The 129,765-nt window shown below is 43.9% G+C and overlaps 1 protein-coding gene across 2 annotated transcripts; it reads right to left on the bottom strand.

Moving 5' to 3' along the window:
• Positions 1-15,081: 15,081 nt before the first annotated feature.
• On the bottom strand, positions 15,082-117,182 carry NUP93 (nucleoporin 93). 2 transcript variants are annotated; one of them, XM_046682800.1, is made up of 22 exons: positions 117,090-117,182; positions 99,923-100,115; positions 89,892-90,009; positions 53,616-53,678; positions 48,227-48,355; positions 37,667-37,741; positions 34,926-35,015; positions 33,247-33,386; positions 28,719-28,851; positions 27,307-27,464; positions 26,152-26,317; positions 25,780-25,873; positions 24,815-25,006; positions 24,015-24,141; positions 23,827-23,899; positions 23,493-23,537; positions 21,809-21,925; positions 20,922-21,040; positions 19,956-20,073; positions 19,429-19,512; positions 17,865-17,993; positions 15,082-15,342 (listed from the first exon to the last, which is right to left on the bottom strand). In XM_046682800.1, the coding sequence occupies exons 2-22, from the start codon at positions 100,099-100,101 to the stop codon at positions 15,232-15,234; spliced, it is 2,460 nt and encodes an 819-aa protein (XP_046538756.1). In that variant the 5' UTR covers positions 100,102-100,115; positions 117,090-117,182; the 3' UTR covers positions 15,082-15,231. The 2 variants fall into 2 exon arrangements, with proteins under 2 accessions (XP_046538756.1, XP_046538757.1); XM_046682801.1 differs by lacking the exon at positions 117,090-117,182 and adding an exon at positions 100,569-100,683.
• Between the last annotated feature and the right edge of the window lie 12,583 nt (positions 117,183-129,765).

Below are 129,765 nucleotides of genomic sequence, written 5' to 3'. Positions count from 1 at the left end.
GTGGCCAGCCAGTGGACTGCTGGGCAACTGGGCACCCACCCCCCACCCCCCACACCGGAGATTCCCCGGGCTCTGCCTATAGAGCCACTGGTTACAGAGGCCAAGGAGCCAGCACTCCCGCCGGGCCAGCCCAGGCAGAGAGCCCCCGGCTTCCACAGTGGGCAGGGGGCAAAGGCCCCATTCCAGCACTGGGCCAGGCCGGGCTCCAGTTTGACCAGCAGCCCCGAGGCCTCAATGCACAGTGGCCGTGGGAGCACCCTCGTCACCAGAGACACCTAAGCCATTGCAGGGGTGGGGCTGAACTTTGAGTTGTGGGGGTGACACAGAAGGGGGGCGGGGTTTGGAGAGGTGATAGTATGGTGGGCGTTCCCCTAGCTGCTGCAAGGGCTCTCAGTGTCAGCCCCTATGGCGATGGCCTTGCCTGTGGCCACCGTTCCCCTGGGGCCTCATCCAGTGACTGAGGGATGCCATGTGTAAAGGCCCGGTGCCCTGCCCCCAGCTCTGAAGGGCCACCCTTGCTCCCGAGCTCCCCTGCGGCAGCCGAGGCTTTGTGTCCACACAGCAGCACACTCCTCCCTCTGCCCAGTCCTGCTTCCTTCCCTTCTCCCCAGAGGTACCAACCCAAGAGCCCTCCCTGGCGAATGCCCTGCACGCTCACCTGTGTCTCAGGGTCTGCTTCCCGGGCGGGTGGTCTAGCAGCTTAAAAGAAAACCAGGTCTCTTTGTCACCCCTGCTGGGTTTTGCATCTTTCAGCCATTCACCCGACAAACCTTTACTGACCATCCTGCATGCTGTGAGCAGTGAGGGGAGCCAGGAACATAGACAGTGGGCCCCAAGGCTTCGCTCACAGTGTTGCTGAGTCAGTGCGGGAGATGGGCATGGAAACAGACCAGGCGAGCTGTGTGGTGAGGGCAATGGGAGAGCCGCCCCTGGAGGAAGGTCCGGGTGGGGACGTCCAGGGCTGGGGCAGACCCCTGACTGGAGGCTTGGAGGACGAGTTGCTCCTCTGGAGGAAGAGGATGGATGAGAAGCCAAGGCCACCGCCAGCTCCAGGCTTCTGAGCTTGGCTTATCCTCAGGCTCCGGCCATCCTGGGGGGGACATGGAGGGTCACTTTTTCTCTCCCTCCCTGCCCTGCCTCTCAAATGGCCTCTTGGGGCTCACACAGGTCCCCGGAGGACCAGCAATCAGATGCTTGGAGTCCTTGGGCTCCATGACCTCTGACAGCAAGTCAGCACTCATTGACTAAGAACTTACAGAGGGGGCCTGCCTGGCTGGTGATGTTCCCCCTCGTTCCCGGCCCAGAGGGGCCTGGGACAGGCATGCCCAACTTTAGGGCCACGTGGAAATGCTCAGATGGTGTTAGAGCAGAAACTGCATTAGAGAGACACCCTCCAAGAGGAGGCTGCTCACAGCGGGGTCTAGGAGCCCCACAAAATTGTGGACAAATTTTCATACTTCGGTGCATTTTTCTGGGATGGGGGACATATTTTTCATCCAACTTGTGGGAGGGCAAGCCCACAGGGGCAGGGATCTGGGCTCATCTCGCTCACTGATAATCCCAAGCAACTAGAACAGCACAGAGTAGGTCCTCGACAAACAGTTGTTGAATGAATAATGAAAAGAGTCCAGAACCAAAGAGGGCAAAAGCGGCTGCCGTGGGAGCCCTTGGCTGACAGTTACCCCATGGACGGGGTGCAAAGCAGCTCCTCGGGCCCTTCCAGCTCAGCCAGGCATGGAGGTGAGCTGACGACGACAGGCCCTGAGGACAAACCCAAAGGTTATGATCGCTGTGGTCCTTTTTGCAAAGTTTAGATATTGACCACATGTGTTAGTTTTTAAAAAAGACTCTTCTCGGGGCTCCTCTCAATGACTCCCAGGCTTGCCCGCTCCTTCTCAGGATTTCCAGCCCCTTCTCAGGAGGCCTCTGCAGGAGTGTGGCCCAACCCCGAAGGTGAGGGCTCTAGGACAAAGCCCCAGTTGTGGTCAGTGTTCCAGCTTGCCTGCAGCCCCCACCCTGTCTGTGTGTGGGGGGGCTGCAAGTTACTCATTCTCTCCCGAGCAGCCTCGGGGCAGATCTTATCACCTCCTCGCTCTTAAACTGCCACTGGATGGGCGAAAATCACAGCTGCCCAACATCCCCTTACACCATCCTGCATGCCCTGTCCCGGGGCAGCTGTGGAAAATTCCTAATTAAGGTCTCAGAAGAGAAAGGGGCCAGGGCTGGCTTCCAGCAGCATGGGGGCCACGGGCCGTGGGGGGCCACAGATCCGCTGGGTGACCTTGGCCAAGTCACTTCCTCCTCCCTCCGCAATCCCCAGGCCTGGGTCAGCTCCGAGGTCTGCTCCAGCCCCAGGTGGGGAACACGGCTCTCCCAGAAGCCTGTCCGCCCCCCGCATCTCTCTGGGATGCGGTGGGATTTGAGCAGGACCCCTCAAAGGGCTTCTCAACAGAGCCAGCTAAGGGGCTGTCAGAACACCTTGTCGCAAAGCACAGACCCCAGAGAAAGGGGATGCTCGCCCTTGGGTGGAACTGCATCCATTCAAGAAAGCTCACAGAGGCTCTGCTCCTGATGGGGCGTGGCGCTGGCTCGCACACGACTCCCGCCTTCCGGGACTTCGGCTTCCTGGTGGCCCCAGAGCCCCTCACGTCTGAGACCTGGGACTCGAATCACCTGTACCCTGAGCAAAGCCCTGTGGTCTGGCCTCCGGAAGTCCCAGCTCTGTGCTGTCACATCTCAGTTCTGTCAGATTCTGTGTCTGACCCCAGTGAGCCTCGGCTTCCCCAGCAGCAAAGTGGCACCGACACCTACACCACTGTCAGTTACAGCTGCCGCGTCCAGTGCCAGCCCCCGGCTGAGCGACGCAGGGCCTTTGCATCTCCCGGTTCTCAGAAGGACAGAGAACAGGGCAGTGAAGGCACCGAAAGGCCCAGCGGTCAGGAAGCTCCCCAGAAGCAAAAACCCTGCACGCAGGCGGCTGAAACCGTGAGGACAGGACGGCCTGTTGTCTTCACGGCCACAGAGGCACCTAAGCATTTATTGTGCGCCTCCTGTGTGCCAGGGACTGGGACCCACAGCCCAGCCTGGCAGACAAACCAGCAAGGAGAGGGGGACAACTGGCTAGCAGAGGAGGGAGGCTGCCTGGAGAAGAAGCGGGAGCCAGAGGGGAGATGGGCAGGAAAGGATGGAGGGGGTTCTGGGGCACAGGGTTTGGGAAGGGTGGGAAGAGGTGGGACTGGAGCACACAACGCCGTGGGGGTGGGGGGAGGAGGGAGGAAATGATAGGAGATGAGCTGAAAGGGGTCCGATTGTTTCTTCAGTCACACACATTTATTGAGTGCCTACTGCATACCATGCCCTGTGCTGGGCAAAGGAGGCACCATGGGGAACAAGACCAAGGCCCTGCCCTCCTGGAGCTCACATTCTAGTGGGAGAGACAGACAGTAATAAACAAGCAATCATTATAATACATTTAGTGCTAAGTGCTATTAAAAAAACAAAGTTTTTTTTTTTTTTTTAGGAGGGGCATTTAAGCCTCTCTTAAAATGAGAAATTTGAGCTGAGCTCCAACAATAAGAAGGAGCCACCCATATGCAAGCAGGTATGAACACAGGTGTTCCAGACAGAGGGAAGAGCATGTGCAAAGGCCCTGGGGTATAAGTGTGATTGAGGCTTCAAGATAGTAAGGAGGCCAATATGGATGGAATAGAGGGAACAAGGAGATAGGGTTTGAGACATGGAAGGGGGAACATCGGGCCTTATAAGCAAGGGTTAGAAGTTCATATTCTATTATGTGATGGTCAGATTTATACTTTTCAAAGAGCACTTTGGCCATTGTGTGGAGAGTGGACTGAGGGAGGCAAGACTACTCAGGGCCACCACAGGTGTGCGATGATAGTGCCCAGGCCAGGGGAGTAGCTGTGGGTGGCAGGATGGTGAGAAGTGTTGGGAGTCGAGGTATATTCTGAAGGCAGAGCCCACAGAACCAGCACATGGGATTGTGCAGGGCAGGGGTTTGAGAGAAGAAGGAAACAGGGAGGACTCTCTGGGGGAAATGGTCATCTCATTTCTGAGTAGGGAAGCCTAACTCGGAGGGCCTCGAAGGCCAGGGCGAGGAGCCTGGCCTTTGTGCTGGGGCGTCAGACCCTATCTGTTTCTGGAAGGCTGGTGGAGGCAGCAGTGGTGTGGGGAGCAGGGACCAGGGAGGGCTGGGGGCTGCGGCAACAGTCAGGTAAGAGGAGACAGCCCCGCCGTGAGCCCTGGGGCCCACCCGACTGCACTGGGCCTGGAGCATCACCCTGGAACCTCTAACAGACACTGATGCGGTGGCCCCATGCTGGGGGTTCTGTGGGCCTGGGGCAGAGAAGTGGGTGAGGGCTGGCATCCGTATTATCGGAAAGCTCCCCAGGTGATCCTGAGGAGCAGGCTGACGGAGACTTGGTGGGACAGAACAATCTTGCACACAGACGCCCCGCCCCACCCCACCCCCACGTCCACGTCCGCCCTGGTCCCTCGAGGCTCGCCTGGAGAGGATGGGTATGATGCAACCCTGGTGTCGTGAAATAGCCGGGTAAGAGGATGCGCTGCTCGTCGGCCTGATTCACAACACCAGCTGCAGCAACGATACCAGAACTCCGCCGGCTTCCTCTTCTGGACGAGGCTCCGCAGCTTTGAGACAGTGATGAGCCTGGGCAAACATCCTCTCATCCGCATGGCTGCCCGGGGCCAGCGGGGCGCCGGGGCCTGGGGCTGTGAATGACAGAGGCTGGGTCCCTGCCCACAGGGGGCTCACAGACTTGATGGCAGTGGAGAAGGGGGGTGCAGACACACAATCCTACACAGCGCAGGGGGCAGAGCAACCGTGGAGGTTCCTGGCCCTGGGAGGCAGAGGCTGGACCACAACCTCTCCAGTAATCAGGACCAAGAAACTGAGCTTTGCGGACTGCGTTAAGTGTGTCTATTGCAATCCTGGTCCCTCCACCCAGACAATGTTACAACAGTTGGACACTGAAGTACCTTGAAGCTACTGGCAGCTGAAGCCAAAAGGGAAAGATGCTTATGAAGATATTTTTTATTGTTAAAGGAAGGACTCCTGGTTCCTTTTCCTTCATGGTCAGACTTGCCTTTTATTTTTCAATACATCTTGGGCTTTTCTAACTTTACTGTAAACCTGTTTTCTTTCTTGAAAGCGTTCTGCTCGATTTTCAATTCCACGGGTGCATTTCTAGTCAGAACACTCTTTGATGGGTTCTTTGGGAGCCCAGGAGCCTCTGACCTGCTCCTGCAGCTGACACTGGGGGCCTAGAATCACGGAGCTGCTGTTCAAAGCTCAGCTCCCCCTGACGCCGGGCCCAGCCCTGGACACAGAGGGAGCGGGAGGCGTGAGCCACAGGAGGCCCACGCTGGCCCTGCGCCAGCCTCAGGACCTCGAGCCGGCCCCGCGTGCCTGAGTTTCAGCAACTGCCAAATGGAGACTTCCTCTCGTCAGTGGGTTTTTGGATGATCAAGAGGGAACTTGTAAAAGAAGCATTTGAGGACAGCAGTGCTCTGCCAACATAAACGATCTTTTTTGGGGGGACCCCCTCTTTAGTTTACCAGAAAAGGAAGGTGGTAGCAAAACAACCCATCCTGGACCGCTTAAGGCATTGCTTTCCGGTAAGTGCAGTTGCTAAAATTTGTTAAGAAACCAACAAGTTGGGTCCTGGGGAGGAGTCGGGGAAGAGTTGCCCAGGATCACAAAGCAGAAACCCAAAGAGAGCTGGCTTCGGCCATCTGCAGTCACCAGAACTCAGGCTGTGACGGAAGGTGCGTGTACAAGCAGGAAGCACTCAGAGTCCTGGGAGCTCAGAGTGGGAGAGGCTCTCCTACATCATGGGCTCGCCCCTACCGGATACCTGGAAAGGAGCTCCAAGCTCCTTAACATCCCGAAGCAGAAGCCCGAAGGAGCTGCTGCCAGTGGTCACACAGGACCCCAGGGTTCAGCTGCAAGATGACACGTGCCACTCAGCTGCATTTGTGCTCAAGTGGGGAGCAGGGTTGGGAGTCTCCCCTCCAGATGGGGCCTCTCTCTCTGGGTCCAGGTCCCACAGGATATGGAGGCCCACAGCAGGCAGTTTGCGGGGCTGCATGGGGAGCAGCAGTCAGGTGTCACCCCCCAGGGAGCTCAGTCAGCAGCCGCCCCGAGCAGGTGCCCTGGGGAGGCCCGGGACAAGCCCAGTCACGGTGCGCCCGCTGAGGGTGGACACAGGAAGACTACGGGCAGTCGGACACTAGGAAAGAACATCTTTGATGAGGGGCCAGGGATTCGATCAGGCTGGTCAGATGGTCATTCGCCTGTGATTTCCTGGGAACTGTGCACTCCCCCCCAGCACACACACAATGATACTCCTCAACCGACACCATTTTTACTGATTAACCAACCAACATCGAAGACCTGTCGGACAACTGGCTTTGACCCTGGTGGGCACACAATGGGCAAGCTGGCCCGATGGGACTAGTATGGTGCATATTTTTCCAAACCACTTAGAATTTTCCTGTTCCTATTTAGTGCATCTCTACATTCCAGGATTTATTTGTGAAGCCTGTGTTGAGAAGCGGGGGAGAGGAATGCCACCTTTAGACAGGCCGCAGCCTACTTCACTCCCTGCTTTTAGTCAGAACAAGGCTTCTTGACTCAGGGCGTGACCATCACCTGGGAGCTTTTAAAAAGCCAATCTGTGCCTAGGCCCCTCCCCAAGCTAATTAAGTCAGCAGCTTGGGGTCAAGACCAGCAGAGCCAGAGCTCTAAGCCAGAAGAAAGCTGTGTTGGCAAGGCTCTGGGCAGCACACAATCTGGCTCTTCTTGACAAAGGTAATGCTGATATAGAGTTTCTTAAAAGTTATCTTCCACATTGTAGGTGGTTTTTAAAGAGCTTTTTTCTCCTGAGTAGACTCATGAATCCATAAGCAGGCCACCAGCCCTTTGAGCTGGATTCATTACCCAAGGCCAACAGGGCGCCTTTTTAATTATTGATTGGTACAGACAAATGTGTGCCCCCAAATCAGATCAGCCCTCATCTCTCTGCCTCATGGACCACACGCCCCCAGATGTCCCCCCAACACCCCATACTCACCTCCTGAACAAGGTGGACACCCACGTCAGGCTTCTGCTGGCCAGGGAGGGTTGAACACGAGCCCTGAGGCCTCCGGCAGGTCTCCACCTGGCACCACGGCCCTCAACTCACCTGAGTCCTGCTGCTCCTCCTGCATGAAGGCCATGGGTGAGGCTCACTACTGCGTAACACCACCAGGGCTCCGTGCATCTCAGGCTAGGAGGGTGGCCACACGCACACCATGCTGCCCATCTCTGCAGGTGTGAGTGCTGGTCACTTGCAGATGGCTCCCATATCCCCCAGCGACAGGAAATCCTGCCTTTGAGCCTTTGATCTTCTTCATCGGTCCCTTTCTTGTGGCATTTTTTAAGGCTTATCTTACTATGGTGTGTCTGTGTACGTGCACACACAGCTGCTTATCTCTCTTGCCCCACCGCCCTGTGAGCTTCAGAAAGCCGGGACTGTACCTCACTCTCAGCAGTCACCTCATAGCTCTTAGCCCCAAGGCTTCCGGTGGCTGCACCATGGCCGAGGGAAGCTCTCACGTCAGCCTAGGGGGAGAAATCCACTTTCATAGGAAGCAGCCCTTTGCTGTTCTCAGCCCAGTCAAATGTAAGCTCCTCACTGAGGGCAGGGACCTCGGCTCGTTTCCCGTCTGTGTCCCCAGGGCCTAGAACAATGCCCGGCACAGGGCAGATGCTCACGCATTTGTTGAATTGCAGTCTCCATTTAGCAGTCACCGAATCGACAGGGATCACAAGGTGAACTTGACTTGTCAATGTCAGTCCCCTAACAGCAAATTTTTAGCCTGCCAACTTAGACCTAATTTTCCCTTGCAAAAGAATTTTTAAAAAGCTATTCCTTGGGTGGGGGTAATTGATTCCACTGTGTACCCATGTGAAAAACCTGTTGCGAAAGACAGAAGACAAATGGTAGAGGACAGACCTGTAGCCCTAGAAAGCCGTCTAAACGAGGCTGGGAGCCAGACGGCCAAAATTAACTCTGACGGAGGACCCAGTGTGACAGGCCATAGGTAGGTGATTTCTACAAATTAACCTAATCTTCCCAATAGCCTGATGGAATAGGAACTGTTCTCCCCCGCTTTATACCTGAGCAAACTGGCTCAGAGCAAACGACTCGCTCTCAGTCACACAATTACCCAATGGTGAGGAAGGGATTTTAAGCCAACTTTCGGGTCAGCTCCGAAGTTTAAGGCTCTCTCTTGAAATAGCCGGGCGCTGAAGCCTCGGGGGCCGCAGCCTGTTGGCCTGACCCAGTCAGGGCTCTGTGCTTAGAGAGCCTTCAGTCTCGGGCTGTATTCTCGCTGTTCCGCCGTCTCCCACTTTCCTCTCCTCACCCCCGTGCTGATAAGCTCTTTCCTTCCAGAATTTAGTTTTCCACCAAGTCTCAAGATCCTTCTTGGCAGTTTGAGTTTTCTAACGCTAATGGTTGCCACCAGCCACAGGAGGGCCACATCCCAAACATTCATATTTGAGGAAAGGAAGTGCCCTTTTTGGTTTGGTTTAATTTTCCTAAACATGCAAGCCAGCTTATCTGTCGGCCTGATAAGCAGGAAAGCTGCTCCTGGGACCCACACTGAGTGTGGCCAGCCGGGCAGTGAGGGCGATGCCCCAGGCTGGCACTGTTCCGGAGGGAGACATCTGTGGCCACCAAGGAAAAAGCATTTCCAGCCGACTCCCCAAGGACAATGTCTTCCCCAGCAACCGCGCTGACCACACGAAACGCTGGGCCTGGGCCTTGCTGCCCATCGTTGGCCCTCACCTCTCTGTGGTTGTCTGCTTCTCAGGGCTTCTACGGAGACCTGGCCATTCCTAGGGAACAGCTAAGGTGCTCCTCATTCAGGGGTGACCAAGGGCCCCGCCTTGTCGGCTTTTCTTGCCACCGGGCTGGCATTGTAAAAAGTCTTAACTGAGGACTCCACTGAGAGGCCTCTGGCTCGGAGACCTGGGTAAACAGGTCACACTTTACCGCAGTGGCCATCTCTCCATCTGCCCCCTACCCCTCAAGAGTGTCCCCTCACCAGCTACGGGCTGACCAGCCCCGGCTCCAGGATGTGCTGCAGAGTCCCAGAGACCACTGACCCTGTGATGGGCTGTGGGGGCACCTGCGTGAGGCCCAGATTCCCAGGGGATTCATCGGAAATGGCCTCCCATAGGACTCAGGGACCAGAACGAGCTGTGGGCCCCCATGCAAAGGGAATGGGTGGAACCTCCTCCATGCAGCCCCTTCAGAGAGAGAACACTCAGGCCACCAGGCAGCTGGAGCCAAGTCACCTCACGGCTTCTTGTTAGGGCAAGGTCCCCCAGGTGGAGAGAAAGAAACACCCCCACCTCCGCAGCCATCTGCACATCCCCAAGTAGAATCCCGTGCCCTAGACCCTGAACACGCCCCTCCTGGCCAGAAACACAGGCAGAGACTGCCCGAGAGAGCGGGAGACATCTGTCCTGTGATCAGGCCCAAGTCTCTCCCACTGTCTGATCAAAACATGGCCCCCAGTCCTGCCTCCCCTTCCCCAAGGCCAGTAACAGGCCCCCAACCCCACTGAAAATGCTTTCCACTGAGAGTCCAAAACAAACGGCCACAGACCTTCACCAGCTCCCAGCCCCGGAGTGCGCGCCACATGCTGGCTTCACCACAATGGTCTTGATTTGTCACCCCACTACACCTCCAGCCAAACTCTGGTCTTCCTCAGACCCCTGGCCTGAATTCTGAGGCTGGTGCGGGCAGAGCAAGACTCTGGAGCTGAGAGGAGGGGCCTGTACTTACAGAGGCCTGTGGGGACTTCTCAGACCCAGGGACCAGGCAGGCCTGAGCCTTCCTTGCAGGAAGTGGAGACAGGGCCTGGCTCGGTCACGCCCAGAGGCTGAGAAGAGGCACTGCTGTCCTCTGAGGAGCCCCCAGTGCGCCTTAGCTAAGAGCATTCCCAGGAAAGGAGGCCCGAGAGGTCTCTGCTCCACTAAAGGACTGATCAAAGGGGGCACATGGCACTTTGGGAGGACAGTCCAGACATTTACTGGCTACAGACAGGGGTGGTGGTGAAGAAACCATCCTAAACAGAGTAAATGGCAGAAGTTACCGTACAGAAAGGAACATGCAGAACACATACACCGACTCTCTCCCGCCCTGTCCCTTCTCCCCACAAACACCACACGGAGCGACAATGTCAGAAAAGCAAAGATGAAAGGAACATAAGCGGTCAACTGAAGAAAGCAAAGAACTCTCCCCACTGTGTTTCTAATAAAAGTCACTGATCAAGTGAGAAAAAGCTGTCCTTCGCCTCCTTCCTCCCTTTATAAAACATTCATTTGAAATTCCTGATGGAAAAATACCCAGTAGATGATAGCGGCCGAGGTCAACTGGGGCCCACAGCCACCCACTCAGCCAGCCTGCCTGGCTTCATCAAAACCGAATTCCAGTCACTGCTCTCTTTCCAGTGACTTTCTATCTCACTGTCACTTCCGCTGCCCACAGGAGCACAAACAGCGCAACAAATCAGGGTGATCCACTTTAGCTGGAAAGTTCCTCGCAGCCTGTGCCAAGCCTGGGAGGCTCCAGGCAGCAGATGCCAGCAGAGGCAGGCTGGATAGGGCGGCCAGATCAAACTGGAACACACTTATACGAAGAACTTATTCACGGTTTATCTGAAACTCCAGTTTAACTGGGTGCCCTGTATTTTTATTTGCTGAATCCAGCCTGGTTGAAGGGGTCTTAGTTGCGGGCCACCTGAGAACCTGTCTAGGCCAGCTCTGCTGGGGCCACCAAAGGGGCTATGGTATGTTTCTCTGCTAGAAGCCCCCTCTGGGATCACTGGCTCCCCTAGTTCCTGCTCAAACAGAAGCCACTGTCTGAGGCAAACTCTCTTACCCTCCCCATCCGCAACGAACAGATTCTCAACCGCCCCAAGGGCAAAGGCAACAGGGAGGACAGAGTATGCCAATGCAACGCTGGGTTTCTGCCAGCCCTCCCCTCCTCCTTTTTAAATGATCTGACCATTATTACTGGTAACAGTAAACCAAATTTCCACCCGTTTCCTCTCAAGTTTCCCTGCAGACTGTGCAGCTCTGTAAGTTCCCTTCTTTGAAGGATCAGCCCAGATGTTCTGAGTCCAGCAGACACTCCTCTCCACCTACTTTCAGACTGATACCTAGGAAAGGCTCCCAACCTAAACGAGGAGTCTGAATCCAGGCTTGTGGAGCTGGTACCAAGGATGTGGGGAGAGGGCATGTACAGGAGGCCGAAGCAAAGAACCTGCTCATTCAAACATTTGTAGAGCAATCCATCGTGGGCTGGATACCCAGGAGAGGGCACACAGAAGATACTTAAAAAATCAAGGTTAGGACAGAAAATTTTCCTCCATTCCTGGGTTAGCAACTTAGAAACACCAGTATTTCCACTTAGATGATTCTGGCAAAAAGAGGAATAGAAGGAAGAGGCCACTTTCTTCGACTTATGAACCTATCCGGGATGGGGACTGATGACCCCAGCTCTCCTGGGCTTCTGAGCACAGCCCAGCACGTGCAGGAGCTTCGTGACTGCTGAACTGAACTCGGGCTGACCCATCAATCCATGGGCTCTGGGCTACAGCCAGTCACCACAGTCATATGTATAACAAGGCAAAGAGAAGCACAGATGACTTGAACGGAATTTTCAAGACATTTTAGTTAGTGGGTTTTAAGCTTTTTTCCACCAACCTCTTCTGTTAGAAACAAGTGGCAAGAACACAGACTGACTTCCCTCCTCTTCCTGCCCTGCGAGGGACACTAACACCACGAAACTGTCAGAAGGTGGGCTAGAGGCAGGGGACTTCTCACTTCAGCCCAGACGAATGAGGAATGTGGGACACACAGGACCCTCAAAACTGCTTCTTTTCCCTCCAGCATGCTACACACTCCTCATAATGAGTTGCTGACTTCTTCCTGATATTTTTGAAATGTGGGTACAAAAGCCTTATTTTACTGATATAAAACAAGCACTTTGAGTGGTACCATAATGTGCACGTTTCCATTAGGAATTGTGTAACACCTAATTTGCTGGGCTCAATCAATCTCCGGGCGGACTGAGGCTGAGTGAGAGTCTGGCCGGTGAAGGGCCTGCCAGCACGTTGGTGGGCCTGGGATGATGTGCCAGCCTGGGGTTTTATTCAGCATTCAGCGTGCTCAAGTCACTTCCTGAGTGGCATGATGGAAATCTGGCCATGATGTGAGCTCCTAATGAGCTGGACAAAGGTTCTGACGCCTGAAGGAGAAACAAGGACTGTGGAGCTCCAGCATAAAGCAGTAGACACTGGCACATCTCATGATTGCTAAATTTAGTATGAAGGGTTTGGCCAGGAGAGTTCACTCAAATGGAGCAGGCAGGGGTGAGAACCCAAAGAGAGAACAGTCCTCAATTTTTTTTCCTAAATCAGCAAATGTTGGATACTGAGGGAAGGAGTCTATAGTTCTATGCTTAACTAAACCCTAAAATTTAAATAATGCATCAAAAGAGTAACAGTGGCCACTGCACTGCCATCAAGAGTCTCCAATTAGACTGTAAGTTCTTGGAGGGCAGGAGCGGAGCCTACACTCTGGCCCCGTGTGAAGGGGCCCCTCCTGCTCGGTGATGAGCTAGCTGGTCCAGCTAAGGAGGGATAAAACCAAGGGATTCACTCTGAGAGCTCACCAGTTCCACTCCAGCTTTCCTTTGAAGTTAGGCAGCCAGAGCTATTAAAAAAAAAAAAAAAAAATCAAAGGAACAGAATCCTTGAAATCAAATCTTGATGGCTCTGAAAAGGACCCAGATCAAGTCAGCACTTCCCTTCGAGTGTCTCAGTGAGTTTATTACAAGCCACTGTGAGACAGCACTAACCCTGAGCTCTCCAAGTGTCCTCGATTTTGTTAGAAAGATTGGAATCACATCCCTGGAAGATAAAAGACCTCCAATGCCACTTTCTCTCAGCTTCTCTGGGTAAATGGTGAAATTGTGGACCAAGGTTGAGTGACAGGATTTAGTTCCCTGAGTGGGTGAGCTGAGGATGACTTTTAACCAGACCACGATTTCTGGGCACAAGCCGTAACCCTGCATACGTGGGAACCTGCAGATGTTGTGGCCTTGCAAACTCAGCCTCAGTCTCTCCTGCATCTCTACACCCAGAGAATCGGCCCACAGGACAAGCACTGGGCTTTGCTCCATGAGCTCAGCCCTTCCAGTACAAACCGAGTTGTCCTGTTTCTCCTCTAAATGTCTCTCTCTGGGCAGGTCCTCAAATGCCAACCAGAGACCACTGTCCTCTCAACTCCATACAGCTCCCCATTGGGGCAGCTCAAGGGCTGGTCGTTTTTCTCTCCCTTCTCATTCTGTGTCTCATCTACCAGTCAAAGGGCAAAGAACCTCATCCCCCCGTGCCGGCCTCATGTGCAGTTCTCCTACTTGGAGCTGGCACAACTGCGCGATGCAAGGAAAGGCAAAGTCACAATTAATTCTCATGGTGAGAATGGTGAACAAGGGGTGAGCCAGGGAGCAAACACAGTGAAACAACCTGAGCCTCACATTCATGGCACTGCGACATCTCTAGCTACAAGTAAGACTGAATATTAAAAACAAAACAGTAGCTCACACTGGATGAAAAGTCCACAGAGTATTCTTTTTTTAAAGCATTGTTTGAAAGCACTATCAAACGATTTGCTTAAAATATAAATCAGTTCATCTATACAGGGCACAACTTGCTACATCAAGTCCCCTGCAGGGCTCACCTTCTGAGACTTTTTCAGTGAAGCTCGGTGGAGGGTGAGGGCTCAGGGTGAATAGAGGGACCAGAAGAAGAAGGCAGAGCAGCCCCTGCTGACCCTTAGGCTGCCTCCTTGATGGACACATGGAATCCAACCGATGAACAGCAAATGGTCCCGTTACCTCAGATTAGCTCGTTTCCCAAAGGAAAGGTTACGATTACTTGAACAACGAGAGGACGGCAAGGGCAACCATGTCCTGGGATGGGAGACATGTCTCTCTAGGAGCAAAAAGCACCTCTGGAGACTCTGGGGATCTTAACATCCGCCTGGAAGAGTCCACTCCAGGAGTGGTCCATAAAACCAGCAGAGCCGACCCACTGCCCAATTTCTCAGTTGGCCCATTTAGGAACAGACACTGGTCCTCATTTCCTCTTGAGTTTAGTCCAGGGCTTTGAGACGGGTGGCAGGAAAAACAGAGCCGTTGCTGGGGACAACCTCTGCTCAGGGATCACATATCCACAGTGCTGATGCCCAGTGGTGTCTGGAGTCTGTACATCAGACACGTGGAATGTGACCCATGAGCTTGCCTGGTCAATTGGCTTCATGAGTGGGGAAGAGGGGCAAGGGGGTTCCCTAAGCAGAGGAACTGACCACCAGAGAAAGGAAAGAGGGGCTCAGAAGTCCTCTTGAAGAGGGGGTCGCCTCTCAGTGGGGCAGCTGGAGGCAGAAGTGGTGAGGTTTACCCTTCTCGAGCCCCAGATGCAACACCAATAACGTTCATTTTTAAGGCTATCTTCTGCTAGGCCGATGTTTTCATCTCCAGTGGGATTGCAACAGAACAACAAACTAATGAATCCTGGAATCAGAGCAGATCATTTGGAGGATGGTCTTGGACCACCCGGACCCTAAGGCACACCAGGAGACAAGGGAGGACACAGAGGGCTTGGTGTTTCACACACACCTTAACTCACCCAGGCTGAGGCTGGCTTTCACATTCAAATAAAATGTGAAAAATGAACCGGGACCCTACTATATGGAACATTATATCTAAATAAAAGTAATTCCCAAAGGCTTCGTTTCCTTGCTCATTTTGGGTGAATTTTTAATCATTTAAGGTCAACTTTACCCAAATCACAGACGCCTATATCAGCCTATCATTCTCTGGCCCGAGCACTAGTGAAGACAATTCCTCCCACACAAATGAAAATTTAAACAAAATGTCAAAGGAAAAAAAACCAAAATAAAAGAATGTGAAAAGAAATGCAAATCAAATTTATTTGTGTTGACAAAAATACATAATACAAAAAACAAAACAAAACACAACAGAAACAAAACCAGAAACCCCACCGCGGCGGCCCACGCGCCTGAGGTACTGACGGCGTGCAGTTCCAGTGGCCCTCACAGCGTCGCGCTCAATTCATGAGGACCTCCATTTGCACCAGCCTCGCGTTGGTGTCCCCAGATGTCCGGTAGGGGATCATCCCAGCAAAGGTAATCAGGGCTCGGGCTTGACTGCGGAGTTGCTGAGAGAGAAAGGGAGAAGAAAAGAAAACCAGTTAACTTTCAAGTCAGGGCACCGTACCAGGAGCAACCACCATGTTCTTCCACTTTCTACCCCTTGGTGTCAGGGCCAGATTCCTGGTGCATGGATGACAGTCTCAGCCTCCACTGTCATGTTCTGCCAGCCTACGACAGAGTTAGCAAAGGTCGTCCACTGGGGCCCCAGTTCCAAAGCTCTTCTACTAAGCAGAAGACAGATGGGTCTGCCAGGCAAGCTGCCCTGTCTGACACACTGGACTAGCTTCTGACACAGCCCTGGGCTTCAGACTGCCTGCTCCACTCTGAGCCTCCCTCTCTGCTGGCTGGTTTCTGTCCACCTGCTCCCACGGGGATCTGAGTCTCCAGGGCCCCCACGAAGCATCTGCAACACCAGAGGCAGCAGCTGTAACTGAGTGTAGTCCCAGCCCAGCTCTCCTCCTCTCCTGCTTCTGCCCTGCTCCTTCCTTTACTCCTTCCATTTCCTCCTTCCTGACATAAGCGCTTGGCCCTTTTTTCCCAGGCAACAATATTTATTGGATTCCTGGATTTTTCCAGGAGGGAAAAATATTCTAACTCTGGTGTTTCCAATAACAGAAAAAGACAATCTTCACTCTGATTTCTAAGCGATAAATTACTGAATAAGGAATAAAGAAACTTAGGAGAACAGCTTTAGGCTGTTCATCTTGAGGTGTGTTGCATGCTTATACCAGCAAGAAAGGAAACCACATATGGAATAGAAAGGAACAGTCTACCAAAAGTCTACCTTTTGGACCAATAACAAGACTTATAAGGAAAATTCAAGGATCATTTACTAGGCTTCTTAAGGACCATTCAAGAAGAAAACTGAAAGGCAAGTGCTTTTTACCTGATATGTGAAATAAACTGGCAAGTGTACGTCCAAATTAATGTCCAAACCAAAAGAACTTCTCACTTTATAATGAGAGTACTTGTGAGACTGTCTTCAAAAGCTCTCACGCCTGACTTGAAGCCACAGTAAATGAGCTCTAGGGCTGCTCAGGCAAAGGGACCCATAGGCTACAGGGCAGCACTGTGCTTTCAACCAGGAAGCCACTTCTTGGGCAGCCAGCTTCTACATAGGAGTCTCTCCTCGACCCTACCCATCCCCACCTTCCATAAAAAAGGAGAGTGGTGAGCAAGAGCAACACAGGAGAAGGGCTTTACTCAAAAACTAAGTGCCTAACAAAGAGAGATTACAACACACAGAATCTGAGTTCAGCCATTCTTCGAACAGTTCCCTTCAGATGTGGAAAGTGGCCTGCCAGGCCACTGGCTTGGCTCTCTGTGGGCAAGCCCTCCTCTGACCCGTAAGCAGCCCCCAGAGCACCAGAAACGCCCCCCATTTCAACACTCATACTCACAACAGCACTGCACTGCACACAGACAGCCTGCTGCCAAGGCCCAGGCCCAGTGAGCTCGTCTCTGGCACACCTCCTGACACTGATTTCTTACGCTTTTTAGGCTCTTGCCTGTCCAAGGGTAGAGGCAGACCAGCAGCTGCCTGGGGTGCACACGGATGGGCCTATCACTTCTGTGGGGCCTGTCGAGCACTGCTACCTAGTTGCTCAAGGTGAAGATTTCCACCACCACTCACTAGGCAGAAGTTCTGCGGGGCGGAGCAGACAGAGCCCACAGACCCCCCTGCAGGCAGAAGACAGGATCTTCGAGGCTCTAGTTTCTTGACTGCCAAAATCAGATATGGCTGTTACACACCACACTGAGAGTCTCATCAAACATTAAGCGAAAAAGTTAAGAGAAAGATAATTTTTAAAACACCACCAGTTTTCATGGTCTAATTGGGTCAAACACGTCTGCCCTTTTGTCAAATCAGTTGGACAACATATGCTGTGTGAGTCCCAGGGTTTTACCCACATGGACTCTGCCTGACTCACCCAAGGCTGTAGGCCCCACAGGCAGCGGGAAGGGGGCTGGCCCAGGCATCAGTCAGACCCGGCTTCCAGACCGGGCTCCTTCACTGATGGCCTGAGGGCCCACGAAAGCAAGTTGCTTTCCGACTCCAGGCCTCAGTGCCCTTGGCTGTAAAATGAGGATAACACTGAGTGCCCTAGGTACCCCTCTGGGGTCACTGTAAGGCTCAGATGATAGTAGAAACAAGAGTTTGCATCAAATTAATGTGCTGACCATAAGGATGGTTTTCATGAAAGTGCTGAGCTGAGACTCACAAAATAAACATTTTAAAATGAGCAGGAAATTTTTGTGGCATCACTACAAATAACCATCCTATTTGATTTTTTAAAAGATGATATTCACACACTTGACATATCTTTTTTTTTTTTAGCTTGAGAAGAACAGTAATCCCATAAAGTTTGATTTCTTCTGGGAGCGTCCTGACATAAGGTTTACCCAGCTGCCAGGCGGTAAGGGAAGAGAGCAGTTTGGGGTCATGAGCAGTGGTCTCATGAGGTGCAGTGGATGGCAAACCAGAGGTGATTCTCAGCGATGGTTGTGGCCAACGCTGGGACCTTACAGAGTCGCGGTCCTCGATGACTCGCTGGGGCCTGGATGCTGAGGATGGACTTGTCCCCTTGAGCCTCTTAAACTGTGTGAACAAGATGTTCATGGTGGCAAGAAGTACTTCTGAGAGGTTGTGCCTGATCTGCACAGAGAGAAACACATGAAGTAAGGAAAAGGAACCAAGCCCCCAGGCCAACAACAGGAGAGCGTGCGGGTGGCCACTCCAGGCAGGCCTGGTCACCCCACATCCCCACAGCTGCCAGGTGGAGAGCTACAGAGTCACCAAAAAAGGAGGTGATGGCAGTGAAATGTGAAGCATGAGGACAAAGCCCAGGCAAGGCCGGGGGGGGTCACTCTTCTGCTTTCTTTACGCCACTCCTCCTAGGCAGGGGCAGTGAGCCAAAAGCACACTGACCACGTCTGGCCAGCATGCAGGCTTGGGCTGGTCAGCAGAATGATGATTACCAAAAAAGTCTGGATTTGAATGTCAGTAGGTAGGGATACATACACTAGCTCTCCAGTCCCCACTGTCTTGGGCCCACCAGACTGTCTCCTCTGGCCCTGCACAGCCCTAGCAGAGTCCCTGGCAGGCTCACAGGGGCAAGCTGTGGTGCACCACTTCCGTCCATGATTGCATGAACAACGTGTGCAGGGCAAGGCAAGAAGGAGCAAAAGGCCAAGTGGCTGGGGGAGAACCAACAGCAGGCAAGAAGGGAAGGTTGGCAAGAGGCAAGACCTTCTGAACTGTGTGTACCACAGTGGGCAACCGGCTCCAACATGTGCAGAAGCTGGCCTTCTTCTAAAACAGAAACATGTTTTTACGAAAGGTATTTGCTTACTGAGTAACAGTTTTAAACTGAAACACTGTCAGTGCCATCCCAAGACCAGGCAGCTGGCCCCGAGTCCGTGGTTCTAGTGAAGAGTCTTACTCCAGCGGCACATGGGAACGACCAGAGGAGTGCTGGGCCACAGCCCGCATCAGGGAAACCAGAATTTCTGGGGGTAAGGCCTGGGCATAAACAATTTTTAACAGCTCTCCTAGCAATTCCAGTATGTAGCCCATCTGAGAACCCCTGGGCCAGATGGTGGCAACATGCTAGAAGCCCTGCAGAGAGACAGTGGCTCTGGTTCTCACAGGCTGATAACTGAGGCCAAGTCTGCACCTGCTTCTCGAGACAAAACAGTTCAGAGAGGAGAAGGAAGGACGTGAATCACGATGCATGTCTCATCATCCAATGGAACTGCCTACAGAAGATCAGAGTTGAGCACTAAAATACCCTCTAGAGGAAGTGGATAATCCAGAAGTAGAGCAGACCTCACAGGATCAACCAGAAACCCACTTCTCCCAAGAACAGGTCTGATCACTAAAGCGACTATGTTTTCTGAGCCAGGAATTTGGACGATAGCCTGGTGGGGATATGTGTACTCACAGGGTATCTGAAGCCGGACTTGTCTTAGAAAACTCAGTCTGGATGGATACTGTACTAGGCCTCTTAAAGTTATCAGCTACATTAAAACACAGCTTCCAGCAGAAGTGGGAGAAAAAGAATTGGATAACTCAGAAGAAAAGGACGTACTTCATCACTGAAATTTCTGAAGGCAGCCACTCTCTCTTCCACACTTTCCTGATTCAGGGGCACCAGCTTCAAGCGATCAATTATCTGTTTAAAACAAAAACCCACCAGCCCCATAAGATACAACCATCGTAGTCATTTCTTCTCCTTAAACACAGTCAGCATCTCACATGTTCATAAAGGGTTTCTTAACAGAAAATGCTACTCCCCTCATACACACAAAGGCCTTGATTCTAACTTGCTGACTAACTTAATTCCTATCCTCATCTTCTGAGGCAATTTTAACATTCAGATATTTCAAATTACCGTGAGAAATCTCTCTTTTCAGATTAAAGGAGAAACAAACATAAAAACGAAAAAGGAAACAGAGCAACCCAGAAATCCCCTTTAAATTGCTAGGATCACACTTGTTCTTCACTGAGCAGGCATACTGGTGACATTTCCCTTGCTTTCAATGAATCCCAGGAAGTGCTCTGAATTTCCAAGGGCATACATTAACCTGCACTTCAAAGGCTCCTCCTGAAACTCACATCAAAGGCTCTGTCAATATGACCACTGTGATATTCGTCGAAAAAGGTGATCAAGTCCAACAGCAGATAGAACGTGGAGTCCACAAATTTATTTGCACTGATTCCCTGAGCCCGATACCTGAAAGACAAAAGGAGGGAGCGGGACAGGGGTACACTACGAATGTCTGTGCAATCGGTAACTCAGAGTAGCATCTGAACAATGCCAAGACCTCCTGAACTCTCTTGATGAGGTGAATTAAGGAGCAGGAAATAGTGTTTCTCTTGAAATGGCCAAGCATTTGACAGGAATCCACCTATAAATATTTTGCATGAAGCATGGTTCTTTAGTTTCAGCCACCACCTCAGCATCCAAAACTCCAGGAAGCATGGGAAGTGCTGATGGGCCCGCACTGGGGACCGTTTGCTAAATGGTAGCTCATTTGCCAGAGAATGTTTTCCTTGCTACCCCAGGAAAGCACCTCCCACCCAGTTTTCTCTGGGTTTCACTTTATTAGGACTATCTGTAGAGGACACAAAAGGAACGACTGTTGCTTCAGCCTGGGAGTTACACTGGGTAAAGTCTGAGAACTCAGTTAACCCGCAGGGAGGAAGGGAGGTTCTGAACACTGGCCACTCCATCTCTAAGAATTCCTCCATCCAGCCAGCACAAGTTTTGTTTCAAAATGCCTCCGAGATGGCTGGTAACAGTATATAGATGAGTATAATGCCTAGAATGAAAACTCACATACGGGATTAAAATGCTGAGACACCCTTTCATACCCTTCTTTTCGGAAACAATGTTTAAGTCTGACAGTGCCAGGTGTTGGTTATGACGTGGGGAAATGGAACTCTCAGACAGAGTTGGAGGGACAGTGAGCCAGCAGAGCCACTCTGGGAAAACGATGATACTAGTGAAGCGGAAGAAGCACATGGGTGGGCGGTGGCGCTGGGACCCCAGGGCCCCTGGGCGCTGGCTCCCGGCCTTACCGTTCTGCGATGGCGAGTGCCATGTTCTTCAGCCTCTCCTTGTTGGACTGAGGTGCACTGATCTGGGGTACAACAGGGCTGAGCAGTTTGTTCATCAGCTCCAGCACCTTGTCAGCGTTCTGTGTGATTTTTTAAAATTAAAGAAGGAATCAATTAAATAATCAATGAAAGGAAAAACTAAATAACCAAAACAAAAGAGGGCAATTTCTGGGTAAAACATGGAGATATTCTATATCTTGAGCTGGGTGGTGTTTACATAGATATATACCTATGGAAAATTCATCAAGCTGTAAACTTAACAGTTGTACATTTTTCTACATATTAATTGACCTCAATCAAAACATTTTTAAATTAAAAAAAAAAGAATTATAACCCTCTTTCGTCCACTATTCTCAGGTGACAAAAGCAGAGCTGTAATTTTTTTAGGCCACACAACCATCAGCAGTCATCCTACGTTCCTATGTAGAATACTTATTCCAAGTCTCTCAAAATACCTTAGCTGTCGTATTATTCCCTAACACACGCTGATCACCAGCCTGGCTGTGGCTGCCCAGAGGGGAAGCACAAAGGCATTTTCACCAGCAACTTCGTCATGTGAAACGTGACGGACACTTACTCTGCTGCCAAGAGAGATTACAAGCTCAATGCCTCCAGGATATCCTGGTAATAATGCCACTCCTGTTTGCCCAGAAATACCTTATGGGCAGAAATAATTCTGTAAAATGAGAATTTCACCCTGACCGGACCATTAACTGCCTAAGCACTAGGGGAAAATGCCTCAGCAGGGCGAGTGGTACAACGATGGTGTCATCAGAATGTTTGTGCATTTAATGCCAAAAGGCTGACAGATCTATTAAGTGCAGAAGAAGGAAGAGGGCACATTTTACCTTGGCAAGGTCATAAAGCTTAGCGGCTTCTTCAAACAGTCCTTTATTTTCTGCCACGGAAGCAACTTTGTTGATAATAGGCTTTGTATCACTAGTAAACTTATCTATGACTCCAGGCTGACAAGACAAATTATGGAGGAGGAGAAAGAGAGAGACGGTGCACAGAGCTGTTATTTTAAACACAGAGAAGCAATTGGGATCTGAAAACTACTTTAACTGAAAATGCTTGCCCTGGGCAATGCATATATTCCATCAGCTAGACTCCAGCTTTCTTGAAGACAGAAGGACCTATTAAACATATGAAAGGGACCAAGGAAACTACACACGAAGAGGCAGACTCACGGCGGCATGGAGGAGTCAGCCATAAGACGGTGCTTTCTAATTTTCTAAAATGACCCAGAGAGTAGGTGAAATCATCAATGATCTTAACTTTGCTGATGAGTAGGCACTAGGGGAGAAAATCAAGAAGCTTAGGAAAAAATAGCTGAAAGATTCTGGATTTGCTTTCTAAGACAGACGGCAAAAGATATCCAGTGCTGAAAAAATATATGGCAAGCAGTGCCAGGATATTAAAAAACAAAATCATCATCAATCAACGGCAACCAGTCAGGAGAGTGTGACCGAGGCCTTAGGAACCACGGAAGAGAGGGTGATCACGTGACGTCTGCATGGCCATTCTGATTTGTATCAGCCCTGGACCAAATTGGAATGACCTGCTCTGCACCCTGGCAGTACAGGAGATCAGTGAAGAGCATGGGCTCTGGGAGCAAGAAGGACTGGGTTCAAATTCCAGCTCCCTTTCTTCCTAGCTGTGTGATCTTGAGGGAAACCACCTCGCTTTTCTCCATTTCCTCACCTGGAAGACATATAGGTAATAATGGTTCCTACCTCCTTGGGTTACTGTGGCAATTAAATAAGAAAATACATGTGAAGCATTCAGCGCAGGGCCTGGAAATTGTCACTGCTCAATAAGCATGGCCATCGTCATCCGCACTGTCACTGGCCTTGCATCTGAGCTGGACGGTGTGAGCTCACCTTGAGACTGCTAGCTCCAAGCCACCCATTGTCATAAGTGAAGAGAGTGAGTCCCTGAGAGAGGGAGGTGACTCTCCCAAGGCCACAGGGAGAGTGCCTGAGCGGGATCAGGACTGGTCCTTGACGCCAGCACCTCTGCCCCTTCTGCTACGCCACCCAACAGGCATGATGGGTCTCGGGGAATCACCAGGGCTCAAGGGAACAGCCGCATCTCTGGGGTCAGTGGAGAGTGCTGAGCCCTGAGAAACTACCTTTTGAGAGAGGCTGAGCACATTTCTAACTTTCCCATCTGGGAAGAGTAGGTGCGGTAATCAATTTCTTTTCTTGCATATTTTTCTGAGCCAAAAATGATAAAAATGTAGCTTTCTCAGCTCAAAAGATGGCAGACATGAACAGATGAGTATTCTGAACATAATAAAAAAAGCTATTTAATCACAAATTTACCCATTTTAAGAAGAAATATAAATGTGTGTAAAATCAAGGTCATTCTTTGAGGGCGGTAATTTTCATTCTTTGTTTTTTAAACTAAGCAACTTCATTCAGATTTGCATCTTTAGTACCTTGAATCTTAAAATCTAACTGTAATCTTTTGACAATTAAAAATCCCCAACTACAAATTAACATATCTCAAGGGGGGCATTTAACCAACCTTTCTACTTCCATCGTTCTCCAGTTTCCCAAGAATCATATCAAACTGCGGAGACAAAAAAAGTTTACTCAAATTTACCGGACAAGGATACACACATAATCCACAATTCTTGAGACAAAAGAGGGGAAGGAAATAGGGGAGGTGGGAGAAGTCTTACATAAACTAGAAAAGAGTCAGACCGAACCAGTATTTTCATTGTTGGAAACAGAAGAAAACTAAAACTCTGCTAGGCCATATCCACCGCAATCATATGGAAGGGACCATGTAGTATCACATTAGCACGAGAACACGTGGACTGAAAATCACTGTGGGAGAGAAAAGGAAACCGACATACCTCTCGACTTTCTATGACCAGCTCACTCACACAGCGCAGAAACATGTTTTCTCCTTGACTATCTTTCTCGTCCCTGTGAGGGGACAAAGGCAACCTCGTTTCTTGTGTGGACTCAAGGTCTCTCACAGTCATTCTCAGAATGGTGGAAATGAAAATCAGCTAAGTAAACGGTCAACAGCAAGTCTCACCGGAGGAAGTAGAAGTACTGGAGGGCCTCCCTCGGGTCCGTGGACTCAAACTTCCGGGTATAGAGCATGAGCAGCCGCACGAAGTTCAGGCGCCGCATGCAGGGAGGGTCACCAGGCTCATGGCTGACTGCACCACGGGGGACAGAACTGGTCACAGCCATGCCGCCCTTCTGACCCAGACACCAGGAACGAGGGGAACTGAATCCAAAGACCCAGCAGCAGCTACTCCTGCAGCCCAGCCAATAGCCAATCCCCTTTAGCACCCTGTCCTCCATTTCTTTCTGAGTACGGAGTGCAGAAAATGGCATTTTGTAGTGAATTACTAGTATCCAGGTCTTTGAAATGAAAGACGGAGACAAATGACCATTATGGCATGTGCTCTGGGGTGAAAGCTGCGGCCATTCACCCACATTTATCTTCCCTCTCTCTTCTGACTCTCCCACCCCATGCAGATATGCACATAAGACAGCTGGTTGGGGCTTCCAATGTTTCCAGCCAGAGCCCTACTGGGAAGCAGACTTGTGACTCTAGGGCCTGCTTCTCCTGCACCATTCGCCAGGCAGCCTGACTGGCCACCAAACTAGCACTTTGAACAGCATTTTATTTATTAAACACCCCAGGGAATACTAATGAGGGGGGAAAGCAAGAACTCTAACACTAATCACCCAAGAAGCCCAAATGCTTACAAGGTTCTGAGATGATTGAGTCATTTGCTCAAATCCTTGTTGGCTGCAGTTACGTGTCCACTGCCACTCAATGAGGGGTGTGTTATGGTTATGCCACTGTCAACAAATACTCACGGAGCTGGGCGCTCTGTCCCGAGGATTTTAAAAGCAGCTTCAGCTCAAAGAGCACCAGTGCCACATGGACGGCATGGCAGCGCAGCCGCTCCATGCGGAAGAGAAAGGCAATTGCAGCTTCGAACTGCGCTGTCAGGAACAGTACTTGGAAGTAGAGGAAGGGCTGCTGGTTCACCGTGAAGTGGGACTCACCTGGAGGAGAGGAGAAAAGGCTGACTCAGAAGGAGTCCGCCTACTGGCAGCCCCGACCCCAGGCAGAAGCCCTGCGTGCTTACAGGACCTGCTGGGCAGGAGGAAAGCACCAGCCTGAGCCTGAATTAATGGGGAGGCCCTGGACCTCCACATGAACTATGATCTGGTTCTACGACCTTCTCCAGGCCTCACAACACAATTGGCAAGTGGAGGTCATGTCGTAAAACCCAAACTGGAGTTCAGGACCTTAAAGGGAGTAAAAAGGGGCTGTTTAGCTCCTTTATCCTGATGACAGTCACTCAATAAGGAGAGGAATGAAGAATGCAGACACCTCAGTTCACTCAGATTCACAGAGAGCTGAATTCAACAACTGCTGACCACTAGATGGAATCTTTTTTATTTCTGAGAATTTTTAAACAATGAGAGAGGGGGGACAAAAGCTCTTTCTCCCTTATTTGTGCTCAGATACATGCATTGCAAGGAAGCAAAAGCCAAGTCCTTTTTACGTCTCTCCCTGAGCAAATGCCTGCCAGAGCAGTTCAAAGAACTGGAGAAAACAGTTTACTGTATAGGACCATATAAGTCACATGCATCTCTTAAAGCCACATGGCCTCTACCCAAATTTGAAATTGTTTTGTTGTGCTTTGTTTTGAAGATCCATAGGGTTTGAAGGAGAGCAAGAGTTCAGAGATGAAAGACTGTTTGAGATGAAAGGTAAGTAGTGACCTTAGGTGGACAAGAGAGAGAAGGGGCTCATGTTGAGGATCTCTTACCATAGTCTTCCAACAACTGTTTCTGGAACTGTGAGAGAGTGAGCCTGTCTTGTGGGGAGCTGGTGCCGTCGTCATCGAAACACACTTGGTTCAACTAAAACCCGAAGAGAAACACATGCATTGGTACAAATTACTTCCTGAGCCAGACACCCAGGGGTGTTGCTGCTCAGCAGTAGTGCTCGAGGCTGTGAGCTGGAAGGTCTAACAGCTGTGGTTATTGGTTGGGAATTACACAATAAAAAATGGAGTCAGGAGCCGGGACGTCCCTGACCACCTTACTGGCATCGTACATTAAGCAGGCAAAATCTGTGTGCAGAACGTGAGCAGAGGGAGGGGCTAAGGCCCTGCAGGAGCAAGGGAAGCAGTGCATGCCTTCAGCCACAGGTAGTCCTCGGTCTTGTCGGCCACTTCGCTCTGGTTGTCGGTGACATCGCATCTACCGATGATACAGTACACGGCCCGCTTGTAGGGGTCCGTGTTGTTCCGGAGGGCCCTGCGGTAATGCAGCCGGAGCTTGTTCTCTGTAGCTGGGGACAATCTAAAGACACAAAAGAACAGACACACACACACTCACTAGAGATCCTCAAGGACATCTGAAAGCACCCTGGCCCCAAACATGTAACAGAGCTACGAAGCCTTCCTTCCCTGAGGGTAACAGACACTGCCCACATGCCCTGGGTACCGTCACTTTAATCTGACTTGCAACCACCAGCACCTGCGTCTCTGCCTGTCAGTTTCCTCTAGCAGAGGCCTCAGGGGCAACTCAGAATGGCTGGGGAATTAACACTCCACATCACGCCCCTGCAGCCCTCAAGCGGTGACGGACAAGACTGAGTTCTTCCCTTAACTGTCTTAGCCTCCCTCCGGCTCCCCACTCCCTTACCCATGTGAGATCACCTCCCAAATAACCCCCTTGCACTCATTACTTCTTCTGCGTACACGTATGTATATTTAAACCAGGTTCGAACATGAACTTAAGTCCAATTACATTAACAAAATCCAGAGAAAAGCTAATACTTAGTGGTTCCTTAATGCAAGAATACTAAAAAAAAAAAACCAAACCTTAGTGAATGAATTCAATGATTACGTTTCAAGATTACTAACTTCTAATGTTAGCCTTTGAACTATGAAGTGCACGACAACATATTTTCATATTGGGCAAAGCAGAAAAGCACTAAGGTTAACAAGTAAGGTGCGATAGAACAAAGTTTCACTTTATAAAGCATCCTCGATGCGCCCTGGTTACAGAACAGGTCACTCATGTTCCTCGCCAGTCCCTCCTGCACTGGACCAGACAGATCCGCGAGCACAGACGTGTGCTCAGTCCAGACAGCAGTGTCACAATGGGGCTCTTTTAAGGTTTTCAACTGTTACTCTCAAGAGATCTACTTGCTTTCTAAACTTCAGTTTTTCCCAAGCAAACACTTATTTTGAGCCATGCACACAGGGAAAAGAGTGCAATGCCAGGAGAGGCCACCCTGCTGATTCCATGTGGCCTCTTCTGGACGCGCCATCTCATTCACGTACCTTCTATCCTTGCTGTTCATATACTCTTGGAACCAGGTTTTAAATTCTCCCAGCTGGTGCTGGGCTCGGTTAACCACCTGGGAAGCGGCAAGCAGGTCTCCACAGCGCATGCAGTAATAAATTAATGCCCACACAGGATGGCCTTCCACCTCTCCATCCTAAAAGGGGAAAGAGGCTCAAATAAACAAAGAGCTAGCTGATGGCTATCTGATGTGCCGATCCTCAGCCAAACCCTCTCCTTATATGTTCACAGCCCCATTACAAAGGGACAATTAGCAGCCTCCTCCTTCCTGTTTTACAAATGAGGAAACTGAGGCATAGGGAGGTTAAGTAATTTGTCCAAGGTAAGCTGGTAAGTGGCAGTCCAACTTCAGAGCTTTTCCTCGAAAGCATGTGCCCCATCTGACTCAAAGCCAGCTTGAGGTTTCTCCACAGAATCCCATTAGCCTGCAGTAATCGGGTGACATGTTCTCCTGTGATAAACTACAGACACGCCCTCCTGTAACCCCCACGAAGCAAGGGCTAAAGATGTTCACTGACCAATAAGAGACTATCGAGTTTATAAAATGTTAAGTACTAATGATTAGGGACACGGATACTGGCATTTTCATTCATGTTTGTCATTCACACCCACACTGAGTATCTTTGTTTCAGACGCTAGACCAGGCACTGGGGATCTGTTCCCACTCTCCAGCACTAGCTTATCTATTCCAAATCTGGCTTTGTCATCTATCTGCACAGCTAGCCTGTGGTCAATCTTCTCCTCCTGCTTTTGCCCAACTCCTCCAGAAGTGGACATCAGATATCCTTTCTCAGCCCCTTCCCCTGGTAGGACTCTTTCTAAAACTCAGATCTGATCATGTCACTTGCCCACTTGAACCCCTTTGAGCTGTTTACCTCCAAAGTGCTTAACCTGGCACTCAAGGCCTTTACCAGCTGGCCCCAAGCTTGCCAAGCCCTATACGACACACCTCATATGTCAGATACTCTTTCCTGCTTCCATGCATTTGCTCATGCTATTCCCTCCTCTGGGAGTACCCTTTTCCAAGCCCTCAGGCTGGTGAGCCCTTATTCTTCAAGCGCAAGCGTGAGCCTCCCCTCCTTTATGAAGCCAGCCTCCTGTGTATCCCACCACCCTCGGTACAAAGCTCCAGTGTACGGCTTTCAAAACACATCCAAGGACCCAACAACATCATCCTCCCGCACCCTCCCCACCCTGAGCTGAGCACCCACCATCAGGTGCTGGGCTCCCACACTACTAGCCTCCAAGGTCTCCCAGCTTCTCTCCTCGCCCTCCTCTGGTCTCTTCTCCATACAAGTGTCCACACATAACCTCATCTTAACTGAAAACACCTATCCGAGAGAGACGGCTCTGGAAGCGTAACTGATCAAATGGAGAAAGTTATCAATACCTGAAGTCCAGGCAGGGGGGCTGGAAGTTTAATGTTCAGGAAACTTCGAACCAACTGGTAAGTCCCAGGCACCCCACCCAGCTGGGCCTGATGCAAATTTCCAAAGACAGTCACAAGGGTGTAATTCTTATAACTGGAAAAATTTAAAAGGAAAAAATGAGAAAGGTTGAATACACTCATTACACGTATCTACATCCATATCCGTGACATCAGACTGTGAACTCTGCAGGACAGGGCCTGGACTTCCAACCTAACACAGAAGAGGAAACAGTGCACGCTTAATGAGGCAAACTGCATTATTTATGCAGTGGGCAGTGGGAGTAAAGATTTCTCATCACTGTGGATGCTTAAAAGAATCCCTGGAGGAAGACAATTGTGGACTTCAAATGCATTAAGGGCTAATGTGCAGAATAATAATTGCTCCAGCTCACAGCCTAATGCTCTAGTGGCTTCTTTTTAAACTTTTTATTTTGAAAAGTTTCAACCTACAAAAAATTAAAAGAACAGTCCAATGAATGCTCAAAAAACCTACCTAGATTCACCAATTGTTAACATTTGTGTGCATGTTTTTTCTATTTATATAGACACACACACATACATACATACATAAACATACATACTTTTTTTTGAACCATTTAAAAATGTTACAGAAATCAGGGGCTGCCTCCTCTATAAATACTTCACCACCTATCTCCTAAGAACTAGGACATTCTCCTCTCTCACCTCAATACCATTACGACACCAAGAAATTTAACATTAATATACTATTATCTAAAATATAACCTATACTCAAATTTCTCTCTTTTTTAATTGAAGTATAATTGACATACATTATATTGGTTTCAGGTATACAACGTAATGATTTGCTACAGTTAAGTCTAGTTAACATCCGTTACCATACATAGCTACAGAATTTTTTTCTTATGATAACTTTAAGATCTACTCTGTTAGCGACTTTCAAACATGCAATACAGTATTATTAACTATAGTCACCATGCTGTATATTACATCCTCATAACTTATTAATTTTATAACTGGAAGTTTGTATCTTTTAACTCCTTTCACCTATCTGACCCACCTGCCATCACCCACCTCTGGTAACCACCAATCTGTTCTCTGTACCTATGAGCTTGGGTTTTGTTTTTGTTTTGTTTTGTTTTGTTTAGATTCCACAGATAAGTGAGATAATACAGTATTTATCTTTCTCTGACTTATTTCACTTAGCATAACACCCTCAAGGACCATCCATGTTGTCAAGAATGGCAAGATTTCATTCTTTTTTATGGCTGAATAATATTCCATTGTGTATATACACCACATCTTTATCCATTCATCCATCGATGGACACTTATGTTGTTTCCATGTGTTGGCTACTGTAAATAATGCTGCAATGAACATGGGAGTGCACATATTTTTTTGAATTAATGTTTTCATTTTCTTTGGATAAATATCCATAAGTGGAATGGCTGGATTATTTGATCAAACTTCTCAATAATGTCCTTTATAGTTTTGTTTTTTTTTTTAAGTCTAGGATCCAATAAAAGAAATGCATGGCATTTAGTTGTCATGCCACTTCTATTTCCCTTAATCTAGGGTAATTTTACCATCTTTTTTCATGACATTGAGCTTTTAAAAAGAATCCAGGCCAGCTGTCTGACAGAATGTCCCACAAGCTGAACAGTTTCCTCATGATTTGATTCAGGTTCAAATTTGCCAAGAATCCCACACAGCTAATGCTGGCACTGCCCAGTGAGTCCCATAATGAGGCAGGTAGTATCAGTTTGTCCATTCTTGGTAACACTCAGTTTGATCACCTGGTTAAAAGGTGTTGTCCACCAGATTTCGCCACGGTAAAAAGTACCTTTCGTGTTTACAATTAGTAAGTCCTCTGTGGGGTAATGCTTGGAGGTCATGTCACTGTTATGTTTACCAAGAGTCTTGTACCCAGTGGTTTCGGTTTCCACTGATGGTCCCTGCTGAACCAATCACCACACTGGTGGCCACAAATGATGATTCTCTATCATTCCCTCTTCATTTAGTTGCTAGCATGCTTCTTAAAATTCTCTACAGTGTTTTCAAAGTGCTGCCATACTAAGATTAAATAGTCCAAATTAGGGGATCCAAATATGGGGTTAATATAAAAAGGACTTTCTAAATATGTTTCTTGTCCAAAACAAAACAGACTGCCCCAAAAAGTCAGGTGCTCCATATGCACAAAGATGTTCAACACCACATTAAGTATAATGACAGAGCGAGAGTGAAAGAGAAAGAAACATCTAAATGTCAATTACAGAAAACAGACTCAATGGAATTTGATGCAGTTACAAAAAAATGATATTGACAAAGAATTTAAGAAGCAAAACCATATATCATACAAATTTGGATTATACCTGGTAAAAAATAAAATGAAACAAAATATTCATGTATCAAAAAAGGAGGGGGGAGAAATAGAACAAGGTACCAGAAGCCTCCCCCCTTTTTCAGGTCTTCTTTTTAGATTTTTCCAAAATTTCTATAAGTATCCATCATTTTTATAATGAAAAACAAACAAAACTTAATTTAACAAATGTAATGAGTTTCCCATCACCGGAAGCATTTCATAGCAGGGGCTGGAAAAGATTTTAGAGGAAAGAGCCCTGCAGCCGCCATGAGAAACATGCCCACTGTGGTCTCTTCCAACGTGAATGCGGACACCCTGCAAGCTGGCAGGGGCTTAAGCTGAAGACGCAGCTTAAAGTCCTTGAGGGCTAAGAAATTCATACCCTGCTTCAAATCTTGGAATGTGGCAGGGAACAGAGAGACCAACCTTGTATTTTCTCAACATTTTCAGCCTTAGACTCAAAAAATCATTGTGAACAGAATTTACTTTGCCGCCTGGTAGATTACATCACTGGAAATATTACACGTAAACTGTCAGTGGATTAGTAACAGCATAATTACTTTAAAAGTGAGTATAATTATTCTAAAATACTCCCTTTATCAAAAGGTGACAATGAATCCCTGGAAAGGATGCCATCAGGGAATGATGCTACTAGACTGAAAAAGAAAATACAGCTACAATCACTGAGGACAGGAAACTCCCAATAGCTCCCACGGCTGCTAAACGAATTAATGTGACAAGATCACTCTAAAAAACTAATGAAAAGAATCATTAAAAAAATGGGATGGGATTACCAGATACAAAACCAAGCAACGCAGCCTGGTACCATTGGTGAAGTCAAGCACCAAGGTTAAGAATTAGGTTTATTAAGGAAAAAGCAGTCATGAGCAGTCACATACTTAGACCCATTAAAAAAAAAATCCTAAAGGTTTTTATACACTGTAGGAAATTTTGACTCATATTTTGCTGACTTGTAGCAAATATATATTACTACATGCATTAGGTTCTTTATGGCTGAAGATCAATATACTCAAAACTTATGTTACAAAAGTGTAGCCAAAGCCCAGTGAAATATTTTAGACTCTTTTGTGCCTATGCCACAACAAGTAAAAAACCATTTGGAGTTCCAGATTTTTCTTAACAAGAGAATGGAGGATAGTGAGTTTAATATGTCTGATGGTATCTCATGTAGCTATTGTATAACTTATAAAATATTTGGTATAAAAACCTATTCTCTACTTTACCAAGTCTGAATTACCTCAGTTACACACAAGGAAATGCTATGACTTCCTAATGAAGTATTATTTTGTTGATAAAGGGCGACCACATTGCAAGGCCCCTGGCAGCTACACAGGCTCAGTGGCAAAGAGCTGCAATTTAGCCAGTGTATTCAACGTGGCTGTCTCTTCTCAAGCCAGCAGAGGCCAAGCACCCTGTCTCTGAAATAAAGCGGGTCTGTTGCACACTCATGGCAACCCCTGCCGGCCAATTCAGAGGCAGAAAGAGTGTCCACAGTGAGGGATGAATGGCATGGGCCCTACCAATGAAGCGGACAATGGTAGAGCACAAGGGCACAGCCACAAACCCTTCAGCAACCAACTCCAATTAGTGAGGAGGTGGCAAAGAAACTCAGGCACAAATTACAGGCATTAGCAGTTGGGAAGGATCCGGACTCACAGGGATTAACTGAGTAGAGCCAGAAGGAAAATAAAGGATCAAGGTTTATTTATCAAAATAAAGTTCCTAAGGTCTGTAGGTGGTACTATTGCTGGGTGTGAAAATTAAAATGCTGAGAGAAAACAAAAGAGCCTAAGAAGTAACAGCTGAACCACACTGAAGAACAGGATCCTGACCCAAGGCACCATGGCCTAATAATCAGAATATCTCTGTACTGAGGGACAGAGAGCAGAAAAACAGAAAGAGCAAATGTCTAACAGTGCTCCCACTTACCATGATTTTATATCGTTGCAGAAATAGTCCTGATAGAGAAGTGTCTCTGAAAACAAGATGACACCTCTCAGATTTGCTCAACCTTGTTTAAATTATACCAGCTACAGAGCACTTAGCCTGAGAACTACTTAAAACACGAGAAACGGGTTCTGACTTTAGGGGATTTTAGACCTAGTCCATGGTGCTACAGTGCCTTACCTCTGCTCCAGGTACCCCAGGGCCTGCCTGACAAACTCCACGCGCACTTCCACTCTGCTGCGGCTCTTCAGGGCGTCACTGGCCGGCGCCAGTAAGACATCTGTCATTTGTTTAACCATGGTCCACAGGTCAGAGATGTTCTGCACACAAATGAGACTGCACGTGACAATGCTGCAGGGCTGGAGAAACTGTTTGGCTCTTCCTGGCACTCTGAGCTCAATGGCACGCAGGACATGGAGGCGGAAGAGGTTATGACTTCTGTCTGAGCCCCTCAGGCTTGCGCCCAGCACAGAAGACGCACCTCTGCCCTGCCAGCTGCCAGGCTCACATCTTCCAATGAGCAGACCCTGTCCCGACCTGGTTTTCAGATCAATTACTATTCCAGGCCCACCATAATCACTTACATAATTAAGACCATATAAAAGTAATAAGAACACTGAATCTCAGAGGGCTACCCTCTAAGAGAGTGAATACATTTATAACTGTCCAAAGCTCTAGCAGCTTAAACTCAAGTAGCTGCACTTTAGTCCTTACAAAATCATTTGAATTTTTAAAGGCTTAAAATAAGAGTTTAACCTAAATAATACAGATTTTTGTCCTCCCAGAAACTCTCCAGGGGCCACTGCTCTCACTCCATTTTGTGAGCAGCACAGCCTACCATTTTCCATCCTACTCACTCCTTTCAAAAGGCGCCTCCCAGGAGAGGACAGGAAAGGAACGGGTGTTCTCTCCTTCGTGTTACACCACACAGCTGGGACTCCCTCGCCCCAGATCCTCTTGGATGTAAATCTGTCCTTAAAAATGTGTTCCCTGAATGCTCTGCAATATTCTAGTTAAGCATCCCTGGAAGACAGCATTGAGTGAAGAAAAGCAGGCTTACGATATTTCCAAAGGAAAACAGAAAATCCAGTTTTCACTGTCTCTGTCAAAAATTCAAACTGTAGAAAATCCACCCAAATGTGAATCCTTCCAGGTGGTGAGATGTAGGTGAATTCTTACTTTCTTCTTTAGGTCTGTTTATACTGCCTTATATTTTACTATTTATAAAAAATAAAGCTGAAACTATTTTTGAGAACAAAAAAATTCGTGTATGAGTATTTGCTTCCATTATACCCTCCCCTCCTTTTCCCTTTCCTCCTGGCCATCTACCAATCCATCCATCCACTTTTTTGTTTTTTATTTTTTTCCCCCTAGGGGGAGAAAACTTGCCATGGGTAAGAATTGAGGGATGGGAATAAAGATGGAGAGTGAGAGAGGAACGGAACCAGCGGCATATGAAGAATGCTTGTAAAGACCAGACCTGAGTCAAGGGACTCAGGGCTCCTCTGGGGCTCACCTACCAGTGTGAAAACTGTACCTCTACAACTCAGCTCTCATTAGAGAGCCCCTTAGTCTAAGGCGGAAACGGTGAGGGAGGAGTTGGAGCCTAACAGGACTTCAAAGCAAATATAGCTCAAGGAGAACTCCTGACTATTAATTGATCCTGGCTGGGATTTTTGAAGATGCATTAAAAATACATATCTATAGCACCATCATCAAAACACCACTTCAAAATTATTTAAAATAAAACTCTAAAGAACAGTTAACACTTTATTCCACAGAAGGAAGTGGAGTATTCGCTTCCACACGTTTCTGTCAAGCCAGCAGCTGGTGTGCACCTGGGCTAGCTTCAGGCCTACCTTATCATCCAGCTCTGCGATGGAGGCACAGAGGTCCACGAGGGTAGGCTGCAGGTGCCCGTTCACAATTTTCTCATTATAGATATAAATCTGAAATGAAGAAAAACAAAGTAAATGGCGTAATTTCTATATTCACCTCTTTTTAAAACCTCTTGAAGCAGTTCTGAAGCCAGCTTCTGCCCAACAGTCAGCAGAAGCTTCAGCCAAACCTTCCTTCCTGAGACCGGCTGAGCTATCCACACTGCCTGGAAAGCAAGGCCTCTGGCCAGTCCCCCAGCTCTGTGTTTGAGCTCTGGCAGCAGTCAACACACACCAAAGCTAACTGCTAGCCCAGCCTTCTGAACACCTGAAGATGGAGCAGGGTGGTCCTGGGGGAGGAGCACCACGGGCAGTTCTATGCCTTTCTGCCCAGCAGACCCTGAGACCCAGGAAGCAAGAACCAAAGGGAAAGACGGGACAAGGGGAGGACTCCTGCTGCTGATTCCTAAGGACCTGCGGCCAAGTTTGGTCATCTGTCTGGCAAAAGGACTCAATGGCACAGGCCCAGGGCCGGCGGGCTACGTGGAAGTGTCAAGTCACAGCCCTCCAAAGATGTCAGAACAGTCGTTGCTGCACGTTTGGTATCTGTTTCTCCTGAAAGGAATCCCTGCTCCTTTGGTTAAATTTTCTAAGGAAAAGGAACTATGCAATGTTTAAAGTATGGGAAAACCACTATTACTTCCAACTTTATTTTAAAAAGAACTAAAATAATGATGGTAAAAGCTAGTAAGTTCTACTCTTTGTATGTGGAGTCCTTGCTCTACCAAGGACGGAACAAGGTAATGACGTTAGACATTCAGGACCCCACCGAGCCTTACTCTCTTCTACTTTTAATGGGGGATGGTATCAGGTAGCCTCCAGGGGTATTATAAAGATTAAATAAAATGGTTTTTAAACTATAAGGTGGTGTTTATTCACTCAATGAGCATTTATTAGGGGCCCTCTCTTTGCAAGGTACTGTGTTCAACAGGGGATATAAAAATATACTCTCCACTGGAGGAGACAGTCATGTAAACAGACACATGACATTATGGTGTCCTAAGTTCTAGAAAATGTTAATTTTATGAAGCCTTTGTCTTTACAGATACAGAACATACACAGTTTCTTTCCTCAGAAGTGTCTGAATTTCATTTGGGCTGAACTCAGGTGGTGGCCGTGGCAATGGAAGCAGTCAGCCATATAATGAGGGTGCAATTTAAAGGATGCAGATGTAGCGGGGGAGAAAGATAACTAAAAATTGAAGCAGAAGAAAACATATGAAGGCCCAGTAGTAAAACGTGACGGAGTTGGAAAGAGGAAGACTTGTGTGCGGGAAGCTGATGAGGCCGGCCTGGGCTGCCTAGAGTCTGAAGTTGAACAGTACACTGAATGAGAGAGACTTAAAAAAGCATTCAGAAAATTTTCTCAAGAAAGGGTGCAAGAGAGATTTCTGTACCATCAGGTTACCAGGGAATTCAGTTACCACAGAACTCCATTTGCTAAGTGACTGGCAGCTCAAGGTAGAGACTTCTATTACAGAGCACAGGGTCTCAGAGTTTTGCCCTGCCCCTTGCTCGCCTCCAGAGTTGCCATGTGTTTCTTCCTCCAATCACCTACTCCAGGTGGGAGGGAGGGAAGTGGGTAATGCTGAGGGCCACAGTGGCACCAATGTGTTCTCTCCTCAAAAAATCAGGGGAGGGGCCGGCCTGGTGGTGCAGTGGTTAAGTGCGTACGTGCCGCTTTGGCGGCCTGGGGTTCGCCGGTTCAGATGCCAGGTGCGGACATGACACTGCTTGACATGCCATGCTGTGGTAGCCATCCCACTAATAAAGTAGAGGAAGATGGGCACAGATGTTAGCTCAGGGCCAGTCTTCCTCAGCAAAAAGAGGAGGATTGGCAGCAGTTAGCTCAGGGCTAATCTTCCTCAAAAAAAATCAGGGGAGTTGGTCACAACTAAGCAGGCGTTCCTTGGCCACTGCTGGTGCAGGACAATCTAAAGGGGATGGAAGCACACCACCCTCAATTCAAGAAACAAGATTGCTTTCCTTCTTAGTACTTTGTGTGGGAAAGTGGCAAATTAGAGTGAAACACACAGGCAACCAGCACTGCTTTATTCAAAAAGTCAATTCCAGATATGTACTGTCCTTGGGGCAGTTTGAGTCCAAAGCAGTTCCTGCGCTTACCACAAAGCACCTCACCCCACACCCGTACTACTGCACGGCCCTGACACATACCACCAGAAGCACAGTCGCCAAGTCTCACGAGCTCCTCCAGGAAAGCAATATTCTATTAAGTAGTGTTGAGCACACTAGGCTTACCAAGGCAGAAAAGCATTTGGAAAACCTCTCTCAGCAACAAGGGCTGAAGAAGGACTTCTGATAATACCATCAGCCTACCAGGTAACTCAGTTAATATACAACTCCCTTTGCCATGCAGTGCGGTTACTCAGGCTTTACTGTACATGGGCTACAGCCAAATGCAAAATGAGATGCCTTGGTCAGTGTAGAGGGCAGATCTCAATTTCCCTAAATCCAATCTGAGTTATTCTATTACCCAATTTGACGGCATTCTAGTGACCAGACGGTAAAATATTAACCAGTCCTCTGAATGGAAACCCAACGTGCTTCAGGGTTTGACTTTCACTTGAAGTCTTGTTCCCTTTTACTCCCCAGAGGGCTCACACAGGATTTTCCTGGATTCCATCTTCCTTGAGGTGCGCTCACCTGCCGGGCGTAGGCCATCTCAATGCTATCCAGAGAGCTTCGACCAGGGGTGCCCACATCACTGATGTAACTTGGCTGTAGATAAATACACATTCAGAATTGGTTACAAACAGCATTCAGTCATGTAAAGGAAAAAAAATGCTTGTCTTTAATGAAGCTGTGAGGAGTCTATTTCCTAGTCAGATTTCCCCAAAATCATGATTTTAGGAGTTTCAACAGAACGTAACTCTCGTACCATGAACACATGAGAAGGGAGCAGGCATGGGGCTCAACTAACTTAAAAATCACGGGAGGTAGATAAGCTATAAGGACACCTCAACGACCATTTCTGGAAACACATCTTCCCAGCGCTCAGTTCAACCCCAGCCTCTCCCCGCTTCGTCTCCCCTCTCCATGTCTTCACACCAATGAGGCTGCCGTTGTGATGTGTGAGCCTCCTGTTTCCACCAATCACAGCAGACAGCTTAGAGAACGGAATTTACAGGGTCATGATACTGGGACATTCAGACATTTCCAATCTAGGGGCCACACTAAGACAACAGCTGCTCATTAATTTTCTGCATCTGAAGATGTGAAACAAGTCTAAGTTGGGTGGTCATTCATTCAGTAAACATTTGCTAAGTGCCTGCCATGTGCACAGCTATGTGCTCCTCTATCCCCACCGGATGACAATAAGCCAGCCCACAGAGCCTGTCCCCAAAGAGCTTACCTTCTGATGGGGAGAGTCAGGCACAAACATACGAAAAAGGTTATTAGTATTTTTTTTAGAAAGACTAATCTTTAGCTAAGCTTATTCCCTACTGTCAACAAATAAAAATCGAGTATATTCCACTAGGTATATTAGGCATATCTCCAAATTTCCAATACATTACTTTGTACTGTAGCAGAGATCAAGTTAAGTTTCTCTCATTAAAAAAAAAGAAAAAATCAATGATCTATTCTCTAAAATCTAAAACAAAGCAGTTTTAAAGTAGGCTTCTTGGAAACCAATGAAAGAAAGCAGCAAAACTGCCTAGCCCCACCAAAGCTGGTAAAGGAATGCTGGTGTGAGCACACCCTGGGAGCAAGCAGAAGAGGAGAGAGGAGCAGAGGCAGAAAAGGGAGTTTTAAACCCTCAAGTACTGGAGAATGAACACTGGACTGTCAGGACACCTGGGTTCCAGGAGGGCCACGTCACTCGCTGGCTTTGGCTGGGGCAAAGGACATTCCCTTGAAGCCTCAGGTTTGCATCAGTCAAGTGAAAGAGCTGTCCTAGACAATCTCAAGAGGTCCTCCTGAGCTCTGATTTTCCACAGTCATTGCTATTAACAGAGCTCTAAACAGTTTACTGACCTTGGTAGATGCTGCTGGCTGGCTGACCCAATGACCATTCTGAATTCCTACCTCCCACCTCTACACCCTGCCACCTTTCCCTCTTCACAGAGTTAAATATACCCAGTGGTGTGCGGGTAAACATTTAACAACTGGTTTGGGGAACAGGGCCTGATGTGTAGCATTTGCTGGTTTCTGTGGTATAAATATTCTCACCACGGTCTCAAGCTATCCGAGGTGCTATCAACTAGACTGCAAATTTTCTGAAAATTTAACCATAGGCCCTCATGAGCTGATTCTACCCTCTACTGCATATACACCTTTTCCCAGTCTCTGCTGCAGCTAGGAGTGGCCATGTACCCTAAGCTCAAGCTAATGAGAGGAAAGCACAAGTCTGGTAGTGTGTGTTGGGGACAGCTTCTGCTTTTCCTGATAAAGGGAGAATAAAAAGCCTGGCATGGCCTTTCAGCCTTCTCCCCTGAATGCAAATATGATGTCCAGAGCTGCAGCAGCCATCTTGTGAAGCTAAAGTAAGTGGATGTGCTACGGATGGCGGTATACAAAGACAAGGAGGTGCTGGGTCTCTGGTGGCACTGCCTAACAACTGAATTAATGCCAACACTCCTCAAACCTGCAGACTTCTTGTTAGGTGGGAAAAATAAATCCCTATTCAAGTCACTTAAACTCAAATTTTCTTTACTTACACCTGAAACACAGAATTACTGAAAACCACTATATTACAGTAAGAACAACAGTGACACTTATTGAGCACTTACTATGTGTCAAGCACTATCTTAATGTCCAGGTATTAACTCCACCATGCTATGAGATAGGTACTTTTATCCCATCAATTTTACAGATAAAGATACCAAAGCACACAGAAAGCAACTTGCCCGAGGTCACTCCAACAGGAAGCAGTGCAGGCACAGTGTGAATCTACAGTCAGGCACCACACTGCCTGCCGGGGCAGCCAGGGCAACTGTCCAAGGACGGCCAACAGAGAACGAGGGAGGGGAGTGCTTAGCAGTCCTGGCTCTACGACTCACTGGCCATGTGATCTTGACTGAGGATACCGCTTTGGAGCCCCAGTTTCTTCAGCCATAAAACAGGGGCAGTAATGCTACCCACCTCATAGGTCTGTGATGAAGATTAAATGGGGAGGAAAATAGTACTTATCTCACAGCACTGTTGTGAGCAATAAGCAGAAAGAGCTCAGCACAATGCCTAACACTTGGCCAATAAATGCTAGCTATTGTTATCACTTTTTAAACAAAAAATAAACCACCATAACGAACATAGGAATAAATCTTACATTGAACAACAATGGATAGATATGGACACTACAGAAACATAATGTAAAATATTTTACTTTGTGCTGGCTGGAAATTCTCATCTCATTTTTCTATGATAAACACATATTCCTCGTATGAACAGACACCATCACCAGCTCATTTTCCACTTCTGGATTAACTCTGTTTGGTCCCAGGAACACAGACTTGAGGACTATTCTACAAGGCAGCCACCCTTCTGGAACAGAACTAGCCATCTGAAGCTCATGAGCCTCACGTCTTTAAAAGGACAGAGCACCAAGCCTGTTAATTCCAGTAACCTAACTGGGGGTCATGAATAAACGAGGGGATGAAGAGGGGAACAGCATTAAAACATTTCTGCAAGGACAAAGTTGTTTCAGCTCAATATACATAAACAGCCTTGAGAAATATTTTCCAATACTAAAGACCTAATTTTTAAAATTATCCATTTAAAAAGTAGTTGGTTTTCAGCCTTCAAATTTCCATTTAAATTAATTTTGCCTAATGCTCTTGTTTTCAAAAGTACCTTTCCTTCATTTGCCCTTGGCCAAGCCTCTATTTCACCACACATAAAGTCAATTATCCATCAACAGGATGTGTACACGCACATTCCTGAGCAGAGAAACTGCAAACGTTCATTGGAATTTCCAAGCCGGGGCCTGCTTGAGGGCTGGGAAAGTAGATGCCAGCATGATGTGTGCAAATAACATTCCAGACTTCTCGGACCTCTGGGTTTCTCTGCACTGGGGCCTGACTGAACCATAGCAGGCATGACAGGAGCAGGGAATCAGAGACCAGAAAGGCAGAGAAGATGGGAGGGCAGGGCCAAAGAGGAAAACAAGGGGCTCACCGAGGGGTCTGGAGATATGTGGAGAAAGAGGCGCCTCTGGGAGCAGAGACACGAGAAGGGTCTTCTCATAGTAGATGGTGTTCCCAAAACAGCCATTCTAAGAGAGCATTCCAGAACAGGTAGGATATGGTTGGAGTGTGGCAGGAGGAAATTGCAAACTTTTATTAAATAACTACTTTGGTGCAAAGCATATGAGAGTTGAATAAAACTCTTTTCGCAAGGAGGGCACATTCTAGTTAGGGAAAAAAGAATGTAACTAGCACTCCTAGCAAAACAAGTCCAGAGTAAAAGGGAAATATGACGATATCATGGAAGGAAGAGAGTTTTTAAATTCTGAGCGTTTTGGCTTTATGTAAGCAAAAAGGAACCAAAGTGATTAATTTACAAGAGTTGCCTATAAAATCTGTACACAGAAGCTCAGTACTACTAGAAAAAAACACCAGCTGGGGAGCAGAAGACCTAGGTTCTCAATGCAACCCAACTAATGACTGTGTGACCTTGGGTAATGACATCTAATTTCTCTGGAGCCTCATTCTTCATGGCTAAAATGAGAAGAATACTTAGGCCATTTATACGACGAAACCTATTACAGCCACTAAAACATGACAGACACCTACATGCGCTAATCTAGAAAAAGCTCCAAAATAAGTTTTAAAAAAATCAAAACATAATGCTAAGTTGTAGACTCCAACATATAAAATGGTGCCACTTATGGAATAAATTGATAACAAACTGATCAGATGGACATATCCATGTAAATGTGCACATAAGTACCTGAGGGGACTGGAAGAACGTGCAGCATTGCACAGGCTGTTTGGGTGGCGGTGGAGGAGAGGGCAGAGTTCTCACATGTGGGTCTCTATGCCTCTCCTAGAACACTGTGCAAGAAGAAGGTGTTCACGTATGATAATCATGATGAGATAAGGAAGGGCCTGTTGAGTTGGGTTTTTAAAACTTCTTTTTGAAAAGAGCAGAGCACTTTCTATACTTGAAATTCTACTCAAACTTCAATATGTGAAACAAACCCACCCACTTCAAAACTACCAGGGAGCCATAAAATACAGTTTGGAATCATGTAGTCTGGAGTTTTTAAATTCAAACTCTATTGGTCTTTATTTTACTGTATTCCAATGAATCTAATACACCATTGTAAGAGAAAATGTTACTTATGTAGGAAGGAAAAATGCTGTCAATTAAACCATGACACATCACTGAATCGTGATTTCAGAGATGCTAAAATGTGGAAAAGATGTGTAACTGGGAATTGATGAAATATGGTATTAAGTCAGCTATCAAAATTAAAGACTATGTTCAACACACACTGTTCACACATCACAGCGTGGAATGTTACCACCATTATCTGTAATTATTAAGCTACAACTTAGCCTGTTGCTATCGAGCCTGTTGCTTGCCAGGCTAAGTCATTCTCTAGACAATACATTAAAGGAGCATCCAGTGACTGTGTCTAATACCAACACAGCCACTAGACTCCACTGAGGTTAGATAAATTCACCTTTAAATACTGTTTTAAAAGTGGGCTAAGATATGGCAACGACTCCCAACACTGCTCAAACCCCACGTGCTGCGATGGAGGCAGCGGGGCTCTGGGGGTGCTCTTCCTCACTGTGGCCAGGCGCAGGGACCAGGGGTCTCTTTCTTGCTTCAAAGCACATCCTTTTCATTCAGGCTACAATTTGAAAAGTTATTAACAATCTTTCAATTCCTACCTTTCTTTAAAAATTATACCTCCTTCTTCAATGACATCCTAAGGAAATTAATTCCCAAACTGAATTTATATGACTGAAGCCTCATTTCCCGTATTAAAACTTGCCAGGAACAGATATTACCAATGTGTCATTGTTCGTCTGTTATTGGAAGGCTTAGAGGAAAAATGTTTCTGGAATCACCACATCCTATTCATTTTTGCTTATATATATGTAAAAAAAGCCTCAAGCCTCTCTTTATATTAAATTATCCAAATTTGGACATTTTCCTTCAAATGTAAGGTCAATTCAAAATGATCGAAAGCCTTCTTCCTAATAATGATTTTAACAACCTTGTTCCTGACAATAAAGTGCCCAGAGAAGAAGGATATAGACAGCAAGTCAGAGTTCTTTATTTCTTCTATTTATACCCAAAGATTTTCTTTTCATTCCTACTGATACTTTCTAAATCAAAGGAAACACTTAAAAAGGGACAGATCCATATTAAAACGATTAAGATAGACTTAGTAATGTGTAGCTTACCAAATGCTAACAGCCACCACAAGCACCGCTGGGAGGCACAGAGCGTGCACTGCACACCGGCCCTGGCTGGGCGCCTCACCCACCGTCTATACCCCTGACGGCAGCTCTTCAAGAGCGGCCTTTATAAGAGAGGAACCCAGGCCTGCTGAATTCCAACACCTGTCTCTGGCCTTCATGCTCTGTGGTTTCCTATAAAGAGAGCAGAGAAAGCACCTGCCCAACTGGAGGTAATACCACACTTTTCCGTCATTTTGAAGAAAATTATAGGAAAAAGCCTGTAAAAACACGATTCCACATATCCACCAGAATGGTTAAATTAAAAATGACAAAAAACACCAAGGGTGGCAAGGATATGGAACAAATGGAATTCTCACATACTGCTGGTGGGAGGGTATATTGCTCCAGCCATTTTGGAAAACCATTTGGCAGTATCTGCTAAAGTTGAACATGTGCATGGTCTCTGACCCAGCAATTCCCCTTTTAGGTGCACCCGACAGAGATGCAAACATATGTTTACCAAAAGACACAGACAAGAATGTTCACAGCAGCACTATTTACAAAAGCCAAGAACTGGAAACCATCCAAATGTCCATCAACACCAGAATGGATAAACAGACTGCAGTCAGACTGCTCAGCCATGAGAATGAACGGTCTACAATGACATGCAACAACATACAGGACGTTAAGGAAAAGAAGCCAGAAGCAAGAGTACATGCTGTATGACTCCACTTACATAAAGCTCAAAAACAGGCAAAATTAATCTATGAGGCAGAAGTCAGGACAGTGGTTCCCTTGGTGGTGGCGGGGGTGAAGTAACTGGAAAGGCACACAGGGGGTTACAGCGGTGCTGGTAATGTTTTGTTTCTTCATCTGGGTGTATTCCATTTGTGATAATTCATTGGGTTGTATACTTATGATGTGTGTACTTTTCTGTACATATGTTCTATTTCAGGAAAAAAGTTCAAAAAAACAGCAACAAACAACAAAACCTACAAGGTTCCAGAAAATGGCAATTCCCTGGATGACCTAAAGAGAGAACCATTTGCATCACTTGCCAGCTTTTATAGCAAAGCTACCCACTCTGCTAGGTGTCACACCAGAGAACAGCAAAAGTATCAGTAACTCCCTTCCAAGGGGACTTGAGGTCAAGGAAGAAGAGTCTACTAAATAGACTAGTCTATTTTTAAGAGAAGAGCAATCAAGAAAGAACATCTCATTAGCAGCTTATAATTACTTCCAAATCCCAATACAGACCACAACCCAACCCATTAACATCATTTTAAAAAATGAAGTTTATAAAACCATGAGCTGTTCTACTTATCTGCCCAGACTCACGAGAAATCGAGAAAGAAACATTAGGCTGGTCAAGGGTTTTATACATTAGTTCTTCTTTCCCAAGGACTCTGATCTAAGTCTTTGAAGGCTTTGAGTCTAAGAAATGTGGAACAGGGTCCTTAATGAGTATTTTCCTAAGACAAATGACTTTAGCATCTATTTATTCAGGGACTAATTGAATAGAAAAACTAGTTTTTAAATCAGGAGCAAATTTGTAGATACGGGATATGTGAAGTTACTCTGCAGGCACGACAAACTGCCAAGCTACCCACCCTTGACCCAGACTTGAACAAAACGATGGTCTGGAAGCCAACATTCCTGGGTCTCACCAGCATATTGTGTGTCTCTCTGAGCCTCAGCTGTCCTATCTCTCGTGAGAAAAGAATGCTAGTTAGCCATAAAACAACTTCTGGGAAAAAGACTTATCATGAAGCATTGGCAATATTACTTGAAATGTCTAATATCATAATTTTTATAACATTACAATTTTTAATCTGCACTGCCAAATTACCTGAAACTACTTTTTCTGGAACAACAGTGGGATGGCCATTATGGGCCAGGTGCTTTCCATTATCACAAATCTTCCCCATAATCCCATTTCACCACTGAAGACACTGAAGGTCCGCAGGGTTAAATAATGTGGTCAAGGTCAGAACTAGTCAGTGGTGAAGCTAAGATCTGAGCCCCAGAGATGGTCTCTCCCCAACACAGAGTGGTAAATATGCGGCCACAGCTCCCCTGGCACAAGGGCAGACATCACTAATCAAGCAAGACACTCTTTCCTGCCGACCCCAGGATGCAGCCCCAAAATTTCTCTCAGGGAAGATCTCCAGGATACAGTAAGTGAAAAAAGCAAGATAAAGAACAGAGCAAACAGTAAGCTAACTTTTGTGTAAGAAGCGGGGGGATAAGAACATACAGTCTCATATCCTTGTATTTGTATAAAGAAACACTGTAAATATACGCAAGAAAGCAGTAATAGTGATTACCTCGGGGGGAGGCAGAGCGGGGAGGGAATGGGCTTTTGGGGACAGGGTATTTTAATTATTGAATCATATAAATATACTGCCTTCTTTTTTTTGGTGAGGAAGATTCGCCCTGAGCTAACATTCACACCAATCTTCCTCTACCTTGTATGTGGGATGCCTCCACAGCATGGCCTACGAGTGGAGTAGGTCCACGCCCGGGATCTGAACCTATGAACCCAGGCTGCCAAAGCAGAGCGCACCAAACTGTAAGCACTTGGCCACGGGGCTAGCCTCTACACTGCCTTTTTAAAAATTAGATTTTGGGGCTGGCCCGGTGGCGTAGTGTTAAGCTCGCGCACTCTGCTTTGGCAACATGAGGTTCACAGGTTCAGATCCCAGGTGCAGACCCAGCACCACTCGTCAAGCCATGCTGTGGAGCCGTCCCACATACAAAATAAAGGAAGACTGGCACAGATGTTAGCTCAGTGACAATCTTCCTCACAAAAAAAGAAAAAAAAAGATTTTAATGAGGAGAAAACTGTCAACTCAGCACTACCACCAATCAATGAACACTGGCAATTAAAAGAAACCCTATTTAACACATCCTCTGTAAAATCATAATCCCTAATACTTCAGTTAGCACAAAGTTAGCTAGAGCCAAATGATTTGTCTAACAAATAGTTCTCGAGCATCCACTATGTTCCAGGCACTCATCTAGGCACTGGCGATACAAGAGTAAACAAACAAAACTCCTTACCTTCATGGAGCTCACATCCCGCCGAGAGACACAAGCGACATAAAGACAGACAACATATACAGTGGTATGTGGGAGGAGGGCTAAGAAAAAAAATACAGCATGAAAAGGGGATACAAGGAGTGTTGACTGGGAAGAGGTTGGTTGGGATTTCAGCTGCGAAGGCCTTAGAAGGCCTCACCGACAGGGCACTGGGTGAATGTTTGAAGGGAGAGAGCCACGCAGTTATCTGGGGGAAGAGCATTCTAGGCAGAAGCAACAGGAAGCACAGAGGACCTGAGGCAGGAGAAGGCCTGCCAGCTCTGCTCAAGGAAGCTGTCAGGAGCTTGTCTGGCTGCAGCAGCAAGAGCACTGGGGAGAGGAGCATAAGGTGAGTTTGGAGAGGAGGCAACAAGACCAGAGCAGGTGAGGACTTAGAGGTCATGCTGAAGACTTTGGCTTTTACTGCAAGTGAGATGGGTGTCACTGGAGGACCCAAGCAGAGGAGTGAGATGACTGATCTACCCTGTGTTTTAATAGTGTCACTCTGGCTGCTCTGTTGAGAAGAGACTGTACAAGAGCAAAAGCAGGAAAACAAGTGTGGTCAAAAACCTCTAAGACGGTCTCCACACCCCCATCCCCTGGGACTGGAGCCCTGGAATAATCCTCTCCCCATGAGTGTAGGCTGGATTTAGTGGTTTACTTTGAACAGAGGGGATAGGAGGTGACTTTCGGGACTAAGTTATAGAAAGACTGTGGTTTCTGTCTCAAGAGTACTTTAGCTCTCCCTCAGATCCCTCACTCTTGCTCTGGGGGGAAAAGCTATCAGGCTGTGAGCAGCACAACAGAGACCCACAGGACAAGGAACTGATGTCCCTAGTCAAGAGCCAGAGAGGACCTGAGGCTTGCCAAGAGCCACATGAGTGAGTTTGGGAGTGATCTTCCCTGAGTCGATCCTTGAGATGAGGGTAGCCCCAGCTAAGACCTTGACTGCAGCCTCAAGAGACCCTGAGCCAGAAACACCCAGCTACACTAAATGCTTTTGTTTTACTACAGTTCGGAGTAATTTGTTACATAGCAATAAGATATCTAAAACAACCAGTTAGGAGGCAAGCTCAATAATCTGACCAAGAGATGATGGTGGTTTGGACTGGAGTGCTAACAGTGGAGGAGGTAAGAAGTGGTTAGACTCTGGGCGTATTTTGAGAGTAGGGTTAACTGAATTTGTCAACACGTGAGAGAGACTAGGTGGGAGAAGAAGATAAAAAGTAATCTGAGGTTTTTGATCCGAGCAAGTGAAAAACTGGACTTGCCATTTATAAAGATGAGAAACTCCGTGAGAAGGCTGGCGTGGGGGGCAGCTGCTATCATGACTCAATTCTGGACATGTTTAGCTTGAGATGGCTGCAAGACACCCAAGCAGAGCCAAGAAGGCCACTAGATAAGAGTTGGGTTTGGGGTTGTAATGTAAACTTGAGCATTCAGCACATAGATGGTATATAAAGTCACAAGCCCAGATGAGATCAACAGGGCAGTGACTGAGGGAGAGACAAGAACAGGTCAAGGATTGAGCCCTGGGACACTCAAACATCTAGAGGTTAAGGAGTTTGAGGAAAACTCAGCAAAGGAGGCTGAGCAGAAGCAGCCAGACACGGAGGAAATCCAGGCAAGCGTGGGCATCCAAGTGAAGAGTGTTCCAGGTGGGAGAGACTGATGAGCCGTGCCCAGACTGCCAGTGGGCAAGGAGATAAGCATTCTTTACCTCACATTTTTATTAATAGTGGTATATCTTTTGGACCCAACCTACCTCACTTTCTTGAGTAAAGTCAAGGGCATCTTCTCCTGATGCCAGCAGTGTGTGGAGAATTCGCTGTTTCACTTGCTCCCACTCGACCAGCATTGACTCTCGATGGTACTCCTCAGCCATGCCAAAGGTCTGTCAGAGAGGAGCAGAGAGAGATGACCCAGACAAAAGAACAAAGAACAGAGTTCCCTTTAAAGTTCAACAGAAATTCAAAGCCCCCAGATCTTCCATATTCCCAAAAATAGAGCAAAAACTATCTACTTTAAAAAATCTCCTTAAAGAATTTACTAACGACTGTTTGCTATATACTCCTTATTTCATCGAGTCTAACACATTTTTTAAAAAACTTAATTGTGGTAGAATACACATAATGTAAAATTTACCATCTTAACCATTAAGCGTACAGTGCAGTGGAAGTAAGTATATTCACGCTGTTGTGCAACCATCAGCACCACACATCTCCAGGACTCTTCTCATCCAGCAAATCTGAAATTCTATACCCATTCAACAGCAACTCTCCATTCCCTCCTTCCTCCAGCCCCTGGCACCCACCATCCTCTCTCTAGGATTGTGACTACTTCTAGGTACCTCACGTAAGTGGAATCACACAGTACTTGTCTTTTTGTGACTAGCTTATTTCATTTCATACAATGTTCTCAAGGTTCATCCACATTGTAGCATATGCAGAATTTCTTGACTTTTTAAGGCTGAATAATATTCCATTGTATGTATATACCATACTCTGTTTATCCATTCATCTATCCATGGACACTTGAGTTGTCACCACGTTTCAGTTATTATGAATAATGCTGCTGTGAACATGGGTATACAAACATCTTTTAAAGTTCTTTTTTTTTTTTTTAAAGATTTTATTTTTCCTTTTTCTCCCCAAAGCCCCCTGGTACAGAGTTGTATGTTTTAGTTGTGGGTCACTCTCTAGTTGTGGCATGTGGAACGCCACCTCACTATGGCCTGATGAGCAGTGCCATGTCCGCGCCCAGGTTTCAAACCGGCGAAACCCTGGGCCACTGAAGCAGAGCACACGAACTTAACCACTCGGACATGGGGTCAGGCCCCCGCTTTCGTTTTTTTAAAGATTTTATTTTTTGAAGTTCCTGGTTTTAATTTTGGGGGGGGGTATACACTTCTGGGTGTGTTGCGGGATCACATGGTAACTCTATGTTTTTGAGGGGCTGCCCCATTTTACATCCTCACCAACAACGCACAAAGCTTCCAATTTCTCTACATCCTTGCCAAAACTTTTCTGTTTTTCTTTTGATAGTAGCCATCCTAATGGGTATGAGGTGATATCCTGCGGTTTTGATTTGCATTTCCCTAATGATTAGTGATATTGAATATCTTTTCAGGCGCTTATTAAGACAAATATCTTTTTAAAATCTCTGAAATCAGGCTACATATTACAATTGATAGCATGTCATAGTTTAAATTGAAGTACTTTTTCTTTGTATTATGTAAAATGATGGATTATAAAGTCAATGGTATCTTAAGATTTAATAAGCATCTAAGATAACACACAAAAAAGATTCTCCCAGTGTCTTTATTTTTTTTAAGGAACAGTAAATATACGAGGAGGTAAATCATACAGTAAACATAACAGTAAATAACAAACATAAACAAAACAGTAAATCATAGGAGGAAGCAAACCAGTAAAAGAAAAAGAGAGCCTTCTGCAATTAGATTTCTTATCACTCTACTCAGTCATTCCTGAAAAGTCTGGCAAATCTCACTCCTGTCTACTGGTGACACTGCAGCCTGTTGCCAAACAAGGGCACTGAGAATGAAAAGACAAAAGAAAAAGAATGAAGGAAAGGAGGGAGGAAGGAAGGAGACAAAAAAACCTCTGAGGAGGAAATCAAAGCAACTTACAGAGATATACTGAATCATGACCATTCTTAGCCTATTGTTCTTTAATTGGCAGACCCAGCTTCCCTATCAGCTTAAGCCCACCTTTCAAAAAGCCATTTCATTTACAATCAGATTCGCATCTAATTAGGCAGCACCAAGGGAATGAGTATTAGTAATGCCTGCTTTATTTCTGGCAATGAAGATCATTTATACTGATAATATCCATACACACGAGCTTTGGTAAACTCTTAGAAAAACATACCTTTCCTACAAATGGGATGTTTGAGTATGCACCAACATTTACTAAAAAGTGAAAAAGACAGACACTAGACACACACAAAAATGATAAGGAAGAAGGCTGGCACACCTTGAAAGTTTGATTTCGGTCCATCTATCAATAGATCCCTTTTCTAATATGTATTTTGAAGACAGTGAGAAACAACAATCGCAAATTTTAAAAACAGTCTTCCACCTGGTTTTCTTCTCACTGAGAGTCAGGCAGAAAGGACCATTCCAGTCAGTCAGCCTGAACTGAAAAAACCCTCAGAGAAAAATCATCTTGTCTTGTTACATAGTGAACTTAAACATGAAAGCTATGCATTTTGAATAGACAGAAGTATGCTGGAACAGAAAGGTGAGGTGGGGGAAAGGGGAAAGGGTAGTTTCCCTGGAAAGTATCCAGAAATAGTGGACAAGTGAACCATAATTTCATCTAAAATTCTTCCTATTTAAGTAGCCAAACCAACCACCTCCTAAGCCTCAAGCCTCTCCCAGTAAGGGAAAATGGAGGGCCATGTGGCACAAAGATCAGAGCAGGGAGAAATAAGGAGGTGGGGGAAGGCTGGCATACCATACAGCTTTCTGTGCTTGCAACAGCAAGTGAGGCGCTGACTAAGCTGTGGCATTGATCCAAGACACCACAGTGTCACAAGAGTTTTTCTTAAAGACAAATCTTCTGGCTGATAAAGAACGGCAGAGTAGTAAAGGCAAATGAAGAAAACAGACAACTTACCACCCAAAGACACTGCTGAATGAGGACGGTGAGGGCAGACTTCCAGCATCATGTAAGGGTCAGAGCAACAACTCTGGGAATTAACTATCCCCTGTTAATTAGGCTGCTCACCTGTGTGCCAAGAACTCCTGCTTTGAGAACACAGGAAGTACTCTGAAAACTGGCAGCTTTCTGGGCTCAAATCCTCAGATACATCTGAGAAATATGCCAGGTTACTCATTTAGAAACAGCCCCACAACCTGAACGAACAGCACTATGGTTCCATTCATCATTAGTGTGATAAGGGGCTTCAAACAAAAATAAACGGCCCAACATTAAAATTCTCTTCCCTTGACCATGCCAACCCCAGCTTATCTTAATTACATTAGAGATAATGGAACATCCAATTTGTGGGCTAATCAGGGATGATCAGCCACTCATCTGCCCTATTCCAGCCTATTCCCTTTAGACGCACTCTGAAACACCAGATTAGGTGCAAAGAAGAATGTCAACTAGAGGAGTTAATGAGAGAGAATCAAGAGAGCTGTTCAACTAAGGCCTAAGAGAAGGACAGTGAGGATCTGAGGCGAGGTGGGAGGTAGGGAATAGCAGGGAAAAGGAGGAAAGAAACCCAAGGGAAAGAGAGAAGAGATAATCTGGAAGGGTGTGCAGAGGTCTAAAAATTAAAAGGAAGGTAAGACAAACCACAAAAAATGACAAAGCAATGAAGAAACTATAAACTAAATCAGAATCTTTCAAGTTATGTGCAGAAATCTATCTCTTTGAACACAGTTAAGAAAGGAAGGCAGGGAGAGAACTGGGCAACTGAATTAAGAACAGGTGGGGAGCACTTGAACCCCATTTTCACAAAGGGAAGAGGGCAATATGCTTTGACTTCACACCCGCTTATTACTGAGCTGTTGCTGGCTTTTAGAAACTCTACATATGTTCTGATAATGTTGTTCTGTTTTTGCTGGGATGCACCAAATGGGAAAAGATAGGACACATTTGTGGTTTTGTAGCTTGTTTTCTTGGCATTTCAGCAGGACATTGGCAAGTTATTCAAACATGAAATTACCACCAAAATGCCAGGAAGCCGCTCACCTTTTGTTTGAAAACGACTCTTGCTCAGCGGCAATCTCCCGGTGTCCAGACAGGTAAAAGGTCCCCCCCAGGCCGCTCCCAACACGGGAACATCTCCCTCACAAACACATATGCACACATTTTGCACTGTGGTATGTCACTTAAATGTTTTGGCTGGCTGCACATTTAGTCTCAGTATGGCACAATGTTCAGAGACTGCCAATTCCAGAAACACATTCCGCAGGGTAAATGGATTAATAAAGCTTGGTGGTGGCATTCGACAATCCTAATTTAATTTTATTGGTCCTTTACAGCAGGAGAATCAATGTTGGTGGGTAACTCGCTCAAAGTATGAACCTAAAAAAAGAAAGGCTTTTTTTTTTAATATTTTCAAATCTGAATCAAATGAATTTCTCTATTTCTAGGAATATGTACTATTGCCAAAAATATAATTAATGAAATTTTAGGGAATTTTACTCTGATAATTAAACATATCAGTCATTTAAATAATGCCTTTGGAACACTTTCTTATAAACCAGAGCTGGCAAGCCCCCTGCTGCCCAGCTCACTCACATCAGCCCTATCGAGGCACTTCCACCCACACGGAAGATTTTAATAAAGACACTGAGATACCTGTGATACAAGGGTTATCTAAGTAAACATGAAAACAGACGTCCCCTTCACCCCTGCTTGCCTTTGCAGAGACAACCACTGCTGGCAGACTGGCGTGGACCCTCCAGCCTCCTTCCTAGGAAAAGATGCACTTTTGGAACCAGCTCCATGTGATGGCTGACCCTTCCTCCCTGCCCAGAAGACCCCAGTGGCCTCAGGAGCTCTTCCTCCATATGGGATGTTTTGGAAGGGTTTTGATCTTTTAATCCTTGTCAGAAACAAATGGAGATAACTCATATGTTAGCAAAGTAAACGATCATTTGAGTATCTTGAGGGAATACTTGCTGCAAAATACTGCTGCACATGCAACGGCAGCTCTGCCTGACTGATTTACCATCCTCTTGAGCACCAAGCTAGGTTTCTGCTTTTAAGAGCTTGGAAAAAATGTTAACATAAAAGGTAGCAGAGAAAGTCAAATTGTGTGATAAAAGGAAAAGAAATTGAGGAAAATTATCACTGATCATAATTGCTTTTCTGAACTGCTGATTCAGTAGAAACCAAAATACCACTTATGCCATAACAAGGAAACCAAACAACTTCTGGCTCTTCCACTTTAAGATGAATTTAATAATGAGTTGACTAGTCCAGTGTTTCAGATGCATTTCAGTCACTAAATACACATAAAGTTACAAGCATAGTATCTTCCTTAAAAACGGTCCCTGTAGAAGCTCCTCTGGTGAACTAGTTGTCCGAACAGGAGAGCTGGGCCTGGGAACAGGCTCCCGCTTCTGGCAGCTGCCCTCACCACAGTGTACATCTGCATTTGGGTTCGTTTCTTACCCTCTTCCGGGACTCTTCAATGGCAGACAGCAGGGCATTGTCCTTCTCATTCTTCAGGAAACCCTAGGAAAGAGGAAAGAAATGAAACAACTTAGGTTAAAATAAACCTTTTAATAATCAAACATACACTGTAGGAAAAAAAAATAAACATAAGGATATCTACTACCCCGCCCACCCTTACAAAACTCTCTCAACTCGAAAACATCAAAATAGATGGTTTTTACAGATGTTTCCTAGTTTCTTTCATTCTGGGAGCACATGATGATTGTTAGAAGGTAAAGTCCCCCTGAGGCAACAGTGTGGAGTCCCACGTCCTGTAAACATATCAAATGTGAACAGTCAAGATTGCCCTTCAAAATTCCTAAATGGCCCATATTATAGATACAGCTTTTACTATGCAACCAGTCACAGTTCCTCTGTTCCTTAGTTTTTATTTCTCGTTACTTTCAATTAACTCTGTTCAATTACTTCCTAGTACTGAGGAAGCCATCACCATCCACTCATCTGTGTGTTTTTCACTTGTTTGTCAATGGCTGGGATACCCCCAAATCATTTATTTACACATTTCTTCTGGGGTTTGCCACGTGTACTCCCTATTTCAGGCCTGATGACATCTGCTGCTTGTTTAATATAGGTAGGTGAAGAGGAGAGAGTCCACAAGTCTGGTTTAATATGCACAGGTTAAATGCCTGTAAAATGCAACTACACAGACCTAGTTTCATATCCTGATGCCTCCATTTACTAATGGAATGATTTTAGCCAACTCACCCAAACTCTCTAAACCTTAGTTTACTCATATGAAAAACCATCACTAATGAGATAATGTAACCAAGCACTTGGCCCAAGGTTCATACATGTAGCTCTATTATCAGACTCTATTACAATTAGATCTGTTGGTGATATTAAACAAAGAGACGCCCAGGGTGACCTCCTTACTGCTCTTCAGTGTCTTCACTGCTCAAGCTGAGGTCTTACGGAGGAGAGGCGGGACAGTCCTGACAGTCAGTCAAAGCTGCAGACAGAGTGGGCTTCCATGCCTGCCTCCATGCCAACACCTTGCCCTTCACACAAGGGTAAAGTTTCTTTTCCACAGCTTGGGGCGTGAGGGCCAAGTAGCAACAAGGAAGATGATCCATCAACTAATAGGTAGAGATCAAAGTCTCAGTTGGAACATGAAAGAATTCAAGTCACCCTATACATTAGACCCACCTATACTCTGAAACACAACGTCCTGCACATGAAGCACAATACTGTTGTATTTATACATGTCCAAAATGACCGGGTTTTTTCAAAACCATGTTTTTGCTCTTTTTTTTTTTTTTTTTTAGGAACTCTTTGGGGGAATATAATACAAAGTAGAATTAAACTAAAGCTTTTACAATGACACGCTAAATTAAAAAATATTATTTGATAGTTTTCTTGGAACTTACTGTCATGGTTAATTAACTAACTTTTGATTACTTACTATATTTTAATAACTGTAACATTTTAGTATATTTTGTTCAAACAGTCCCAGATATGAGGCTGCTGGTTCTTAAAATAAACAAGGGTGGGGGGGGGGGGGCCAAACAAGACTGGGGATATAAATTTAAATAAAATACTACCAATCTTCATGGATTTCCCAGATCTCTTAGGTATTGGTCCATGATTCTCCCCCACCTGCTGTCACACCCCAACCTGGGCAGTTCACTGGGATGGACAGGGACAACGGCCAGCAGCCCAGGAAACTGTTCCCTCACAGGCTCTGCCTCGGCAGTCTCTGAGGCAGCAATTAGGCAGCGCTGGGGACATGACAGGAAGACTGCTCCAAATATCTATACTGATAATTGGTGTTGGAGCGGGGTGAGGAGAGGCATCTGTCACTTACCTACTAATGCAATGGCTTCAATAAACCAGAACACATAAAACTAGGACCCCATGTGGTCCATTCAGAAGAGGGCAGCTTGTCACCATATGCCTGCTTCTAGCCATCGCAGGGGAGTCAGATATGAAATTATGGGCAGAATTTTAATACACCTTGTTTACACCCTTCACGGCAAATGATCACATCAAGTCAACAAACCTTTAGTGTGAATTCCCTTTCATGAGTGGTCTCCAATGGCTAAAGGCTTTAGTGTCAGCTTATAAACAAAGCTCTGGAATATTATCATCGACTGCCATTCCTGAACAAAGCGTAGGCATAGACTCTGCTCTGTTGTACCCTTTCGTGGCTGCTGCTATGGGAAGCTGATTGTCTAAACAAGTCACATTTTGGAGGTGGGGAGGTGATAACCATTGCCCTACAAGGCCTGGTCTCATTCTCTCTTTGGTTGGAGTGGGAAGGGCTGTGCCGAGCCCCTCACCCCACTCTGGGTTTCCTCTGCTCTTCCCAGTCAATGATCAGCCCATTCCATTCTTTTAACTGCACCGATGTCTACAAATAACCTACATACACAAAATTAAAACACAAATGCAAAGCAATAATCAGACACATTTGTTTAAAAACATAATATTCTATAAGAAACACTATTCCAAAATTTCTAACAGATGAAATTTCAAGTAGTGGTTAAGAAAGAAAAAGAAGAAAAGAGCTATTGCTTTGGGGCAGATTAGTCTCTTCTTTAAAATACTCATTATAAAGCTACATTCCAAAAATCTCACTTAAGTTAAATGAAGCATTTTGCATGAGAATCAAATTTTAGACCTCACCCACATTTGAACCAAGACCAAGAGCCATTGCGTACCTCAACAACTGGCCTTTCTCTACAGCAAAAACTGAGCCTACAAAATATGCAGATTTTGAATTTTAACTCTTCTTCCTTTAGTCTCTTCTAAAATGAAACACTAAAATAGGCTACATATCATATTCTATTTTTAAAAACAACACATTAGTGACCTATCTTTTGAAAAGAATCTTAAAAATAATAATTTATACAGTCAGAATAGTGCCGAAATTTGTGTGCCACCTAGTGGCAGTTACTTTCTTTTAAAGAACACATACCTCAACCAAAAATAAAGAACTAAAAAGCTAGGCAGAAACACACCTGCCTCAGCCCAAGTTTCCCAGAGATCTCTGCCTCAATTTCTCCTTTCCACATGCGTGTTTCCTCTCCCTCCAACTCTCTGTGGGGCACTTCTCATGGCCCTCGTCCCAGAGATACACTTGTACAGCTTATCGGAAAATGGGTTTTCTGTAGAGCTGAGCTGGGGCATTAAGAGTGAACTAGGAGGTGGGTTCTCTCCTTGGGGGGGCTCCCTGCCACACTGAAGACCCCTGGCACAGAGAAGGCCCAGCAGTCATCTCCCACTCGGAGATGCCAGGCGTCTATTACCCCCAGAGCTCCTTATCACTAACATCCCCTTTGCTTCCCAACAAGCACTGTTTCATTGCTCACAGTGCCCCCACCCTTGACCCCAGCCCTTCTACTGCTGGCCCACTCAATATTAAGAACATTCCATAAACATCTACAGGCCCGAAAGTAAGATAACTACTCCTGACTTCTGCAGCTGTATACTGCTCCTCACTACCAGAATCTTGCAAACAGATCCTCTTCTAACTGGCTTCTTGAACGGGTTTTGGTTTCAAGCTTTCTGTGACACACAATAGCTCCTATTCAGGAAGAATTAAGGGCCAGAGACTGCTCTAAGCAATTGTAAGACATTATTGCTAATCTTTTAACAATATGAAAGAACAGACATGAACACCCCACTTTCCCGCATCCACTTCCACCCCATTTTACAGGTAAGAAACAGATTTCAGCATTTAACTAACTTGATCGAGGGTTCCCGACCAGGAAGAGGCAGAGGCAAGATTCAAACACAGTTCTCAACTGTTTTCGAGATACTTGGAGAACAGTCAATTTCTAAATCGAGAAAATAAAGACAAACTTCTTTTTTTCTCTAAAAGGATGGAGACTAGGAAGGGAGCAAAATATCCTTAAATTTATTTTCTTCATCAGCTATTAGTTCTCTTTTACAGATGATGAAGCTGAAGGCTCAGAGAATACTAATTTGCATCCCAGTACTAACAAGAGCTAACACATGGAGACGGTGATTACTTTGTTGTGGTGTGTGTGACACACATCTGGTTCTAGTCCTCACTTTTAACCCAATGCTAAACTGTCTCTCAATGCTACTTAACTGATCATACTTTGAAGTATGTTCTTAATATAGGTTTAAAAGTTGAAAGAGCTGTATGAGATGGTTTCTAGAGTTTCTACCAACTCTAAAATGTTGTGGTTCCATATTAAGACCACCTAGTTTGTAACTCGCAAAGCTCAGACTTAAAATCCACATTTCCTGACCCCTTGTTTACCTTCTTCCTCTCTACCACTTTGTTTATTACCACAGCAAATCAAGGTGGGATAAACAGATACTTTACACTTGCATATTCATTCCTTTCTTCCCCCTGCCTCTATAGTTAGGTCAAGAACAAGACAATAAATGTCAAGTTTTGGGCATTCCTTTAAAAGTGTTTTTCAAAATGTGGGTCAGAACTCATAATTGCGTCATGAACTCAATCAGCATTTTTTAATAACATAAAATGCAACAGAGATATATGGTATGGGTAAATATGGTTTTGTGAAATTTTTATTTCAATTATAATCTACTTATTTGTATGTATGAAGTGGGTCATGATGTTAAATGTATTTCTTAGTATGGGTCCTAGACAAAAAAGCCAGAAATCATTGCTCTAGATGTCAACCCTACAGCATTCCAAAATATTATTACTATTTATTGCTGTGGAATAATAAACACTGTACATTTGCCCAAGCAATATCTCCAGCCACGTGTTCCATCTTGAATACAGGAAGTGGGCTGCCTGGCAACGTATACTGGCCGAGAACAACCCAGAATGTAACCGCAAGGTAAGCCGATTCTCCTATCAAACGTGTGGTCACATTTCAGGGACCTTGCAGTGAAACGCGCTCTTAAATGGCTCAGGGAGAGAAGCACGGGTGTGAAGCTGCCTTGTTTTCAATCACCACGCAGACTCTGGGTTTCAGAACACAACTATTCTGACTGCAAAATAGCTGACTCTCACTGTAGAAAAAGGCAGTGGGCAAAAGGATGTTTGTTTTTGTCAAATGGCCAAATTCTCTTAGCTTATTTACTTTCCAAAAGTGAAAACTGTTAAGAAATAAGGGTCTCTGAGAAAAATTTCAGTATCCACTTTAGCTAGGAAAGTAAGATGGCAAAAAAAGAGCCTACATTGATTCTTTCACATTTTTTTGCTTCCCACCTACAACAAATACGTGATCTGTTGAACAGTTACATAAACAGTTTGAACTGAAGAACACATAAATTCCTTGACCATTAAAAAATAAAACAAAGTAAGATAAACTAATCAGTCTAAGTTGGCCCCACAAAGCCATAGTCATATTTCACATGACCCTCAAAACACAAAAGACCATGTTCCTTCCCCTTCAACAATCCAGCCTGTGAAAATGAAGGGTGAGGCACCTGGGAGGCCAGCCACGCTACCAGAAGGTATCCGACACGAGACAAAACACATGGCAGGTGCCATAAAAATCTTGTATTTTCTCTCATTTAATACATACAATACACACAAATTAGTAGGAAATCTGTAACCAACATTCCAAATAAAATAATATTGACATAAGTAAGCAGTGACCATAGAAAATGGTCACTGATTGAAAAAAAACATTGCCAACACCCAGGAACATCTAGGAAGGCAAGGAAGGTAACAAAATACAGAGACCAAAACATAAATTTAACAAACAGAATAATCAAGAGGGTCTGCTCCAAGACGAAACAAGAATTCCAATAAGCACTGCAAGTATTCATTAGAACTTCAGACAGTGAAATGGAGAAGTGTCTGATTTCTATCAAGACAGGATTGTGAGTTGCACCCACTATTCTGCTTCAGCTCATTCTGAGTAAAACACCTATTCTCTAACCTCTCCCAAACCTTCTTCCCAATTTCTGAACGACTTTTCTGAAACCTTCTCTTGAGTGAAATTTTTACAATGGTAAAACTGCTACTTAAGGAGAAAGTGAGGAAGGACGAAGTAAGATACCGTCTTCAGACAGGCAGAACAGAAATCCCGCTGGGCTTATCAGATGGTGTGGACAAGCTTTTCATTAGCTCCCTTTGTGGTGTCTACAGAGAATGCCTCAAGGAATCTTTCAAGCGCAAAGAGATGGTCATTACTGATAAAGCCCAAAAGATGAATAGAGGAATTTTGAAATTTGGGCCTTTCCAAGATTTGGGGAACTTTCATAAAGTGTTATAGCATGTTTGGTTATTTTATTAGCTCAATACTTAATGCAATAAAATAAGAATACATAAAATGTCAGCTTAAAAGCTCATGAGAGACTGAATCTCCTTTTGCCAGGAACACAGAATGAATAGTAAATCCAGCCTTCATTTTCCAACTCAGATGTTTAGAGTAACTCCCACTGCCTGTTCTCTACAAAAATTTTTAATATTTTAAATCATTTGTTCACAGATTGCATTAAATGTCTCTCTCATATAGCTATATAGAGATACATATCTTCAAAAAATACCCCTGCAGAAAGCAAGGCTAAGCCAGCAGAGTAGACATCATCAATTGTAACATATTTTTAACACTGCTCGATGATTTCTCACTGTGCACTTATGCAAAAGCCTAGTCACTCTCATTCAGCAGGTGGCAGCAGACCCTGCAAGAGTGGCTGTGGATTCCCACTACTTGCCAGCTCAGCAGATCCATGGGTCTGCAGGCAGCTGTGGAGCCACAGGTGGCACACCTTGGTGCTATAACATGGTGTTGTGTGGGCACCAGGCCATCTGTTACTGTCAGGCTGCCAGGTCCCATTTTGTACATGGTGTCTGCTACTAGGCAAAACAAAGGGTCAGACAATTACGTGATGGATTTGGGTCCATTAAGGCAAAACAAATCACTTGCTCCTATAATTCACATAGGTTTACAGGACGGTCTACAAATTCTCACAGGTTGAAGAGAATTCAGTCTGTGCAAGGAGATTCTAAACCCAAGAATAGACAGCTCTGAGCAGTGCCTCCTCCTGGACCTGCCTCGAGCCTTACAGGCAAGCATTCTGACTTAAGTAGCCACCTGGTCTCTTCAAGGGCATGCCAATACGGCCGTGATACAATTCCACACCTGTGCCTTCTGGAAAAGCCACAGACCTTCAAGAGAGCCACTCACATAAGTCCATCTAATTGCCTTTGGTGAACCCCTTCCTATTACTGCTCCCCACCCCAAATACACACAAAAAAAGAAGAAAAATAACTACCATATAACAAAAACCCAACTTCCAAGATTGTCAACATTGGGTAAAGGATGAATAGAAGACGGAGGACTCACCCAGAAGGGAAAGTCATCTTTGAGAATGGGGAAATGCCATTCCTGGGGCGCAGGGGTGTGAAGCACACCTCCCTTGTCAACACACTGTGAGCACGTAACTACTAGATGCCTCTTCCTATTGCTACACAAGACATCAAGCTGGAGCTGCTTAGCACATTGGGTTGCTGCACTTGGAAAGTAAGGCCAAGGTTATAGGCTGCATCCCTGTAAGAGGCATTTAAATCGCTGTGCTACTGCTGCAAAGCCAGTTCTGCCCCCTTTACGGGGCCCAGGGCATTCCTATTATCTGTTGCCTATCCCTGGCCATCCAAGAAAGGAAAGCAACCTGGCCAACTCCGTTCTGAAAGACTCCATGTAGAGGGGGAACAAGCAGTAAGGGTGTAATATAAATGAGTGAAATAATAAATGATGGCTATTTAGGCACTAGTGGGAAAAAAATGCTTTTCAGCAGAACTACCCCCTCCTCTGAAATCCAGCAAAGCCCTGCAATAACCTTTCAGGGTTGTGGAAGCAACGTTCCCCTGCTGGTCCCAGGAGGTCTGGGAAAAGGCTGTGACTTGCTCAGTGCTGATACCTCACCACTTCCAGAAAAGCAAGGCAGAGCCCGCACCCTAGTGAGAGGGGCCGTGATGCAGCAGGATGTACCCTGCTGCGGTGGCTGGGCCTCGGCTGGCCATCCTCTCTCCACTTCTGTAAGCGGGGCCGGGGAGGGGCAGGAACACTAGAGGCCAAGAGAGGGAGGAGGGCAGCCAGCCAACTGCTCTCGGACTGCTGAGGTGGCTCTGTGGGAGAAAGCAAGGACAGTAACCGAGCACTTTTATCACCCCCCCCACCCCCCAAACCTAGCATACTTGCATCCCTATGGGGACACAAGAACAGGAGCATTCCAAAGAGAAAACTTTTCAATCTAGCTTTGCAAGTGGAACATAACAGTGTGCCGGAGTATGTCTGGCTTCAAAAGGCAGCAGAAGAACCCTCTCCTCACCCAAAGGTATGAATAGATCTAAAAAATATTAATCCCACAGTCACTTTAAGGTGATGGAAAGATAAGGAGGATACATTAAGGGACAATAAAAATATTTTAATATGCCTTTGGCGAACTGATTTCCATCTTGGAGATGGATGAGTCAAAGAACTGTGGATAGTAAAACTGCACTGCAGCATAAAATGGGAACACATCAATAATGGCCTTTATCACGGCCACAGCCCCTCCCACTGCCTCCCAAGCCCCCTGAAAGAACTCATTCAAACAACCCTGTATTATAAAAACACAGATCCCCTGGCTCTAGTGTCTTTTCCCTTTGGAAACAAAAGCAAGATCTGGGGGCTGTAAGGACAGACAGCAGAGGGTGTGTCTCTGGGCCAGTCAGGTAGGAGCTGAGCAGTGTTTGCCAGGCTTGTCTACAGTGCTTAGGATTAAGTCTCAAGTCCTACTTAGCAAGCACAAGGAGCGCTGTTAGTCCAGACAATGTTTGGGAAGCACGTGTCATGTTAATTCCCTGCTGGTACACGGTGTCAGTCATTTACACTGCAGTCGAAAATCACGGCTCCTCCCGCTATGCAGCACAGCTTATGCTGATGGGACTGGAGCACTGATCATCATGGCTGTCACAGAAAAGGAGCTCTGGTTCTGCTGCAGTTTCTTCTCCTTCAGAAATTCTTTTTCAAAAATTCATTTGGGGACCACTAAAACAAATAAGAGACCTTCTCTTTTATAACTTCACGTTGTCTTAAATGGAATTTGTTATGGCACTCCCCTGCCAACAGTCCTCAGAATTTCTAAAACCTTAATTAAGTTTGGAAACATTCTGAGTTTACCCTGTCAGAGCTGAGGAAATACTGCAGGACGCAGCGCTCCCCACTGTCACCACGGGTACAGAAAACACGGAACGTTGCTGAGATGGAGTGGCAAATACAAGCAACAGCAGGAGAGAGGGCCAGATCATTTTTCAAATACAAACTGCCCCAAACTGACAGGGAGCGAGAGCCTTTTACTAGCCCGTCTGTAGCAGGAGGAAGGGCGACCGTGCACGGTGGGCCCTCAGCTGGAGTTAGGGGAGCGCTCTGCTGGGAGGGCACGTCAGAGCGCCTGGCTCCGTCCCAGCTCAGAGCAGACGAACATGGCGTCCTGGCCCAACCCAGGAGATGAGCACTTCACCCTTCATGCCGAGTCAACGCAATGGCCCTAAGAGCTCAGCCTGCAGGATTTTTAAATGTTTGTTTACAAATGATAAATTTATAATGCCTGTCCTCTAAAATACAGGCCCAGGAAGCCTCCGCGCACAGCTCAGTAAGTCACTTCTGACAAGACTGAAAGCGCACATCTCTCCGAGTTAGGCTGCTAAAGCAAAGACAGACTTTGCTGAAGGCTCGATCCATTAGACCTGTCCGTCTCCAGCAAGCCCGAAAAGAGATGGCGTCAAATGCAGACAGAGACGCAACACAGCACACACTAGGAGGCAGGTGGCCTGGGTTTAGGGCAAAATCACCTGTTTTCTAGATGTATGACCTTGAGAAAGTTGTTTAGCTACAGTAAACCTTGCTTTACCTCACGGTGGGATGAGCTGACTGCACGACACAAACTCCAAGGCTACCTCCAGAAATTCCAACTCCGTGAGACATGCAAACAGGTAAGAAAATAGCACTGTTGCTACCACTATGGCTATAGTCGACTTCCAAAATAATCCAGACCTTGAACCACAAAAGAAATACAATAAACTTTGTTTTTGAAGGCAGCGGACATATATTTTATATACAAAGTAACCAAAGCCCACAAAATGCTAGAATGAAAATCAGAATCAAAGACAAATAACATATTTTCACAGGAATGCTAGTCTTATCTGGCCATAAAACGGGAAGCATATTGTCCTGTTTTCTGAAAATCCATCCTATATTGGAAGGAGTAAGGTCCTATATTAAAAAAAAAAAAGAAGAAGAAAACACAAAGCAAGGAATTTCAGAAGTGTTGAGATAAAATATCTATTTGAAATTTTATTTTATCCATATTTGCCAACAATTTCTTAAAAGCAACAATCGGAAGCTATCTAGATATGAGTGCTAATAAAGACTTTACTTCAGGAAAATTTCAAAATTTCCATCTTCTAAAAAAGTAACTGTAAATTGGCAAGGCAGTGCTCCCAGAGGTGTCTTCAGACCTGACTGAAGGAAAGAACTCGTGTGGCCCACCTTGTCTCATCGTGCTCCTGGGGACGCCATTTTCCTCCTTCCTCACTGCCATCTTAGTGCCACGGGATGCTTCCGAGCGGGCTGGCCGACGTGCCTGCTTATCTACATCATGGCACTGCCAGAGCAGTCAAAGGTTTGATAGGAAGACATTTTTTGTAGCAAAAAGAATCAGCCTTTCACTCTCTTCCTACAGTCGCACTAAAATTTTATGAGAAAACTGCAGAGCTCCCAGATTGAAGAGATTTGGGAGTCTCCTACAAGTACCAGAAAGGAAGCCTCTTCCCGGTGGCCAAACTTGAGTAGACATGGTGGAGGCAAAGCAAATGGGCAGCTCCCGGGTCTCTGCCATCTCCCAGAGCACTACTACCCAGCTCACACAAAGCCGGAGGAAGAAAAGACCAGAATCTTCAACTAAGTTTCACCTTAAAAATTTCAAAGGAAGGCTTTGTGACCCCTTTCATGCCATCCAACCAAACATTTTATGCACGCAAAGCTGCAGTTAAAATGGAGTTCTAATTTGCTGCCCTAAAACTCTCTTATTTCAAAATGCAAGCCTTATAAAAATCAAAGAAAAAGACTCCCTTTGCCTTCTACCGTATATCTAAACAATTAATATCTTAAATGTCCCTCACAAGATTAAAAAATTTATATTAAGATCTAGGCTCTCATGCTGCAAGCAGAAGATTTATGCAAGATTTATGGAGTCTTTATAGGATTCTAAACAGGGCTTAGGATAACTGAGCCTTCCTATTTCAACGGAAAGACTGATGTGACAATCCCCCTCTCCCCTAGTTTCAAGAACATCTTTTAATTAGAGAAAACAGCAGTCAGTGAGTAGGATGAACAACAGCCAGTGCAAGGCCTAGAGGAACAGCTGGCTTTATAAATTTGGTATCAAGTTAAAAGGACTCTCAAATACCCAGTTCTGTGAAGATTCAACTCCTGAAACGGCTACTAAAGCATTCTGAGCAAATTCTTCATGGTACAGTTCACTGTAAAATACACTTACTATAAATTCTTCAGGGCTAAGTGCCTTTAAAAAGATAAACACACAAATCAAAGTTAAAATCCACTTGTTTCCTCTTAGTAACAGCATAAAGGAACAAAGGAATAAGCCGAGTCAAATCCAATTAATTTTAAGAATCAAGATTTCTAAGCTTACAATCACAAACAAGAGTTTTACACAAGTAGCTTTGAAGTCACAACTATTAATTAAACAGAAAGCACTAAAAATTATCCCCATTAACGAGAGTGAAAGCTTCAATCTATTGATCTTTTAAGACAAAATCTTTTGTTAAAACATTTTTTCTTACATATTTTAATCAGCTATTATAGATCATTAACATGGAAGCGGTTTTCTTAAACAAACAAAAAAAAGAACTAAAATACAGCAATTTTCTTCAGAATGGAAAACAAACTGTTTGCAAAAGACAGTGAAAAGAAGCCTAAACTCTTTTAAATAGACCATATTTAGATTCCTTTTTTCTCTCAAGTGTCATTTTGTGTGACTAGTGATAAATTCATGCCTCTCATTAACTTAAATTACCAATGAATAATTAATTACAAGTATGTGTTAAAATCATTCATAAAACCTACATTTCAAGTATATATATCACAACTGGTTTCTAACACATACATTAAAAAAGGCATCAAAGAACCTGTGTTACACCTTTCATATTTGTGGCATTCATTTTAAAGTCTATTTTGCTTATTCAATCAAAGACAAATTTTCAACCTCTCACCGCTATGTGAGTCTGAGAAATACTTACTGTAGACAAAAGGGTTCCATTTTCTTTGTGGGAATGTTCTCCACTCTCCTAGAGAACTCTTCTATGCAGTGTGCAAATTCATTTTCTGAGTTTTACAGTAACAAAGCTCTTGTGCCATAGAACCTAATGTAAATGAAATGGCCCTGCAGCTGCCTTCAGAACCCAGCTCACCTCAACCATGATACAGCTAATTGTTAAAAATGGTGGCTGAGACATTTTCCATACATTAAATTAAGGAGCTCTGATGAAGGCGCTGGCATCCACCCACTTCAGACAAAGGAAAATAATTTGCAACAGTACCAAGGCATGGATAATTGAGTCATCTCCCATACAGGGTCAATGTTAGATGTTTCCTCCATCTTCACAAAAGGCAAACCACAGCTCATTGTCTCATCTCAGAAATCAATTCTTTGCAATGCTGCACTGGGTCAGAGTTTTAAAGGAATCTTAGTCGTGGGTAAATCCAGACCTCCAATGCCGAGACGAGCGAAATTCTCACAGTTCCTCTCCCTTCCCTGAGCAGCTCTCCTCCATTCCCCACTTGACAGCTCCTCAAGTCTTCCTATTGTTAAGAGTACAGAAAGTCCCACACCTCTGAGGGAGCTAAATGTCTCAACTAGGTGAGCAATTTCCAAGACCATGCTTTGAAAAGAAGTCCAGACCCTACAGGTCCCATGATACAAATACATTCCCTGGGATAAAAAGCTATACATCATTGTCTTTTGTGTTGTTTTTAAGGAAGACAACAAGCAAGCTGCTTTTTAATGCTGAATTAAAAGCATTTTATCTCTGATATTAATCAAAGTATTAAAAGTGTTGTAGACAACATTTATAATTTTATTACCCTCCAGATAATGCTTACATGACTGAGGAAGTTTTCATTTCCCTTACACAAATCACATTCTCTACAGCAAAAATTTGAAATATACTTAAAGGACTCGTCACACTCTTTTGAGGATGAATTTAAGAAAGGAAACACAACTATCCTAATTTAAATTACCAACATTTGATAATACTTAAGAATCCACATCTTTGGTGCCTCTATTTAATTACTCTCATTTAAAGCCTTATGCTAAAGCATTTCCTGTGAGATAATTCCAAATACCTCTAACAGTACTTTTTCCTACAACAAAATATAAATGACTGAATTCCTTAGTAAGGCATCCTATACACATACACACACACACACACCCCTATAATCCCAAAGAAAGATCTTGTTTTAGCAAAGAAAAGAAATTCTATTTTAATATTTTACCTCCTATAAGAATTCTGCAGTTTACATGCATCTTTCTTAAAAATCCTAAAGAAAGTTTACACTACTTACTACTTAAAGATGAAGTCTGCAAAAATCCTAAATAACAATCTAAATCTTTAAGCAAATACCTCTCTGCCCCACCCAACAGATGTTTTTAAAGAGAAATATCAGGATGACAAGGCACAAATCTGAACAATTCTCAGGAGAATCAAGTACTTTTTCTATCAAATGAGTTAAATGATTTTGAATTTATCTCAAAATTTTAAACTAACCAAGACCTTGTCTTTCAGAGGTACTGCAACAATATGCTGTCACTCTATTTACCAGTACGCATTTACCTTAATTTCTTTACAAAACATTAGTAATCCTACCTGCAGCTCTCAAATGTAAAGAGTTACAGACCGCTCGATGCTGTTGGTCACTGCAGCTCTTCCATACCTTCTATGTGGGATGAGCTTTGTTGGAACAAGTGCTCAAGTTTTTCCCACTACAAACAGCCAGAATTGAGAGTCGAGGGAGGAAGAGGGAGGGAGAGAGGAGAGAGAGAGAAAGAAGAAAAAAGAAAAGAGAACACCCTGCAAATGTTGATATGACTGAAGCACTAAAGAGTCCAATTAGACAATAAGATTGCAGGGTCTCCTTAAAAAGGATGCACTGCAGCCCCCGGGGCACAGCATCATCACTCCTGCTGCTCTACACAAATTCAGAGAAGTCAGCCATCAGTTTGAAAGCACAAACTGATGGGAGTAACAGTTTATAGGTTACAGAAGGGTATTTTATTGTTAACGGACTGTACCAAGTTAAGATTTAAAAGGGGGAGAGACAACATGTAGGCAAGGGAAGCTATGATACTTTTTTTTTCCCCAACCCAAGCCACCGCAATTACTCTGATGTGAATTTTTGATGACTTCCGACATCTTGCATGGTTAATAATCGCTTCAGCTGTCATGTTTGGTTAATGTGGAAAATGCATTTGCTGCATTGTGATGCAGTGCTGTGGCCACAGATTGTAACACCAGTTGTGAAGCTGGTCCCTTAACTGAGCAGCAGGAATTTGCACATGCCATGATGCTAAAATAAATGGTAGTTAAAAGATTTTCTACAGCAGCAAACAGATTCTGCCATTTTAGCCTACAGAATGTGTAGCTCCAACATACACAAGCATCTCAGTCTCAGATCACTGTGCCCTCTTCAACTGCACTGTCCTTCAAACAAACAGTAAATTCACCATCTTAAATGTTTGGCCTCTCAGTAGTTAAAAGATTTTGATACTGTTTAAATAACTGTTCAGATTAATTACAGCTTTGAACAGAACTGAGGTTATTTGCATTTCAGGAATATACAGCCAATGAAACTGTCAGTGACACAGGAAAATGCAGACCTTTTATTAACATATGCTCAGCTCAACTGTCACTTCTTTGTATAACATTTAAGGAAAAAAATATAGGGTGTGTAAGTAATGAATATTCCCGTCCTACTGTAATGGTTTTTAAAAGTGCTCCTCAGAAAGGGCTTTTTTCCCCTCCATGTTTTAATGTATAACCTGAAAATTAAAGACTACATTAAAATACTAACATGCGATTTTCATTGTCACTAAAAGAAATTCAATGCAGCAAACAACCGTACAATTACAGGAAAGCTTGTGAAAAAGCAAAGATGAAACAGCATTAGAACCAGGCACCAGATGATAAAAGTCAGGCCAGTCAGGTAGTGGACCATCATTATGGTGCAGATTGCAAAAGAAAAATCAAGAGAAAGACCCTTCCATCTTCAGAAATGAAACCCACAAACCCTATGATTGCAATCTGTTGGTTGCAAAACCAACACCTACGCTGCAGAACCTGAAGGACACATAACATTTGCCAATTTCACAATATATTTTTATACAAATATTAACTTGGATGCTTAGCATCTACAATTTGGCTACTCAAGGTTCTTATTCATCTACAATCACCATCTTGGTATTTAAAGAAGCAGAACCAAGTTATAGATTTCATTGCTTTATAAAAATTAACTTATTTCTTACATCAGAACTTTTGCCAATTAAATGCTCAGAGTTGAGGATGTTTCAGACGTTTCTGCCTTATTAAAAAAAAATAAATGAACAAGAATGAGCATAGGAACACATTGGTGTCGAAACAGTGAATAACAATGAAAGAATTTATGTTACTAAGATAAAAATCAACCCATGATTTCCTTTGTTTTATTCATTGTGATAGCACCAAATGCATAATTTGGAGGTGCATGTGTTAACAAGCTCTGTAACGCTGAAGAGCTTTCTAGTTTTATTTCTTATCCTAACAAAATTAACTGTACCAACAGTGCTATTTGGTGCCATACCAGATGTCACAGTAGTTGTAGCTAACATTCAACAATTCAAGCTTTTTTTTGTTCCAGACCCAATACAAGGTACCACTGGCAGCTAAGAAACTGCACAAGAAGGAGGGAGGGAGGGAACGTGTGTTGGGATAGCTTTGAAATTAACCAGGCTCAGCTTATGCTCCAATTACTGAACAAAAGACAATCCTGGGGGACCTCTCTCTGAACCAGTGCAAGAAGCAAACTCTTTTGTTTCTGATCAAATAAATACTGTGTTGAAGCACAGTGGATGTACAGCAATAGGAGTCTCTGCCTGGGGATGGAAGGGGCAAGAAAAAAAGAACTCGAAGACCCAAATGTAGTTAAGAGTCAAACCATTTCACTGATGGTTAAAACCTACTCCTGAGGGAGACATCTGAAGTTCACTACAGGGAAGTGAGAAAGCCCCCTTTAATTACTTAAAAAAACCCCACTCATCAGGTCACTATTAAGACATTTTTCTTCGTCGGTACAGCCAACAAATAAATTACAAGGATATATCTTTACGCTAGAATAAACTGTAAAACAGCCCAGACTCCATCTTCCCCTAATCTGTGAGTATCCCAAGGAAACCAGATGAGTTGCAGAATATAACGGCTGCAAAGGATGTCGGAGTAGAGGGTACTGAGAAGTGTAACTAACCTGCCTTCAGACCCCAGGTGCCTATATGTATGCCAAGGTCTTAGAACCACTGGGAAGAAGACACCTTACAAACGATGTATTTCTCCACTTGTTTTATCAGTAGCTGAACATAAAGTGATCCATTCCTAAATGTCTATTTGGTAGTCCATTGTTTAATTTTGTGTTTTGGCTTTATACAGCTGTAAGCACCAAAAACTAAAACAAAGAGAAAAGGGTAGACAACTAGTGGACCCTGCATTTATTAATATAAGGAATGAAAACAGGCTCGCGTATATAAATGCAGGGACGACGTCTGATCCTTTCTACCAAAGGGAATTGACACCGTCTTTTCAAAATTCTCTGTGCACTGCACCATTCTGAACTACAACAGCCACCTTGTACATGAGATACACACTCTCTATAAAAAATCTAGACACCCAAAAGTAAGGACAGATGCATCTTACTACCACAATGACCCAAGTATATTAAGGTCTCTGTATTGAAAGACCTCCAAATTTCAGATGAGGGCTTGAATTTTCAAACAGTATTCCATACAAAATTCCAACAAAGCATGTCTTTAGATATTTCCTTAGAATCCACTGTAATGAGAATCTTTAATAGAGAAGTTTCAAGTTTGTTATTTCTATTTCCATCTCTCTACAGACTCTTTCACTGGCCTATTAAACAACTTCTCAGCAAAGTACAAGTAGAGGACCAAGAAAAAAAGGAAGATTTTTTTTACCTAAAAAAGTACAGACACTTCCTCCAAGTTAAGATACCCAGATTCCAAGACTCTGACCTTTTCCCTCATGTAGTTAATTGGATTGAAAGATTTCTGAGTAGGAGGGGGGAAAAAAAAAGGGAAGGGGGGATAGTTCCAAATTCCTTAAGCCCACACCTGAAACACACCAAGGATGAGGAGACTTTTTTGAAGGTGTGGCACTGATACTCTTTTTTTTTTTCTCCTGTTACCATTAATAAATAGGATTACAGAACAGAAAAAGGAAGCCATTGAAATTCTGTGGTTCAGGTTCAGGAAGAATGATGATAATCACCAGGTGAAATTATCATGTTGAAGTGAACAACCGTAAATAAAGTACACGGAGCGTATGCAGGGCTTTACCTAGAAATCAAACGTTTACAGATTCTTGGTGAGCTCTGTCCTGCCTTCTGCCAGGTGCACTGGGCTGCTGGGAAGGTAAGTAATACCGTTGGTGGGAAGTGCCTTTCAGAGTTAAGAATGGGAGGTTGGGCAATTACTGTCCCCTAACCCCTAGCCTTCTGAAGCAAAGCTGGACCCAGCTCCCCTTCCCAGCCGGCCATCACCAACCTCCTCCGCTCCTCTCTCTTTGCTGAGACCCTGCTCCCTTGCCCCATGCTGTACACTTCCCGGACATTCATTTTTACTGCCGCAAGACTTAGCTCTAGACCACTGGCTCTGGAAAATTCTGTCTGGAGCTATTTTCTGAGCAGTGTTTCTTATCCTATCTCTAAATGTTTCAGGGGCATTTTCACAGTGATGTCTTACCAGAACATCAAAAATTGAAACAAACTCTAACTCTCAATCCAGTTAATCTTCCTAATCTCTCAGCCTCAACCAATAGCACCAATCCTTCTCCTTGCTCCAAACCTCGAGTTATTTTTGAACATCCTTCTTAAGCCCATCAGGCACCAAGAGTGGCAGATGTTTTATTTCAAACATCTCTCATCCATCTTTTCCTCTCCGTTTTCTCAGCCACCAACCTGGTCCTGGCCGGATATGTTACAACTGTCTCTGAACAACACTCAGCAGGTATCCTTCCTCTGGCCAAGCCAATTTCCACAGCCTCCCTCCCTTCTTCTTGATATTTACCTGCTCCAAACGTTCAGCAGCACACACTGCCGACATCCCACTGCTTTGCAGGCACTCCTACATGTGATCTCCACTTCCCTGACAGATTTTCCCTCTTAGCACATAACTTCTGAAATCACCTCCCTGACTTTGGTCAGGTTGTTACTGTCATATCATCTCTTTCACTTCCTGCGAGCTAAACCCATTTAATCTTCCAAGGTCCACTGAGATCCCATCTGTTCCAGGGGGTCTTCCCCAACTACCCCAGAATTCACTCTTCATTACCTCCTTCCTCTGCCCTGAACTCCCACGGCATTTAGAATCTCACGTCGTTCCCATTCAGTTCTGCCTGTCACTTTACACTGGCTTGGGCAGTTTGATCCTATTATAGGAATGTTAGTCTTGGCTCTCCAGGTAGAAGACAATGAGCTTCCCGAGAGCAGTATCCAGAATTTATGTTTATTCTAATTATCATCAGTGCTTACCACAGTGCTGTCCTAATGGGCACTCAACAAGACTACTTCATTGATTTTTATTACTGTTTACGAGGCCCCACCCAGGTAGATGCGGGCAACTACTTAAAGGGGAGCTAAATATTACTTTTGCTTGTTGTTTGTTCTTTCAAATCTCTTCAGCTCCCTGAGAAAACTGCAGCCTCAGGAAGTAAGACAGATGCTGAGGTGGTTCCTGGCCAATGTGCAGAGGCACCAAACTCTCCTTTGTGACTAAGCATCATTACCAACAATATTCAATTCCCAAAGTCGGCTTCCTCAGTTGCACCGAGAGCCAAGGAGGTTCAGGGAAAATGAGATGGTCTTGGCCCAAAGTCATTGGTGTGGCATTCACAACTCATCTGTCCTGACAAATCAGCTGAGAATGAAAATGCAATCTGCTAATTTTATCAATAACATTTCACCTTGAGTATTGTTATAAGTAAGAAATGCTAGATTTAGGCAGTCAATAAAAATCAGATGATTTAAACATGTCTGTCTTTAGCAGTAAAACAAATTGTTTCATTCTTTGTTGCTCATATGCAAACCTGTCTGTCCAGGGATCAAGAAATAACAGAGAAGAGAAAGTTCTCTCTGCATTTAGAAGCTGATGAGTTCAACTGCAGCAGCACGGGGTTCTGCCTCTGGTATGCCTATAAATCAAAGAGGGTGGCAGCAGGATTTAGAAGTGAGCCAGAAACTTAATGCATGTGGGTGAAAATAATTTCATATGTAAGATTTCCAGTTTAAACATGTCTTCAAGAAGCAGTTCCCTAGTAAATGCAGTTACTAATGGGAACAGGCTAAAATGGGAGGAGGAAGCATCTCCTCAGGTATTCCTCCAGAGCAATTCAGTGCAGTCCTAAGTTTAGAAACTCAGAATGAGGAGAACTCTGTCTCTCTCTCACACACATACATACACAAACACAAACACGCTCACAGCATCCATCAAGCTTTAGTGTTTAGAACGAGGGAACAAATGATTTTGGCAAGAACTTGTAGACTATATGAAGAAGTTCTACCTCAATAAAAAACAAATGAAATAATAAAGTACATGAAGACTCAGCAGAGTCATAGCCATAAAATTCCAGGGGCAATTCACTTTCCTTGTGCCACAGATCAAGAAAACAGGCACAAAGAAACTCAGATTCTGGCCGAAGTCACACAGTGACCGGGTCCAGGTCCTGGGTTGGGACCTGAGTTTCTTGCTTACAGGGCTCTTTGTACAGCACTATGGGACACTGGACTGAGAAAAACTGCTCAAGTGTGTGCCTGAACCCCAGATTTCATGGGAGTTTAAGTTATTACATGGGGATGATAAGGGATACAAAAGAACCTCTTCTAGTTTGCTAGTTCTTGTTACCAATGTACTTCACACAACAGATGTATTTCTTACCAGGTTGATTGTAAATAGAATTCTTTTAAACAAATTCTATTTTAAATTCAGTAGGGAAGCTGTTAATTGAAGGAATACTAAAGCTAAATGTCACCCCAAGATTTCTTTTATAAATGCAGATATTCAGAGTGTGGATTTGCTTATTAAGGCATGGTCCATCATATTATTACTACTATTTTGAAGAAAAGATGCTAAAACCTTAATTTTCATGTAATGTTTTTGCTGTACATATTTATTATTTCCGCTATTAGTTGGAAAATATTGTTGAGGCCTGACACTAATTTAAAAAAAAAAATTCCTCAATAGAAATCTAGAAAAGGGGTACTAAGATTATCCAACCATAAATGATTTAAACAAGGGCAAAACTATTTATTTCATTATCTGGTCAGAATTTCAAATTCACTGACATAAAAAATACAGGTTCCTGGAAATTTTCTATGAAGGAAATTATAGGCAGGATTCTATTTTCTCATTAATCCCTATTATAAAGTTGAATATGCCATTCTTCAAAGCAATAAATAAAATCTGACATCAAGATGTAATAAAATTATATTCAAGGAGGCAAACCTTAAGGGGAAAAAACCACACAAGAAAATAACCAGAGTAAAAATTATATGAGAAATAACAACAAAATGAATTTGCAATAGAACACATGATGGCCTCCACGAAGGAGTGGGACAGGGAAGAGGAGGCCCCTGCCCTTCATCACGCACCACTTCGGGTCAGGACAGACAGCCAGGGCAAGAGAGACAGTGGTCTTGTCTAGGCCCCAGGAACTTAGGCTGCCCCATAAAACACCAGGTTGGGTTTTCTTCTCTGCACTGTACCCTTCTCGTCTCCACAACAGGAACAAACACAGGGATGTGCAATTCTAAAACAGTTTTTTGAAAATTAGGTTTATTTTAAAATATGCTTTTCCCAAGGCCATTCTTCTCTCCGCCAGCCTTCCAGCAGTGACACGAGTGGAAAGCATTTTAAAAACAATGATCCAGTTTTATTAATATGCTTCTTACCAGTGAGTCCTCTAGCAAACAGCTAACTAAAACATCCCAGTTCTACCACTTGGCCATCTTACATACTTAAGTCAATACCGGGGCATTCCAAGCAGCCGAATCCCCTTGGATAGACCTAAAACACTGAAAATCTAATAAAGATGGGGACTATATTATATCCACTTAGGGTGCTTAACCAAGCCTCAGGCACAGGGTTAAGCGCTCAACATATATTTTGAGCGCTTAACCTATAAGTTGATTAACCTATAAGTTGTAGAGAGTTGTTATGCAGAAGTTCTAGAAATGTCTACAGAACTGCAGACTGTCATCAGCCTTCTCCGACTATGGTGCTTCTTGGCAAATTTACGTTTAGAATTTAATCTGAAGTGTTCCTGTAAAGCTATTTATATGTTATTAGAATTTAATCTGATGAAATGCCCCATAAGGCTACCTACATATGACTTCTAAAAGCCAGAGGTTATTAAGTCTAGCAGAAAGCATAGTGGAGTTGGGAGTCAAAAGAACTGGGCTGTAGGTAACCCCACGTGAGTCATTCACCTCATGCCTCAGCTTCCTCATCTGTAAAATGGAAAAAGGCCACCAGACCCATATGAAGTAGGAATACTATATATACCTTCAACTGTCTATACGATAGCATTACTCTTCAAAGCAAAGAGAAGCAATTTCAAGTGATGTCTAAAACACAGCCTGCACACTTTAATATATCTTTCAAATATGCAGACTGATTTAGACATTTCCAAGGAAATACTTATTCTGTCTTTCTGCTTTCTCTCATGGCATCTGTTGTTACTAGTAGCTAAGGAAAAGTAAATCTAATGTCATTAACAGTAGACCCAAGATCCCGAGCACTCACTTAACGGGGGAGGGGAGGTACAGAGAGAAGCAATGAGAAGGTAAACAGAAGGAGAATGAGAGGAGCTGAGGAGAAAGGTAGAGAAAATCAGGTTAATGAGTAAAAACAGCAAGTCCATCTTTCATTTCTCTGGGTTCCTACTGACGGCAGACGGCGTATTTAATCTGCTGAGAGACCAGATTCAAGGCCTCGCTTTGGCACAGCCCATCCATGAATTATTAACATTTGCAGAAGCAACAGCACATCCGCTCGCAGCGATCAGAGAGGACAATGATGATGAAGCAGGATGGGATTATTAATCCCTCCGTTTCCTCTTCCTCTGTCTCCCTCTCTGCATTCTCCTCTGGGCTCCAACTGCTCTTCAGGCAGTGGATTTTGAGCTACAGCCTCAGCATCAGAGTGAATACCTCCATGGTGAAAAATAATCAATGACCAATATAAGTCATAAGTTTTTAATATATATAAGCTTTAACTATATTTTATTGACCACTGTGTCCTTAACAAAGCAAAGATAATAACAAAGGTAGTTACAAATTCTTTATGGACTTGAATACTTAAAAGATAAACACACTGCTTTGCAGGCTAAAAGTTCAGGGTTGGTTCACAGGTGGATAAAGTTTACAAGTTGGCAGAGACTGCTAGAAAAGCAGGGTTTACCTACACTAAACTTCGGTAATCACTTAACCTGGTGGATCTCACACTGGAGGGCTTGTTAAAATACAGATTCTGGGCCCCACCTCCAGAGACTGGATTCAGCAGGCCTGGAGTGGGGCCCGAGAATCTACATTTCTAACAAGTTCCCAGGTTATGCTGATGCTGCTGGTCTGGGCACCACACTTGAGAATCACTGACAAAGAGCTGCCTCTGGTTGATCAAGGCATTCAGAGCATGAGAGGAATGGAGAAGGAAATGAAAACCAACCTGAGGTACAGCGATGAGCTTTACAGCTCCTTTCCCTTCCCAGCCCCAGCGAAAAACCCAGATGCCTGAAGGGCTCTGCATGTCTGCTGCCCAAAACAAACCCCATTCCATAACACTCCCTCTCCCCCAAAGAACCGAGCTAGTAGGATGAACAGTCAACACATGGGGAAGAGCACATATGAAGTTGAGAGCTAGATTAATTTATAACTTCATTCCTAAAACATGAGAAACAAAATCAAATATCTCCTTTTCCTTGGTCACTTTCTTCCCCATCATCCCCTCAATTTAGGATTTGGCTGTAACGTACAATCAGTCCTAAAAAATGAATAAGTTGTAACAGCCTCACCCAAACCCCAGACTGCTATGCACTGGAACAGAAAACTCGTACACACTCTCAATACCAAGCTGAATCAGGCACCAAAGAAACAAAAGTAGAATATTAGCAGAGGCTTTACGCAAGGGCTAAAAATAAGGAAATGCACTTCAGGGCACTCATTAAAACAGCAAAACAAAAGCAAGTTAGCTAGATTGATAAACTAAACTCCACTTCTTTGGGGTTTGAAAACGCAGAATGTGGGCCAGCCCCAGGCCAAGTGGTTAAAGTTTCACCCACTCCGCTTTGGCAACCCAAGTTCACAGGGTTCAGATCCTGGGCATGGATCTGCTCCACTCATCAGCCATGCTGTGGAGGCATCTCACATACAAAAAAGTGGACAAAGTTTGGCACAGATGTTAGCTCAGAGCTAATCTTCCTTAAGCAAAAAAAGAGGAGGATTGGCAACGGATGTTATCTCAGGGCAAAAATCTTCCTCACCAAAAAAAAAAAAGCAAGCAAGCAAGCAAGCACAAGTAATGAGAGCACATGAAGAAGAGGCCGGGCTTCCACAGAACCAGTCTCTCCACGGCGTCCAGCTCAACATCACGCCTAGACTGTGCTCCCTCTACAGAGCAAGAGCTTCGGGGGCGCACACTGCCAGGCTGCAGGAACCATCCTAAGAGCCGAGATCTACAGCTAATACCTGATCAGGAAAAAGGAGGTACACTCCTGTTAGGAATGGCTGCTTCAGATGACAGCCAGCCTAAAAGTTTGGGGGAGAGAGGCAGAGAAAGAGGAAAGCAAAGGAGAGAAGGAAAGCAAGAATGAAAGGAAGAAAGGAGAAAAGACAAAAGAACAGATAAAAAGAATGGAAGAAAACCGGGACGGGAGGAGGGTGAAACAGAAAGCAAAAAACTGGCAAAAACAAAAACAAACAAAAAACCTCTCCTCCAATATGCTCTAAACCCTGACAGTCTAGTCCACCTAAAGCTTCAAATACAACTTGCATTGCAGTTTGCCGCTCTGCACTTGCTTGCCACCAATAACCTACTCAGACAGCATAAACCAGGCTGATAGGCTCTAGTGCGACAAATCTTGAGAAACCTTGAGCCCCTTCACAGACGGCACCTGTAAACCGTCAGCAGTAGCAACAAACATCAGTACCACATTTTGTTCCAAAGTGTATCTCAGGTGGAAAATGTGAGGTTTGTCACTACTCAGTTTACAGTATTACTCTTCTAAGTAGCATTTTCATCTCTACAATTGATTGAGTTAACCAGCAAATCTTTCATATGGAAAGGAATAAATGGAAATGTCACTTCAAAGAAAACAAGTAAGAAAAGGTCCGAGAGGACAGACAGGACCAAAACATAAGAAACTTGACCAGTAGCAAAAGAACTAACACTGTCTTTGCAAAAAAAAATAATGTGGAATTTACCCAAATAGTCCACTCCTTGATGCCTTCCTCAGGGAGGCATGACAATAAGGATACAAGACAAGGTATTAAGAAGCATCTGGGGGGCTGGCCCCGTGGCCGAGTGGTTAAGTTTGCACGCTCCGCTACAGGCGGCCCAGTGTTTCGTTGGTTCGAATCCTGGGCGCAGACATGCCACTGCTCATCAAGCCACGCTGAGGCAGTGTCCCACATGCCACAACTAGAAGGACCCACAACGAAGAATATGCAACTATGTACTGGGGGGCTTTGGGGAGAAAAAGGAAAAATAAAATCTTTAAAAAAAAAAAAAAAAAAAAAAGAAGCATCTGGGTTTGGGGGCTAGCCCTGTGGTCGAGTGGCTAAGTCTGGGCGCTCTGCTTCAGCGGCCCAGGGTTTCACCAGTTCGAATCCTGGGCACGGACATGGCACCGCTCGTCAGGCTGTATTGGGGCAGCATCTCACATGCCACAACTAGAAGTACCCAACTAAAAATACACAACTATGTACGAGGGGGCTTTTGGGAGAAAAGAGGAAAAATAAAATCTTTAAAAAAAAGGAGTATCTGGTTTCAAGTTCCACCTTTGATAGTAACTAAAGTCTCTATCTTGGTCTCAATTTCTTCCCCTTCTAAACAGAGATGACGCCAACATCCATTCAACCCACCTCAAACACTGCAATGAGGAATAAGACAAAGCCCACTGCAAAGTATTATACAAATGGAAGGATTATTATGTTCCAAGTTCACGTTACCATGGCCTCAAAGTTCACATAAAATTCCTGGCCTGTTACCTCCCCCTAAATCTTCCAAATTAAGACAAAGTCACAGAACTTCTCAATAATATTCTTCTAAATGGTTTGAGGGAGATAGTGAAATGCGTAATGGTTGCTCATGAAATCTGCCTGTCTCAGATCCCTTTTCACACATTAGGAAGCTTTTCCATTACAGAATAAAGAAAAAGACTGTGTGTCATTTTATAAGAACTGGCCAGTTCTCAATTATGAGGGCCATTTTTATGGTCCATCTCAAACACATGTTTCATGGACTAATTCCTCATCTCTCTGTTAAAATAAATCAAGTTTCCTTGTCATTTCAAACAGATGTTCTATAGTCTCAAGTACCTGGTCCAAACAATTCAACATTCCCAAATGGTGACTGTTCTGACAACTTCAAGGGGCAATATACCAGTCAAGAAAGTGCACTATGGAGCCATTTTCCAAGTTCTCTGAATTAATAAGCGTGTCTTACTTTTGTAACTGGGGGGAAAGTGAATTGTCCCTCCTAAAGCCATTCAGTTCTCATTCACACTCTCAAAATCCTAAATTTAAGTTCTCCTTGTCATCTAACTCCCTCAGCCCTCACTCAAGAGGTGAGGGCTCACCGTCTATTCTAGTCAAGAGGTGTCCAGGTTGTGAAAGAGGAGGGTAAAAGTCTTTTGCAGACAATGATTACTTCTCCTCCAACCACTCTGAGCCCAGCTCCCTCAGGAAGCAGGACACTGTACCAGCCCCTCAGCTAGATCCTAATTTCAACTTCATGCTAGGAGAGTGGCACCAGGCACACGCTGAGAGCCACTTACACAGGACTGCTTAACTGTGACCTATTCTGGAACACTACCACGCCTTTTCAGTTCCCTCCTTGGTCTTCTCTTCAAGATTCCGTTATGTTAGTTTGCATTTATTTATAAGAGCCAGTTAGTCCAAAAGGCATGAGTCTGCATGAGTTCAGGTGTTAACATTCAGCTGTATGTCAATGCCTTACTTTTTATGCTGTAACCTAGAAATGAATACTTTTGTTGTAGAAAAATTCCTTCCTGTATTCTGGAGCAGACACAAAGTTGAGGGCTCTGTCTGTGTCTTTAAAAACCAAACACACATAATACCCTTAGACAGCCAAATCATATTATAAGATGCAAGATTTCAACATTCCGGCACACTGCCAGGGCTTAATGGCCAGTCAGACGCTAAGTAAGGAAATGGGTCTGCATTAAACCTACAAATAAGTCAACAATCAATAGTTCAGGATTACGGTAAAAATTTGATGTGCCCTTCAAATTGCTTCTAGCATCATCCTTCTAACTCAAGCTCAGCTTCAGAAGCAAAACAAAACAAAGATGATCAAGCAAGAAGCTGAACACAACCTATTTTCACAAACACAAAGCCTTGGCATTTCAAAACTAAAAGCTGCTCCAGGATTTCACAGAAATCCTTTACAGTGTACCTGTAGGGCAGCAAACCTGAGAAATAACAGGCTGAGTTTTAGACAGTAAATTAAACTGACAGCTCAGCAAGCAGAAAACTACGGCAAAAAAGCAAGCACCTGGAGATAAATGGATGAAGCAGCTTTGGCCTTCCTGCAAAGCTCATCTCCCCCCAAAACCAGCAGGGGTTTGTATCACGGTTTAGAATGCATGTTCCAGCTTCTCCCTCAATCAACGTCGTTTTACTACTAAGCTGATGTAAATAAGAGCAATGCCCACCACATCCATTCACTACGGGCTTTCTACTCTTTATTTTACTCTAAATAAGCAATCAATTCTACTTTTATTTCATACTTCTACTTCCTTCCTCCTTCAAATATATCCTGAAATTCACTCCTTTACTAAAAGTCTCAGTCTACAAATAAAATGTAAAACCTAGGGAGCTAAGGGCACAGTACTGAACTCGAACCAACAGAAGGGAGTCCAAGTCTGTCATACCTCGGCCCTGCAGGCCTTAGGTTTGTCATCAGTGAAATGGGGTTAACAAAAGTATCCGCCTCAGAGGGTTACTGGAAGGACTGAATGAGGAAACCCAGAAAGTAAGTGCTCAGTACAGTGTCCAGACACAGCAAAGGCTCAGTAAACCTTAGCTCTGCCTCCTCACCTCAGCTGGGGGAAAACAGAAGACAGGAATTCAAACCTGTCTTCGGTGCCTGTTTCACTGCACCAGTAGAGAATACTTAAACTAAACAAAAGAAAGGAAGGGACACAGGGAAGAGAGGGAAGAGGCGAGGGAGGGAGGAAGAAAACATAATTATTTAAACTAGCACTACTCAAAGTAGAGTTGAAGCAGTACGAGTCTGCAGCAAATAATTACAGAAGCCGAGAACAAGCACGTAGAAACTTTTGTAGCAACCTGACAGAGTAATTTTATATCTATTGAATTTAACTTTAAAAACTAGGGCTTGTATTTTGCATGTCTTTTATTTCATTTTTTTCTAGTAATTCACTTTTACTGTATTTTATAAAAGTATCTCTCAGTCTGACACAAATCTGAAAAAAAAAAAACTTGCTTGGGAAGCAGTGATTCAGTGAGGACCTTTTGAATGAACAACACCCACCACCATACTCCTCCAACACGAAGACATCTGGGGCAGTTTGGGACCTCGTCAGAGAAGCAAGTGCTCCTGTGAATTCCTGTAAACCTTCAAGGATCCACCAGGCCCTGCTCATTTAGCGACTGGTCCTGCTGAGACAGACTGATATGCACTGTGGATAAGAGAACCTAATAAGAGAGGAGAAGGTACTCCCAGATAACATCACACCAGTGCATTTTTTGGTACCTTGAGCAAATCAAGCATGTTATAACCTTTCATGGCTGTTTCTACCTATCCCTAAGATAGTGACAGCATTTTAAAATAGCCAATCTTTTTTTTAAAGAAAAGGGAGAAGTGGAGGAAACTCTCCCCCACCTACATGCTTTTGCTCATGCCAAAGAAATAAACCAAATCAGGTAGTAATAATAAAAATCAGCCAGTAAACCCACACTGCCACCTACGTTCTGCTGACCCAATCCTCTCCTTTGTTTTATAAATTAAACAAGTAGCCCAGTCCTAGTGGTAAATACATTTTATGAGACAAGGGTTCTCTCTGTACAGTTTCGTGGAAGCTGTGTCACACGGTGCCCTGCTCAGCAGATTCTGCTGCCCCACTTCAAGTGCTGCGGTTTTCTGAAAAGCACAGGCAGGATTCTGCTGATGGCATCTCAGCCCCTCAGCCACTCCACGGTGAGGAGCGAGGACTCGCCCTTCTGTCCTCCAGGATAATTAAAGTGGTGAACGCACTGCTGCTGACGGTAGTGTTGCAGACCAGGGACTGTCAGAATCAGGGGCTTTAGCCTCAGCTCGGCTGCCGGCAACCTGAGCTTGGGGCACTCACCCTCCATAAGTGAAGTGCAAGATGGAAGCCAAGCATGTGTCAAACAGGAAAATACTTAAAAATAAAGCAACACACACTGTTTATGACAGCTTTGCAGCAAAATAAAGTCTACATGCAGGTCTTCTCAGCAGAGGATGTCGTCGCCCATCCTACCTCCCAGCTTCTTGTCCTGGTCCCCACCAAACAAACAAAAAGAAGAAAAACCAAGAGTCTTCCCTGTATGAGCCCCTCTCTCAGTTCTTTCAGAGGATATGGATTCTTAGTGGAGACAGCGGGGACCTGGACCTCAAAGTTTTGTCAGGAGCCACACTCTGCAACCACCACTAATGCAAGGAGCCACATCAGGCTGCAGGCCTGGGAAGTTTTGGATCGAACATTCCAAAACAGAAATAGGGGAGATCACAAGGTGCTGTGGCAAGCAGATCAAAGTGGCGTCCAGGGTCAAGGGCTGCCATCCGAGAATGACAAACTGGTCTACAGGAATGCATTCACTCTTCGAGGAGGTTTTAATCCCCATTTAAATCACATCCACTTCAGTATCAACTAGTTCAGCAGATAAAAAGACGTGCCCATTTCTGGTTCCCGAAACCAAGCGAGTTAAAGAAACCAGCCTGAAGATGACAGTGTATGTTCCCCATCTCCAGAGCGCTGAGGCGTCACAGACACCGGCAGATTAAGAGACAGCTCCTGGTGGGGTGACTCAACTCCAGAGCAAAGCACCAGGGCCTGGCCAATACCTGAAGTGCTCTACTGCATTGCTGGGTAAATACCTGAAGTGCTCTACTGCATTGCTGGGTAAATACCTGAAGTGCTCTACTGCATTGCTGGATAAATATTGTAGCCAGGGCCTGGCCAATATCTGAAGTGCTCTACTACATTGCTGGGTAAATATTGTAGCCATGGGCTTCTTCCAAAACCATTCCAACTTATTCTTTAAGTTGGTAATTGATATTCCCTTGCTCACTACAGGATATAAGAAACCTCTGAGAAGACAAAAAAGCCTGTCATTTCCTGCCTGCTCAGAATGCATTCGGCATCTATTTACCTGCTTGTTCTGAAAGCTTACATTCAGGAATAAGTGTGAATGGATACGTAAAAAGGCTGAAATCTTACATCCTTGGCTCACATAAAAGCAGTTTTTCACATTTTCCACAGACGATGCCTTTAACAGCCATTTTTAGTCCAAAGTCATCATTTTTACTTCCATTCACAGGATACTTTAATGGAACTGCATATTTTGCCACAAGATCACAATGCCTACCTTCCTTCTCCCTTATCACAAATAGGCAGAAAAATTAAATCATTTCAGTACTTACATAGCAATCAGCATTAGACTACCTAATTAGAAACATAAAACAGGATGGCACATTAACCTCCTCTGTGAAGACACTTTTTTATTTTATTTTTTTTTACATATTTACTGGTTTTTACCCGCTCTGAGATTTACACTGGGTCAGGGTTTAATGACAAGGAACAGCAAATATGTTTATTAAGTGGAGGTGAATGAACACATCAGTGTCCACACAAGAGACAAAGCCTGGCACGACCACCGCCCTGAACAACAATACACGGCACAGGGGATGTGTGTCTTTTCCAAATGCAGTTCAGCCACTACAGCTGAATTTTGGCCTAAAATGTACCTGAAGTTACAGGAAAGGGTTTCCCTCTAACTAACAGGCTTTGGATCCAGAGAGAATTGGGTTCATTTGCTAGTGTACCCAAAAGTCTTAACTATTGGTTGTTTTAAGTCCAGAATAGGCAGCTGTTATGAGCTGGGCAAGGGCAAGATTCAAATATCCATTAAAGTCCTCTAAAACTCAAAAGAAAGGTTACCATGAACTTCCCATTGACTCTCTTAGGGGCAGGAAGAATATAACAAAGAAGGTCAATAATCACAAATGCTTAACTAAAAATCTTCACTCAGATTCCAGGCAATAGTCTCTTATATTTTTATATTATGCGAAAATATTTAAATAACACAGTCTTATTCCTTCAGAGTCCATCAATTCAAAATGTCTAATCATCCAATTTGGGCTACATCACCATTATGTGCAGAAAAGCCTGCTCAAGCATATTAAGAGCAGAAACAAAATGGAAGATAGGCATGTTTTGCCTGCTTAAACCATTTCTTGGATTGTTATACAAATAACAGTATGCAAATAGATGCAACTCTTATGAATGAACCTTGTCTCTTCCTTAAATTTACTAAAGCAACTCTGGTATGACCTCTCCTTGGTACACATGATTAGTAGTTTCAATTTCTAGAAACAGTTAAAAACGACAACTACATTTCTTCAAAAAATAATTCCAGAATTAAGATATTGTTCACCCATTCAGACCGAACTTTCCTTCAACTGGTTCGTGCTAGGGAAAGCTTACTGCATTTTTTCCTGAATATTAATATTGTGCCAGTAATATTCCTGAAGAGCTACTATTAGCACACTAATCATTCTAGGCAAGTCTGACCCTCTTTCCAACAAATGTCACGGGATTTCTGGAACCAATTTCCCCCCAACAACTTGCCAGTACTATAAACACACAATTAGCAAGCAACACAACTACTTCTCCTCTTAGCTGTTATATATAGCAGCATTTAAGCAGCCATATCTTAATTCTGAAGATACAAAATTAAAAGATAAACCACGAAAATAACAATTTAGGTGATAAGGGGTTACACACCAGTGATGCGTTTTTATACTTAAGCCATTTAGTCTCTTCTGATTATGTAAAAGATAAGCTGAGAATGGTTTCAGCATACTCTACATTTCCAAGGCAAAGGACAGAAAAAGGAAGGAAATAATGAATATTTTATTACAGATACAGTGTGGCAAGCAAAAGAAATTTTTAACGAGTCAATTATTATTGCACCATTAGTCTTATATTGTGATAGATCAGTTTCTCTGATTCTAATTTTCTTATACTTATTTTATCCTATTTCAGACTTCTTTTTCTCTTTGCTCATAAAGGACAGATTTCTATCTGGAAATTTAGGCAGATTACAAAGACCTTCAAGTATAGTGTCTTTTTTTTCCCCCTTTTTTTGTAGAAGGGGCTGAATTTTCACTTATCTAAGATTTGAACCAGCTGCTAAGTCAATTCCAACAACATAATCTAAACAACATAAATATTCTGTTTAAAGTAATGTGGGAGAAAATTCAGAAAGCTTTGTTTTCCCCTAAGCAGTAAAGCCAACATACTCTATTTGGAGGCCATGGGTAGAAAGATCTGAGAAGACTATGAAAGAGATGGCGTTAAGGAAAGCCTCAGAGCGTCAGACTGATAGGACCTGGACATTTCAGAGGTGCTACTCCAAGCTAAAGGAAGGTAGTAAACAAAAGCCTAAAGTACGAAAAAGGAAAGGGTTAGGCAACCTGGTTGGCTGAAGTAGAAATACATATATACAAGGTAGCTCCTCCTGCCTCAGAGAAGTATCACAATTTAATCCTACCTATATAGACCCTAAAAACTAGGTATTTAGTACTTTAAAAAGCAGACTGTCTCTAATTGAAAAACATCCCTACAGAAATCTCTCAAACACATAAGGCACTAACCTATTTGGAGAGAGTAACTACTAGGGAACTCTGGAATCAGACATGGGTAGTCAGCCTCACTTCCCAAAGGCCTGAAAGAGAATGCTGAGGATGAGAGCAGATACCTGGTTGAGGTTTGCAGTCACTGGAACAATTACCAATAGATGCGTTATCCCAATATTACAGACAGCTGTGATACAGGGTTAACTTTGAAGATGTTTTACTAATTTGCAGTTTTAAATTTTCTGGCACTGTAAGTGTGGTGGGTGGAAGTGTGTCCCCCACAAAAAGATATGTCTGCATCCTAACTCCTAGTACCTATGAATGTGACCTTATTTGGAAATAAGGTCTTTGTAAATATAATTAAGTTAAGGCTCTCAAGATGAAATAATCCTGGATTTAAGGTGGGCCTTATATCCAACAACTAACAAGGAAAAACCTGTGAAGATGGAGACAGAGACTAGAGTTAGGCTGCCACAACCCAAGGTACGCCAGGAGCCTCAAGAAGCTGGAAGAGGAAAGATTCTCTCCCAGAGCCTTTGGAGGGAGCATGGTGCTGCCAACACCTTGATTTCAAAGTTCTGGCTTCCAGAACTGTGGAGGGAATAAATTTCTAACGTTTTAGGCCACTAAGTTTATGGTAATTTGTTGTGGCAGTCCTACAAATCTAACATAATAAGTTTAGCAATAATATTACTATATTTTGGTCTAATGCCATTTGAAAGTATTATAGCCTAATGCTGAGAAAATGCAGCTCCCATTTTTAGGGCCAACTCAGGCTATTTTTGCACAGCCTTACTGAAATATACATGTAATCCAGTGAAAAAGCCCAAAATGTAAGTGAACTGTGTAAATCTGTACTTTATTGCTATATAATACACATCATCCGTGGTACGTTAGGCCTGTTCAGATCACAGTCAAGATGCGCAATCTGCCCTCAATATTTTTTTCCCAAAGACAGAAGTGAGCAAGTGGATCTCTACAAGAGGACTTGTACTCACAAGCACCATGAAGTCACTTAGAATAGAGCAGCAGTCATTTTAGCACCACGTCCTGTTAATAATTATTGCTCTTGACCTCTACTACACAAACGTGTAGGCCTTCTTTATGAGCATTTCCAAAAACAAAATCAATAAACATTTCAAAAATTCTACTAGCCTCAGCCATACAGACATTTAAGTGGTAAAATATGTTACCTTTGCTAGCCACAGCAATCTTTTAAAAATGCATTCTCAACGCATGCCAACATCACTGATTATGACAAACAACAAAACAGTAAGAACAAAAAACTCATATTAACTTCAAGCTCCATTAGAAACAGAAAGAAATACAATCAACGTTTACCAAACACAAAAGGACTATACCTGTATCTCTATATATAACTATACATGGGAAGATGCCTTTCCAACCTTACAAGTAACGCAAACAATGGAGGATACAAAGTCTTGGACAGCATCTGTCAGAGGATCTGTCAGCATTTCCTTTAACGAATTTATAAATTGACATAATAAATTCACTGACACTCAGCACATGGGATTAGGGTGCATTCTCATCTCAAAACCCACACTAGTGGGAAAACAAAAGTTCATATACAAAAATCCATCAGATTTATGGTATGTGAATTATATCTCAATAAAGCTGTTAAATGAGAAAAAACTGTCCATCAAAAAGTATATCTGGCTTTTCTAAAAAGAAAAAACTGAAAGTGTTCACGTTAACTCTTCTTGGATAACCAACACATTGTGAGAAGAATTAAAAGGAGGACCACCCCATGCTCAGGGTGAAAGCTGGCTTGGCTCCCACATCTGAGTACCGAACAAGAAGTCAGGCAAGGACAGGATAATACTGCGCGCACAGGACGTTTCAGCACAGGCCAGCTGAGCCACACAACACAAGTTAAAACTTCCAACCCTTATCAATAACTAGAACCACCTCAGATCAAGCCAAAGCCTCAGCCTTTTAAAAATTAAATTTTCTCCTTTAAGTCTTCACTGGCAAGAAGATGAAGTCAATAGAGGACTTATTTTGAAACTAGTAAGGCTTAAATCTTTGCTTCAGATCTAGATGATCAATTCCCAATCAATCAAAAGTTATCTTAGACTCACCATTTTGCACTTTTGAAGCTATTCTGGAAAAACTCAACTGAGCAGTAAAATTCTGAAATAGAAGCATCCTTCCTCTCCAAGTTCAAAGATTTCCCTGTGGTGCAGGACCCAAACTCTTAGCCACGCTCATTCCAAATTAAGAAACTCTTTCACCAAGCGTGCATTGCTCGGAAACCATCTAATGGGGATGTTGATGGTGAGTGTTCATGCATTAAGCAAAAGGTTACAATAAATGACCGTTACGACTCAATACATTTATAAACCTTTCATTAGTTTCTCAAGGCAAAAAATGGAGGACCACATCAGTGGGAGTTCATGAAGTACGTCATTAAATGTTCCTGAGTATCCCAACACGTATTACAAATATGCCACAGAAAATTTAAAAAGCAATTAGTTTTTTAAATGAACAGCTTCTTTGGTATTTTAAACATTAAAAACACTCAAACAAATAAGCAAACAACCACCTTTCAGAAAGTGCCATTTCATTCCACACTATTAGGGATACTCCTCAAAATATACGGTGATTATTCAAATTATTTGAGCTCTATCTCATTCACCCACCACAGGCCTGTTACAAGTATTTGTTTATAGAGCATCAAGCAGTTGAAATAGAAGGGCAGAAGGGGACAGCTAAAACTAGAAAAAGGAAAAAAAAGTTAAGTATATATGCCATTTTAAGATTACATGGAAATGAGAAAGTATCTATAAGGTGACAGGAAACTATGATTTAGTACATAAAACTGGAAAAAAAGGGATTTCCATAATCTGGGAACATATCAACAACAGGAAAAACAGTAAATGTTTATAGTTGTTCAACTCTCAACTCAAAGTCTAGGGGATTTTAGGTTTCTGCACTGGAATTAATCCAGTAGGACTGTGGCCATTAGATGGATTAAAACAGTTCTTGGAAAGGGTGGTGGGGCAGAGAGTATTAATTCGAACTGAGCCCAAATAATAACACAATTAGTACCCGTTTGTACTAGCATTTGCCTTTGTAGGACCTGCATCCTTTCCTTTCAAAGGTAAACTAATGATAAAAATGGTACCCACTGTCCCTTCAATCTAACACCAACACAGTGTTCCAATTCCTCAAAACTAAATGGATCACAAGCTTTTCCTTAACAATTCTGAGTGCACACGCGCGCACACACACACATACAAAATCAGTTTCTGACTAGATAAAATAACATTCAATGGTGCCCGGTGGCATGTTAGGTAACATGAGACTGGAGTGCTCTATTACACCATTTCCTGGTGCCACTAACGCAGCCAAATACTTCCTAGAGATCAACGAGTAGGTCCCAGTAAATAGTACTCCAAGTTTTCCCCAGCTCTTTGCCAACCAATACAAGTAAGACGTAGAAAAGAAATGCGGAAGATGAACAGTAAAATTATTTGAGATCTAGCAAAGAAAGCAAGAGAAACGTACAACTAATGTCTCTGTGCTTTGGATTAAGCCCAAGGAAGGAAGAGAAATCTGTTCTCGTAATTACAATTATCTAAAAACTGCAGGTTGGAATTGCTTTCTTAAATTCAGCCTCACAGAGCATTCTGAAAATAACCCAACATATATACCCACTATACCTCCAAAGCTGTGTCTCTCCCAATCTCTTAATATCTGAGGAAAAAGAGAATTAACAAAGAAATCTGGAATTCCTAAAGCAGCTGGTCAACAAAGGCCAGGGCCTTCAGCCTGGGTTGCATGCTCAAGGATCAACCTGCACCGGTCCTGGCACCTGGCAGCCCTTACCTGAATGTCCGTGTCCTTCACAGGCTCAAGAGGCTCAAAGGTGGTGGCTGCACTCAGACTCTCCAATCGCTGGGAAATGTGGGAGATGTCAAGTCCTCGAGACCCGAGGAGAACTGACCTATGAGGATACAGAGCAGGGAGAAAAAAGTAGGGTTAGGACATCTAGTACGCTTCATAAAATACTAAAGAGTATTTTTTATTCCTAACTTCCTATATACTGCCCAGACACTTCTATCTAGTTGTTTTATACGTTTCCATAAAGATTTATCACCCAGAATAACAGATACAACATTGCATTTGGTAGTAAGAGAGAAAATTCTGATCAAGCCTGAATTAGAGTAAGGAATTTATCCAGAATAAAATGATAGTGTATCAATAAAATGACAGGCTAGACTGCTCCAAACATTTCATAGTAAAGAAAATCATGAGGTAGATGCTAGTCTCAATCCCCATTTCATAGATGAGGAACCAAGGCGCGAAGAGGTTAACCAATTTATCCAAAGTCACAGAGCCATGAAATGGCGGAGTCAGGTCATCAAGCTCCAGAACACAAACTACTAACCACCCTATAGTTACAGCATCGATAAAGACAGATATAGTGAACCACAAAATTTTAGAAGTTTCAGGAGCAATCTAGTCTAAACTTTACTCATTAGTTGAGGAATCTAATAGTCCAGGGCAATCAATGATTTGCGAAAGGCAGTCAAACCAGAATCCAAGGCCAGTTCTCCTCAAAAGCCAAGTACCACATGCAGTACCTCTGCAAGATCCCTCTCTGCTGCCTAGTTCAATAATCCAGGAGGCTGTCACCTGACTAATTAATGCTTTTGAAGACAGGCAGGAATAACACAGCTGGCTTTATTTCTACTCATCTGGGGCAACGTAACAATGGAAGAGTAAAAAGAAAAAAAACCACAGATTCTCACTAATATCTAGAACACTCTCTGGAAGAAAGAAACTTAGGAGAATTAGATTAATTGTTCAGATTGTTGCTTCTTTATTTCCATTCTACTAAGTACTACAGAAATAGATGATGTGCGCCCAGAGGGCTGCTCACTGTAGATTTTTGTCTCCTCCATGTAGACAGGTCAACTATGATGCCATCCCTGAGGCTTCCCCTCCAGGCTACCATGTCAAATAGATAATCCTGCCTCTTTTTTCTTACAATCCTCAATAGCTAACTTTCTAATACAGTGGTTCCCACCCCTGGTTGCACATTAGAATCACCTAGGCAAATTTCCTCACAATGATCCTGACTGATGTTGGGTGAAGCCTGGAGCACGGGTATCAGTCTAACAGCCACCTTCCTTTTTTAATAACAGCGTTACTGACATGTTATTCACATACCATACAATTCACCCATTTAAAGAGCACAATTCAGTGGGTTTCAGTATACTCACAGAGTTGTACAACCATCACCACAATCAATTTTAGAACTTTTATCACACCCCAAAATAAACCCCCTACCCATCAGCAGTCACTCCCCATGTCCCTCCAAATCCCCCCTCAGCCCCTGGCAACCACTGATCTAACTTCCATCTCTATACGTTTCCCTATTCTGGACATTTCATACAAATAAATAATATAAGCTGTAGTCTTCTGTGTTAGGTTCTTTCACTTAGCAAAATGTTTTCAAGGTTCATCCATGTTGTAGCATGTATCAGTACTTCATTGCTTTTTATTATTGAATAGTATTCCATTATATGGATATGCCACATTTTATATTTATGAATGTATCCATCCATCAGTTGTTGGACATTTGGGTTGTTTCCACTTTTTGGCTATTATGAAAAACGCTGCCATGAGCATCATGTACAAGTTTCTGTGTGAACATATGTTTTCCTCTCTCTTGGGTATACACCTAAGAGTGGAGTAGCTAGATCGTATGGCAACTCTCTGTTTAACCTTTTGAAGAACTGCCAGACTGTTTTCCAAAGCAGCGACACCATTTTCCATACCCACAAGCAATGCACGTGGTTCCAATCTTTTCCACACCCTCGCCAATACTTATTACTGTTTTTATTACAGCCATCTTAGTAAGTCCCCCTTTTTGTTATTAGAGTGAAAAAAATTTAATACAAAATTAAAATAGTAAACCTCCTTGTACCCATTACCCAGCTTCAACAACTTGCGTGTCATAGCCAAACCCTGTTTCATCTACATCCCTACCTACTTTCCTCTCTCCACCACCCCGATTACTTCAAAGTAGATCCAAGATTATCTCCCCAGTTATTTCATAATTTTAAAATTTGTGTTTGTTTGAATGGCATACAAATAAGGTCTCTACTTGTGAATGCTTACTATGCCTCCTAAATCTCTCTTAATCTACAAATTGCCTCCATCTCTTTCTTCTTCTTATAATTTCTTTGTTAGAGGCTCTGGATTATTTGTCCTGTAAAGCAGTGCTACTCAAACTTGAAATGTACATGTGAATGACCTGGGAAGCTTGTTAAAATGCAGACTTCGATTGCGTAGGTCTGGGATGGAGCCTGAGATCCTCCACTTCTAAAAAGCTCATAGGTGATGCTTATGTTGTTGATCCATGGACTACCCTCAAAGTAGCAAGGATGCAGTTTCCCACGTAACAGGTTTACTGATTGCATCTCCATGACGTCATTCCACACGTTCCTCTAGCTGCTTCTGTCCAACTTCCTGCAAATTGAATGTAAGCACTAAAGGTCTGATCAGATTCAGGTAGCATTATTTTTTTGGTTATATAACTTCAGATTTACACCAAGAGGTATGGAATGTCTGATGTTCTCTTTTTGGAATGTTTGCAGACATTGATGATCATTGCTTGGATTCATTAATTCCTTAGAGGTTGCAAAATGGTGGTATTCTATCTTTATTAGCTGGAATATTTCCTTTCAGAGACACACTCTTCATCAACTATGTGATAACTGAATAATGAGTCATTCTCTAGAATCCTCCCAAGATGACTGATGAGTTTTGTTTTATTATCATTACGAACTCATGAATTTAAACATATTTGATGTATTTCAATCCAGTGCAGTTATTATCTTTATGATGCTCAAAGCATCTCATCTTTGGCCAGTAGAAGCCTTTTGAAGTCGGTTTCTGAGTTCTTCCGACATGACTCAAGCAGACCTTCATAACTTCCTTGCTATCTGGTATGACAGATGTTTCCTATTTATTTTATACAGAACTGCCCGAGTCCTAGAATCAGCCAACTCTCCAAAGAGGCCAAGTTCCTTTTATTAAGAAATGGATTTTAGGGACCACTATCTGGGCCCTAAGATTGCTCACTGTTAATTGTTTCTAGGCCTTTTCAAAAGGCAGAACTAGAAATGGAGTTGTTACTTTTGTTTCAGTTTCCCTTAGATAAATTATCATGAATTCATACTGATCCTTCCAATTCAAAGTTAAAAACACAAGATTTTGGGTTAACCTCATAGATTTTCTATCTGTGTGTCCTTCCTCCCACACTGAAAGTCCTACTTCTCAGCATCACCACCAAAACTACTTACTTGCTTTATCCTACACTATACACACAACAGTCTCAAAACAGGAGTTAACAACTGCTGCATCAACAATATGATTACTGAAGACAGATTAACACATTACTTGGAACTATTCCTCTCTGTGTGGTTATGTGACCAACTGGATAAGTATTTATTTTCCCTTTTATAAATTTAATTTTATTTTATAATTATATAAAGTATTTCCACAATTCCAAAGTCAAATCTATAAAAAAAGTCTCTGTCTTCTACACCCTATTCCCTCCCTTTTCCTACAGGCAACCTTTTGGTTATTTATCTTTCATATTAATTGTACCTTTTTATTTTCTGTATTTGATGCTTTGACATCTGGGACCTTGCTGACACTTGCCCCTCCCTGGGTCAGCTAATTCCTAGACGCCTGCAAGTGCCTATTTCACAGGCAAACCAATCAATCCAGAGCCCATAACCCAACCACCTCCTTTACTGGGCCACTGTCTCCTGCCCTGATCATCCCAGGGCTAGGTACCAGACACCTAGAGCCAGGACCGGTACCCCCAGAACCCGCTGAGGTTATTGCTAACTAGCCAGTCCCAAGCCTGCCACCCTGCCTTGCCTTGTCTTCCTGCAGAAACCACAATAAAGGCTTATGCCCACTTTCCCCTTCTCCCTCTGCCTCCTGACTGACCCCAGTGCTTCCCCATGTGGCCCCCCATGGCATGTCCTGACTGTTGTTTCTAGAGAACTGTGACAGTCATTTCCAGGTCCATGTGTCTTATCATACCTGATTAAAGCAAATCCTAGGTACTTTTATTTATTTATTTTTTTGATGAGGAAGATTACCCCTGAGCTAACATCCGTTGCCAATCCTCCTCTTTTTTTGCTTGAGGAAGATTAGCCCTGAGCTAACGTCTGTGCCAATCCTCTTCTATTTTTTGTATATAGGATGCCTCCACAGCATCGCTGATGAGTGAAGTAGGCCCATGCCCAGGATCCAAACCCACAAACCTAAGCCGCTAAAGCGGAGCATGCAGAACTTTAACCACTCCTTCCATGGGGCTGGCCTCCCAGCTACTTTTAAAACTCATTTCTTCTTTTTTTTATTATCAGATAGGTATATACATTTGTGTCACCTGCTCTTTTAAAACAGCTTTACCGAGGATATAATTCATGTACTACAATTATACACATTTAAAGTGTATAATTCAGTAGTTTCTATTTAGAGTTGTACAATTATCACTACAACTGATTTTAGAACATTTTTATCACCCCAAAAAGAAACGCCCTTCCTATCCATCAGCAGTCGCTCTAACCTAACCTACTAACTCCCTAGGCAACCAATAATCTACTTTCTGTTTCTATAGATTTGCCTTTCTGGACACTGCACATAATGAAACTATACAACATGTAGCCTTTCTTAACTAGCTTCTTTCACTCAGCATAATGTTTTCAAGGTTCATCCATGTTGGAGCATGTATTAGTAGTTTACTCTTTTTTATTGCCAAATACTATTCCATTACACAGATACGCCACATTTTATTTATCAATTCATCAGTTTTCAGACATAATCACTTTTTGGTGACTATCAATAATGCTGCTGTGAAGACTCATGTACAAGTTTCTGTGTGGACAACTGTTTTCATTTCTCTTGGGTATCCACGTGGGAGTGGAACTGCTGAGTCACATGGTAACTCCATACTTCACCTTGTGAGGAACTGCTAGACTGTTTACCAAAGCGGCCGTACCACTTTACATTCCTACCACCAGTATATGAGGGTTTCAATTTTTTTCCACATCCTCACCACCACTTGTTATCTGTCTTTTTGATTACGGCTATCCTAGTGAACGTGAAGGAGTATCTCGCTGTGGTTTTCATTCACATTTCACTGACGGCCAGTGGTTTAGGCCATCCTTTCATGTGCTTATTGGACATTTATGTATCTCCTTTGGAGAAATGTCTATTCAGATCTTTTGCTCATTTAAAAATTGGGTTGTCTTTTTATTATTGAGTTCTAAGAGCTTTTTACATATTCTAGATAAATCCCTTATTAGGTATATAGCTTTTTAATTTTGATGAAGTTCAACTTATCTATTTTTGATTCTTTTGGTTTCATATCTAAGAAGGCTCTGCCTAACCTAAGGTCAGGAAGATTTACACTTGCGTTTTCTCCTAAAAGTTTTAAAGTTTTAGCTCTTAGATTTAGGTCTGTAATCCATCTGGAGTTGATTTTTGTGTATGGCATGAGGTAGGTGTCCAATTTTATTCTTTTGCATGTAGATATCCAGTTGTCTCAGCATCATTTGTTGAAAAGACTACTCTTTCCCATTGAATGCTCTTGGCACTCTTGTTGAAAATCAGTTAATCACAGACACATGGCTTTATTTCTGGACTCATAATTCTATTCAATTGACCTGTATGTCTTCTGTATGCCAATTCCATAGTCTTGATTATATTGTAGCTTTGTAGTAAGTTTTGAAATTGGAAGTGTGAGTCTTATAACTTTCTTCTGGTTTTAAAGATTGTTTTGGCCATTCTAGGTTTCCTGCATTTCTATATGGATTTTAGGATCAGTTTGCCAATTTCTGAAAAATATCCAGCTGGAATTTCGATAGGGATTGCACTAAATCTGCAGATCAATTTGGGAAGAATTAACATCTTAATAATATTAACTCTTCTAATCCATGAACCTGGGATATCTTTCACCTGCTTTCTTAAATAAATGATAGGGTACTATACTCTTCTCTCCAGCTTGTATTTTTTATTTTACTAACAATATGTCCTGGAGTCACTCCACGGCAGTGTGTCTTCTCATTCCTTTGTACTACTGAAGGCACTTCACTATACAGACCTACCACATTTATTCAACAGTCCCCTGCTGATGGATGTTTGAGTTGTTTCCAATTTTTACTATTACAAATAATGCTGCAATGAATATTCTCATGTGCACTCTTTTCATACTTTTGCCAATTTATCTTTGGGATAGATCCTGGGAAGTGGGACTGCTGGGTCCAGAGTAAAATTCACTAAATATTGCCAAACTCTGTCCCATGGGCACTATATCTCCACCAATAATATGTCAGAATGTACCCAGTGCTCAGGCGATTTTAAGGTGTACCAGGGTTGAGAACCTTGGAATTAAAAAAACTAGCTATCAGAATTATTAGAAAAGTCATTTAAGTGGGTGGCGCCTGGAGGAACTGTGCAGTACATGGCTTGTGCAGTGCAAATGCAGAAGCCCTGACTGGGGGAGGTGGAGGGAGGACTGAAGGAGGAGAGGCAGGGAATCTAAGGTAGGGATGGTTTTACAAATAAAGGCCGTGCCAGAAACTTTCAGCTTCTAAGGGTGGGAAAATCCAAAGGCTCCCTGCCCTCTATCTCCCCCAATTTCCTTAAGCCAGCAGCTTCTCCTGAGCAGAAAGCCACAGAGGCTGGAGTCAAACCCTCCAGGCCCAGGAGAGTTAGGAGGACAAAAGCTGTGCTCAGGATACATGGGGAGCAGAAAAAGTCAGGAGGTCTGGGCTAGCTCCACCTGGCACTTACCGACTGTGGAACGTAGAGAAAAATCCTACCTCTCACCTCTCAGGCTTGTGAAGACCAGTCAAGAGAATACCTGCGACAATCCTGTGGGAACTGAAAAGCGCCATATGAATATGAGAGATTCTTACTGACCAAGCTGGATTTGAACTCTGACGTGATCACTTGCTACCCGAGCTTCCTCAATTATAAAATGGAGATAATAACACTTATTTCACAGAGTTCTTTCAAGAAGAAAGTATGTAATGCATTTAAAGTATTTGGCACATTGCCTGACAAACAGTAAGTGCTTAAAAAGGTAGGTTAGTAGTATTATCACAAGTAAAGTTATAATTTGCTGTGTAACTTTGGGCAAATAAATGTTAGCATATGCTTTGCATGAATATGGAGAAAAGCATGAAATAAGCAAATTAATAACACTGGTTACTTTGCAGGGTAAAGTTAGGGAGAGAGAGCGAGTGGCTTTTTCTTTGTATACTTCTAGGTTGTTTGGCTTCTGAGTTGAATGGAAAAATCCAATGAGACATCTCTGATGGGAAAAGAGGGGGATGCAGTTGATGATGGGTACCCAGGGAGGGCTTCACAGCTACTGATAATATTCTCTCTCTTAACTGTGCAATGTGTACAGGGGTATTCATTCATTTTATTATTTACACCAGGAGTCAGCAAACTTATTCTGTAAAAGGCAGACGGTAAATATTTCAGGTTTTACAGGCCATACGGTCTCTGTCATAACTACTCAACTCTGCTATTGTAGCACAAAAGCAGCACAGACAATACATAAACGAGGAAGCGTGGCTGTGTTCCAATAAAACTTTCACAGGCGGCAGGCTGGATTTGGCTCACAGGTCATAGTCTGCCAATCCCCGATTTACACCTTTATATATGTTACGCACATTGTTCTTTATGTGTGAATAAATTTAAAAATATCAAACATGCACATGCAAAAAAGCTATCAAATCTGTCCCCTAAAATGAAAAATCCAACAAAGTATATTTAAACAAATGAATTCAGCAAAGAACAATTCAATTTTAAATCTACAATCTAATCTTAACTAAAATCCTAAAGACAAAATTTTCTTTCAAAATTTATTTCATGTAAGAAAATTTTTCCTACTCAGTTCTCTCCTCTGCCCTCACCCTGTACTAAAATATTCACATCACACTTTATGTCTCTGCCTATCAAGAAGATGGAAAAATACAGGCATCAGCCCTTTGGTTTCTTTTTAAGCATCTGCCCCACCCTATACCCATTCTTTCAATGTTCAAACTTCCTCCTCCCTAAAATAATGAATTTAAGGTAGAAAGAGAAGAGGAAGAATGGAAATTTACAAGAAAGAGAGCATGACTGATAATTGTTACCAAGAAAACATTTTCCCTCTTTGCTCTTAATAGGCTGTAAAGCTGATGCAATTAAATTATAACTATAGCAACTCAGCTGGCATCATGGTCCTTTCGCTCCAGCAGCATCCTTGCACACCAGCACAGAACCTGCATGCTCAAGACTGGGGCTAACAGCAGGCAGCCAGAAGCAGCAGGAAGGAGCCTGCAGGGAGGCCAAATTAGCAGAAACGTCTAGAGGCTGGTTGGAGTGCTGGGGAACACTGTATGGGAGCAGTTGGCTGCATTTAGGTACAAGACTGGATAGTAAAAAAATCCCTGCCAAGGTTCCCCTGACTTGCCTTTACCAATACCAAGAGAACCAAAACTCACTAGTATTTTCAAAAACAAAGTTCTAGGGAGGCCTACAGAAGAATTTCCACAACATCCTTACTGACTCAGCAGAACAGCCAAAACATTCAGCTCTCAAGATTGGTTGGGAAAAGAATACAGCCCCTCTACTCACTCCTGAGACATTTATTACGTACCCCAAACAACGTCCCCACATCAATACCAGCACTTACATCTTTCTCAAATTCAAGGAACGAAAACTGAGCAGATGACTGACAATTTCCCACATCTCTCACACAGAATCTCAGTCACTTTCCAGACCCACCCAAGTCACAAGTAACACCACCCCTCCATCCTTCCATGACACGAGTATGTGCTCTGGAGTCAGCCTTGCTGGGTTTGAATCTTGCTCACCGGTCACCAGCTGTGTGAGCTGAGAGTTACCTGCCCTCTCTGAGCCTTAGCTGCTCAACTGGAATACGGCAGAATAGTCCTAATATTCGCTGTGAGGATTAAACAAAATCTTACGTCTAGCCAAGTTTCTGATGCACAGTAAGTCATTGGTAAATCACGTTTCTTATAGAAAGCAGCAAGGTTTTTTTTCCTGCCTCCCAAATTATAAGCTTCTTGAGGGCAAGGGCCATGTCTAACTCATGGTGGTAGCCCCAAAGATGGCCTAGGCCTAGCACAGTGGGGACTCTAAACACATGTCTGTGGATTCAACAGCCCAATCGATCCCATGTGGCAGCAGCAGCCACTGGCCGGCCAGTCAGTCAGCACCTTGCTCCGTCTGCACTCTCTTGGAGCTCGCCCCTTTCCTGTTCTACAATCAACTGGCAGGTCCTGCACTTCCAAGGGCTTTCAGAGGAAGCCTCCAGGGTCAGTGACAATAAGCAGACAGAATCACTCCTCACTAGAACGGCTTCTCGTCACTAACTGCTCATCAATTCTTCCAAGTGCTTTTAAAACCTCTGCTCATACTGAGTGCTCTCTGGCCTTGGGAACATCAGTGTGGCTCATATTTACTAAGATGCTTACAGGACCCATTTATGACCCAGCAGTCAGTGAACCCAAGCAGGCACTACCGTGATGGCTTCCTGCATGACAAAGCTCTTTGCCCTTTTCTACCCTGATCATCTCCGCCTGTGATAGGGGCTCTCAGCTTGGTCAGGCAGACAGGCCGAAAAACCCAAGAGGCAGGGAGACAAAGCAAGGCTGCTGACTTGTTTACAAAACCTCTCTGAGTTCCTGAGAATCTGGCTTGTGTCTGTCATTTACAGACTGCATCAAAACTCGAGGCAGGAAAGAAGAAACGGATCCTGCCCCCAAGCCACCCAGTACCAATGCTGCCTCCCCACCAGTACTCACGCCTTGACATCTGCTGTCTCCTGGGACGTGCGTGTGAGGGTACGGGAACGCAGGCGCTCGCCCGCCTGCTGGATCTCCTGTAGGTTCCGTTCCACATGGGGAAGCTCTGAGATGCCCTCGGTCTCAGCGGCAAGCTGTTCAGCTTGCTGAAGGAGCTCACCAAACCCCTCAGTATCCATTGGAGATGCAGATACTAGATGGGGGAGAAAAAAGAAGAGACCTAAATCAAGGGAAAGACAGCATTGAAACACTGCCTGAATCTGTTACAAGATTAACGAAACACTAGGACTTTTTGTAAACAGACAAGGAGACAGCTCATCAACAAGCAGGATTTGTTCCTGAACATAACCCAAGAACAGGTCTGAGAGAGAAAATGAGTCAAACTGTGAAGAAACAGATCATTTCTGTGCAACTGGCAGCCCCAAGATTGATTCCTGCCACCAGAACAAATGCAAAGATGTTAAGCCACAGACCAGAACTCCTGCCTCCTTCCACAGACTCAAAGCCGACAAGGAAATGGAAGCCACTGCGGCAACCTCTGAGAGGCTCAGAGAACCACCACCCTGCACCTCCTCGCCCTCCACTTGTCTTAGAAAAACACCACTACCCACAGAGGGCTGGGCAATTTATAAGGCCCTTATCTTACACGATTCTCAACACTCTGTCAGGCTCCTGAGCAGACAGGACAAGCAACTCTAGTCCATGGAGCTCAGTTCCGCGCCCAGAATACTCTCAGCTGCAATGTGGCTGAAGCAAGACCAGAACACAGGTCTTCTGACTAATCCCGTGGTTTTCTCACACACCTGATCCTTCACTAACATAAAAGACAGTCTTAAAATTCATGTCCAACTCTCCATTCACAGGTTCTTTAGCTTACAAGGTTACTGAGAGCAGAGATCCATGTCTGCTTGTTATATGTGACATTCAGACCAGCAGACTTAATTGTTACTATACCTTTTGATTTTAGAACTACCATTGCTACTAATTACCATTGCTAATATAAATAGGAGTTGGCTTCTAGACCATGATTGTTATTAGCAAGACCACCCATTTCTCCAACAATTGACAGAAAAGCCTTATGAACAGTGTTGATATTTAATCGATATTACACATTTGTGAATCTTATATATATAGTACCATCCTTGTATAAGGTTCTTGACCAGGAGAATGTTTTTAACTCCTACCACTATTTAAATCAACAGAAGATAAACAATATCATGATCATTACCAACAAAAATTATATTGCTAAAAGGTTAACAAACTTATAATTTAAAAGAAAACAAAATTGTTTAAATAGGAGCTCTTGTTGATTATACTTTTCTTCTTTGTTTTAAATCCATGGTTTCTATTGCACTTTTGAAATCCCCTAGTCTAGAATTGTAGTTACAATGTTAATGTAACATACAATTATATCTCAGCTATGAAGCACAGGTCAATGTTGAAAGGGCATGTTTACCACCATAAATCCACAGCAGGAGAATAAGGACTTTTTAAAATGAACATTAAAGAACATTAACTTTAAAGGCAAGGGCACAAGGTTAAAACAAAAATAGCTCAGGTGGAGTAAACATGAAAACACTTTGGTATTGTTTATGAAGCACCAAGCTGACTTTCATCTTTAGACAAAAAGTCATATACAAAGTAACTCTTTACCTAAAGTTTCTAGATAATCATTGTCATTTTTTTTGACCCAACAGTATCAGGCTATAACTGGCAATCTCCACCTGTGGGAAAATGGGGATGGCAGAGGGGGAAGGCATTCTCAGGGTCAGAAGAAGAAACAGAAGAGGATTTTTAAACAACGTTCCTGCCTAACGGAAAAATGTTCTTCCTAAGAAACGTATGTCAGAGTCAACGACATTCTATGAACTACCAAAAACACGGTGACCCACCAGAAAGAGGAAAGAAAATATGCTGCCTCTTCCTCCCATTTTTACTCTAAGATAAAATAATTTGTCTAACAACAGCCAAGGAGAAGGAAATACTTTTTTTCTTTCAGAAGGAAAATCTTGGCACTCCCTGAATAAAGTGAATAAAACAAAACTTTACGTTTAAAAAAAGAAAAAAGAAATACATCTAACATTTCATGTCCATGTCAGACAAATTCAGACAAAGGAAACATTCAACTTCTCAAATGACCCATCCATACAAAGATGTAGAGTGATGGATTTGAGTATAAGTAATAAATGCAAAATAAAAGTACGATTTACTTAATATGGTCCAATAAATAAGATTTTGGTGGGGGCGGGGGGAGGAAGATTAGCCCTGAGCTAATATCTGCTGCCAATCCTCCTCTTTTTGTTGAGGAAGACTGGCCCTGAGCTAACATCGTGCCCATCCTCCTCTACTTTATATGTGGGACACCTACCACAGCATGGCATGCCAAGCGGTGCCACGTCCGCACCCAGGATCTGAACCGGCAAACTCTAGGCTGCCAAACCAGAACATGCACACTTAACCGCTGCGCCACCAGGCCGGCCCAAATAAGATTTTTTAAAGTTAATTAAATAGAATTATTTTGATCATGGTGAAACAAAGGCTGAAACTCTAAACAATATCCTAAAATTAATATGCCCAAAACTGAACTCCAACCTTGTCTACAAAGGCCACATCAGTGTGGAGACTCAGTGGCTTGGACCAAAATCCTTGAAGGCCTCACACCCTACATCCAATTGGCCAACAAAGCCTTTCAAATCTACCTTCAAAATGCACCCAGAATCTACCTCCGCTCACCCGAGTCCCCATCACATCTTCCCTGGCCTCCCTGCTTCGGCCCTTGCCTTCTACAGTCTATTGTCCACCCCGCAACCAGAAATCCTTTAGAAGTCAGATCACATCCCTCTGCTTACACCTCCTGTACAGAGTGAAGCCCTACAGAAGCGGCCCATCTCCCCTAACCTCCCCCACTCGTCTCCAGCCCTGTCCTCCTTCCCTCCTGGGCTCCGGCCACCCTGGAGCCTCCTTGCTAGTCCCTCAGTGGGTCACGCATATTCCTGCCCTCGAGCCTTCGTACTCCCTGTTTCCTCTACCTGGAGCACTCCTCTCCCAGATACGCTCATGGCTGATTCCCTCTCTCTCTGTTTCAGCTAAAGTGTCACCTTGCCTTTGATGCCAACCTCGAATAAACTATTTCAGAGTGCAACCTGCAACCACTCCAGCACTCCCTCATTTCCCTTACTGTCTGTCACCCCACTAGAATGCCAGCTGGACAAGGACAGGGCCGGTTGTCTGTTTTGTTCACTGACATACCCCAAGCTCCTAGAACAGTGTTTGGCACATAGTAGGTGCTCATTTGTTGAATGTCTAGGAGGAGTTTTATTCTTCCATTTGTGGAGAGTCTGTTCTTGAAGGCTTCCTGCGCTCCCTGCCAAATCGGCACCCACTGGCAAGCAAAGACCAGAGAAAAACATTCCCTTCCGACTACCAACTGATACTTAACATTTCTGAGGCTGAGGCATAAGGCGGCGATAGTATAAATGGCATGAATTCAGATCACACTTGGTCCAGACTAGTGCTTTCCCTCTAAATACCCAGACAAAAACCAGTGGTATTTTAGAAAAAATAGTTCAGTTTTTTGGTGAGCAGAATTCCAAACCAAAAGAATAAATATACATACAGAAGACCATATTCTATTGTATAGAACAGAACAGCACAGAATTTTGCTATACAACATCAGAGCAGAAAATAAGCTTGTTCCATGTCTGTCTGAGAGATATGTATATAACACTATATTTGGGAAAAACTAGATTTGCATTATAACTCAACCAGTGGAAACTGATTTACAAAAAAGTTATTAAAGTTTCCAAATCTACACTTTGATACAGTCTACACTTCAGATATATTTCATTAAAATTTTTAAATTTATGGTTAATTTCAGAAATTTAAAGGACAATTTTTATCCATTCTGCAAAATAAACGTCAACTTAGCCATATAATATAGATGTTAAACCAACCATCAATTTTGACCCAAGATACTAAGAACTGATCATGAAAATAACCTCACTAGCTCTATCCAATAGAGAGAACTAAAATGTTTGGAGGTGGGGCAGCGGGAATGAAGTTCAAGCTTTGTGCTGAGAAAATCTAGCCAGGACACACTGAGAGACTGGATGCCAGCTGCACCCTTGGGGAGCTATGGGGAGAGAGCCAGGAAGAAGCCGCATAGAAAACCCACAGAGGCAGGATGTGGAACAGCCAATACAGCAACCTGAGGCTGGATGGGACAAGGCCAGCAAGGACAGACTCACAGCACTAGGGCTCCTCTCTGTCCGCAATGACTCGGAACCCGACTGTGAGAGGCCTTTGGAAACACTGACAGGTGCTTCAGAGAGCACTGCAGGGGACCAGGGCCCTGAGCAACAAACTGCTCTCCCACGCCACTTGGCAGAAGTCCGACTGAGCTTCCACAGACCTCCTCAACCACCCAGGCAACCGAGAACTTAAAGTGAAGGGCAAACTTACCACTGCTGTAGGAAGGTAGGACTGGTAACCCTTGCGGGGGGGAAGACAGAAGGGAGGCTTGTGAGGGGGCTGGTAATTTTCTGTTTTTGATCTGGGTGTTGCTTAACGGTGTATTCACTTTGAGAAAATTCACTGAGCCAGACACACGATTTGTGCACTTCTCTGATTGTGATCACAATTCAATAAAAGTTATCCCCAAAACAAAGGACAATGACCCATTGTTTTCCAGATGCTGCAGCAGGACACCTCTGCTTTGTTAGAAATAAGGAATGCTCTTAGTAGGAAATTTCCATGATCCAGACCCCTTCACCACACCTAGAGGATGCTGAGAAAATTAACTAGGGGAAAAAGTCCACAGTTTTAGAGAGACAGCTCCTACCTAGAGCTAAAACCAAGGGCTGGGCAGACTTCCATTTCCTCAAATTAGTCAGCATCATTCAGTGTCCAAAAAAATGCCCCCTCCAGGCAATAAACATTCTCAAATAAGATTTTTTAAAATCTCCAAATTGCATTCAGGATGAAATGAACTAAATAAAAAGGCAGAGCAAAAATACATCAAATAATTTTGGTTCACTTGCTATTAACAGGTGTGTTAATTACGAAAAGTATGGTCATTTTCACATTCTCAATATAACCATGTTAAATATTTAATCAAGCCAGAAGACAGTAGTGTAGTATAATAAGAAATATATTTGGTCTTTGTCCCCACTTCCTGGCACAAAGCTCCTAAAACCCTTGGAAGGTGCTGAGGTTAGGAATCTTGCGTAACCTCCAAAGAGGCCCCTTTGAGCACACCTGAGTTTATGCTAATGAGGGGACTTGGTGGGGGGCGGGGGTTGACAGCCTTAGGATGGGACTGGTCACCAGGAAGATCAAGTGATTAGAGGGTTGCAACTTTCAGCCCCACTCACTGACCTCTGGGAGGGGGAAGGAGGGGCTGCAGGTTAAGCTCCATAAAAACTCTTGAACAATGAGATTTGATGAACTTCCGGGTTAGCCGATGCACTCACATGATGGGAGGGTGGCACATCTCAGCTCCATGGGGACAGAAGCTCCTGCACTCAGGACCCTTCCAGAACCTGCCCTATGTACCTCTTAATCTGGCTGTGCATCTGTATCCTTTATAATAAACTGGTAAATGTAAAGTAAATGATTCTCTTGACCTCTGTGAGCTGCTCTAGCAAATTAATCAAACTCGAGGAGGGGGTTGTGGACACCTCCCATCTATGGCCAGTTGATCAGTAGCACAGGTAACAACCCGGACTTGCAATTGGTGTCTGAAGGGGCAGGTGGAGGGGGGGTGTCTTGTGGGACTGAGCCCTTAACCTGTGGGATCTGACGCTATCTCCAGGTAGATAGTGTCAGAACTGAGTTAAATAGCAGGACACAGAGTGAGGGGCCAGAGCATCCAATAGCTTGATGTGTGGAAAACCCATATACCTGGTGTCAGAAGGGAAGCAGTGTTGTAGCAGAGTAGTGTGAGAGAAAAGGAAACAGAGGAGGGTATTCATCCCCTACAAGTAGATACTGAAATACTCAAACTGCTCAGCACTTCTAGACCATTTTAAATCAGTATTCTCAGAGTGGCCCCTTTAGGATTTTGCAGGTGATCTGATTCTTAATCTCTTAGAATAGTCATGCTTATTGTATTAAAATGTCTATACATCTGTTTTCTGGTATTAATTATTAGTTCATTGGTTTCTTTTCTCTCAAACTATCAGCCACAAGTAGAATACGTCTTTTCACCTGTCCAGGGCTTTGCGGACTCCCAAGCTGGGGACAATGAGTGCTTTAAAGATCCCTGGGTCATCCCAGAAATGGCTGCTACTCACTAGTCTTCTTGACTTAAGCCTGTTACTTCCAGGGTATACTCCCCAAAATTAGCACCTTCAGGGCCTCAAAGCTGACAGAAAACAAAGGAAAGTATGAAAGAGCCTCACAGCCATCCATCCTAGACCTGTCTACCCAACTCTCTTTCCCAGTTTCTAGTCTTTTAGAGTGGGCAAGGGCCAGACAGTGAATATTTTGGGCCTACGGGCCAGTCTCTGTCACAACCACTCAACTCTGCTTGAAAGTGGAAAATATGTAAACAAATGAGCATGGCTGCACTTCAATAAAACTTTAATCATGGCCACTCAAATGTGAATTTCATATAATTTTCATGTGTCATAAAATATTCTCCTTTGGATTTTTTCCCAATGATTTAAAGATGTAAAAAAACAGTTTATTTGGCCCACAGGTCAGAGTCTGCCAACTCCTAGTTTGCCTAGGGTATCTGAGCTAAACCTGGTAAGTAAATCCTGGTCCAGCGCTTACCAAGCTACGCGCCCCTGGCCCAAGCTACCCTCAGGAGGCCTGGGCAGTGAAAAGAGTTAGAAAGATGAAACGAGTGACACAATAAGTCTGTTGTCATTCCCCTTTCCACTTTAAGCGATTTACATGGAGAATATATTTAGGGGAAGGAATGTGTTTTGTAAATGACAAAATCCGTCCAGTAAATGTTCTTTTGACCTAACGCACAGAATGCTAGAGGGAACCCACTGCCCTTTCCAAGTACATGGCAACATATTACACCCACGCAAATTTTTCCTTCTTCTTATCACCCACAATCCAAACAGCCCAGTTATCCAAGAAACACAAGGGCTGACAGAGATGGAAGGATAAAAACAAGGCCATTTGTTGTTTCTTCAGTGTTGAAGGACCCTCTCTCGATTCACCAACTTGCACGGGGAGATCGCACCACTACTTTCCTTGCAGAATTTCGATATACTCAAAGAATACCTATTACCACTGTGGAATTCTAATTTTACCACATACTCAAATACTATCTCTTTCAACTACGAAGATCCTGCAATCTAACAAATTGCACATTTAGCACTGCTAAATTTTTTTGGATGCTGTCGAGGGGAAGTTTTATATACATTAGAGAAAATAAATGATGCTGCTACTTACACCCTTTTTCTTCAAAATGTACAACTAATAATGTTATTCCTTTTTGCAATTATTTTTAAAAGTTTTAATGTGACAGTAAAATAAATCCAAAAAAAATTTTAAACAGAATGAGTAAACAGGAGAAGACTGAACTTTGAACCCACACATCTGGTTTGAATCTAGAATGTTCACTTACTAGCTGAAGGTGGGTCGATTTACCCCTAGAATAAAATCCAAATCTCTCTTCTCAATTCCCTCATCTATAAAAAGGAGATGATAATTCCCACCTACTTCAAGAGGCTGATGATACACAGAAAGCATTTTATAAACTCTACTGATTTATATCATTGTAAAATGCTATTTTAGCTTTTTTCCAAAGATGCCAATTTGGCAACATTTTGTCATTTAATTATAAACATCTCTGCTTCAAAAAACCTTCTAGTAAATATGTGATACTAAATTATAACTTCTTTACTCATAGTTTCGTATCATTCAGTAAGAACTTCTGGAAGACAGTTACAATTTTCAAATGTATGTTTTATTCCCCACTATCAAATAGTTTTTTTAATAAATCCAAATTTTCACAATGAAAGTGTAATTCAAAAGAAATTTAGCATTTAATTTCAAGTGGAAATCTTGCCCTTAAACCTTCTTATTAATTAGACTATAGAAGGATTAAAACACAATGTTCAATATTCAACACCAAAGATTAATGAGTAAAGCCTTACTCGAGGTATCAAAAATTTAAGACTGGTTCTGTATTCTCCTCTCTTCTTTTGAATATATAAACTATGGTTAGATGACAATATCATTCCACTTTTTATTGCATCTGTCAGCTGTCAATTACAACAACCAAAAAGAAAATTACATCTTAACACATATTATTGTTTCATACGCATCTGGAAGAGGAGGAAAAGATGATAAAAAAAAATTCGTTGTGGGATAATTCTTTATAGTCAAGTGAAACTAAGTAAAAGAGAGTCAGACTTAATCATTATTCAGAAGGCAGACTTCTGGAGAAAGCAAAGAACTAAAATAAATTATCCTAGACAGAAAAGAAATTAAAGACCTGGGTGATTCAGTCCTAGCACTGGTCTGGATGACTCAGTGTTTGCAGTAAGGAATGTGCAGTATCAGCTTTCCTGATACCTAAAGTATCACTTGTATTCTTTCATCTTCAGGGAGCAAAGAGAAGCGACGTGGCATCACACAGAAACAGACAGTATCCACAGAGGTTACTTTCTGATAAACTCTGCGCAGTCTGGGAGAGGAGAGGCTGGACCTGGGATGGAAGAACTGTAGACCCCTGCCTGGCTTTGCCCCACATCAGCCCTCTGACCCTGGGACTAGAATGTTTGCCTCTCTGGATCCCAGCTTCACCACCAAAGAGATGAAGGGGTCGGCTCAAGTGATTTCTAAGGGCCCACGCACCGTGAAGAATCTACAAATGTGAGATATTTCAATTCGGACCTTAAACTCACCTGCTGCGTCCTCAGAAAGAGCAGCCCCATTTTAGTGCTGGTGGAAATTATCTGTATACAGAACCTTAGGAATGACACTGGCCGCCATCTTAGAACAGGCATAAACAGGGGCAGATCACCAAGTCTGCCTGCAAAAGGTCTTTGGGTCTTCTCCCTAAACCAAAGGTTCTCAGTTGGGGGCAACTTCGCCCTCCAGGGGTCACTGGCAATATCTAGAGACATTTTTGGTTGTCACTACTGAGGGAGAGGGGCCACATACTACTGACATCTAGAAGGTAGAGGCCAGGAGTGCTGTTAAACATGCTACGTGGAACAATGCACAGAACGACCTCCACAATAAAGAATCATTCAGCTCAAAATAATAATAGTGCTGAGGGTGAGAAACCCTCCTGCAACCAAGGGAGGATTCTTGTCCCGAGCACCATGACACCAGCATCAAAGGCACTAGGAACCCCTGGAAATCTATGAACACTTCTTTTTTAATTTAAGAAAAGCACTATAGCTTTTATCAGATTCTAACAAAAGTCTGAGCTTCCCCCCACAAAATCTTAAAACCACTGTATACACAGAATTATCCCAGCTGGGTTTTTCACGGTGGAATATGCATATGCTGGCATACCAGACAGCAACAGAGAAGATGGAACTACAGCTACGTGGAACAAGAGGGGAAAATTTCACAAGCAAATGATGGACTAAAGCAGCCAGATACAAAAAAGGACATACTGCACGATTCCGTTTACATGGATTTTTTTTTTTCTGCTGAGGAAGAGTCACCCTGAGCTAAGATCTGTTGCCAATCTTCCCCCCATTTTTTTTTGCTTGAGGAAGATTAGCCCTGAGCTAATATCTGTGCGAATCTTCCTCCATTTTACATGTGGGTCACCACTACAGCATGGCTGACAAGTGATGTAGGCCTATACCTGAGATCCGAACCCATGAACATGGGCCACCAAGGTGGAGCACACTGAACTTAACCACTACGCCACAGGGCTGGCCCCTTATATGGATTTTAAGAGCAGAAAAAATTAATCTATGGTGCTAGAAACCAGAACACTGGTTATCCTTGGGTGGTGGGGGTGTTGGGAGGGAGCACAACAGAACTTTCCAGGTGCTATGGACTGAAATCTGTCCCTCCAAAATTCCTATGAAGTCCTCGGGGATGGTATTTGGAGACGGGGGCTTTGGGAGGTAATTAGGTTTAGATAAGATGGTGAAAATGGGACCCTCATAATGGGATTAGTGCCCTACAAGAAGAGACACCAGCTTGTTTCCCCTCCCCCACAACAGCCCGCCCCACCCCACATTCACCCAGGAAAGAACACGTGAGCACACAGTGAGACGCAGGGCATCTACAAGCCAGGAAGAGGGCTCTCACCAGAGCCAACCACGCTGACACCCGGGGCTCAGACTTCCAGCCTCCAGAAGGGTGAGAAAACAACTTCCGTTGTTTAAGCCACTCAGTCTACAGCATTTTGTTATGGCAGCCCAAGCGAAGAAACGGGGGTTCTAGAAATGCTCTATCTCAGTAGGGGTGGTGGTCACATAAGCAAATAAATACGTAAAAATTCACTGAGCTATACACTTAAGGTTTGTTCACAGATAGTTTAGAGAAGCAAAAGCAAGAAACTTAACCTAGCATATCTCCAGAAAGCAAAATTAACAACTTGGGAGATCTCTACTTTTCTTTTTTTCTACCCTCTGTCAGTCTGAACTCTCTTCCAAGAGTTTATGTGACCTTTTCTAATTTTTAATAACTTGTTAATTTTTAAACTGCTCTACCCTCCCTGCTTCAGAGCCTCTGTCTCACCACTGCCCCCGAGTCCTCGATGGCAACGACTGTCAATCCACACCCCAACCCTGCTCCTTGCACTCACACTCCAACCCCAAGCTTCTAGGCGCCGCCCGTGCACTTCCACTCAAGCACATCGCCGTCACACCCAGCTTGTCTCAAAATGCAGGTACCCACTCCCACCCCAACCCCCCCACCACCAGCTGCCCTCCCCAACTCCTCCACCCCGTCCCCTGGCTTGTCGCTGTCAGGTTCTAACTCACCCTTCTCCTTGGCATCTGTGCACAACCTCGGATTGTTTATTGACAGGTATTCTCCACCCTCCAGACTCAGAAACAAACAGATGCAGACACGTTTTTTGAGAGAAAGCAAGTAGGTATTCCTCATTACCCAAACTACCGCTACTCCCTAACAAAGACTCAGAAAACCAAATACTACAGAATCAGACAACATGAGAGCCCCTCCCTCTCCAAATGTGCTATCCAAACTCTCATCACCTAAACAGATTGAAACAGCAAGGGATACTTGTATTTTTGCAGCGTCTCCTAAGTGTAGCTTTTCTTCCTTTCTTCCCCCAGCTTTATTGAGATATAACTGACATATAACATTAAGTTTACAATGTACAATGTGATGATTTGACAGACGTATATATTGTGAAATGATCACAATTAGGCTAGCCTAACTGTTGCTTCCATCCTCCTCACCATCACAGGAGGCCAGACCTCCATCCCTTTAAGCCCGAGTTCTGGCTAGATGCTAGAACATGGTCTCCCCTCTTCTAGCCCCTCCCACCCATGTCCCTCTGCTCACTGTGGCCACCTCAATCCTCCCACCATCACTTTCCCTACGTTGCTCCCACTCAAAAGCCCTCAATGCCTCCCACTCACAGGGATCCAGATGAGGCACTGATGTGCTCTGTCCCTGACCATCCTTGTGCACGCCCTGCTCTGTGCCCTGGCTCCTACCATTTTTTTGAACCAGGAATACCTACCCACCTTCCACTGCACCCCTGAGGTCCAGCCAGCTCTTCCACTCTCTAGCTAGGTGACTTTAGGCAACTTAATTACTTTCTCTGGGCCTCACCTGTGAAATGGAAAAATAATTGTACCTACTTCACTTGCCACATAGTAACCACTCAATAAACATTAGCTATTATTTTTACCATTAATTCAAGTCCTACCTACCAAATATTGTCCTCGATACCCATCCCACAGAAATCTCCCCTCATCTAACTTCCTTCTACTCCATTCATTTACTTGTCTTACATTTTTCCACACAGCCAGCCTCAGTTATTGTGCTCCATGGGGTTTCTGCAACCTCCTCATTTCACTCTAGAGCTCTCGCAGAGCTATTTTGTCGATATGTAGTTGTTTATTCATTGTTTTTGTCATTTTCATGGGGGGACGAGTGTCTCTTATTTGCCCTCTTGCTCACGCCACTCTCTATTATTTGCCTTAGAGTATTGTCTATTAATACCTAGATCCCTTCTCGGCCAAAGAGCCTAAAGCTTAAAGCGTTGTGTAGCTTTACATTTTTTCTATAACTCCAACAGTCTCCTCCAACAGTAGTTAGATCCTCAATACAGACACTAACTGCCAGAATAACCTTCTGCAAACTTTCCCAAAAATGTCTAAAGACTCCTCATTTTCTGAATTCCTATGTTGGCCTTACAAGGGCCACCAAAGTTAGAGTCCCACATTCCTTCCTTCCTTCACTTAACAAATATTTATGGAGCATCTAGCATGCACTATATACTGTTTGTTCAAGGCACGGGGGGTGAAGCTGTGGAAAAACCAGACAAGGTTCCTAGGCTCAAGGACCTTATGTCTGTCAGGAGACAGACAATAGAAGCACATAAACAAATAGACACACGATGCCAGGTTTGAAAAGTGCTACAAAGGAGATAAAACAAGGAACTGTGGTGGAGTGAACAGTTGGACTGCTTTAGCTGGCACATTCTGAGAAGCTTTTAAAAGGAAACCTTTGAGCAGAGACCCGAATGAAGTAAGGGGGTGAGCTATGGAGATGTCTGAGGGAAGAATGTTCTTGCAGAGGAAACAGTCAACGCAAAAGCCCCGAGGGAGAAGTGTATTCAGTATATTTGAAGAAGAGCAGGCGGCCACGTGGCTGAAGCACATAATCACGGGGAAGAGGGGTGGGAGGGGGGCTGGGGCACGGGCAGATCACGGGGGCTTCACGGCACCAGGTAAGGACTGGGTTTCAGTGTGTGTGTGACGGGAGTATGGACAGGTTGAGCCTTCTCTACGGCCCATTCCCACTGCTGTGTGGAGAACGGGTTAGGGGAGGAAGGGGACAGAGTAAGAACAGGGAGACCAGTCAGGAGGCCACTCTCTCACCAAGATGTGACACACGAGAGCAGCGTGGATAGGCTGACAGTGGTGGAAGAGACAAAAGTGGATCTGATTCATGTACATATTTTAAGAGTAGATTCGTGTAGACATAAATCACTGAGAACGTGAGAGGAAAAAAGAAGTCAAGGATGATGCCAAGGTTTTAGCCTGAGTAACTCAGAGCACGAAGGTGCCATTGACCGAAATGAGGAAGACAGGGAAGGGAGGAGGTTTGGACACCACTGGGCTGCCATGAAGACCACATTAGATCGTACAAGTAAAGCCCACGGCAGGGACTCGCACACAGCCAGAGCTCAGGAAATGATGCTTGTCCTTTTCCCCAGTTTCATTGGTTCCTTCTGCTAGAATTCAAGTCTCTCCTTTCCCAAAATAATTCCTCATCAATAGGGGAAACTGGGGCTACAGAAACTTGCATTTTCTGTAAATCTAAAACAATTCTAACATAAAAAGTTTAACAATAATTTCTCGACCCCACGTCCTCTTCCAGCTCCCACTCTCTTCATAGAGACAGCCATCCTCTGTCACACCTCATTTATTCATCACCGATGACCTCACTGCCCAATCCAACGGACTCCTCCATCATTCCCTCTCACAGCCTTTGACACCTGACCATTCCTTTCTCCCTGAAGCGCTCTCCTCGCTGGACTTGGAGACACCGCCTTCTCCTGGTTCTCCTCTGTTTCTCCGGCTCCTCCTCTCAGCGTCCTCTGCTGTGGCTTCTTCATCTACCCACCCCTTAAATGCCGAGCTTCTATCCTTGCACCTCCTCTTCTCGGGCTATATATTTCTCTGGATAAGATCCACCTCGGCCATGGCTTCAACTACAGTCCCTACCAGTGGCTATTAATCTTCCAGATGGCCACAAACCTCTCTGAATCTGACGTTCTCGTACACACGTGCACACAACAGAACCACACACACACACTCTTGAGGATGCAATGTTAGGAGGCTTGAAGTTGCCCTTCCCCAGAAAGTACATCCGAGGATCTCTGAGGACTATCTGAGCCCAGGGGAGGACCCTGCTCTATCACAACAAAGAGGACTCCCACGTCTCTATGTTCAGCCCAGATTTCCCCTCTGAGCCAATATTTCCAACTGCCTACCTGACATCTACACCTAGATGACCCATGAGTGCCTCAAACTGCACATATCCCAAACCAAACTCCTCACGTCTCTCCCCTCTTAGCTGCCACTGCCACGACCACCACTTCCTCTTCCTGGGTGCCCAGTCTCTCTTGGTAGAACAATCAGCACCCAGTCAATTCAGCCAGAAACCACCCGGGAGGCACCTTGGCCTCCCCTTCCTCTCCTGAACAGCCAGTCAATCTCCAGATCCTACCTCTCAAACCTCTTGTAAAGTTGAACCCTCAGCTCTCTTGCCTCCACTCTGACCCTCACACTTTTCTCCTGATTATCTCAACAGTCTAGCCTTCTCGTTCCTCTAATCCACCCTCCCCTTGGCTGGAGAGGTCTTTCTGAAATGCTCCTCTGCCTTAATCGCCTCAGGGACACCTTCCATCCCCTTCAGGAGGAAGTGCTCGTGCTTTGACACGGCCCTAAGGCACTGCACAGAACGGGCACTGCCAGCCTTGCCATCCTCACTGCTCACTGCCTTCCCCCCAAATATACTCTAGCAATTCGCTACTCCTTGGGGTGCCTCGTGCTCTTCCTCCCTTCACACCCCTGCACACGCAGGTGCACACTCTGCTATAACACATACCCAACCTACCTTGTCACGTGGGGAACTCCTATGTACCCCTCAAAGTGAGCTGGGGCAGTCCCCCCTACCTCAAACCCCTCCCACACCATTCTGGACCTTCTATTACTGTTCTTCCCTAGTGGAAGAGTTGCAATGATTCTTCCCACGTCTGTCTCCCTCTTTACATGAAGAGTTCTGGTAGGGTGAGGTCCACAGACTGCTCAACTTTGAATCCTCAGATGCTAAGTGGCACATAATAGGTACCACATAAATGTTTGCAGAATTAAAGTGACCTGTTCCCAGAACACACCTCGGGCCCTCACCTCCGGGTCTTTGCTCTGACCCCTCACTCTCCTCATTTTCTACTTCAATCCATCAAGAAGCAGGTTCAGACTCTCAAGCTCACCACATCTCCAAATGATCCCACCTCAGGGTCTTTGTACTTGCTGTTGCCCTTCCAGAATGCTCTTGCCCCAGATATTCCCATGACTTGCTCTCTCATGTCAACCAAGCCTCTGTTCTGATATCCTTGTCCTCCTTTAAAAACAGTCCTGACACTACATTCTATATCTGTGTGCTTGCTGCTGGTAGTGTTCTCCATAGGAACGCCGGTTCAATGAGAGCAAACCTGTCTCATTCACCACTGTATCCCCAAGCCTATAACAGTGCCAGAAATGTGCATTTATTTCATATTTACCGAGCACCTACTGTGTGCCAGGTCTAGGTGCTGGGGATACATCAGGGAACAAACAGATGAAAATCCCCCGTTCACATGCTAGAGGGAGAAAACAAACAACACACGAGATAAGTAAGTAAAACATAAGGGCTAAAGAAACCAACTAAAGCAGTAAAGGAAGACAGGAAGCGCGGACAGCCTCACCAGGTGACCCCTGAGTAAAAACCTGAAAGAAGTCAGAGTGTAAACCACAAGGATATTGAACTGCAAGCACAAAGGCTCTGAGGTCAAAGTATGCCTGACACGTGGAAGGGGAGAGCAGCTGAAAATAAGAGTGGGGAAGTAACAGTGGGTCAGATTATGTAAAGTCTTATAGCTCACTGTAAGGAGTCTGTCTTTAAATGAGACGGGGACCCACTGGAGGATTTTTTGAGGAAAGGAGTGATATGATCTGACATGTTTTAAAAGGATCCTTCTAGCTGCTGTGCTGAAAATAGGGGCCAGGGCAAAAGCAGAGACCAAACAGGAGACTATTTCAATAATCTAGGCGAGAGATGGTGGTGACTTAGCCCAGGGTGGCAAGCACTGGACGTGGAGTCACAAAGAAAGAGAGCAGTCAAGGATGAGTCAAAGGAGCCTTTTCTATCACCGAGATGAGAAGAAAAACAGCAAGAAGGGCGGTTTGGGAAGGGAGATGGAGGGGAGCTTGCTAGCCCTATCTTGTCACGTTCAGTTTGAGCTCTCTATCAACCATCTCAGTGGAGATATTAAGTCGGCAGCTGCATGTAGGCCAAAGGAGGGGCCCACGCTGGAGACATAAATATGACATGTTAGCCTAATATATAAGTATTTAAAAACGATGAGCCTCGATGAGATTACCATAATGAAAAATGAAAACGTTCCAAACACAAATGCCCACAGGAGAAAAGTGGAAAGAAAGAAAAGCTACGATGCCCAAGGACAGCCTCTCACGCCTCCAGACAGAATACAAAGGTGACCCCTTGCTCATGCTGAAAAACATTTCGGCCAAAGCAAAAACAACAAAACGTCCTTCTCACACCTGACACAGGGGCAAACCCAGACCAGCGGCTCTGCCAACGGGTCGTCTAAACTTTGATGGAAGACGCCTGCGGTCGGCCCCGCAATTTTTTTAAAGAGAGGCCCCGTAAACTTGGGCGCTGCCTTTGCAGGGGATAGTGTGCAGTGAACCCAGAGAAGACGCGGGCCACCTCCAGTTTCTAATCACTAGCATCTCCCCGGGCGAGAGGAGCAGTCCCCTGGACGCCGGAAGAGGAGACAGGTCAAGGGTTGGGAGAGGCTCGCAGGGTCGTCAGCCTCGCCCCAAAGAGCCCTTCCCTCGGAGGGCAACGCCTCCCGACACGATGCAGCCCGGGGTAGGGGGGAGCGAGCCGGCAGGGCGCGGTGACCAGGCGGAGCGCTGTGATGGGGAGGGTGGGCTCGCACGTGGGGGCGTGGCGCGCAGCGGCTGAGCGTGACAGCGGGGAGAGGAGTTGGGAGGCCCAGGCTCCGCATCCAGAACGAGGGCAGAGAGAGGCCTCCCGGCGCGCGGCCGCGCTGCGATGGGGGCGGCTCGCCAAGGCGCCCCGTCGCCGGCGTCAGGCAGGCCCGGCTGCCATGAGGAAAACGGGAAGTGTGAGCAGCATGGCTCCGAGCGTGGGGACCCGGCTCCGCCCACGTCGAGGCCCCGGGTTCAAGGGCAAGTCCTGGGTCGAAGGGCGCACCCACAGCCACCCTTACCTGGCCCCTGCAGCCGCCTGCGCCACTCAGTCCCGGCTGGAGAACGCGGCAGCCGCTTCTCGCGCCGCTCGCCCGCGCTTCCTGATTGGCCGCGGCCGGCCGCTCCCAGAAGCCCCCGCGCGGCGCGCCGCTGAATGAACTTTATGGAGACCCGTGGAGGAGGACAAGGACGTGGGCGGGGCTGGGGGCGGGGCCTGCGGCTGACCTGTCACTCACGGTAGGCCCGCGGCCACCGCCCTCACCCCTCCCACGTGGTTAGAGACGGCTGTGCTCTCAGCAAGCGGTTCCACAACTGCGTGTGCGGATTTCTTACCCGTTATTGAATACGAACCTAGTGCTTAAGCGCGATTCCAGGCGCTGGGGGCACAGTGGCGACCACGACAGTCAAGATCCCTGCCCTAATGGAGTTCTCAGGCTGGTGGGGGAAACAAAATATAATAACTGCCAGTTTGTAAGGAGAGCTAAGACGAAAAAAGCAGGGTGATGGAAAAGAGAATGCCTGTGTGGTCAGGGAAGGCCTCCCTGAGGAGGTGAGTCTGAACTGAAACATGGCTGATGAGAAAGAGTCAGCCTTGCAAAGTCGTGGCTGCAGAACATTCCAGGCAGAGGGAACGAGAGTGAAGGCTCCTCAGGGAAACAAACGGCATTTGAAGAATAGAAACAAGGGTCGTATGGCTGGCAGAGGATGAGTGAGGACAGGTGTGGAGAGACAGTTAGCTGGGGCCAGACTTTGCAGATCCTTCAGGCCATGGAAAGAAAGTCATGCAATGGAAGCCGCTGGAGGGTTTGAAGCAGAGCAGTGATGGATGGAGAATGGACAGCAGGCAGCAGAGAGGCGGTAGGAGACTCTTGCTTTGTCCAGCACAGAGAGCTAGTGGGACCAGGATTGTTGCAGTGTCCACTCATGCAACATACGTTAGTGCTCACAACATGCCAAAATGAATATGGCCCAGTTCTTATGGTCTGGTGAGGAAGCAAGTACATAAACAGATTGCATTTCAGTTTAATGTGCTAAGTGCACGACAGAGCTATGTAAGGGTGCTAAGTGGGTTTAACCCAGTTTGATGGGTTGGAAGTGAAGGAGGCCTTCCCATAAAGATGAGTAGTGTTTAGCCTGGCAAAGAGAGAGGGGAAGTTTTTCCCGGTCTAGGGAATGGAGTAAGCAGAATGGAGAGGAGAGGAGCAGTGCTCTGCCCACCCTCACCACATCCTTCCTCTACCCTCTGACAAAGATTCCCTCCTTGACAGAACTCTAGCCAGGCTCCTCTGAGCCCTTTTCTCTTCTAGGCCTCAACCTTGGTCTATAAAGACTTGAACAAAACACTAAGATAGTTTCTAATAGCTCAAGGCCACTTCCCTAGGTGACCCTAGCCCCTCTTAAAGTACCTGCCTGAGAAAACTCAAGGCTGCCAAAAGAATTTAGTTTGTTCCAGCCAACACCTGAAGATGGGGCCCCTGTCTCCCAGCTTCTGTGGGAGGGTAGGAGCCTAACTTCAACGAGCAGCAATAGGCAAACCCAGATAGGTTTGATGTGGACCAACACCTCCTCCCTTTCTGTAATTTTTCACTTCCCTGACTCTGTGTAGCTCACCCCTCTCCCTGTTCTCTCATTCTCCCTTTGAAATGCCCGGTCCCCTCTGTAGAAATCAAAGTTGGGTTCAGTTCATGCTGGACTCTTTTCCCTATTGCAACAGTATATTACTGATTAAAATATGGCCTCACCACTTTATCTAGTATCCGCTTTGATTGTCTTTTTTAAAATTTATTTGTGTGTATTTTTTCGGCTGAGGAAGATTGGCCCTGAGCTAACATCTGTTGGCAATCTTCCTCTTTTTTTGCTTAAGGAAGATTAGCGCTGAGCTAACATCTGTGCCAATTCTCCTCTATTTTTTGTATGTGAGATACCTTCACAGCATGGCTGATTAGTGGAGTAGGTCACACCCAGGATCCCAACCCACGAACCTGGGCTGCCAAAGTGGAGGGTGCCAATCTTAACCACTTGGCCACAGGGCCAACCCCCAGCTTTGTGTATCGTTAACATTTCACACTGGCATATTGTGGGTTCTGTATAAATTATTGGTGCTGATTGACAATATGTATGAGTGTGGCTTTGTCCTACAGCTGTTAAATATGCATCATCTGTGGTCAGATGGTATTCACAAATATAATAGCATCTTGCATCTGTGTAATGTTTTATCCTTTTACCTTGCTTTTTCCTTTATGTAAAGAAGAATTTTTAATGACATAGACAAATACTCATGAATCATAGCCAAATGAAAAATTGGACATTTACCTTTTAAAGCTGAATATTTCCATATTGTAAAGCCCAGCAATTCTGCTCCTAAAAATGTACCCAAGAGAAACTCTTATACTCGTGCAGCAGGAGACATTTGAAAGAATCTCCATAGCAGTGTAGTCCTTAACAGCAAAAAAAAAAAAAAAAACCCAAAAAACAGATGTCCATTAATCAAAAAAAAAAGATAAATAAATTGTGAATATTATCACAATGGAATATTACACAGCAGTGAAAAATGAGTGTGCTATAGCTACGAATGCAACATGGATGGATCTTGGAAGCATAACATATGGAAAAAGCAAGTAACAGAAGACTATATAGTATAGTATAAGCTCAAAATTTCTAATAAATTTAAAAAGCAAGTAAAAGCAAACAATATATTCTTTATACATAGATACATTTGTGATAAAACTATAAGACATTAGAATGATAAATAGGAAGTTTAAGATTGTAATTATCTCTGGGGATAAGAAAGGATATGGGGAGGAAGACCTGGAAAGCTGTAGGTACTGGATATTTCTAGTTCTGGGGCAGGTAGTTGGTTCATAAGTGTTGATTATATTGTTATTATTATATATAAATAATTTTGTATGTATAAAATATTTTCAAATAATAAAGGAAGAAAATGCCCAAAACGAGGAAAAAAGCAGAACAAAATAACTATAATTTCAACTTTGCTAAAAATACACATTAGACAGAGAGAGAAGGAAATATGGTAAAATGGGAACAGATTCTCTCCTGGGTATTTGAAACCACAGGCAAGCCCTTAAAAGCTAGTGCTGTTTTCAGAGTTTCTGCAGTGAAATAACCATGCATTACTCTCATAATCAGAAAAAATAATGAAAACTTGTTTTGTCATTTCGCTTGCACAAGAGTTAAAACAAACATCAGCTTCCCAATATTTGCCCAGGTATGTAATTCAAAGGATTTCCTCTAAGGATTCCAAACTGAGCTCCAACCACGGTCCTTAAACCACCTTTTTGTCTAAATGGCACAAAGAGAGGAGTCTCTTTCTCCTGATGACAAGGTCTGTATCAGTGTGATTCTTGGGGCTGTTTCTGTCTGTCTGTTAGTTAACTGTACAGCTTAAAGTATTTTCTCAAACATCAGTTTTAACTGAGCTCAGACCCTGCCAAGCACTTCTGTCTAAAGATTGTTCTGTAATGTGTTCCAGGGTCCCTGTAAGACCTGCGCTTTCTCCCTGAGTTGGAGAATTGCATGGTCTTTCCTACTTAAAAGAGGGCTAAGGGAATCCTTAACTCCACCAGTTTGGCCTGTTGGTTTCCAAACATTCTCTTGGAACCTTTTTTTCAAAGGAAATCTTTGGTGGAGCACTTATATATGATACAGATTTTTCGTGTCTTGTATACACGCCAAGTGTATAACTTTACCTTTTCTGCCTACATAATCATCTTAAACAAATGCAACTCTGTGTACTCTTGTTTGGTGGAATTGTGGCGTTTTCGGATATTCTTAGTCTTCAGATTAACTCATTAAGTATGTGGGACGTGCGTCCCGTGCAGTAGACTGTATTACCGCACAGTGGGTCTCCAGTGGACATCCGCTGCTCAGCACCCTCTGGGGACCTACCCTTCCTCTGCTCTCAGTCCCTGTATTTTGATTGGTGGCGTATGACTCAGGCGTAGCTGATCAGAGCACTCCAGTACCTTTGCCACGGGGGCTGGGTCAGGGATGGGGCTATGATTCAACAGAGTCAAGAAAATTCACTCCCCAGATGTTCTGCTCAGACAGTTGTTTCTTTACCACTAGAATTCAAGCTGCGAAGGTGTTTTGGGAGGAGTTCTTGCTCCCTGAAATTAACCTTTTAAAACTTTGTTTGATCGCTTATTAGCCATGAGGGAAGAACCTGCCTGGAAGGAAGCCGTTACAGAAGACAGCAATGCCGTGACGGAGAGAGAGGCTAGAATCCAGTGATGCCGTGTGAGCTTCCGGATCAGGCTAAAGCGAGACATACCCCTGGAATGTTACGTGGCATTAGGAAAAAAAAAATTCCATTTTTTTGCTCACTTTCAGTTGGCTTTTCTGTCACGTGCAATCAAAATAATCCTGAAGGAGGCAGGCATTACTTGAATCCTTCTAACAGCTCCTCTAACAAGCTCGCTACAAGGTCAGGAGGCCAGAATTCAGTAAGCTTTTCCCAATTGAATGTGCTTGTCCCTCACATGCGATATATGGTGGTTCTTTCAACGACGTTAAGAAGAATGTTTTCGGCATCATATTTCATTTTGTTCTGTACATTTTTAAAATATCATTAAATAGTTCTGTTTACAAAGAACGAAACTGAGAAAGTCTTATTTTACGTTCATTACATTTTGTTTCAAAATGACATCCTAACTTGACAGAGACTATGGAATTACGTGGCAGATTTTTGTTTCTATATTAAGTCTGATTGAGACCCTAGACAATTTTTATCACAAAAAGGTAAGAATTGATGGTGAGCATTCATCACTGCTCTTGTCTTCTGGTGACGTTGCAGGAAAGTGCCTTCATCTGGCTTCCTTTCATTCATTTAGTCACTTGAAAAATATTTGTTGGGCATCTGTTATGTGCTGAGCACTGGGGATTCAGAGGGGAACGAGACTGACAAGGCCTCTGCCCCACGCAGCTCCTATCTAACAGGGGAGACAGATAATAAGCAAAGAAACAAATGTTTGGAAAGGTTCCTTTTAGGGAATCTAGGTCTATAAAAAAGTAGAAATGGTATTTGAGGGGACTGGGTGTTACTTTAGCTGGAGCAGTCATGGTGGATTTCTCTGAGGAGGTGGCATTTGAGCAGAGAACTGAAGCGTGGAAGGAGCAGCCACGTGGAGACATGAAGGATCAGCAAGTGTCACGGCCTCTGGGACACACAGGATTTCAAAACACCCCCTCTACTTCCACCAAAATAAGATGAACACACTCCAACTGAAAAACTCCAAGCCCAGATGGCTTCGCTGGTGAATTCTTTCGAATATTTAGGGAAGAAATCACACTAATCTTACGTAAACTCTTCCAGAGAATAGAGGAAATGAGAACACTTTCCAACTTGTTCAGGGAGGCCCTTATGATCTTGAATCCAAAACCTGGCAGGATCTTACGAGAAAAGAAATAGAACAACAACCCTAGTAAACATAACGGCAAAAATTCTAAGTAAAATGTTAGCAAACCAAATCCAGCAAAAGGATAATACACCATGGTTGAATGAGGAAATTTTTTTTTTTTGCCAAAAATGCAAGGTTAAGTTAACATTAGAAAATAAGGCAATTCTCACACTTACAGCATAAATGAGAAAAAAATAACTGTTTACCTTAATGGATGCAAAAAAAGCATTTTACACAATTCAACACTCATTTATGATAAAAATTTTTAACAAACTATGAATAGAGGGGAACCTAATGAGATACAGGGGAGCTGCAAAAGCCTTCCTCAAACGTCACACTTGATGAAATAGAAATAGGTCCCCTGAGGTCAAAAATGAGAAAAAGATGTCAAATATTGCCATTTATGTTTGAGACTGTGCTAGAGGACTTGGCCAGTGCAACACGGCAAGAAAGGGAAATAACAGGTATGAAGATTAGTAAGGAAACAGAAAACTGTCACCACAGACAGGTGATATGACCACATGGAAGCAAATCCAGAATAACCTGCAAATAAAATATGAAAATTAATCAACAATTTGGCAAGTTTGTAAAATACCGGCTTGATATATGAAAGTTAATTGTATTTCTATGTATTAGCAAAAATAATTAGAAAAATGAAAAATGTTTAATGTTAGCATAAAAATAATATAACTGGAATACACTTCACAAAAAGATGTGCAAGATCTGGACACTAAAATCTACAAGGCATTAACGACAGAAACAAGACGTAAATAAATGTAGGGATATATCATGTTCTTGGATTGAAGATATAATATAAAAATGTCAATTCTCCCCAAAGTGATCTACAGATTCAAAGCACTTCCAATCATAATCCTAGGAAATTTTGTGTGTGTGTGTGTGTGTATGAGAGAGAGGAAGATTGTCCCTGAGCTAACATCTGTGCCAGTCTTCCTCTGTTTCATGTGGGATGCTGCCACAGCATGGCTTGATGAGCAGTGCTTGGTCTGTGCCCAGATCTGAACCCATGAATCCCAGGCCACTGAAGCAGAGCATGGGAACTGACCACTATGCCACCAGGCCAGCCCCTCTAGCAAATTTTTTAATGGAGATTACCAAGCTGATTCTAAAATTTATCTGAAAATGCAAAAGATCAAGAATATTCCTTCTAGACATTCTTAAAGAAGATAAACAAAGTGGGAGGGGGACTTATACTTCCAAATATCAAGAGTTACTTAAAGCTATAATAACTAGAAAAGAATCAGCACAAGGATAGATGAATAGACCAATGAAACAGAATAGAGAGTCCAGAAACAGACCTAGACTTATATGGTGACCTGATTTTTGGCCAAAAAAGACATTCATCCGTATCTCATACCATAGACCAAAAATAAATTCCAGAGGGATGATAGACCTGAATGTGAAAAGAAAGCACAACAAAGCTTCTAAAAGATAAGACAGTAGGATTCATGATCTGGGGGTTGGAAAACATTCTTAAATAAGACACAACAATCATTAACCATAAGGAAAAGACTGATAAATTAGACACCATTGAGAGAGTGAAAAGAAAAACACTGGAAGAAATTTGCAACACATTTTCTAACTAAGACTTATATCCAGAATATATAAAGAACTCCTCTAAATCAATAAGAAAAAGACAGATAACTCAATTAGAAATGGGCAAAAGACTTGAATAAGTATTTCCCAAAAGGGATATCTATAATGGTTAATTTAATGTATCCACTTGACTGCACCACAGAGTGCCCAGATGTTTGGTCAAACATTATTCTAGGTGTGTCGGTGAGGGTGTCTCTGGATGAGACTGACATTTGAATCAGTAGGCTGAGTAAAACAAATTGTCCTCCCTAATGTGGATAAGCCCCACCACGCAGAGGAAGGCCTACACTGAACAGAAAGGCTGAGTAAGAGAGAATGCCTTCTGCCTGACCGCCTTCAAGCTGGGACACTGGTTTTTCTTGCATTCCAACACAAGCTGAAACAGCAGCTTTTCTTGGGCCCGGAGCCTCTTGCACTGGGCTGAAACTACTGCAAGCTCTCCTGGGCCTCCAGCGTGACTTTTCTGGAGAAATCTAACTAGAAAAACTTCAAAATAGCAAAAAGTATATGGAAGGCGCTTAATATAATTAGTCATAGGGTAACGAAAATTAAATCCACGATGAAAAAGCACTGCTCATCCACCAGGCCAGAATGACTACATTTTTCATGAAGTACAATTTCTTTCCCCAAAAATGCACCTGTTCTAAAAGTACATTTAGATGTATTTAATAAATATATGGGGGTCAGCCCGGTGGCACAGCAGTTAAGTTCGCATGTTCCACTTTGGTGGCCTGGGGTTTGCCAGTTCGGATCCCGGGTGTGGACATGGCACCGCTTGGCACGCCATGCTGTGGTAGGCATCCCACGTATAAAGTAGAGGAAGATGGGCACAGATGTTAGCTCAGGGCCAGTCTTCCTCAGCAAAAAAAGAGGAGGATTGGCAGCAGATGTTAGCTCAGGGCTAATCTTCCTCAAAAAAAATATAATAAAAGAAATAGAGAAATATATGACCAGTACCACAATCAAGATACAGAACATTTCTATCATCCGAAAAGGTTTCCTCACATTCTTGTGCAGTCAATCTCCTCTCTAATCCCAAAACACATCCCAGGAAACCACTGATCTTCTTTCTGACACTATAACTTAGTTTTGCCTGTTCTAGAACTTCATCTAAATAGAATCATACCATATTTTTTGTGTATGGCTTCTTTAGCTTAGCATGTTTTTTATATTCATCCAGGTTGATACCTGTACTGGTAGTTCATTCCTTCTAATTGATAAGTAGTATTCATTGTATAGATAAACCACATTTTATTTATCCATTCATCTTGATGAATGTTTGGGTTATTTCCAGTTTGGGGCTGTTAAGAATAAAGATGATAGGAACATTCTTGTACAAGTTTTTGTGTGAACGTATGTTTTCATTTCTCTTGTGTAAATACCTAGGAATGGAATTTCTGGTCATATGGTATTTTTATATTTAACTTTATAAGAAACTTCCAAATTATTTTCCAAAATGGTTGTACCATGTTACATTTCCACCAGCAATGTATAAAGTTCCTGCTGCTCCAGTCTTCACTAACACTTTTTATTGTCAATTTTTTTCTTTGTTTGAGCACCTCTAATAGATGTATAGAGCATCTCATTGTGGTTTTAATTTTCATTTCCCTGACAATTAATGATATTTATAAAATGGCTACATTTAAAAGTTGACAAGTGTTCAAAAGATTGTAGAGTGAGGATTCTGGGAAGATGGCAGAGCAGGAAACATCAGGAATCTGTCTCCCCACTAGACAAGAATTGCACTGGCAGAATCTGTATGATGTAACTATTTTGGGACTGTGGAGTCTATCGAAGCCTGGGAATTCCAGAGGAAGTCTTGAGCAGTAAATTGAAGTTAATTTCAGTCAGTTTCAGCTCAGATACCCATCACCCCCACACATGTGGCAGACAGCCGTGTACATATTCTTAGAGCAGCTTATGCACAGTTGCAGGAGCCAGGGTGGGCAAAAATAACCTTGTCCTCCAAATGTTAAGAATCTATACTCTGATCACTGATTGCTGCTTCTGATCTCAGAGATGCAGACAAAGAGAAGGGCAGCGATTGTTCTTGCACCTTCCCTCATTGTTGAAAGCCCCTCCACCTCAGCAGAAGTGACTTCCAGGGGATTTAAAAGCCAGTGCCCTATTTTCCCTCTTTCACTTTTCTCTTTTTCCCCTGTTGGGAGTCAGACATTAAAGACTAGGGTATTCAAAAACAACTACATACATGGGTAAAATTAGAAAGTGACCACATGTGCCCAAGGACAGGCACAGGCTCAGAAAAGATCTGAGAAGACCTTTATTTTATGTCTCAGGCTGATCCTTGGCACACATACAGCCTACAAGAATCAAAACAACAAACACAGTAAACAAAAGCAATCACAAAAACCAGCAAGCCCTAGGGGAAAGGAAAGAATCTGATTTCCAGAATAACATGTTATTAGATTCAAGTGTCTAGTTTACAACAAAAAGAAATCACAAAGCATACAAAGAAAAGAAACAGAAAAGTATGGCCTATTCAAAGGGAAAAAAATCAAAAGAAATTGTCCCTGAGAAAAAGGCTGGTGGCAGATCTACTAGACAAAGACTTTAAAACCACTATCTTAAAGATGCTCAAAGAACTAAAGGAAGATGTGGGAAAAGTCAATAAAATGATATATGAGCAAAATGGAAATATCTGTAAAGAGATAGAAAAACTAAAAAGAAACCAAAAAGAAATTCTGGAGCTTACTCTAAAGCTCTGAATTCTGAAATTCTGAAAAGTACAATAACTGAAATGAAAATTTTACTAGAGGGATTCAAAGGCAGATTTGAACAGGCAGAAGAAAGAATCAGCAAGCTTGAAGATAGGACAATGGGAATTATCTAAGCTGAGGAACAGAAAGAAAGAAGATTGAAGAAAAGTGAATGGAGTCTAAGGTAACTGTGGGACACCATAAAGGGGACCAACACACGCATTATGGGAGTCCCAGAAGGATAAAAGAAAGAAAGAAAGGGACGGAAAGTATATTTAAAGAAATAACAGCTAAAAACTCCCCAAATTTGATGAAAGACATAAATATAAACATTCAAGAAGTTCTACAAACTCCAGATAAAATGAAGTTAAAGAGACCCACAACAAGATACATTATAATCAAACTTTCAAAAGACAAAGACAAAGAGAGAATCTTGAAAGCAGCAAGAGAGAAGCAATTCGTCACATACAAGGGCTCCTTCATAAGATTATCAGCAGATTTCTCATCATAAACTTTGGAGGCCAGAAGGCAGTGGGCTGATGTATCTGAAGTGCTAAAAGGAAAAAAAACTGGCAACCAAGAATCCCATATTTGGCAAAACTGTCTTTCAAGAGAAGGAAAAATTAAGACATTTCCAGATAAACAAGCTGAGGGAATTTGTTACCACTTGACTGCCCTGCAAGAAACACTCAGGGGAGTCCTGCAGGGTGAAATGAAAGGACACTAGACAGTAACTCAAAGTTGTGTAAAGAAATAAAAAATCTCAAAAGGTAAACACATGTGCAACTATAATAGCTACTATTATTGTAACAACAGCTTGTAGCTCCATTTTTTGTTTTCTATATGATTTAAGAGACTAATATATTTTTTAAAAATTATTAGTTTAAAAGCTAGTATTATTGTAGCTTTGCTTTATAACTCCAAATGTAGTTTTTCTACATAATTTAAGAGACTGATGCATTTAAAAGAATTATTATTTTACACAGCTAGAAGGACCCACAACTAAAAATACACAACTATGTACTGGGGGGCTTTGGGAGGAAAGGGAAAAATAAAATCTTTAAGAAAAAGAATTATTTTATATTTTGGGGCACATAATGTATAAAGGTGTAATTTTGTGACATTAGCAACTGAAAGGGGTAGGGATGAAACTGTAAAAGGGCAGAGTTTTTGTATGCTATTAAAGTTAAGCTGGTATAATTCAAATTGGAGTGTTATAACTTTAGAATGTTAAACATAATCCCCATGGTAACCACAAAGAACAGCTATAGAATATACCCAAAAGGAAATGAGAAAGGAATTTAAATGTTTCACACAATTAAAATCTACACACAAAAGAAGATGATAATGCAGAAGTGAGGCACAAAAACGCTGTAAGGCATATAGAAAATAGCAAAATGACAAAAGTTAGTCTCTCCTTACCAGCAATTATTTTAAATGTAAATGGATTAAACTTTCCAATCAAAAGACAGAGAATGGCAGGATGGATAAAAATACATGATCCAACTATATGCTGTCTGAAAGAGACACACTTTAGATCTGAAGGCAGACAAAGACTGAAAGTGAAAGAATGGAAAAAAATAATCCATGTAAATAATAACCAAAATAGAGCAGGAGTGGCTATACTGATATCAGACAAAATGGATTTTAAATCAAGAAAAATTATGAGACAAAGAAGAATACTATATATTAATAAAAGATTCAGTATAGCTAGAATATGTAACAATTACAAACATTTGTGTACCTAATAACAGACCAGCAAAAACTGTGAAGCAAATACTGATAGAATGAAGGGAGAAGTAAACAGCAATACAATGACACCACAATAATAATACTACAATGCAATACTACTACAAAAAACTACAATAGTAACTGGAGACTTGAATAACCACTCTCAATAATGGACAGAACAACCAGACAGAATACAAGTAACAAAACAGAGGACTTAAACAACACAATCAACCAACTAGGTCTAACGGACATGATACAGAACACTTTACAAAAGACAGAACAACAGCAGAATACATATTCTTAAGTGCCTGTGGGACATTTTCTAGGATAGACCATATATTAGGCCGCAAATTAGGTCTCAATAGATTTTAAAAGATAGATATTATACAAAGTATCTTCTCCAACAACAAGAGGATGAAATTAGAAATCAACAACAGGCATAAAACCAGAAAATTAAAAAATTCATGGAAATTAAATAACATACTCTTATACAACTAATGGATCAAAGAAGAAATTACAAGGGAAATTAGAAAATACTTAGAGATGAATGAAAATGAAAACACAGTATATCAAAACTTATGGGATGTGGTGAAAGCAGTAAGGGAAACACTTAAATTTAGAAAAAGCAAGCAAGAATGATGTCCACATTATGGCAGAGTGAGTTGCTCCCTTTGTCTCTCCCCTCTAAGTTACAACTAAACGGACATTCGTTAAGCAACAGAGGATTCCCTAAACAGCACAGTAGGATGCCTGAGAGATCCGTGCAGCTATACATCTGAAGGTGGGGGGACTGGATCCCCAGGAAGCAGTGGAACTAGGTGAGCAGACCTCTCCCCCTCCCTGGCGCCAGTGATCTAGGTTGCAGGTCCTCACACAGTGGCCAGTATGATTGTAAGGGGAGGCAGGGGCAGCCTGGCCTACATGAGAACACTTATGCTTTTGGAGTGACAGCCCAGCCCACAGGAGCACCCACTGTGCCACAGCAGCCCTCCTCATGGGAACACTCCCCACTGAATGGTGCAGCTCAGCTCTAGTGAAGAAGCCCCCACCAAGCCTAGCAGCTCAGCTGAACCACCTATGAGCACAAAGCTGGCCCACATGCATGAAGGAAAGCGCCCACCACTCCCTCCTGGTGCACCAGCTTGGCTGATCCCCTGCCTTGCTGTGCACAGCAGTTCCACACCAGAGTGACCTGCTGTTGGGGCACAGAGGCCCTG

Source organism: Equus quagga, chromosome 13 (assembly GCF_021613505.1).
Source record: "Equus quagga isolate Etosha38 chromosome 13, UCLA_HA_Equagga_1.0, whole genome shotgun sequence".
In the NCBI taxonomy this organism is placed as follows: Eukaryota; Metazoa; Chordata; class Mammalia; order Perissodactyla; family Equidae; genus Equus; species Equus quagga.
The sequence above is the reverse complement of the archived record's forward strand: the minus strand, read 5'-3'. Positions and strand labels throughout refer to the sequence as shown.

Bases quoted from the DNA above. Each gene is read 5' to 3' on its own strand.
- NUP93 (XM_046682800.1), bottom strand. From the start codon at position 100,101: ATGGATACTGAGGGGTTTGGTGAGCTCCTTCAGCAAGCTGAACAGCTT. The intron at 48,356-53,615 runs GTAAGAAACGAA...CCTCTCTGACAG, and splicing joins TTGAAGAGTCCCGGAAGAGG to ACCTTTGGCATGGCTGAGGA. The intron at 23,538-23,826 runs GTATGTCGGTTT...TTGTCTCCGCAG, and splicing joins TGGTCATAGAAAGTCGAGAG to TTTGATATGATTCTTGGGAA.